Source organism: Solea senegalensis, linkage group LG12, assembly GCF_019176455.1.
Source record: "Solea senegalensis isolate Sse05_10M linkage group LG12, IFAPA_SoseM_1, whole genome shotgun sequence".
In the NCBI taxonomy this organism is placed as follows: domain Eukaryota; kingdom Metazoa; phylum Chordata; class Actinopteri; order Pleuronectiformes; family Soleidae; genus Solea; species Solea senegalensis.
Genome location: NC_058032.1, coordinates 3,789,958 through 3,911,853, shown reverse-complemented (window position 1 = coordinate 3,911,853; position 121,896 = coordinate 3,789,958). Strand labels below are relative to the sequence as shown.

The following is a 121,896-nucleotide window of genomic DNA, read 5'->3' as shown; positions in this document are numbered from 1 at the left end:
CTGCATTGAATGGAGCAGTAGTTTATGACATGTACAACAGAATGAACTGCTACATTTACATGCTTTTCAAAACTCTGCATTGCAGATTACAGTGACAATATAATTTTCCCATTTCCCCATTATGTCAGTGTTGCTAATTATCTTCTCGAGTTCGGTTCATAAAATGTCAGCTATTTGTGAGATGTTACTCACTCTCAGTGTTCACATGCCAGTGCTGTCGCTGTAAAAGACACAGTGTACGAAATAATCTTACATTGTTTCTGTTTAGGAAAAATAAACAGACAACAACAACAACAAGTTACACACTGCAGCTATAAATCTTCACCATTTTGACTGATGATTCATACTAAAAAGGATAGTGTGCTGGCCACCTGTGTTTATGTGGAGTTATCGTCATTTTAAAGTTTTATAAGGAACTTTTTGATCTCGGATGTTGGATCAAATCACTATTGAAGAATTAAAGACCTGGAGTGTTGAACATCCAACAATCACTGTGGGCGAAATCCATCTTTTAAGAGGCACAGTTTACTCGTTTCTGTGCCAACTTCTCCATTAATAAATAACACTTGGGAACAAAAATCAACTTATTCACATGAATGAATTTTTATAGTCACATTTTGAACACACATTCATTTCCCTCTTATTTGGCTTGGCACATAGAACATAAACAGACATTCACACACACACACACACACACACACACAGAGGAAGTACTGGACACAGTGGCCAAAAATAAATCACAGACCTGCTTTGCGTCATCTTCCTCTCTCTCTGTGTGTCTACTTATCCACTTTTGTTCCCAAGGCTGTGGGTGTCTGGGAGAGTGTGTGCCATGCAGCAGTTAATGTACCAATCTGTGCCAGTCAATCAGCACGGCCTGGACACTAGAGAAGGTTCTAGTAGTTTTTGATTTATTCCAATATTGTGGTTCTCTCACTGCTGGTATATGTTCATCTCTAAAGCCATTCCAGGTAAAATTCCTTTTACTTGTCTTCACATTTTATTATTTGGACTGCAACTAACTAATATTTTTGTCATTGTTGTATATATTCTTGCTTAATCAGTCAATTTTCATAAAGTGACTGATATTTGATTTGATTATTTTATGCAAATGTGATGATTATTATTATTTTGACCACAACCTCTTTACACCGTATTTCCTTACTCACTTTCTTTTAATACTCTTACTTAATATTCTAAAAAGTGATTTCAACTTCTACCAAAGTCAGTTTCTGGTGAGATACTTCTATTACTACTACTAATACTACTATTCTACTACTTTATACAAGGCTGATCTCCGTACAAAAGTACTAAATCGTCGTAAAATCTACAGAAACAGGGCCTTTTATCGCTGTCAAACGTACATTGCTGACACCGTCCCACCAGGTGGCAGTAGTGAGCGCTAAGGCCGCTCTGAGTTGATGGAAAAAAAAACACAAACAACCACAAGAAAACCACAAAACCAAGATGGCGGTGCAGGAGACAGCATCTCAACTGTCCATGGCTCTCAAAGTCCAGGAATATCCCACTCTGAAGGTAAACCGTGACTGGAACTCGCATCGTTTTTACACGTTAACGACGTATGTGCCGCTGAAATACACACATCGTGAGGTGTTTGCTGGGAAAAGTGGGGGATTTGTTGTCCATTCGAGGCCGAGGGCAGCGAACTTGACAGGGAGGCTAGTGTTTGCTGGACTCGCTTAGCCAGTTAGCAGCGCCCTTTAACCGCATATGTGTTTGACGGGCGACAGTAATTAGTTAGCCTTTTAATACGTAGATGTGCGCGGTGGCTGTTTAGCTGTGTTCATCAGCTGCTTTTTGAATGATATAATCGTCGTGCCATGGCGTGGAGGGCCGCAGATAAGCTACCCCAAGTATAAGCGTGTTGTTTATTGACGAGGAGCTCCCTTCACTGTAGATACATGAGCTGTCAGTTAATGGCGTCAGGTCGGTGTTTAACGGTGGGGAGACTTTGACGAAGTAGGTGGTGATTCTTGTTCATACTGAGCTGGACGCTCGACTGGCTGACGGTTGAACTCATTAGGCTTTTTGCTGTTGGCAAACCCATATTTTCTACGTCTTCTACTGTGGTGTAAGACAACCAGGCTGTGCCACACTCGAGAGCGAGCATGCTGGTTGCAGCTGCCTGGTAGATGTGTCGGTGGGGGGGTTGGGAAGCCTCGAAAGCCCTGCGAAGGGGGCAGTTAGCGCAGTGTCATCAGACCGCTGCTGCTGCCTGTGTGCACTTCAAAATGGCCAGCGAGAGACATCACAGACTGCTGCTGCCGCCGCACACACCTACTGTTCCTCCATTCCACACAACGTTACTGCGACACTACCTCTAAAAGACGAGCTGAAGCAAAACCCGGCTTTTCCTCCTGCCCTCACCCCATCTCGGGGAGAAAAGACAACGTCGACTTTATATAAGGCACGGCTGTGAACACCAAGGTATTGACAGCGTTTGTGTAGTAACTAATGGTGTGTGGTGTGTCTGATGTTGCCCTGATTTAATATATCGTGACGTTGAGTGTTCTCTGTGGTACATGTTTAGACATCACAGCTGTGTTTTTTATTTGAAGATGTCTTTGCTTGGATGCTGCAGTAAGGATGGATGGATGGATGGTGGTACAGGAAGGGCACCATTTTAAGACAGGAGTGATGGTTATAATTGGCATCAAATGGGAGTCTACAGCTGTAGGAGCAGTGGTGATTACATTTGAAGCTGTATTGAGTAGAATTATGACGTCACAATCAATGTTGTCCCACACGGATGAAGCTGCTAATCTGTAGGAGTGACACTTTACAGCATGTGTTGGATATTATGTCCTTGAAGATGCCAATGCAAAGTAATAGCTTGATACCACCTTTTCTGTATATCTCAACCTTGAGTATCTTCCGATAACAAGATCCGTTTGATGCATTAATTGAATGCTAATGCCCTCGTTACTGAACCATAACCAATCATATAAAATCATCATAATACAGCCGTTGGTCTCTTTTTACAGCACACCACATGTGCAGGGTAGGTCAATAATGTGATGTTTAGAATTTGCAGTTGCATTAATGTATTTTGTTAGGTATGCACGACATCGGTATCTGCAAATATTGGCTTTAAAATGTCGAATATAGGGGATATCGGCAAGAACACCAAGATCTGCCAGTATGACTACAACAGTAACACTAAACGGGTGCAGGGTCAGTATTGGTTATCGGCCCAAGCACTCCTGATATATCGGTATATCTGCAACAAGTCCAATATCACGCATGTCTATTATATTTTTCTCAGGAAGATCAGAGTAAGGCAACCATTTACAGCAACCATTCTCGAGGGCCATGGTTCTCAAACTGTGGTACATGTACAAGAGCGTGTAGAAAATTAAATTAATAACAAAAAATAAACGAAATGTAATAATATATTTAGAAACACCTTATCTCTCGCTCCAGCTTAAATGGATTTCACTGAATGAGTGTCTGAAGTATATGTGAGGAAGAGGAGGACGAAGATGATGACGATGAGAGAGCAAATTGTCTTATTAAGAATAAATCTGCCTCCTGTGAAAAGTCCCATTTCCGCGGCCTATTTACATCACTGGATTTTAACGTTGGCGATACGGGCGTTCCTTTGAGCACTCAATGTTTTGTCAGGTGGTACTTGGTATGAAAACCACCGATCTAGGGAAATGATAACCCAAATATTTACACGTTCTTATTCAACATAACATTGTAGCCGAATCAAGATAAATATGCTGTCTACACAGGGACATTTTTCTTGGACTGACGTGCTTTCACAGCTGCAAAGCAATACACAGCACAACAGAGTCAGCAAACGACGGCATACAAAAGACAATATGCAGAATAAATAAACACAGACTAAAGACAAGTAAAGGTGTAACATAATTGCATTTATTGCATTTAATGAGAGCTTGAGGTGGTTTGTAACATCTGCCTGAATGTAATGTATAATATTCAGCAAACAGAATATGTGATGGATTGTATTAGTCTGATCACATCTGACTATATTCTGTAGTCATTTAAATGCCAAACATTTAAGATATCGTGTCCTTCACACTGTAATCACCCACGCAATGTCATGACTTTCATCAGTGTGCAATGTTGCTGTTAAAAGGGGGCTTATGAAAAATCCTGAAAGACAACCACTTACAGTCTGTAACAGCTGCCTCTAAATATGTTTATGGCTTAAATACATTTTTTTTTCAGTAATTAAAACAAGCTTTCACACTGAAAATGTGAATATTTCCGGGCTTCTTTTCTCCGTCACTAGAACTGAATGATTTAGGGAAAAAAATAGTTAGTTGGAACTTGATGGTGATGTAATTGATGTCACACGGAATTTCGTGGACCTCTGTGCTTCTTTGATAGTCAAGGTTTTCATTGTCACACCAGTATTGGAGTTATTTAACAGTATTTAAAGCTTTCAAGTCAATGCACAGTTTACAGGGGATTGCATGAGGCGGAAAACATTGACATTTTGTGGGGAGTTGTTCTTTAGTGTGTATTTATACTCCATCCTTTTCCCTCTCATTCTCGCTACTATGCACATTCCTGTGCGAAATAAGCCTGCAGTTTCTGCCAGCACAACACGAATGAATATTTAGTGCACACTCTGTCACGGTTTGAGGTACAATTAAATGTCTGAATCACAGGGTCACAATCTTCTGCACAAACACACACAATTGAATTTTTCCAAATTCTAGCTGAGCAAAAACATTCATCATGCGTCATAGACGACCCATAATTTTTCTCTCAAATCTCAGTGAGCTGTGAAATGAACTGGCTCTGGAGAAACAAATCACGGTGAATCAAAGTTCTCCTCTTTCGGCCTCAATTACATGACACTGTTATCTACAAAATCATTTTGTTGTAGCACAGAAAGGAAAAACACTATTTTATATTGGTTGATTATGACTAATGTTCTCTAGATTCTGTTTCATTCAGTCATTTAAACATGTTTTTTTATGATACTTTACAAACCACAGCCGGTTACACGTACTGTATTCTTAACTGCAACTACTGTTGCCTCATGTCTGTGGAGGATCTAAACACCTGAATCAGCCACAGGTAATTTTCATGCTGAATGCTTCTGGCCTTGTCTTCACAGGTCCCCTACGAGACTCTGAACAAGCGATTCAGAGCAGCTCAAAAGAACATCGACCGGGAGACGAGTCACGTGACAATGGTGGTCGCGGAGCTGGAGAAGACCCTGAGCAACTTCCCGGTGGTCGACTCTGTCGTGTCACTGCTGGATGGAGTGGTGGAGAAACTCAGTGCCCTGAAGAGGAAGGTGAGAGGTGCAGATGTTACAAAAGTAAAAAGAACACAAACAAAGTACAAAAATTTTCAGGTACAACTTTCATTGCTTATTTAAAAAGGTGTTGTAGGGTGAAATAGGGTTTAATTGTAAGCCCTCCCAGTTTGGCTAAGGTCTTACTACATTTGGGAACTTGGAACTTGGCTGTCACTTTTCCCAAAACATGGGTTTCACACATTTTTGATAACTGCACGACGTTTGGATACAAGCTACTACTTCAAACAGTCTTATGCACTTACAACTTTTGTTGGATCTGAGGACCCTTCAGACCTGCAGTTTCCATTATCTGATCACTGAGGATTGATGTTAATACAAGGTCTGAATAGTGACTACCAGAATAATCAGAGACGGCTACATCTCACTGAATGTTGACTTTAGATCACCAGCAATTTGCTGTTACCAGCTTATTAGGTCTTGTGTTTAAAGTTACAATGAAAACATGGACAGTTTTCTAATCCATTATTGTCGGTGTGCACTGGGCTCGTTAAACCAGCACTAGTTTTGGTCCCAGTACCTGTGTACTATACCAATAGTATCTTACTAATAAACATGGGTCTCCCTCCAGCTGTAGCCAACATTTAAAAGCCACATAACTCAGCCCTGTTGAGAGCAGCACATTACTGTGGCAGTGGTTCCTCCACAATGGTGTATGTGATGGGTTGTTGATGTCCGAGGTGGAGGAATGCCACCTGGCTGGTTTGTAAAAGGAGAGAAAACGGACAATTGAAACAATGCTGTGGGTATTCCCCCACCCCCCCACCTGTCCCAGAATGTTGTTATACACTAAACATACTGCACTTTGTTACGGAGAGTAGTCAAAAAGTCACAAATGTTTTTTAGTACATTGCCTTAACATGAATTGGACCAGAGAACAGAGGGCCTGTATAATTGAATCCTTATAAGGCAGTGTGCATGGAACAGTGCACACAGGAATGCAGTCATTCACTCCGTTGTAACGACATTATTAACCACTCTTTCCTGACTGCTTTGAGACTACAAATTATTGTTGAAGTAAAGCAGTTTTATAAATAATTTTTTTTATGGTTGTGACACCCAACTATTGAACTGCAAAGTAGCTGCAGGCTTGTAGTCTTGGAGTCTAGACTTGGGTATATCTCAGTCTGGACATTTCCCTTAGTTCAAGGGCAGATTTATGTGATGAGAACAGTGTGATTTTCTTTTTTGTTTGCAATGTGTCGAAGTAGTCAGGATATTGAATGTGGTTTAATATAAAATTGAGCCTCCTTGCTCCATATTCACCTCCTTTGTATATATCTCATTATTGATATTGTGTGTATGTGTGTGTAGGCTGCAGAGTCCATCCAAGCCGAGGACGAGAGTGCCAAGCTGTGTAAACGTCGCATCGAGCACTTGAAGGAGCACAGCAGCGACCAGCCGGCCTCGGTCAATCTGTGGAAGAAGAAGCGCATGGACCGCATGATGGTGGAGCATCTGCTGCGTTGCGGCTACTACAACACAGCTGTTAAACTGGCCAGACAGAGTGGTATAGAGGTAACTGTCCATGTGTCAATATTGATATCTGTTTAAAATGACTTTTTAGCTTCAGATTCTCTAACACTTTCTCATTTATTCACCTTTCTTTTTAAGGATCTGGTGAACATAGAGATGTTCCTCACAGCCAAGGAGGTGGAGGAGTCTCTGGAGAGGCAGGAGACAGCCACCTGCTTAGCCTGGTGCCATGACAACAAGTCTCGCCTCCGCAAGATGAAGGTACAGTGATTACATTCCAGGGGTCAGATTTTGCCTCAAGAATATTTTTTGTACTAAAATTTCTACCTCTACCCGGGATCATTTTTTATTAATCTTGACAGTGAAATAGCAAGGATGTATCATGGAGCTGATATTATGACATCCCTACAAAGATGTACGACCTGCAGGAATCATCACTGTTTGGCACATACCTGCCTTTTCGTCGTTTTTTCTTTACTTGTCCCAGCATTTGTGAAAATTCTAATACAGTTTTCATGTCACAATGAAAAGTGATCGGGTAAATTGTTGGAGATTAACCCACGTTTTTAGGATTATTAAGTAACTTGTAACTTAAACAGTAATGGATCTACAGTTTGGCATTTTTCGTCTCGATTCTTGTGTCGGACGTCTCTTCCTGTGACGGACCAATCAGTGGCCGGCAGTCTGGCGATGTCACGCTTAGTGTTGCCTCAACTCGCTTGGAACCTCGCCAGAGAAGGTACTAAAAAAGTACTAAGGTACTGTCGCTAGTGGAACCGCAACTTAACCGTGCCGATACAGTAAAAGGGATATTGAGATAAAGGGTATTCCTCCATGTTGCTCCTTCATATCCAGGGTTAATAACAGCCAAAACAGATAAGTAGTAAAATGGTGGAAACTCTACATTACATTCTTTTGTCTCTTTTTTCAACAGAGTTGTCTTGAGTTCAGTCTAAGAATCCAGGAGTTCATTGAGCTCATCAGGCAAAACAAACGCATGGATGCAGTCAGGTGCTGGACATTGAAACACCACACACATGGACTCTTCCACCTTAAATTCTTATACCAACAAATGGTTCCTGTTACGTAATAGTACTAAAACAGTCACAAAACTGAAATCACTATTTTTGTGCCTGTTTCAGACATGCAAGGAAACATTTCAGCCAAGCAGAAGGTGGACAGTTGGATGAGGTTCGGCAGGTGATGGGGATGCTGGCCTTCCCATCAGATACACACATCTCTCCTTACAAGGTAACAACTATGCTCTTTAAATTATTCAAAAGACTTAATTTGGTCTGTCCCACTTCTGCACATGGACCATGAAGGAATATTGAATTATACTTGTGGCTACTACTATTCACACATGACATGAAATTAATGAAATACCTCTATTATTAATACCTCTAGTTATCTGTATTATTTCTGAGCAGAGGCACATGGTGGAGGTGTGGCAGGCACTGTTGCCTCTTTGTTTTTGAAAATCAAATAAATAGACATGGGTCATTAAAAGTGCTTGAATTTGGTGCACGAAAGAAGTTAAGTTGATATTTAGGTAAATGTCTCCCTTGTTAACATTAAGCAAGTCACGTGATTCCAAATTGCAAGATCTCTCTACCACCAAAGAAAATAAAAACAGCTGATTTTGACCAAGATCCCAAAGACATTCACTTAATCAATAAATCAATAAAAGTGGACGCCATGGTTGGAGTGGCTCTTACAAGTTGCCCTCCTATCTTAAGCAGCACATTTGATCCTTGAATTTGAGGGAATTGGTCCTGAAAAGTCTTTGGAAAGTCCTTGAATTTGGTGTAGAAACCCTGGTATAAAGCCATGATTAGTGTTCTGCTAGCACAGTCTCATGCAGAAGGGGAAAACACAGTCTGCCTAAATGTTTTTCCCCAGTGGAGACAAATTCTGTGCTGTCAACAGCTTTGTTTGTATATGATGAACAACATGACTCTTCAAATTATGGTTCATAAATGTCTTAAAACTACATTAATAATTGACTAATATGACATTCAGTTTAGATGAATGCCCTGACTGTTTCATTTAAACTTTAGAGACCAGGCAGATAAGGTGCTATAGCAGCAGAGCAGCCACTAGATGGCACCCTCTGTCCATGTAAAATAAAAAAAGTTGTGTCTCGTGCCTCTTCACAATTATGCTTGGGCAGCAGTTTTCAAAAGCAGTGTTATTGTTTTTAATCTTCAGTGGCAGACTGATGTCTTATGAGAAACATGGTTTTACTATGGCGTCAACATAATTCAATTTAATTTTAAACATTTAGCACAAAGTAGATGGACACGTGCCATCTTCTTTTTCCAGCTTGACGTAATTTTCTTGAACATTTTCAAAGAGATTAAACTCCTTTAATGTCAACACAGCTGAATAGAATAGAAGCTATAATTTAGCTACCGTCATTTAGCTATAATGTAATTTAAAAACAACATTTATCTTCTACACATAGAATTATCACCACATAGTCTGTGTTTTTGATGAGTTAAGTTTGCTGAAATCAGCAGTCATTTGTATTGATCCGCACATTCTGCAGTGACTTAAAAATCGTTCCTTTTTTTGACCGTTCCATCAGGATCTTTTGGACCCAGCCCGTTGGAAGATGCTAATCCAGCAATTCCGGTATGACAACTACAGACTGCATCAGCTTGGAAACAACTCTGTCTTCACTATAACCCTACAGGCCGGTCTGTCCGCCATCAAGACACCGTATCCTGCCTTACTCTGCTTTCAATATTCAGCCGTAACTCATTCAGACTGACGCAGTAACACGAACCTGTGTCAGGAAGTCTCATCAGTGTAGGCTAAACCGTGTCGGCTGACGCTCCATGGCGGTCGTTGAATACACGTTGGATGTCTGGCTTTGGACCACTGGTGTTATTCACTTGTGATCTCATCACACGTGGACAACACTCAGTCTAGGTCTAATCCCGTTAAATGTGTCCTGAATGCATCTTCAGATCCGATCACATTCCTGTGCTGCATGAGCAGAAAGAGAACCATCCTCTGACCATTTATTTGTTGCCACCATTGTATTAACACTGGTCGATGCACACGCAGATAAAAAAACACTTCTGTATAGTGAGACTCGTTCAAAACATAATTTTGTTCTTGTGAACTGACTTAACATCAGTCACAGGAGACGAGGCCTATTTTAATGTGAGGTGTGAACAGTCGTCCTTGTTATTTATAAGTGCCTTAAAGCACCCAGGGACACTTTATAGAAAATGACAAAAATTCACAAAACGGAGAAAAGATAAAAAAAACAAAAAAGGAACAGTGTAATTACAGAGAGTTCACTGATTTAACAGACAAGTTTTTAGTTTCAGTTTAAATAGAAGGGGGAGAGTCGACGTTGGTTGGGAGTGAATTCCAGAGAACTCAGTGGTGCTGCGGGAGGAGATCAGACAAATTTGGAGGAGCGATGTCATGGATGTCCTTGAGTGTGAATTCTATTCTGAAATTGACCGGGGGCCAGTGCAGCTGCTATAGGACAGCTAAATTCTGGTCCACTTGTCGTCAGATCACTCAGGGCAGATGTTGATACCAAGTCTGAACTAAGCCTAAAAGAGTTGTATTAATCTGCAATTAAACCTTCTTTTTTTTGGATAAGCATAGTTTGGATTGCTAAAGGTCCATTAGTTCTATCATTATAACGTTCTTCCCAATTTCTTGTCTTTGCTCCGTATTGTCTTCTGTGACACAGAAGTTTTGTTCCTTAACCTCCATGTCCATTCCAGTCAGTGCTACAAGGAGGACGGTACCTCTAAGAACCCCGACTGCCCGGTGTGCAGTAAATCTCTAAACAAGTTGGCACAGCCCCTACCCATGGCCCACTGTGCCAACTCCAGACTAGTGTGTAAGATCTCTGGGGAGGTCATGAATGAAAACAACCCTCCAATGATGCTTCCTAATGGATATGTCTACGGCTACAACGTGAGTGCACTGTGAAATTGACTACAGCACAGGCACTGTGTTTAAATTTCACAACTGAAGCTGTGCATTCTCTGCTTATATTTTCCAGTCCCTTCTGTCCATCCGCCAAGACGACAAAGTGGTCTGTCCCAGAACCAAAGAGGTCTTCAACTTCTCTCAGGCTGAGAAGGTCTACATCATGTGATCACCCGGATAAACCCCCGTCTGAGTGTCGACATGATTGATTATGGTCCCATCACCTGGCCTTTTCAGAGAGGCACTTGCGGAACCCCCCCCCACACACACACACACACACACAGTACTCCACCGTCTCCCAAATCAACGATCAACTCCTTCGCACCCTCTCCTTTCAATTGTATCACACAGAAACTGGGCTCTCCTCCATTCTGACTTCTTTCACTGTGGCTAGGAGTTGTTTGATCTGATTCATTCAAGCACATAAACTACCAATACTGTCATTACCTTTTTCAAGCCTTCACTCTGAAGATTAGAGACTAGCGAAAAGGACCGAGGGGCTGAAAAAGGGCTAGGTAGTTGTTGGATTTTACTACAGCAAATAAAATCTTGTTGAGGTTACTTTGCCTTTTTTTCCTCCCCTTTGTTAAATAATGTGGCAGGACTGTGTTAACTCATTACATTTAGCAGATTAACACTTTAGATTTGGGCCTTTTTGGACAGACGTGGCTGCCTGGTCTCATAGTACCATCTTATTATGTGATGCATGCGGTTTGTCTTCTAGCCATGTGTGTGTCGGTGGATTGTCGAGGCCATAAATGTGTCCCTTAAACTGCCTAATGACATTCTTGTATTTCACCCCACCTTGGCTGTGAAACCAGAGCCTGATTGAGTTGCGGGAGGCTCTTTTTCAAATGTAAATATTAGATAGGATTTGGTCATTCTCATGTGTAAATGTGGGGTTTTTTGGGGGAGGGGGACAAGTAACGACAACACAATTCAACCGTTTACAATGATTGCTTTGTGAACTGAACACATGTTTTTTAGGCTGTTAAACCTCACATAGCCTTCAGTATCCTCACGTTAACCGGTAGTTGTGTGTAACTTATGATTCCCGGGGAAAGCTGTTAGTTTTACAAATTTGATAATGTTAATTATGGTGCATTTATTACCGTAGTGACATTTCTCAACATTCAGTCTCTGCAACTGTCTCTCGCTTGTTTTTAATGAACAAATTGTCTTCCTTTTTGTGTGTTTTGCCATGTTCACTCATTGAAAATATGGACTGTCTTTCAAGACGCGTTACGCAGATAATTCAACCCATTTTTTTATTAATTCCACAATTCTTTTTCTGTGACTGTGGTGAGATTTCCTCCCGTTTGAGATACCTGTGGCACCAACATGCTACAACGTTTGCTCCTCAGAAACAGAAGTACATCACCCTCATCAACAATTACTGTAGTTTCATGCACAACATTTTCTTTATTTGTGAAATTTACCAGAGATTTCCAGAGAGATGGAAACCTGTGCAAAAAGAGCGGGACTGTTTCATCAATGGCATGACAAAGAAGGAAGAAATTACCCTTCAGTTTTTCTTGTCTGTATTAGATGGACGGACTTGGGACAGCACACGATACATGAAAATGTTGAATGTGAACATGAATATTAACTTAATTGCCAACTCAAAAATTGTGGGAAAAAAAAGTCTATGAAAAACAACGAAACACACGAACAAGGTCAGTATTTTTCTTTTTTTTTTTTCTTTTTGTCATTTATTAAAAAGTGAAAATATTTCTAATTTGTGTCCATAAATGATTTGGAAGTGTATCTGTAAAGACACAAAGTGTTGTTTTGTGTTGCTAGAATAGATGAGGGATTGTCCCATGAGCAATATGCCTCATAAAGATTTCAGTGAACTTTGATTTCAGTGTTTCTTTCTTTGCCCCTGTGGGCTCTAAAATCAGCTGTACCGTCTCCCCCGTAGGTGGGATGACGTAAACTGTCCTCTTTGTCAACATGGAAATGCAAAGGGTTTTGTCTTCTCACCTGAAACTACCCTAATCTGCTTGATCGAAGTTTGTTTGCATTTTGTGTGGACAATGGTTTGGTATTGCATACATGTTTTATACTGTTATTTGTACACATGGCATACAAGTATAAACTAAGGCTTTTTGGCACCCTGCAATCAACTAATCACTTTAATTTGTTGTCTGTTTCCACAGACTAATGTGCTCAAATGGATGTCTTGGTTCGACTCGTTGGACAAAAATCATTTATCATTTAATTCTATGTCAACAGATGTTCATTATTAAGGTTTTATACCTATATTTTCCTAATTAATTAAGTAGCTTTATTGCAAACAGTACAACAGCTGCAATGCTTTTCACGTGGGAAATCTGTGAAGAAATAATTTAAACATGGTTTAACATTTCTTTATAGTGGTTGGGACTCAGCATTACACCATCTACATGTTTCAGCCAAAATCAACAATTCACACATCACAACGTTTGGCCTGTTTAGAAACAGATTTTTATACTAAAATATTAAACTACTTATGCAATTTTACTTCAATTGGAATTGGATAGAGAGGGCCGATTAAAGGTAATGTTGAACACACTTTCGAACTGTCATTATCATCACCTACTGCCGTTTTTTGATCATCGTCTCTTTCAAGGAACATGTTTTAAAGAATAATTTTAGCAAAAGCACGAGCCCGATTTTTCTTCTAATAATAATTTCCGGCGGTATACGTAGAGGTTTAACGTTGCCCTCTATCGTTTGAATATATTAATCTGCAGTTACACACTTCTAACGTCTTTAATGTATTTGTCTCATTGACCGATATTAAATTAAAGTAATCAGAAAGTCATTTTTGAAGAATAAATGGCTTTAGTGTTGTTTGATAAGTCAAAAGAACGATTCCAGGTTTTGATTCCTTTGATACGGAGGAGAGAGGGGGCGGAGAAAGAGAGACATTAGCGCACCGGAAGAGGTGGTATCACTAGTTGAGCTTCATCTCCGGTATAAAAACAGCTGCGTCCTTTGCTCGGCCACCATTTTGAGATTTACTCACGCTCCAGTTAGTCTCGCTAGTAATCTCATCGTCATTGTTTAAACATGAGCGACCAGCTTTGCAAACTTTTCGTCGGTGGACTCAACGTGGACACCGACAGCGATGGCCTGCGCAAGCATTTCGAGAAGTACGGTACGATCACCGACTGCGTTGTCGTCGTGAACAAGCAGCTGCAACGGTCCCGCTGCTTCGGCTTTGTGACCTACTCCACGACGGAGGAGGCTGACGAAGCCATGAAGGCCAGGCCGCACACCGTCGACGGTAACGCCGTCGAACTGAAGCGCGCCGTGGCGCGAGAGGACGCGAACAAACCAGAGGCCCTCGCCAAGGTGAAGAAAGTCTTCATCGGTGGCCTGAAAGACGAGATCGAGGAGGAACACCTGATCAACCATTTCAGCCAGTACGGCGAGATCGAGAAGGCCGAAGTCATCTCGGAGAAGGAGACCGGGAAGAAACGAGGCTTCGGCTTTGTCTATTTCGCCGAGCACGACGCAGCCGACAAAGCCGTTGTGGTGAAATTCCACAACATCATGGGACACAAAGTTGAGGTAAAGAAAGCCCTCTCCAAGCAGGAGATGCAGGCCTCAGGCAGAGGCGGCATGTCGATGGGCGGCCGGCCGGGCAGAGGCATGAGAGGAAATCAAAATGGCTACGGCGGCAGGGAGTATGGCGGAAACTACAACTACGGAAATGGCGGAGGCTACAACTGCGGCGGTGGTGGCGGCTACGGAGGATACGGCGGCTATGGGGGCGGCTATGGAGACCAGGGCAGTGGATACGGTGGTGGAAACGGCTACAACGAGTTTGGAAGCGGTTATGGCCAACATTCATCCGGCTATGGTCCCATGAAGGGGGGCCCCTTCGGTCACCAGAGGAGCGCTGCTCCCTACAGCAGAGGCGGCGGCAGTGGCTACCCGAGGGGGGGCTATGGCGGCGGCGGCTACTAGATGACACTTCTGAGCGGAAAATCGACCACCCATCCCCCCCACAGCCACTACATAAACCCCCAACCTGGATTCGAACGCCAAATTCAAAATCGGTTACGGGGCGTCTGCCGTGAACCAACCATGGCAGAGATCAGGACACAAAGAATCCCCACTAACCTCAAAAACCCAAACAGGTAGGAAGGTCACTTCCCAGAGAACCTGTTAATAACGAGCATCGGCTGTTGCCGTTCAACTAGGACACGAAGAATAGAACACAAAATGGCCCCTTTTATGTACCCACGTTGCGGCGTGTGGCTGTCGTTTAGAGTTATTTTTTTATTTGCGTTCACTTCGCTTATTTTTTTTTCTTATTTGAAAGTTTCGATGTAGGATTGTTTATGGTTTTCTTAATATTTACATTTTAAGCCATTAGAATAGATTTGTTTTCTGGAGTAGGTGTGTTTTCATTGTATGAGGATAAGAAAGCATGTTAATGTGATTTTTGGATTTCAGCTGTTCTCTACCTGTATAATAACTTACTTGGGTCATTCAGCAAAGGCGGGAACGTGATACTGCAGGATCCAGTTTCCTTGTTTCCTTCCCCGTGTTGTGTTCAAACTCAACGCATAGTACTAGTTTCAAAATATTGTTAATTTTTTCCCGTCTACCTGTAGCAATATACTGTATTGTATACTTTCATGTCTGGAGAACAAACCTACTGTTAAAACACTTTGATATGCTTTATGTATGTTCATTTTAAATAAAACGTTATACCACTTAGCTTAGTTATTTTACTTATTTAACCAGGCTTCCTCAGTTCATCCACAGGTTTTATAGGTGACATCATCATGATCTTTAGTTACGCGGCACCTTTACCACAGTTTATTCCCTTACTCTCAGGTGGGTGAAATTAATGGTTGTAGTCTACCCACAGCCATTGCATGTAGGCTTTGTAGGGTTTGACCTTTTTTTATTGTGTTTCTCTTTTTAAAACCATGCTAACTTATATTTTATTTTCTCTCTGAATACATATTTATTTGTGGACGTGGGGGCTCTGATATTTATCTTTGATTATTCCTACATTTAGGTGTTCTTACTTGTATTCCTGTAGGCTATCCCAGCCAAAATAGCCGTAGCAGTTTGTTTGTAGGCTACATCAGGACCCTGTTGATTACCTGGGGTCGATTGTGATAGGAGTCTGAAATATCTCTTTAGGATATCCACATCCAGCCAAATAGGTATGTAAATCAACCTGTCTTTACTCTGTGTTGGTCAGCCATGTAAGGTATTTATTTCATCTAGATGGTGCACAACTGTGCCATTATTTAATTTACACAAATGTACTTACAAATACACCTTTTTATATAGCTAATTTTTAAGTGGCAACAAAGGGGGGTTAATAAATTTGACCTTAAATTAACAAGTGGGTGGAAGGAGACTCGCATTTTGTTCCACTATTGCATAAGATAATGGAGCAAATAAATTTGGTCTCTTCCAGAAAACGTGCTCTGTTCAGTTTCTCATCGTGTCTCTCTCCCATCTCCTCCAGGTTGCTATGGTAACCTGGGCATGAGGACATCACCCTGAAAACTATTGGGGTGCGTGTCTCACCGCTGGCGGGGACCAAGATCTTGTGTCTTCTCCCACAGGTGAAGTTTCACATGGGATTCCTCTGTGCTCAAAATGAGTTTGAATGTGTACAGGTTTTAATCTTTTTTTAAAATTATTTTTTACAATGGTATTTTTATAAAACGGTGCTCGGGTGCAGTGAGTCATGGCACTACTGGTGACCTGGCCCTGCAGGTGATTCCTAATTCCTATTTTGGATATTGAGTGTGAATGATTTATATATAAAAAATTATACTGGCCCAAACGGGCTGATATTTTAAATAAAGTAAATTTGCAACATGAGCCAATTCAGTTGTCTTCTGAAGTCTGATTTATCCAATCAGCTGGACTGATTTTTTTAAAATGTTAGAATTGATTTTAGGGAATTTTAATCTCTGGATGGACATGTGACTTGAGTCACAGATGTACTCTTATTTTGATGAAAAACTTAAATAAAGTTATACCTGACTGTGTGACTTATTTTGAAAGGTCTGTTTTTGAATTGCTACATTGGCCGTTGTGTATGTGGTTGAAAATATTTGATGCTTGGAGGTAACTTGGCTGCAGACTAGTTTCAAAAAGGAACAGTGATGGAGAAACCTGTGCTCCCTGACACCAAAGTTGTAGAGTACAGCGTCTTACGTTGGCTATTTTACTATATGGCAGGGTTGTCAGTAACTTGTATCCATAAATCTGTTTTCCTGAGGTTTGGACCATAAAATATCTCCCAAACCTGTAATTCTTTTGCATGGCGTGAGAAGAAACTACACGTTCACATTTACGGAGACGAGAAGTCTGAACTCCGGAAGCCGCTGTATTCGTGCAGTACATTTCAAAAATAAAATGTTAATGCTGAAAGTATCGCATTACCCTAGCATGAATCTCACTATTCCAATTAGCATGGTTGTCTGGATGCAGACAAGTGAGGAATCTAAAAAGATGAATTCAAAAGCTCTATTAAACAGTTACCTGTCCATAAATGCAGAGAACAGACTCTAGCCATTGAGACCATGCTGTAAGATAGTTGTGGTTTCTGTGCTACACAAACTAATACACATACATCTCAAAAGTGGTGATTGAAAAACTATAAGTAAATTATAGTTTTCCAATCTAAAATTCAGGCAATAACAGATCAGTTAATGTTCCATCTGCTGCAGTTTATTGTCTTACCCACCTTGCTATGATGTCTGATTTGAAAAACTGCTTTATTTACATGACAGTCAAGTGTATGTTACTGTTTTTTGTCACTTTTTTCATAGGAAAATAATATCTCTGGTCATCCAGTAGGAAAAGGAAGCATCTGTTATCTTGACTGTTTTTTTTTTAATGACCTCACAATAAATCTATATATTTTATATACAAAGTGATCGTGTCACATGATGTTCTTTCACTGATCATTGTTTGATGGCTTGTATCCCTTGATCACTCTTTCATCCCAAAAGGGGCCACAATAAGGTTTGTGTTAATTGACTGACTGATTATGTTTAACAGGTTTGGGAGGACAAAGTTGATCAATCTAATTGTATTTGTGCTTTAGGCCACTGAAACGTGCTTTAGATTTTTGTGCTTGTACATGCAAGAAGCTTGATATGTCTATGACAATGCTGCAATTCTTAACTTGGAGTGAGACCAAGCATGGTTGTCTCCGTTCACTTTAAGGTCTGGTTTCTGTTTAGCCCTGCGCAGCAACCAGTGTGGCAACTTTTAAAGTGTCCTTTTGATTACCCCGTAAATACAACTTATCACCAGAGCACCCAACATTAACTTCCTCTTAACATGTTAAGTAGATTTATTTTTTTAACAAACTTATTGACCTGGTTTAATCATCTACAGCAGTACAGGTGATAATAAAATACAACTAGCACTGGTACAAACTGTCCATGCTTCAAATTATGTGTCAACCACCGTAGTGCAGCCTTATCAGAGAGGAGAGAGTTAGAGTTGCTCTAAAATTATGTAATTTAACAACAGTAAAAACATTTCTAATCCACTTGGAAACTAGAAATGTCACCAAGTGTTGCGCATAGCACATTGAGGATTTACTATTTGTTTAAGTAAGAAGGGGAAAATCACCCAAGCTGGTCAGCATTATTCATCAAAAACTAAATGTAATGTGCATTGGTGCTTTGTTGATATTTTTGCTCACTGTTCCTCCTTATCTAAAGCTGTGGGACAGCACATTACGGTTGGAAAATACAGTTATAATTTACAAAGAAGTTGTGCTTGGGTGAATAATTTATAACTAACAAATCCTGTCGGGTGTGAAATAGCCCATAGTAATGTTGCTAAATAATTAAAAATAATATATCTGTTGCTCTTTGTTTTGTGTTGGTTGTGCATTGCTAAGCTAAGTGCTAAGCGATAATTAGGACATATTATACTACGTGAGACAAATTGTGCTAAAATGTAAGTTTTAAGTAGTTGTTGCATGTTATTATATACGCGATATAATCTAAGAACAACGCTTTCAATTGTTGAAATCCGCGCCTCGAGCAAAAGAACATGGTATTTCCGATTGTACTTGAAAGCAGCAGCAGCGAGTATCGCTCGCCAGCCAATGTGGGTGTTGATTTTTTTCAAGACGACCAATCAGCGCGTGATACGTGTTACGGCGGCGCGTGAGTCACACGGAACGCCTCGACGTCGTCCATTGAAGAAGAAGAGGAGGGACGGTCTACTTTGTCCCCCTCCATCCACAGCAAAGATTCAGTCATGTCGGCCCAACTTTGCAAGCTCTTTGTCGGGGGACTGAACGTGGAGACCACGGGAGATGGCCTCCGCAGCTACTTCGAGAATTTCGGGACGCTCACCGACTGCGTCGTGGTAATGAATCAACAACTCGGGCGCTCTCGTTGCTTCGGTTTCATCACCTACACGACGCCGGAGGAAGCCGACGCAGCAATGGCGGTTAAGCCACATGTTATCGACGGCAACAACGTGGAATTGAAGTGGGCCGTAGCCCGGGAGGACGCGAACAAGCCTGAGGTGCTCGCCAACGTGAAGAAGATTTTCGTCGGCGGTGTGAAAGACCACATGGAGCCGAACAACCTGAGCGACTACTTCTCCCGGTTCGGCGTGGTGGAGAAGGTCGAGATCATCTCCGACAAGCAAACCGGCAGGAAGAGGGGGTTTGGCTTTGTCTTCTTCGAGGATACCGACTCCGCCACCAAGGCGGTGGTGACCAAATTCCACAACATCGAAGGCGAGCAAGTGGAGGTGAAGAAGGCTCTGACCAAGCAGGAGCTGTCCACCGGTGGCGGCCGGGGAGGAAGAGGACGCGGCAGAGGGATGCAGAACAATGGCGGCGGAAGGGGAGGAGGCGGCGGCTACAGAGGAGGCTACGGCGGTAACTACGGAGGTGGCTACGGCTACGGTGGCGGTTATGGCGGGGGATACAACGGCGGAGGTGGAGGCTACGGGGGTTACGAGGGCTACGAGGAGTACGACAACCAGATGGGTGGCGGGTACAATAACGGTGACTTTGGGGAAGGCTATGGACAGCAGCACGCCAATTATGGTCCAATGAAGGGGGGCAACTACTCCTACCGGAGCGGGGCTCCTTACAACAGAGGCGGAGGCGGCGGTGGCTACGGCAGAGGAGGAGGAGGAGGAGGCGGCGGTGGAGGAGGGGGATTTGGCGGGGGTTATTAATTATTACCTCCCTCCATTTAGAAATGTTCATAGGGAAATTCTGATTACAACAAACTTGAATTTACACACGTAACACAGTCCCAGGTGGGGGTGAAGGGTCTGTGCTGTTCAATTATGAGACTGTGCCCATCACCCACACAGGATGAATGGGATCCTGGCCCCCATCCACCTCCACCCGGACCCCATATGTCCTCTTATTCCACACGTAATGGACTTTACTACTACAATTTGAATTGTACATGTGTTATGTTTTTGTTTGGGGAGGGGGGGAAATTCTTGTTTTTGAACCATTTGTAAAAACGAAACCAATGTCAGTCACTGCTTCTCGACTCAGATTTGAGTTTGTCTGTCTTGCAAACCAGCCATGTGTTACTTTTGCGTCATGAACTCAGGGTTTTAAGTGGAGTTGGTGGCAGTGTCGGGCAGCATGGGGCTCAGTTGCTTGAGTTTCTTGATCTTAAAACACTTGTGACTAAGTATTCTTTTTGAGGGTGGGGAAATGTCTCGTGGTCATTTGTTTGTAAATTTACCTTTTCCACCTCTCCCGTCCCATTTAGGCCTACAGGCTTTTGTTTAAATTAAAACTGTTCTGAAAATCCATGTGTTCAGTTTGCCCCTATGTTGTATTCTGCTTTTATTAAAGTTTTTAATGTTTTGAAAATCTAATCTTGCCGTTTTAATTCGTATCCAGTGGAATTGCGGTCCTCCTGTGTGAGCTTGTGAATGTAGTTCATAAAACAACCAACAGGAGGGGGTGTTCCCTGCGAATTGCTGGCCTTTCATGTTCATCGGCCATTTTGTCCTGCCAAAGATGATCAGCTCTCTGTTCCTGTCATTGCAGCCTGGGGAAATAATTGATATGACGGTTTTCAGTGAAATGAGCAAAACATGTAACCTTAGAAGAATTAAATTGGCTTCACACTGACTAAAGATGTTTTTCTTGATAGTTGGTCGGGAAAAAGTGAAATTTGAGTAGTAGTAGTGTTCTGCATGCAACAAACAATTGATTGTATGGATGCATGTCCGCAGGTTTTAGGAGACAACTTTCTCAATTAAACCCACATGCCTGTAGTAATATACACAACAGCAATCAAGGAATGTTGGCAGAGAGTTGAGTCCCCCTAAAAACAACTTTATTAACAAAACAAATGATGTTCTGGGAAGTTGATTTGTGAGACTGACTCTCAAAAAGAATAATGGTGCACGTCATCACTGCACTTGCATAATTTATGTAATTTATACTCCTTATGAGCACTTTATTGGGTACACACTAGGTGGCAGGATTGGCACTCTGCTGTGCATTTATTTGCACTATTAGGTTGACGGATGAAACTGCTTCATTTTATTTTTTTAAACAATTTATAGAATTTCAAAGTTTTCTTATGTGTAAAATTAAATTAAGTACCTTTTTAAGGGCCATTTTATTTTCGCAGAAATGTAATCAAAAAAGAAAATGCATATATTTATAGGGCAATTTAACGGGTTGTCAGGGTTTGTTATTTTTATAATGAACACTGAAGTGAACCGTTGCTCCACGTGTTCATAAAGAAATAAATTCTTATTAATACATTATTATTATTATTATTATAACAGACTGTTCTGTCAATTCAGAAAGGAGCAACTACATTATTATTATCATAGTAACTTCGGCGTAGAGACCAGCCTCCAGCGCGATAAACTGCGTATGTGTGTGTATATGCCATCTTTTTTTGTGCCGGAGTGATTCATCATCGCGGTAGTAGAGGATCTTGGTGCAGCCAGCGCTCATGCCTGCTGTGCTCTGTGGCTCTGGGAGGAGGAGGATGGACGGTGTGTCGTTAGGGTGAGTTGAATTGGGGCATTATTTATTTTTATTTTAAATCTGTGATTCGGTTGGATAGCAGTGTAGGCCACATGGCTCGCTGACAATAAACCCACCACCGACAGTGACAAGAACACTTTTACCCCCGACCCTCGAACTCAAACTAGCCTTGTTGACCAATTAGCTTTGGTAGGTTAGCTAGCATCGGTGGGCTGCTGAAATCCAGACTCCAAATGTAAATGTGCGAACAGCCATTGGTGTCGCATCTTACAGACAATTAACTGTGTCCACACGAGGTTACGACTTATATATGAGCAGCGAATCGTGGCAGTTAATGGAATGCTATCATGTTATATGTCTGCCTCTTAGCAACGCTAAGAGGGAGCTAACCTGACAAATTGAACCGCAAATTCAAAACAAAACCATTTTTTTAAAACCTAACTCGGGTTATTTGTTTGCTCACTTGACACAAAGAAAGCCACTCTCTGAGACCCGTTTTGCTGTTATTTAGTTCACCCACCCTTGTTTTGTCCTCACTGCTGGCTCAACACAACATTCCCACCGGTCTTGTCAGTGCTGCATCATTATTTGTTCAATCTGTTGTTCTGTTCTCGTACTAATCTCATTATTACGAAAGTACAGATAGCATATAGTGGAGACAGTCAAACAAACACTAAGATGAAACTAAGCGTAGATTAGTGATACCTGCTCTTAGCTCAGTGTGGAACACATTTGATGATTAAAAAAAAAAGAAGGAAGATAATTATTATTATCATAATCGCTTAATCTGTTTTTTTATATGAATCGATTAGTTTGGTCCATAAGGTGTCAGATAATGTTAGAAACCAGAAAATACTCAAATATGGGAAGATGAAAAATCTGAGAGCTTGTTTAAAGAAAGCACTCAAACTCATCATTCGACTGTCAACATCAGTAACTAGTTGATTAATTGTTGCAGCCCTGCTTTCTAAGGGTTGTCTGACAGCCAGTGAACATTTTACAGCTATAGCTGAAATCAGGTCTTCTGCAACAGTTCTTTTGTTTTCTACTTCCCACATTCATGTCAAAACAATATCTCAATCATGTTCCAGTTGTCTGGTCTCTATCTACAGGCATACAGCTTACTGTACACTGTATGTAACACACTGACTCCACATGAACGCCTTATGTACCTGCACCACCACCTCAAAAACAGGGGTATAGATGTAGCGGTATTTACGGTCCAGCAACATTTCTGGTTCTCTGTTTCTGTTGTACAGTCATTCATGTTTTCAAATGCTAAAAGTGTCTTTGGAGGTTCTCTCTTGTCTTGCTCATTTTATCTTCAGGAGTCTAGATAAGGATGTATCTTAACTCCTGAAGTGAAAAATGTCCAAATGAATTAAAAGAGTGGACAAAATCCTTATTGTTACAGTACAAAGTTTAGGCTCTACAGCTACAGTTGACTTCCATGGCAACCAAAGCAGATTACTTTGAAGAAGTGAGGATTATGAAAGGAGACTGAACGGGTCAGTGGGGTTCGAATGTTTAGAAAAAGCAAAACACTTGCACACAGGGAAAACATCCAAACAGACAAACTTTAACACCTTGTCCTCTTTTAATAATCCAATAGATTAACCATTAGACTGTCTTGTAGTCTGTCTAACTGTTGGGTCCCCATCTATTTTCCATTGATGCAGACACTGCCTCTCATGTCTTACCAGTCTGGTGTCCACACCGGCCTCACCACGTCCAAGCTGCACCACGGACTCGGAGGAGGACATGGTGAATGGAGGGATGCACACCTTCAACCAGACTCATATGAGGAAAGCTTTCCAGCTGATGAATGAACTGAGGAGGTGTGTTACTGACAGCCAGGTTTTTCCCCTACAGAGAAGTTGAAGCCAGTATGTTCATGTCTTTGACACCAGTCGATTCTTAAACACAAGAGTTATCCATGGGTAATCTTTTCCCCACTGTGTAGTCTCTCAGTGATGAATATCAGGTCAGAGTTGAGTCAACAGTACTTGATTCACTTTTCTATGTTTAGGATTATTCCGTGTGTCTTTTGAAGACGCACAGGCATTTTATAGACTCATCATTAAAGAAATCTATATTATTGATGCTTAACAAAACTCAACATTACTTTACACTGTGGTGCTTGTTCGAATCAGATATATCCTCAAGCAAAGCAGTTGAGATGATACTCTTTTTGCAAAGTAGTGATACTGAGACTGTCCGTGTGTCCTTGGGCAAGACACTTGGACGCTCTAAACTGGAGTATGAGAGTGAATGGTTGTTTTTGGGCACAGTTGCTGGCTGCCAACTGCCTCTAGTGTCTGTCTTTGAAGACGTGTCCTTTTCCTTGCTTCTGTATGCATGTTTAGATTTAAATCCACATTCTAGCATAACTGTAAAGACATGCTAAGTGGGAAAAGTAAAAGTGTTCTTTCTTTCCACTTCACCCTTCAGTAAACAGATGCTGTGTGATGTCCAGCTGGTCGCAGGGAGCGTTGAAGTGCCAGCTCACAGGGTGGTCCTGGCCTCCTGCAGCCCCTATTTTTGTGCCATGTTCACAGGTGAACACACACGCTGCTGTCTGCTTGATATTGTGATATACGTGTTTGCGCGTGTGTGTGCGCGCGCTGTTCTGTGCTTCACTGTGTGTTTCTCTGTATGCAGGCGATATGAGTGAGAGCAAGGCCCATCAGGTGGAGATCAGAGCGGTTGACGGTCAGACGCTGAGAAAACTGGTAGATTACATCTACACGGCTGAGATTGAAGTCACAGAGGACAACGTCCAGGTGTGTGTGTTTGTTTGTGTTGGTGTTTACAAAGAGGATACGCAAGGAGGAAGGCAGTGCAAGTCAGTGGAAAGGTTTTCCTGTTTTTACTTCACTGTTATGGCTGCTTTTACCTTGTTTTCAAGTTTTTAGAGGCAGCGCACGGTTATTAAATGTCCTTGTTGTCGAGGAGGAAACGTCTTGCTGCTGTTGTCTTGACCTTTTTCTGGGCGGACCTTTGTTTTTGCTCACTGGTATGAGCTGTGTTTTAGTTGGAACTGGAACTATAAGAAACATGCTCGCAGAAATTGTGTGAGGGTTATATGAGGTCTCTGTTTTGAACAAGGAATTCTTGTTAAGTTGTATGTAGTAAGTAAGTAGAGTAGTTGTAGTCAAGTAGTAATAGTAATTACCATACTTTTTAAACCCGTTTTGCGGCACAATTTATTTAGAAGTCATACATGTTGGGTTATAATGGATGTTTAGATAAATGAGACACAGTGTGAGCATGGTTTTACTCTTTAAAAGGATTTGCTTGTAACCAGGGACGTCCTCTTTGAAGTCCTGATTACTGTAATTCTTTGTTTTTTCAGTAAAAGTTCAGAAAAGCCAGTATGAACCTGCCTGAGGAGCAGATGTTTACTACACGGGATGTAAAAGCTGGTAAAGGTTGTGAGCCGTGCTTTGCTGATTACTCACTGGACTGAGTGTGGACTTGTTTATGACTTTGTGGCATTAACTCGGGGTAACTGCATGGCTCTGCTGCAGGGTTGAAGAAATGCACTGGGATCAAGCTGCAGTCTGGATACTTCCTCCGATTATTAGCACAGGAAGTGTGCGTGGAGAGAGACAGGAAATCCTCCCACTGTTAGCAGCGTGCCTGCCTGATTGGTTCACTTACATACACGTGATGTGCATGTAAGGGCTCGTATTCAGTAATAGCAAATTCTTCTGACTGTTTTCACTGTAAAATATACACTCACTGACCCCTTTAGTGTATCATTAATCCACCCTGATAATGTGCCATGTGCACACTAAGAATGGGCAGCAAACAATTGTGCAGAATTTAATGTATAGCGTAAGATGCTGTTAGAGTAAAGATAGGCCACATCTTTACTCCGTTTCACAGATTTAGCAACATTTATTGGTAAAGCTCTTTGTTACCACCTTAACTTTAAAGTATGCTGGAGAGCAGTCCTGTAATATCACTGTACTTCTGTATGAGTGACAATAAAGGCCGATTCCGAATTTGTCAGCGTGACGCTAGTTTAAAGATATTCCAATATTTACCTGACAATTACCTTTATGGATACACGTCGACATAATGTGTCAGCATTTTACAGCTGTAGCAATTAATGCATGAATCAATTACTAAATTAATTGACCCTTATTTTGACAGTCAGTTTGAGTGTTGTTGTTTTTTCTTATAGCAATTTCTCAGATTTTTCAACTTCTTAAATTGGAATATTTTCTTGTTTTTGCGTCTTTTGAACCAAACAAAAACGGAAAAAGAATATATTTGGTTTAGCAAACATCATTTACGTATTTTTTTTCCGTTTTTGTTTGATCAATCAAGGAAATAATCAACGCATCAGTCTATAATGGGCGTCATTTGTTGCAGCTCAGTGGTCAGTTTCATACAATATCTCATGTTATCAACTATTTAGGCTAATTTCTCATTTAGTGTCATTTAGAAGTAGTTCTTTTTGCACACGTACACCAACTAGTGATGGTGAATTTAACCCATCCTTTTTACACACGAGTAGTGAACACACACAAGCCTGGGAGCAATTTGAACCGGAAACCAAGTTACAAGCCCAATATCGACCAACTTTTTTAAAAGGTCTTTAAGGACCAAACAGCTAATTGACCAGTAGAGAAAATAACCCAAAGATGAATCATTATGTGAACTAATGTACTTGGAGCTGCCCACAGGTCTTCAGATCATCCAAAACCCACGTTAATGCCACAAATCAGTGTATTAACAGTGCAAACGTGTGTCTCCTCTGCAGGTCCTGCTGCCTGCAGCGAGTCTCCTGCAGCTGATGGATGTTCGTCAGGTCTGCTGCGAGTTCCTTCAGTCTCAGCTTCACCCCACCAACTGTCTGGGCATCAGAGCATTTGCTGACCTGCACACATGCACACAGCTTCTCAGTCAGGCCCACGCATATGCTGGTAAGCTTCTCGCTGTTGACATCGCTGACCCTGAGTCATCTTTGCCACTGTGCTTGTGTGCAGCAGGTGCTGGCTCTCTTATGTAAAAGCCCATTTCACCAGCCCTGAAAAAGGTTGAACTATATGAGAACTACAGAGAATATTTTGAAATGTAATGATGAAAGGGAAGATCCTAGTTTGTGTTTTGTTTAACTCTTCATGTTTGTGTTCTCTTAGAGCAGCATTTCACAGAGGTGGTGCAGGGGGAGGAGTTTCTGGGCCTTACTCTGCAGCAAGTGTGCAGCCTCATCTCCAGTGACAAACTCACAGTCTCCACGGAGGAAAAGGTCAGATAGCACAATGCAGATACACACACACACACACTCTTTGATAACAAAACAAATTCCATGAGGGTGGAAGTATGTGAGAATTGTGTGCATCAGGGGGTTTTCCTGGAGCACGAAAAAACTCAAGGTACTTTGGAATCAAGAGCTGTCCTCTTAATAGTCGATGCGCCAGTCAAGAATATTCCAAGTAAATTTGCATTTTCTTAGCTGACTCATTTCCACTTCCTCTCAGTGCACGGGGCAATGCAGGAACAACAGTTTGGCAAGCATGAACTTAGCAGATTGAAACTTTGTCCTAAAATGACCAACTCCAACTAATGGAAGAGAAAAAAGGGCAGCACAACGCCAGACTGTGTGATACTCTCCGCTTTAGTGTCTGTCTGGCAGCGCTGAAGAGAAACTCCTCTGCACTGTAGGATTTTATAGCTCAGCTGTGACAAAGGGGCCAACTTGTTCTCTCGCTGACTGTTTGGAGATGTGGGAGTTTGAACATCCCTGGTTTTAAACAAAGACATAAAACACAAGTTCTTAGTGGGGGTGTAATGGTTCTGTGTTTGGATCTGTGAGGGCTGGGATTCAACCGTTCTCTTCACCCAGTAACACTAGTGGGTGGGTCAAAATGTCGATTTGGTGATATATCGTTGTCTTTCCTCGTGCAATGCGATAATCAATACGCCAGGGCAAATATCGATAATTTAATGAATAAATTAAGGCACACTAGAGTAAACAAGCCCTGCCGGTTTCACTCACTGGGCGTCGCTACTTTGCGTCTCCTCGCAGCGGTGCTGCTCAAATGAATGAGGGAACCTTGGGCAGAAGTTACCCGGCCAAAGAAGAGGGGAGTTCACAGCGGGAAAATGGCAGAGAAAGCTACGTTAAAGGGCTGCTTCACCCATTTTTTCCACTTGGTCAAATGAAGAGTAAAGTTAAAACATTTGAGATGATGCGGTTTGATTAAATTTAAAGTTTTTTATTATTTATTTTAGTTTTTCCGATCTTCCACTGTCTGATGATCAAATAAATCTGGAATTGTGAAAAAAAAAGAGAAAAAAAGAGAAAAAATACCCCATCCACATTCATTACACAGTCTTTTTGCACTTTGTGCACATTGATGTTGAATAAATGTATGCTGTATGATTGACTTGTAGTATATTATCACAGAATCATTGTTGTGATATTTAATCTTTTTGTGGATCATGCATCGTGTATCATATACAATAGTACAAAAACTTTATCTGTTTGGATCACAACTCGATTAAAACATGAAAAAACAAAAAAAGATTTTTACCGTGATCTATAGAAGTGTGGTGTGGGCAGTTTCAGTTTATCAGTCGGCTCGTTCAAACCCTATGACGCCTTTATCTATCATCGTCCATGTGCCTTTGTGCACAACAGGAGCCGCACTCTGGCCCTTGTTTGCTTCTTCTCCACAGGCCAACAGGAAAGAATCAAGTGTGAATGTGTGCAAATCGATGAATTTGAAGCAGCAGCTCAGTGACAAGGCGTGGTGTCTTCACCAGAGCCTGTTTCAGACAGAAAGGGCTGTTTAATGCTGACATCCAGCTGGGAGTGAAGTACCAGCAATCCATACTGGTATTTCACTATGAAAGCACAGTATCTACTGCCGTGATGCATTTCACACTGGCCCCTTGATTGTCAAGCTTGTGAGAAGCGCAGTGTCCACAGGGATTTGTGGGTGCTTAGAACATGTAAATGGATGTGCAGCGTCTGAAACCCCCTCCCCACTCACACCTTTTCAATCCCAGAAAGACAACTTTCCAAACCTATCAGCCGAGCCCGATGTCGTGTGTTGTGATTGACCTGATGTGCTTTGATGAGCAAATTTAAGCTGAAATGTAAAACTTCAATCTTTATTTCACTCTGTTTTATCCCGAAAGGCCAACACGTTCACAAAAAATACCAAAAACAGAACTCTAATGTTGATGAGTCACTGCATATCTAGGTCAAAGGAAAGGAACGTTACCTAACTTTCCTACCTAAAATTCACTCTCTTTAAAGCGTTGTCTCTTAAATATGTACCACATACACTGTGTGTGTGTGTGCGTGTGCGTGTGCGTATGTGTGTTGTACCATTAGCCTCTTGTCCTCACTGCTCACTCATGGCTCTCTTTGTTTCCTTAGGTATTTGAGGCTATGATTTCTTGGATCAAACATGATAAACCAGCTCGTCTAGAGTTTATGCCCAAACTCATGGAGCATGTCAGACTTCCTCTGCTGTCCAGGGATTACTTAGTGCAGGTAAACTAATCATTTATAATCTGCCTTTGCTGAATTCTTCTCCATTTCTGTGCACGTTACTAACACAAAGTTGTAACTAGTGTTAGTATCAGCAAGTGTGTTTGCTTTGCAGGTTTTAGACATTGTTCACTAACAACCATATCCGAAGGCAGTATAACATTTTTATATAGTCTGGATAAATAAAATATACAGAGAAATGCACAGCCATAATCCGGTCGTAGCAGCTGCAAAACTCCAATTCCTGTTCCTCAAAGACCCCGATCTGTGGACACGAACTTCAGTCTTGTGTTTGTTCGTACAGTACACAATCTTTATACCCCTCCTGTCCACTCGGACTGTTTTTACAGTTGTATTGTTATTTTAGATGAAATGAAACGTCTCCCTGTTTCAGATCGTGGAGGAAGAGGCTTTGATAAAGAACAACAACACCTGCAAAGATTTTCTGATCGAAGCAATGAAGTATCACCTGCTGCCAGCAGACCAGCGGCACCTCATCAAAACAGACCGGACCCGACCAAGAACACCCATCAGCATCCCCAAGGTAAACTAATGACCCTTTTCCACGATGGTTTAGGTTGCATCTCCACTACAAAAAAAAGTACCTACTCTACATGGGTGGAGTCATCACTGCACGGCTGCGTGAAACTGCAGTGAATGTGTTTTACAAGTCTCCCACACACACACACACACACACACAAAGAGTGTAAATATGTCAGACTCCTCTGTTAAATAATGAGATTTTAGACATTTCCCTGGTAATTGTTTGAGATTAACCCACGCTTTTAGGATTGTTAAGTCTTTTGTGTCGGACGTGTCCTGAGCACAAACTCTGTGCTTGGAACCTCGCCAGAGCAGGTAGTGGAAACGCATCTTAACTGTGCCGGTGGAAATATGCCATAACACGCGCTGCTCACTACCAAACATCACTACTACAACTACTCTTTGGTAAACACATTTAAAACTGTATCCTCCTGACATGTACTTGTGTGTGTTTTTACAGGTGATGATTGTCGTCGGCGGTCAGGCTCCTAAGGCAATTCGCAGTGTGGAATGTTACGACTTCCAAGATGATCGCTGGTACCAAGTTGCCGACCTTCCTTCAAGACGCTGCCGTGCAGGTGAGCAGCACGACTTTGCACTATGTCTACACCGGGGGTCGCCGACATATTTGAGACTGAACGTTTCCTGAAGGGTAGAGAATAACATGGAGGAGGGCTACCATATTAACATATTACCATTTAATTTTAATTAATATCGTACACATTATTTCAGTGCTTATTCATAACGAATAATGCATTTGACTTTTGTCTTTTCAAAATGTGACTCACAGTTAGTTTAGCAGACAACAGCAGCATAAACATCATTCTCTCAGACATGCACACACCTGTCTGTGTGTATCTGTCCAGCTGGGTCAAATCTCCATCAGTCCTGTCATGTCATCCCTCTACTGTTCCAGGTGTCGTGTCCATGGTGGGCAGCGTGTATGCAGTCGGCGGCTTCAACAGTTCGTTGCGAGAGCGGACGGTGGATGTGTACGACGGCGGCAGAGACCAGTGGACTGCTGCGGCGAGCATGCAGGAGAGACGCAGTACGCTAGGAGCCGCTGTGCTCGGGGATTTACTGTACGCTGTGGGCGGCTTTAACGGAAGTATAGGTAAACGCTGACACCCACACCGTCGCATACATATTATATGATGTGCCTCAACTGTCATTTCAGGCCTTTCTTGTATCGTATTACATTTTTTTAATCATATGATCTTGCTAAAAGTCCACGGTGCAACATGTAGGAGACACAAATTGAATATGTTACCGCCTTAGGGACGATTGTCACATTTTTCACAGCTTTTCATTCTTTGTTTTTTGATCATTTTGGCTCTGTTCATGCATATGGCATGAAGTTTGGCAAGATTGTGTATCTTTATTTGATCTAAAAAATGTGCCATTGAAACCCATTCAAACTGCACTTCCTTTCGCAAGCATTATACACACATTTTATTATTGCTATGGAATTGACTTTGCATGTAGTATATTGAAATAAAAAAATCATATTTTGTTTTGTCATCTGAAAACATGGTGGCATCATGGCAAAAAAACATGGCATTTAAAGGGTTAATTTGAAAAAATTAATTCTTATTTGATATCAATAATTAGGTCAGGTGTAGGTGAAAAAAAATCAGCAAAATGAAGATGGAATATAATTATGTATAATATGTTTTTATAGCTTGCCTTTTTTTTAAAAGAAACGGGTGTGACTAATTTTAGACCTGGGCCTAAGGGTTCAGCCTTAAGGGTTTGTTTCAGTGTATAATCACTTAAATAAAAACAGCCCTGACGGACAAACCAGCTAGAGTGTGCATACTATGCAAACAAAGAATGACGACATCCTCTCTGGTATGCGAAGGCCATATTTTCAGGTCAATGTGTTGAACAACACAAACAAAATAATGAATGGAGGAAACTACAAGTTGTTATTTGATTGTATGATTTGATTCTATTCAGTTACTATTAAAAGTGTGGGGACGTGCATCACAGAATGTTTTTCCAGCTGTAGAAAGAAATCGAAATTTTAATTGTTTTCCCCTTGTGTCAAAAAATATGATTTGAATGAATTTCTAGTAGTAGATGGACCATTTTTAAATCTTTTTGTGTAGTAAACGAATTGGAGATTGAATATCTGTGAGCACAGCAGTGAAGATGAAGACTCTGTCAACTAAGAAAAATACCGACAGGCATTCTCCGTCTGACTCGGCCTTATTACGCGACTGTTCCCTCTTTTACTCATCTCCACTTGGGAGTGAGCAGATGTCACAGCTCACAGTAGCGCAACTGTCTACTACAGTGTTGACAGTAAACACAAAGAACAGGGCAGACACACACACAGTGTAATATGTTTCTAACTTATTCATGTTGCGCTGTAATTTTGTTTGCGTCTCGTTCAGGTTTGTCCACAGTCGAATCCTACAACTATAAAACCAACGAGTGGACGTACGTAGCCTCCATGAACACCCGACGCAGCAGTGTCGGTGTAGGCGTGGTCGATGGTAAGAGTGACGTGTGTGTGTGTGACCTGATAAACTCCTATACTTTAACATGACCTGTTGTAATCTGGGGTGTTTGTTTGTTAAATTTGTGAACTTGACTCTTGAAAATTAAGTATTCAACTGTGTGTGTTTGTAGGTAAGTTGTATTCAGTAGGAGGCTATGATGGAGCGTCCCGTCAGTGTCTCAGTACAGTGGAGGAGTACGACCCCGTCAAGGACCAGTGGTGCTACGTAGCTGACATGAGCACACGACGTAGTGGAGCAGGTACACACACACACACACACGTTAACCCTCTTATGACATTACATTACATTACATTACATGTCATTTAGCAGACGCTTTTATCCAAAGCGACTTACAATGGAATTGAGTACAAGTCGAACTTGCGACCATTGTGACCATGATGTCTTTCACACACAGGGTACTTGGTCATAACCACTGAGCCACTCCACCCCCATTATGAGCGCCTGGATTTATTTTGATTTTATGGCTGTAGAATTGTCAAAAAGTGTTCAATGAGTGAGTGCTTCTGCCCCGTTCTTCCAAGATAACCATTACGGTACTGAGAAGCTGACGTCACAAATGTGCGACACGTTGGTGAATCTTTTCTGTGATTGGACGTATCCATCCATCCATTCATCTTCTACTGCTGTATCCTCCACATGAGAGGGGGTGCTGTGGCAATCTCAGCTGTTAGCGCGAAAGGTCGGGGTCACACCCTGGACAGATTGCAAGTCCATAGTTTTGGAATTGTCTGGATATCACAAATGGTCTCGGAGTTACGGTAATGAGAAGTGTGCGACGGCAACGACAGGATGGTAACGGAAGTGTTCAAAAATCACAGATGCATGGTTCTATTGTTGTGATGACACAAATAAATTCTCTCACCCCACATCTTCACCTTAAAGGTCCAGTGTGTAACGTTTAGGAAGGGTTTATTTGCTGAAAAGTAATATACTACTCATAAGTGTGTAACATAAAAGTCGTTTTGGTTTTCATAGCTGTAGAATAATCCTTTTACAAATGGAAAACTGCACCCAGAGCATGCGTTTTGCTTTTTTCTTTCCAAATTAAACAACACGTGGGGGTAACATTTAAAGATAGGGGTAAGAAATCTACAGTTGCACCAGTAGATGTCACTATTTCTCACATACTGGACCTTTTACCTTCTTAAGTAAATCTTTCAAAAAACAGTTTGCAGTTGTGAGGACTGGCAAAAATGTCGTCCCAACGATGGTTTGAGCTAAGAATCTGCCCTGAATCGTACAAAGACACACATGTACTGCACAGTAGGGACAGAAACATTTAACACACATTTCTTGTGTCATTGTCTACATTCAACAGCAAATTTACACTTACAATGATACTTAAATTCATAGTGTACTGTAGCAATTCTGTTAGTTTGTGCGTTGTCTGACAGGGTTACAGTTTTACTGTTGGGGTAACAGTGCCACCTGGTGGGTGGCCTGTAATTGTACAAAACGTGTTTTCTTTTAATAAAATGAACTATATTTGCACAAACATACAACTTGATCTCACCATCTCACACTGGTATACTGGTCCTCATTCATTCATCTCCTGGTGTGTTTGTGCAGGTGTGGGTGTGTTGTGCGGTCAGCTGTATGCAGCAGGAGGACACGATGGACCTCTAGTGAGGAAGAGTGTCGAGGTTTACGACCCACAGACCAACACATGGAAACTTGTCTGTGACATGAACATGTGTAGGAGGAATGCAGGTGAGATTACACCCACTGACGCGCATCATCATCCAGTGAATCCATTCTAGGATTATTTTCAGTTTATTATTGTCTCGATTAATCGTGTTTCCCAAACCTCCAAATGATGACGTCCTCAAATGTTAAAGAGATTCAATTTGAGTGATTTGTTTGTTAAAAACTGATGAGTCAGTTATCAAAAATAATAGACAATTAATTTAATTCTCAATTAATAGTTGGAGCCGTAATGAAATGGCAAAATAAGTCTTTTTTCTTTTTAAGTCACTGATTTTATAACTCAAATGAGAAGTTGAAGCTGTAGCATGTTCTCTATTCAAACAGCAATCACCCCCTGGTGGCGATCTGCTACTTCTATTATATTTCCTGGGCTTTACTTACTTAACTGTCTCTCCTCCAGGTGTTTGTGCCATTAATGGACTGCTGTACGTGATTGGGGGAGATGACGGCTCGTGTAACCTCTCCTCAGTAGAGTTTTACAACCCTGCCATTGATAAGTGGAGTCTCATTCCCACCAATATGAGCAACGGACGAAGCTACGCAGGTACGTCTCAGGCTACATCCATGTAACGCAGTTTATATTTAAAAACAAAAAAAAAACAGGGTAGTGTTTTTCTTCTGGACTGGCAACGAACTGTGACTTTTAGAGCAGATAACAGTTACTCTACTTTACTTATTTTATTTCTTCTTATTGACCACAAATCAACTATGAGCTCTGGATGAAAAGCTTCATTTACACTCGATTTCAGAACAGACCAGAACAGAAATCCTTTCAGGTCTTTTCCAACAGGACAATATGTCAGTTTTTTCCATTTGTTGATAGAGGACAATGTGCGATTGACAGCTGGTATCATCCAGTAGGAGCCTGGTTACAGGTGAAGTCTGTGATTTTCCAGTTTCAAAAACTGACATGGTGTTGGTCAAATTGTGAATCTCGATGCTTCAGATTCTAAGATAATGCCGTTTTTAATTGAAAAACATGCCAGTTTTCTGTCCACATCGGGAGTGTCAAACTCAAATGACCCAGTAAGGGTTTGGCAATATCAGTTTCAGATTAAAACACAATAATATCACAATAAATAAAAGATATTCATGATGATATTAAGTAAATAAGTTAAGTAAAAGTGCTTGTTTTGATATGGGATAATGTGCACTTCACAATAAAAGCATTTGTATGATGCAAAATAAATCAGTATATTGACTGATCTGCACATAAGCGACCTGGCCAGAAAACATCAACACGTGACAACCTGCTGGCACAAAGCTGCTTTAACTAGTATTACATTCTGTCTAAATTCTATCAGCAGCTGTGCCTCAGACACACACACTGTGTCTGAAAGGAAGCCGTGACATGATATTAAGTGACGGGCAGCATGTGGCCCGAGGACCGCCAGTTTGACACCTCTGGTCTCTCTCTGTCTCACTCTCTCTTTCAGGGGTTGCAGTGATTGACAAGCCGTTATGACTGCAGGCGTCGCAGAGCCTCAGCTTTGCATCTACATCGAGTGACTCACAGGAGAAGTAATAAACTCCACGCTCTCAATCCTCAGCTCACAGATGGACCGTGACGAGGGGGCAGGGGGGAGGGCGGAGGGGCATATGGCGCTCACCCACGACCCAATTCTGGTGCCCCCCCACGAGCCACTTCCTTTACAGACCCTCGAGATCTCTTCTGCTGCACTAGATACAAGAAGCAATAGCTGCAGGAGAGCAGGTTTAAAGTGACATTGTCTTAGTGAGAAGTTGTTTTATTTTTTGGGGTTTTTTTTGTCTTCACATGCCAAGCACATAAGCAGCTGTATCAGCTGATAGAAGACTTCCACGCTGACTTTAGTGAAGAGCTTCACCTGTGATGGACTGCTTTATAACACCAGCTCAGTCACATGACTGCACAACCATCGCGGTTTGTTACGTTTCAGGAAGACTATCCTGGAAGTGAGCCAATTTTTTTTTTTTTAATATGCATATATGTGATGAGACTTTGAACCGTTGCTACAATATAAAGAGAGAGTCTGAGAAAAGCACCAAGCAAACTGAGTGCTGTGCCGACCGTTCTCAACCCAAGGACCTAGAGAGCTGCAAGATCTTTTAAAGAATGTTGAAAGCATATCTTATATGCAAAGTTAATGTCATATTTAATCTTTTTTGGGATTGTCTTCAGAGTCTGAAAAGTCATTTCTGCGGCTTCAGAGATCCCAGACTGGACCTGGATCAAAGCAGACGGGAGTCGCGGTGCCTTCAAACGGGACTCGGGGAACACATGACAAATTTATTGACCAACTCCATACGACTAAAATGGCAATATATTACTTTTTTCATTAACTTTCTGCCACATACAATTCTGAACTCCTCCGCTCTCCCCCTCTCTTTTCAGTCAGCTACGGTGGCCCGCGCACACCATGAAGGACGTAAACGCACTTTTCTCACAACGTTCTCCTCGCTTGCAAGCGACCGCTAACGGTTAACGCTTGCCAATCATGACAAGTTGCGTTCCATTCAGAACTTGTGAGTCGTTACAGTTTCCGACAAAGTTAATGTGAAACATATAAGTGTAAGTAACGGTAAAAGTAGCCGAGTGTCGGGGTCTTCCGACGACAACTGGAACGCGCACCATAAACACACTCAAACCGGTCAAAAACCCTTGCAAACTTGGGATTAGATTAGAGGTTTTTTGACCTGTGGGAACGTCTTATTAGACCAGAGTGGACTCACAGACATGGATGTTGGCCTTTATGCTCAGTGAGCCATACATTGAGATGCACAAATCCCTTTAAACACCCTAAAATGTGACTGGGCTCGTGAAAAAAACAAAACAAAACACAGTAAAAACTCGACTCCTGTTTGAAGGCACCACTTATTGTTGGTGATCACACTACTGATGCACTCAACACTTGCACTGACTGATGTGGACTCACTCATTCACTCACTCACTCACTCACTCTCTCTGACTGAGGAGGAACTGGAAAACTGACCTGCTGACAGATTTGTTCTCGTTTAAAGTCGACGCTTTCATCAGAGATTGTAAAAGAAATGTGCCAGTTGTTATGATCAGAATCAGTAAAGTTTGTTTTTTTTAAATCACTGTTTCTGCTCTGTAGAAATTATATTGTAAGAAAAAAACTGCAGATTGAAGATTTTGTATTTATTATTTGGTTCCAGTTGCTTCGTTCTTTTTTTAATGTTATTTCATTTTCTCCTCCAGATAACGTCACATTCGTTCAAATGACGTTGGGATTCTTTTAGATGTAGCGTATGCCGCAGACTGATTGGTGCTATAGCTTTAATTCTGTGAAGAAAAGACATTTTACTGAAGTTGTTGGATGGAGTTATTTTTTTCTTTTTTCTCAGCCAATATTTGTCTTCAATCTTCCAGAAAAATCACAAAACAATGACAACAACCTGCTGCCAGTTTCAAAGCCCCCTCAACAAAGCAGTATATTAAACCCTTTATAGATTATACTGTTGTTTTTGTGTCAATTTACGGGCCGCGTGTGCTGTTTTGTTCAAAAAAGAAGGTATATTTCAGTTTTAAAAAAAAGTAAAAAAGATCATGGATTTATCCTCAGTATGGCTTGTGTCTTAAATAATGTTATTTTATTAAAATTCACAGTCAAATTCTGTGTTTCTAACACGGGCCACCAATTGCTGATCACTGTTCTACATGGTGTTTTGACTGTGTATAAAAATGTGTAACTACGCCTTTAAACCACTCTTGTGGGCGTGGTCTCTGACGTGTGATTGACAGGTTCATCACAGTAACGAGCAACTCGCCCGGTTTGTTTGTTTTTTTCGAGCTTTGGTTCGAGGGATAAACCTGTTTTTTTTTAGATTGTCAGTTGACTTAAAACATTTTATATATCATTTCAGCACGAGAAAGAAGTTTTTTGTAAATGAAATGAAAATCTTTCGGGAATAATTCAACAGAACCGTGGACGACGTGGAGCAACGGCAGCAGCGGGTGAGTTTCAACTCATTAAACTCGTTAAATTAAGATTGTAGTTTTTTTTTTAGTTTAAATCAGGTTTGATCAAGTGTTTGCGTTTGAGGAGTCACTTTTCCTCCGTCTTTTAATTTATAATATATTAATATTTACAACAGGGTTGTACTTTCTGTAACTATTATAATGTCCACTGGAGGGCGACACCCACCTACAACTGGTTTCCTGTTTCCAAACGGTAGAAATATTCATTTATATTGATGTCATAACGCAGCTTACGTATATATGAATATATATATATATGTGTATATATGTATATGTGTGTGCGTATATATATATATACCCTATAAATTACATAAAACACAGGCATTGTATGGGACTTTGTTGTGAAATGTACTAATATTAAAGCCTGAAATGATTTTTGATTTGAACAGTAAATGAAATGAAGGTACGTTCGTGAAACGATCTTTCCAGGATAAAACAAAGGGAATCAATTTTCAATTTTTAAGAACAGAATAGATTAAAAAAAAATCTTGGTGTATGTACTTTATCAATTTATTTTAATTAAGTTTAAGTTTTTATCGATCTGAGTGTTTGTTTGTACGTAGTAAAAGTTTATCCAAAGCAAGGAGACATCTTCATGTTTGTTTCTCTCTGAATCAACCGTCCAAAAGACAAACACATTTACCTTAACCCTCCATAGATTATCAAGAAGTGGATTAAATCAACATTATTTTTTTAAAACAATGACTAAAATTAGAACGAGGAAAAGTGATGTGGCAAGCTTGTCGTCGTTTTTATTTTCAGGTGTAAGTGTCTGTTAATGATTTTATTTTCTCATCCGTTTTGTTAATGAAGAAATAAGAGAACAACATTGACAAAGTATGAAAACATTTACACACACAGTACATACAATCTATCTTATTGTGATGAAACACACGGAGGAGGAAAACACAGCAAAAATCAGTGTCAACTTCACTTAATTCAACTCTGACTAATATTCAAGTGTGCATTTTCTCAGAAAAATCACACCACAGACTTAAAAAACACTAATATTTAAAGTGTTGTCTGTTTTCTTCCAGGAGGAGGAGGAGGAGCCGACATCATTGACAGCGACCTCTGCTGTGAACTCCACACAGTGTGTGTGTGCGTGTTTCCGTGTGAGAAACATCCGCGCACGTCAGACGGGGTAAGTGTGATTTAAAAATAAACAACCCAAATCTTCACACCGACCTAAACAGAATACATGTTTCCAGTTTTACCGTTCTGTCGCGAGCAACTGACTGATTGACGTGCCAATGAGAACTAAATCTGCAGATGACGCTTCCACTTTTGTTTTTTAAATGGTGGCGATAAAATCTTGGAATGTTTTCAGATCCAACACATTGATATATCATTGGCTTTTCAGTCCCTCTTCACCTGTTTTGTTGCGTAGTTTTGGTTATTTTCAGTGGCGCTGACAAGTGTTGGAAAGACAGAGTGTGTGCGCGTGTTAAAATGTAAAAGGAAAAGCACCTCAAACATTGATCAAAGTCATTGTGACCCGACACATATTTTTTTTTAAAAAAACCTCCACACAGTTTTATTATTGCTGCTTCTTCATGGCACAAATAACACAACAATGGTGACACTTGAACATCACAGTGCAGTAACAAAGAAAACATAACACGTAACATTACGGTAAAAACACGTCATTTGTATGGAAATGAGCAAGTAACAGCTTAGTAATGACAAGTTAGTAGAACATAATGAGTTAAATTCCAACTTTAATTCTCATTCTAATTGTCTTTTACGAAGCGTTTACCTACGTTTTACTTAAGAGAAGACTAATATTATCGTTATTACCCTCCCATACCTTTTACTATATTGTTGTTACTCGGGATGGACATTTCAAGCAAAAGTGCTTTTCGATGAATTGCCCGGATCATTTGTCAATCTTCTAAATTGCAGCAGCGCATTTTGTGAAAGTAACGCAGGGTTCAGATTCTGTCTTGTGTCAAATGACCATTTTTCGATTAAATATCGTCCTGATCTATACACAAATATCACACAGCAATCACTAAAACCGTGTGATGCATTCAAGGATCCTGGTAAATTGTAATCACGTTGGAGGCTCCCAAAGCGAGTTGATTTTCGAGGAGCAGCTTCCAAACACCCACATGCAGTCACAAACCAAAAATGCTTGCTGCTGCCACCTAGTGGTAATAAGACTGGTGTATTTTAATCAGTGCAATGATTGACTTTTAAAACGAAACAATCAAAGCCGTCCCTTATTGTTACTGCACTGTGACACGTGTGACAATGACATAATATGACATATGTAATTTTACACTAGTATGTTCTCATTTGCCATGCAAGGTCACTACAGCTCTGTTTCTTTAGGAACTTTTTTTTTGTCTTACAAAGAGCAACAAAAATAAATCAATAGAGCGTGTTTGATTAGCCACACGCGCGCGCACACACACACACACAGTGCCAGACTAACTTCTACAGCTGTAAATTGTAATTAATTTTTTTTTTTTACAGTTAGTTAGTAAGTAAATACAACAGGATTAATATTCTTATTATCCTCAATATCACACCAAAAGTCATGGGTTATGGTTAAGTAATAGCAGTATTTCTAATGATAAAAAATAGAACCATTTTCAGGGCATCACAAATATAATCAATCAAACCAAAGGGGGCCAAACGTAATGTTTGAAATAATTTAAACATTTCTGACATTCATTCCTTCGGGTGTGTGTGTGTGTGTGTGTATGTTTATTTATTTATTTTTTTCCTTTTATGTACAGTATATATATATTTATATTTATATAGAAGTAGTGCTTCATTTTTAGAAATAAAAATGAAAAAAAGAACCAAAATAAAAAGGGCTGCATTCTGTGAACGCTGTGCAAATAACATTTAACTCAAATGACCTCCGTTTGTTTCCATGCCGACAAACATACGCTTACGCCCTCCCTCGCCATGGCTGCTGATTCTCGCCGATAAACGTCCATGGATACAGTAAGAAAAGCACATTTTTGTGTGTATGTTTCAGCGGCTACAACGCGACGATCAAATCAGCCACCAAGGTTCTGACAATCAGACTTTAGCCACTTCATTAACGTAACCCTGCCCAAAGCCAAATCAAGCGACTGTTGGAAATGTCTTTGTCCCGCGTTTGAAGTAATGACACTGCAGAGTATCAAACCCTCAAAATGGACTCTGCTTGTTCTTTGTCCTCGTCACCTTTTTACCCGCCAGCAGGAAAAACACCTCTGTGAAACTCTCTCTTGTCTCTTTCTCTCTAATGGTTCCAGTCAAAGACATCCACAGATGTTTTAGAATCAGTGCTGACAGTGAACGCCGCCTCTATTCAATTACAATTAATTATACAACTTTCAAGCAAAGAATCTCAATTTCCATGTTGTAAAAATGTCACCGTCTGAGGCGGGGGAAAAAAAACGAAGCAAAATCATGCGCGGAAAAGCCAACTCTTGTCGTCTTAATCCTTTTTCGATCCCGTCAGAAATATGTAAATCACAAGGATATGACGTAAAAAAGATCAATGTTGTGTTTGTTCCCGACAGAACCGAAATGCTGAAAATGAGAATGACACTGGGAGTCTTCTTTTGTTTTTGTAGAATGCGACAGCTTTTTCATTCGACATAAACAGCAGTGTCTCTCCAACAAACAAACAAACAAATGTGTGTATACGGTCTACTTAATTATTATTTTTTTTAACTACATTAAAACACGCAAAAAAAACATGCGTTTAAAATTAATTTAAAATCAGTCTGAAGTATTGAGGATGTGAAGACGTTCAATCTTCTGGCCCAAAAAAATGACCAATGGCCTCCTTTGTGTTTTTAAAATCGTGACTCTGTGAAAGAATTGTCCCAAACAAACAAACAAACAAACAAACACGCGTGTTTTAAGTGAAGAGTGTGTGTGTGTAAAATGTTCCAAATGTCATTCCTCGAGGCAAGAAAAAGAAACGGAAAAGTTCCTGCAATAAAAAAAAAAGAAAATAGGTTTAGTTTCCTCAAGACGAGGATGTGAGACGCGACTAGTCTGATGAAGACGAACCAAAGAACAGTGTTAATGAAGATGTTTGTCAGTGTTTTTGAGAATGAGACCAGGCAGCACAGATGGGCTGATTGATTCTGAGGTTTCACTGAAGGTGGCGCTGCAGTCACGCCATGGAGAAATGACTAAATGCCATTTAGCGCCGTATGTCGACATATTTCTGGCTCTCGGGTCGTGAAGTGAAATTGAACGAGATCCGGAGGCTTCCTAATTGTATTTATTGTTTGTTCTAACACCGATGCCGTCAACAGCACGTGTTGGACTGCAATGTGAGAAATGCTAGGTACACAGGTTACAAGCCAAAGTCCCTAAAGTGCACCTGGACGCGGTTTTGTCCGTGACGTGACTGCAGGCGTGTTAAACTGGTCTCCGTGTAGTCAGTGATGGAGAATCCTGGGGTGGGGGCGGGGCTAGATGGATTTGGAGGAATCCTGTTTGCTGATTAGGACTTCCAGGAGGCGGAGTTTGGCCTTGATCCTCTTGTACTCTCTGTACTCTTCCAGCATGGGCACCCTGTCCTCCTTCTGAACATTTCTGTATCAGAAAATGAGAGAGAGAGAGAGAGATTGTCAGTTTTCGGCCAACAGTGACGTTACAAAGGAAGCTCTAGGAAAGGGCCTTGATGAGTGTGTGCTGGCATAGGCTTGTTTGCTAGCTGAAATGTGTGGGGGTGGTCCCCTCCTCGCCCCGCCCCGCCACACCTGAAAGGCATCAGTGATTGCAATCAGGGAACGCAAGAGCAGCCGCGTGCAATGGCACTGCAGTGGTGAAAGGTGGGGTGCAGAGTGAAGCGTCAGCGGAAGCGTCAGCGCCGTGCTCAGCGTAGGCGTGTGAAGACCGTAGCGGGTAAAGACCTGCATGTCTGCCTGCGCATGTCCGCCGAGCACTGGCCGCCCACGGCTCTGTCCCCACCTTCATCAAAGGTTTGTCACACAGGACCGTGATGCACGCTCTTTTCCTGTGTCGTTCCACACTGGGTGAAGACACAACAGGGGAGCTCTCGGATCCATTCCGCTGCTCCTAGCTAGTGGATTTCTTCTATGTAGCTTAGCGCCGTCTTGTTTGTTTGTTGCTTTGGATCAAAGTGTCTGCTAAATACTTAAATGTTATGTAAACGGGAAGCACGTTGCATTGCTTTTCTCCTTGTCTGCGTGTGAGTGTGAGATGGCTCGCAGGTGTGCATGTTTGACTGAGTCTAGGTGGATCCTGGGAGCTGATTGGTCGGAACAGAGTCGCCAAAATGACTCTTCTAATATGAACAAGTCAAAGTAAGCCGGTGAGCTGGACCGTTAGAAACCCACAAATACAGCGTCGCACTTCTCTGCAAACTCAAACGCTCTACTTCAAGGCAACTCGATTTGTAGAGCACCTTTTCAACAAGGACAGGCTTACATCACGTAAGCCTAGAAAATGACAAATTACAACCACTTAATTGTTTTCACAATGTTTGCTATCACATTGCTGTTCTCTCATGATACGACAATGGACACATGTCTACTTTTGATGTGTATGCCCAAAGTGTCGCTCCCACACCTACCTTCCATTATGCTGATAGAAATCTTCCTCAAACTCTCTGATGGTCTTCCTCATTTTCTTCTTCTCTGCTCTGGCCTTCCACAGCTGTTCCAGCAGCTCTGGCCTGGAGGACAAAGACACGACACAGGGACACAGTTAGACTACAGATGGAAATGCTAAATATTACATCACATCATGTGACTGACTTCCGCTGCGACCTCACCCGCACGTGTAACACATTAGACTGTCACATTAATTTGTCCTGGTGCAGTGCGAAAAAGCCTTTCTGCAATCATCGATAATCTGACTATTAACCCTAACCGGAATAAAAGATTCCATGGATTACACTGTGATATTTGAAGGACCTTGTTAACTTGATATGAACCACAACACATTACACAACTGACATTCTTTAATCTGGCATAAAATAATCCACACCTCACTGTCCCAGTAATAGTCACCATAGAAACATGAGGATATTAGAATCATTTCAACTAACTACAATTTCTGTGTGCACTCGCCATCTGTGATACCTTAACTCATTTGAGTGACAGTAAAGACAGGAGCCGTCTGTCGTGACTTGCATGGGGAGTTTTACAGTCAAAGAAACAAACGAGCTGCCTGTTCTGCACACGACTCTCCTTTACTTCGTTCACTGTGATGGTTGGGCTGCAATTATCAGATATGCAGAACTAAAACTAGTCAAAGTAGACCGATGGGAGACATTTGTCCAGACACATTTGTCCAGTCCATAGAAATGTAAAGACTTGGATGTTAGTGTGTGAGTGAGTGTCTCTTGCTCTTACATGGATGAGGCGTTGGAGCTGGAGAGTCGCAGGTCCAGTGCCAGCCTCCCCGACCCTTCCTCGAGCTTGGCTCTCATTGAACAGTCGCTGTCGGTTTGGGTCTGGCTCCTCCCTTGCCTGTCGGCCGGGGACACGAGGTCCACGGCCATGATGACGTCGGGGCTCTGCATTTCCCCACCGCTGCTCTCTTCGTCCTCTTCCTCCTCCTCCTCTTCGTCCTCATCCCTCTCCTCCTCCTCCTTCTCCTCTTCCTCTCCTCCTACTCCTACTCCACCGCCGCCGCCGCTGCTGCTGCCACTTTTCTGCTCGTCCTCCTCCTCCTCTTTGATCTCCTCCCAGAAATGAGCTGTTTCTCCTTCTATGATTGGCTGCAGGGTCTGACTCCGCCTCTTGCTGGAGGGGGACACCTGAGGTGGGGGGGTGGGGATTGACACAGGTTTAAAATGCTGCAACAACAGTGTGTGGGTGACTATTTTTTTTTGGTGTATTCTCATGTTGATTAGGTATTGCGTCATTATCCAGTTTGAAAGGTTCACTGTGTTAGAAATAGTGACATCTAATGGTCCCCTTTCTTGGTTTGAGTAGTAAGTTCCTACTTTAAAACGTTCAATGCACACACATACAGTTATGTAGAAGATTGATCGTCAAAAAAATCAACACTTGGAAATACACACTGGCCCTTTAAGACAACCTAACTACAACTAATAAAGTCTAAGTCATCCACTTAATTCAATAAAGGTATAAAAAAATGGACTGCAGCACAAACTACTCATGTCGACTCAATACTTGGAAACTACTGTATTTACACAAGTGTTTTCCATGGATTTAATGACATTTAAGGTCTACATTTTAGATATTTTTGGGTTTAATCTGGCTTATTGTATTAATATAACCGTGCGTTCACGTGTACGTACTGTGATAGGCGTGATGCTGACTCTGGTGAGCATCTGCTTGACCAATCTGTAGCGATCGTAGAGAGGCTTCACCACCTGACGCTCCTCTCTGGTCACCTGAGACAGACAAAGACCTAAAGTTAGAGAAATGTTTGAAATACTTTGGGTTCAAAATAAATTGTTTCGTTTGATTTGGAATTTACCGGTCGCCCGTGCAGGCCTTCGTAGTGCAGCAGGTTCTTCTGCAGGACAGTTTTCTCGCAGGACAACTGCTCCTTTGTCATCTTCTGCACAGACACAAAGACATACACCGTTGGTTAATACAGATATATTTACTTTTGCGTCGCTGAGCCGAGGACTTCTAAACAATTACTTTTGCCTTGAAAATGACATGCGGCCTATTCTTCCCGTCATTGCTGCTGTTATATCTAATTTTTCCATTTTCTAAAGGTTGCAACACTAAAAATAACACTCCCACATTCACAACTCACACTTGTGTCTTTAATTAGCACATGGAATCTTGGAGCTAATCAAGTAATTCAACACCCGAGGATAGGGATGGTTACCGACACGACACGACCCTGTCTTCACTACTACTGCCTTTTGCCAGAAACAAATCCGTCAAGACGACTATTATAAATCCATCACCTGCTTGGACTAAGGAGGAGCAGTTCAGTTTTTGACTGTGTAAAGTTATGCAAATGCACAAAGGGTTAATTAAAATTACAACACTGGTAACAGTTCACCTTGATATCATCAGGCCAGCCGTCCTCCTGCTTCTTCCCTTTGACTCTGCGTTGAATTAACTCCAGTGTTTCCTCCCTGGTGGGGTGTGAACCCTTGACCTCCCCCGCTGCGTCGTGGGCACCTTGATCCAGTGTGGAGCCAAAGCTTTTGGGCAAAGTGTTGCTCCGAGGACGAGTCTGAGGGCCCAGCTCGCTCTCTGCGCGGTGTTTGGCGTCTGAGGATGGAGGGTTAACGTGAGTAAGACAGGGGCACCAAGAAAAAAAATAAACACAATATAAAACAGAGGGTGGAGGAGACAGAGGGTGTGACGTGGCGTAAATGGAAGAACCAGCACTGGGAAATGTGGTTGAAGAAAATAAGGAGGATGAAACCTCAAGTCTTCACATACAACATCCTTGACTGAATGATCAGACAAGCAGGAGGTAAAGAGACAGCTGCAGGTGGTGAAAGGTGAGCACCTCACAATCATGAAGAAAAAACCAGCATGCTTAGAAAGCACACACTCGGAAAACAAAAACACGCCAAGTAAAAGCCCAAGTACGTCAAGCGAAACAATACCCTGTACATTACAGCAGTTCACAATCATACTGTTCAAACGCCACTGAAACAATCTGAAGATTACACATACTTGCCGTGAGCCTAAAAGCGTTTCATTAACTTAGGTTCAGCTAAATACCAACGGTGCTTTCTTTTAGGTGAGAAACATTAAAAACAAACAAACAAATCTGGACCGCGTGGTGCTGTTTTTTGGGGTTTTTTGCACTCGGTCAATCTAAACGTGAATTTATCAACACGTGTCCCTCCAGGTATTTCCCCATTTTGTCATCTATGTAAACATTCAGTGACAACATGCTCTTTCCACACCAAACACATGAAAACAAAGAAGCAAGATGCTCTCACAATGCCTCCTCAGGGTTACTGTCAGGAGTGTATGTAAGGTCTACTTACTGAGGGGTTGGTACTTACTGAGGTGAAACGGTCTACAGTTCAGGCCTGAGTAGGGGTGGCGCGGGGGGGTGAGTGTGTGATGGGGAGGAGAGCAGAAAGAGGAGGAGGAAGGGGAGGAGGGAGCATGGTGGCGTCTGTGTGAATGGAGCAAAGCCTGGTGCCTCAGCGTGCTTCTGGGTAAAAGGTGGTGCTGGCGTCCTGGTTGGCCGATCAGTCAATCAATCAATCGGTCGTTGGCCGATAGGAGGAGGAGGAGGGAGGAAAGTGGATGCTTGCGTTATTGTTGTTTTTCAATTTCGATTTGAAACAGTGAGAGAAATGTTTTCGGCCACTCTGTTCTCCACAAAGGAGAGCCGTCACCTCGCAGAGACGAGGTGGACGAGTGTCACGGGGTTTGTTCTGTGTGATGAAACAATGGGATTGTCCTACACAAACTGGACACGTTGACTCGGATTTGTTTGGCTTCTATTTCATGCTTAGAATACATTCGTAAGAATGAAAATCACATTACCAAAATGCAAATTAAAAAAAAAAATAAATAAATAAAAAAAAGGAATTGTTTTCCTAATGATTTATTCCCACAGTTTCATCTCACCGAACTCTCCTCAGGTAATGAATGTGGGTTTACAAGGACGCACCAGCACACTGGAGGGTGGGAGCCACGCTTATGAAAGCCACGTCAACCCCTGGCATATGCATGTCTGCTTGCGTGAGTTAATCCAGCATACATGCAATGTTATTACACAGGTCAAAGGTTACGAGTGGGGAGGGTCAAGCTGTCCAACAAGGAACAGGATGGCACGCAGACACTCTAACCCTGACACACAAACACACACTCGCACACACATTCACGGGAGTAAGACAGAGTGGAGTCTACCTTTAATTTGCCTCCGTATCTTGGTGAGGTCGGTCATCCATTTGAGGACTTTGGGGTTAGCTGCCTTTTCTGCGTGAGAGGGCTGTGAAGCAGAGGAGGAGGGGACAGAAGTATGAGTGTTTACGACAGCAATGTTGACTCGCGTCAACGTCGTTCCAATTTTAGATTACTAGTTTACTGGCATGATGAAGAAACTTGTTTTCTCAACAATAACAAACACTGCATTTCTGTGAGTGATAACATGTCAGGTTTGATGCCTTTGCGAGACAAATTGGGGATTTGTAAAAAAAATATTACAAATCAAGGACATTTTACCTTATAGTTCCTCTCTTTCTCAAACTGCTCTTCAAACTGTTTGATTTTCTTCTTCAGGTGCTGTAGCTTTTTGGTGAGTTGGTGAGTCACTGCGTCTCCTCCTCTCATCGCCTCTTTTGAGCCAAACGAAGCTCGGCGTGGCCTGAGGGCGACAGAGGAAACGCCGCTATGAGTAAAATACATCAAACGCCATCCGAGAGACCTCGGCGTCTGCGCCCCGTCCTTACCTCTGCGCTTTGGTGGGCGAGGTGACGTCTGGGTCCTGCTGAAGGAAGCGCTGAGCACCGTGCGCGCCAAAGTCGAGGAAGCGCCGAGCCAAAAGGTGATGGTGGGAGCGAGAGGAGGAAGGGGAGGCTTCCTGCCCTCCCTCCCCATCCTCGTCCTCACCCTCCTCTTCCAGGGGCAGTGGGGGGAGAGGAACCATGCGACCAGCCAGCGGGGAGAGCTGCGCCTCTCCGCTCTCATTGTCATCGTGCCAGGATTTGTAAGCTGGGATGGGGTCTGGAGAAGAAACAAAAATGGAGTGAAGAGCAGTCTCAGCAGCACGGAGAGGAATTAGTGGTTTCGTTTGCACGTGAAGTAGGTGGCGAACATCTAAGAGGCACAAAAGCTGATGTGGGCGACAGCAAATTCATTGTCTTCTTCTGCTCCCCGCTGTTTCACTCTCTTACTTTCAGTACAATGCAAATCAAGCAGTGGAGGAGGGAAAAAAAGAGGACATGAATGGATGAAAGAGGTGTCAGAAAGATGATAATACATGAGTGAGGCACCTAGAAGCAAAAGAAGGTAAAAGTGTAGTCTTGATCACTCCGCTTAGTGGCTGAGCAAAGAGAGGAAAGTAGAAACTGTCCTTCTGCCACCTGATGGCATTTACATGCAGGGATTTACTCATCATTAGTATCACATAAGCACATTTAAAACTGAAAATGTGTTAATTAAGTCTCCTTAATGCAACCACGAGGCAGGATGAAAAGAAGCAGAGGGGTCGGGGAGGCATGAAGCTACTTACCGTGGCCTTCTTTTTGCAGGTGCATACATGAGAAATCTATGGGAGGGAGGTGGAGATGGGAGGGGGGCGACGCTGTTTTCGATGAACGACGACAAAGGTGGAATCAAAAGGGAAGAGGAACGAGGAACGGGAGAGAGGCAGCAGAGGAGAGGAGAGGAACGGTGAAGTCAATCATTCCTGACAAATTCACTCAACATTCATTCTTAACAAGTGTGTGTGTGTGACATAATTACAGAGAAATGGAGGATAAAGACAGCTCACAAAGTTTTCTTTCAACATTCAGCAGTTGGTGACATGATTACAAAAAATATCAACAAATGTCAAATCTCTGTAGTGACATTTTATCAAACAGACAACATCTTGTTACTAGTCTGCTGATTCTTTATCGCCGCCTCTGTCGAAGAACAACGAGCATCTTTGGTTTCCCGGTAAATAAAGTGTGCGTGTGCTGGTTTTTTTTTTTGCAGAGACAAGAGAGAGAGTCCTACCGTCCCATTGGTTGTCGGGAAAGAGTTGGAGGTGGGGGTTCTGGCCAGAGTTTGGTTGGCATGGCAACAGGTGATTCCTGTTGGTCTCGCTGGTGTTGGCGTTCTGATCACAGCAGCATGAATCTGTGTCCTGGTGAGAGAGAAAGAGAGAGAATACAAATCAGAGAATTGAAGGAATACAGAAAATGGACGCAAACAAATAATGATAGACACTGTTAAAATGTAATATCTTACACAGCTTATGGTGTCAGTCTGGTCCATGTTCTCACAGGGTTGATTGTCCTGCCTGAAATGACAGATACTGAAAGTAGTAAACAACACAGCACATACTTCTTCAATAGTTTTTGCTCTGAAATCTTGAAATGGGTTGATTGTTTTTACAGTGTAATGTATTAAAGAGTAAAATCCTGACCCCAAAATCTTTGGCTTTGAGCAAAAATCAAGCCAATTTCGATCCTGCTGCCAAAGATTATGGCACGGAAAATAATCTGCGCTACACTCTTTCCCTCTCAACTGCATGAGTCTCCACCCACAAACACAGGAAATTCAATTATCCAACCTGTGGGAAACACTGGTGCAATGTACAATGCGTTAAATGACACAACAATGTAGCGTGACTTTCACATGTGAGGCAGAAAGAGATCACAAAGATCCGTATCTAATACGGCGGAAAAACAGCTCTGGCTGACACGGCATTTCAAATCGGATCGCGTGAAGCGATCAGCTCATGACAACATCGCTGCTCCTCGTTCACACGTAGATTATGTACTCGAAAAATGTTCCTTGTTGTTTTCTAAAAACAAAAGTGAACACATGAGCGGAAAGCAGACTGTGAAGCAGGCGCTGAAGCTCACCTGGCAGTGTTGATGTTGTTCTCGGCATCTCTGACAGCCTCCGCATCCAGATCCATTCCTAAGCTCTCAGTCACGGTGGTGTTGGAGTCCAGTGAATCCTGGGAGAGAAAAACAACAGCAGCAACTATTTGAAATAATTCTCATTTCTGATGAAACGCAGGAGTCAAAGCAAAGTACCGACGAGCTAGAGATAATAAAGAATGTGTGAACTGGGACTTCAACGTAAACTGGTACATCCCTTTTTTTTTTTTCACATCATGTGGGTGTACTTTCACTTCTTTAAACTATAACACATACTTTATTCATTTAAATTTAAACTATAACATTCCTTAGAAAGAAAGGGAACAATCAGGCCAAATCTACATTAATATACCGTATAACTATTTTTGATAATCAAATATCAGTTTGAGTTCTTTTCTTTTTGAGACGAGTTTTTCTCGGCTGCTATAGGACAGGAAACTCAATATCTAAGGATGACTGACAACAAATTGATTCAATGTGAAAGAAATGATCAACAACTGAACCGATAATGAAAACAGTCATGAGTGGCAGCCCTATTATATACGATGAATTAAGCTCATCACCTCTGTCACTCTGAACAGCGTCAGTACCTCATGACGAGATATTAGCTACAACAAAAACACGCTGCCTCTGCAGCACAAGTTAATTGATGATGGTGTGTGTGTGTGTGTGAGAAACAGACATGCTGTTGTCTCTGCTCTCCTCCTCTGTATAAATTCTCGCTAATGTCACAATCGGAGAAGAACAAAGATGGACTGTGGTGATGATATCAAACGTTCCGTCTCGGAATGAACCAACAGACTGAAACAGGAAGGAGGTTTGTTATGGAAAATATGCTGCCGTCCCACACAGCAAATGCTCCGCGTCTGAGCTCTGGTGCGGTTGTTTTTTTGCGATGATGATGATGTAAAAATGTCACTCTTTTTTCCCCTTTTCAATTTCTATACACGGGCGAGACCGTTAAACTTCAGTCATAGAAATACTCCCAACATTTAGACACAGAACTTTCCCTACAGAATATATTTGTTAGTTTTTTGTACTTAAAACATGACTCTAAATGCAGTAATATACAGTTCATTTTGATGCAGAAGTTGCTTTTGCTCTTGCGAGAGAGAGAGAGAGAGAGCAAATGTGAACTTCTGTTGTTGGAGTAAAATCCTGGAATTATCAGGGTTGTACAAATATTTTTCATTAATAAAATAAATGTATAATGACAAACTAATGATTACATTTTGAGATGTTTAGAAAATAAACTGCAACACTTTATTAAACCGAACTTTGACTTCTGCTTTTCTTTGTAGAGAAAGGAGTTTGGGAGCCGCACACGTTATCCCTGGTTTTCCCTTAGGCCAGGAACATACCAGTATTCTCCAGCATACATTACAGTATACAAAACCTTTGCCGTGTGTTTTCAGTGTGTGCGATATGTAACCTTAACTACTATGTTTGTAAACTGTAAGTGTGTGTGTGTGTGTGTGTGTGTGTTTCCCTCATCGCACACAGACCTGCGTGTCCGTTTGGCTTTGTTGCACGTGTTCCTCTGTCTGCGTGAGTGGGGTCTCCCCTTCTGTGTCACAGGGACTGTCCTCGGGTTCTGTCTGTTGTTCCCCGTCTCCATGGCAACCCTCATCTGCACTCTCACTGGGACTTACTCTGAAAAATAACATTCAACAAGATGAAAAATGTATAAAAAAAAAATAAAATAAAAGGGTAAAAGCAGCGTTTTAATAAACATTTCCTTTCAAGTTAGAAAAAGTTTGGTGGAGAAGAGACGTCTCACGTGTAAGACAAGATGAGGCGAGCATCTAGAAGACCAATGCTATCACTCATCAGAGTTGACTTGGATATAAAAAGTACTGTATATCGTAAAACTGTCATGCATGCGTAGTATATAAAATGTTGCTGGCAGTTCTGAAAATCACTGGAAAAATTTCAAACAACATTACGCTTTAAGAGAATTTGTCCTGCAGGCAGTAGCAAATAAAGCTGCCCTTTTTAGTATGCAGTGTAAAATATTAACGGTGTCATGTCTCCATGATGTTGGAAACTCCTCCACGTCCTGTTTTGTCCTTGAGGTGACTGACACCGAGCAGCTGCTGCCCTCCACTTTGCTTACCAACATCACTGTTGTCAACATGTTTACCGGTAACCCGAGTCATTTGACCTTTAACCTTTGTCTACAATGTTCACAATGCCAAACATCTTTTTTTAAATAACTCGATGCCACTCTCAGCCGCTGAGGAATCTGTGCAACGCGTGTTTCGTAGAGCCAGGTGCAACAACAGAGTTTTTACTGCAGGTGTTGCTTTTCTGTACGCGTGCATCTGTATTGTGTGAATAGCAGTGAATGTGAACTCTCACCTCTGGCTGTCATAGTTGCTGAGGCCGTGGTCGATGGATGTTTTCAGCTCAAAGAAGTGCTGCTCCACTGCAGCCCTGATGGTTCGCTGTATGATCCTGGGGGAGAAGAAAACACAAAGTACATTTATACATTCATTCTTTTTACTTATATTCCTATGTGTGTACACTGTGTTAAACCTACACACACATTAAAAAAAAAAAAGGAAATACAGGATCACACGACGTGAACAACAAGTAAACAAAAAACAAGTTCTATTGACTAACAACTATAATATAGATCACGCAACAATGACCTTGAATGTCCACTTACTGTGTTCTAAGTGTTTTTGACCTCAAAAAATCCTGCGTATACCACAGTTTTACATGACAATTTATGTGTTTGGGTGACTGTGGTCTGTTGTCATTAGGCTCACCAACAATAACAGGCGTTTACTAAAGGCTAATAATATTTTAAACATTTGGAAAAGCTCCACTGACTTGAAGCAGCGGATCCCCAGCCTCTATTAAGATTTATTTAGCTTGTTTTATTTACTGGACCATGTCTGTGTGTGTGATTGTATTGAATTCCTTCATCAATCACTCGGACAGATTTTTTCCTCTCTCCTAAAAATCTGGAAGACGTTAACGTGAAAAATACCCAGCGCTCTCCGACTCCTCCACAGCAACTGTTCACCTGACGGCTTGTTGTAAGTCATCTTTTCATCCAGTAGCAAATCTACTCGGAAATCAAATTGGCATCTGTGCTAAAAATATGGTGTAATGGTTACAAACAATGTAACGTGATCTTTATTGGACGCGGAGCTGGAAGACATCTGTGTCCATTTAAGGTAAAAACTCATAACGCCGCCTGGACTCGGGTCAAATAATTGAGCGCCGCCAGTTCTGCACATTTCCCTGGGCCACACGCTCCCTTTCACCTGCAGCAACAACTCTGCCTCTCACACGCACGCAGCCACGCACACACAGCCCAGAGAAGCACAGTGTGTTTTTGCCTCACAAGAGAGGAAAGGCCTTTTGAACACATCCTGGCTGCCAGACGAGAGTAAGGACATTATTTATACTCAGGGACAGAGGACAGTCAAAGCAGCCAAGGCCCCTGCAGTTATCTAAGACACTTGATTTGTGCCAGTACGAATATTCATTTTTAAACTTGTGCACAGAATCTTCATTAGATTATGGGAAACATGCAATGTCAATGTTTGTGGAAGAAAAGTCTCCTACAAAGGTAAGGCATATTAGAACCATGACACAGACACCTCGGAGGAAAAACCATGCTAATGCTGAAACTAGAATACTGATTTGATGAGTCATTTTTAAAAATCACTCCAACATTTACAAGTCCAAGCTACATTATGTGTGAACACCTATGAGGGTTCAACAAAGTCAGAATGTCTTATAATAAAACCATAAACAAAACATTGAATAAAAACCCTTAGCTCGAAACTGTAGTCTGTAACTTCTAAATATAAACACTGTCAAATCAGTTCACACAATGCTGACTAAGCTGATCAGCTCCACACAACTCTCGCTGTGTTTCTAAGTATAGAGGGCTTTCTGTGTCACGTCGCCCGAAGATATCGCCACGCCGAACACAGAAGGTGATTCATTCTGTGTCCAGACAGATGAACGCAACATCAACATTGTGCTGGTCAGAGTGAGTCAACTGCAAACACAAGAGTCCATTCTTCTGCACAGAAAAAAACTGAAATCAATAGTTTAGTAATTTGACAGGAAAGATGCTTCATGTCCGCGCTCACACCTCATCAGTCAGGTCTGATAGTATTACCTGACAAAGCCCACTTTCAGATGAAGGACAACACAGAGGCAGAATAATAAAGCAACTGTTGTTGAATTTGTGTAGCAGATATGCACTATATGGACAAACGTATTGGGAGGCCCATTAATATGGAGTTTTCTTGCATCTACAACAGCTTCCAAGAAGACTTTCCTCAAGACTTTAAAATGTTTCTATGTGAATTTGTGCCCATTACTTCTGTAGAGCATTTACGGGATCAGGCAATCTCTGTTCTACTTCATCTTAAAGGTGCTCGAAGGCGCTGAGATCAGGTCAGTCAAGTTCTTCCACACCAAACTCTTCAAACCATGTCTTTATAGTCGTTGCTTTGTGCTCAGGTATGCACTGTGTGCACTGTTGGAATAGAAAAGGGCTCTCCTCAAACTGTTGGTATGGTATGCTGAAGCGTTAAGTTTGACCTACAGTTGAGATAAGGAGCCGAGTCCAAAGCCTGATTGAAACACAAACTTTTGTCCATAAAGTGCATCTACACAAGTTAGCGTGTTAACCACTTTGCCAAAAGAGTACATTTTCTAACTTCAAAACCAATATGCTGGCAGTAGGATCGCAGTGACATCAGCTGAGTCACTGTCACACGTCGCTTCTATAACACACTGACAGCCTAAAGTCATGTGATTTCTGAGTTCATGTCCTTGAGGCCTGGACGGCACCAAGTTATGTAACGCCCTTTATTTTAGCTCCATTATGAAAACAAAAGGTCTGCTTTCCTCTATATTATTTCCTCTTTGCCTCCTGATTCTCCCAACACTCGACGCTTCTCAGCACTGCCTCCTCTTCTTCATCTGTTTTAGTTCCTGTTGTTTAATCTGCCTCTCGAGCAGATGGTCCTTTACTCCCTCTTCACGCTTCAGCTAATTAAAAGTCTCTCTTTTTACTCTACACTTACAGTTTCTATTACACTCCTAATAAAAACGGCAGGATATAACCACTTGTTTGGAGTGCCTTTCCTCTCAAAAACTATGTATTATGGATCCATATATTTGGACAGCTAGAGTCTGAGGTGTGTGTGTGCGCAGAAGAAGTGCCTGTGTGTGTTATAAATTGTGTATATGTACTTACTCAGCAGAGTCGGCAGGCAGGATGGGTATGGAGGAGAGGTGGGAGCTGTAGAGACAGAGAGGGAGGGGAAAGGAAAACATGGTCAGGACATCACGTTTCTTCTCAAAGTCACACACTGACCTTGGAGGGCACAACAAGGATGGCAGCAAAGACAAAACTTAAAGAAAAAGAAAATAATATTGCATCTGCACGTGTTGGATCAAGGGTTGAGTACTTGAGATGAAAAACAAACACACGCAAGTGTTCGAGTCAGTGGCGCCACACTGGGTGGGCAGATTGTTATTTAGGCTACAGAGCTCGGTTTAACTCTGCTGATCAGACAGGAGGGTGTGTGTGTGTGTGTCTCAATAAGCAAGGAAGTGTGTGTGTTTATGCACGAGTGTGTGTGTGTGTGCGTAACAAGGAGGTGGCTGAGATGTGTCTGTTGATTTGGCAGCCTGCCTCTGACCTTAAACACGCAGTGACGGCAAAGTCAGGAAACCAGAATTATATAACAACTCCAACATGGGCACAAACAGATTTGCATAGCTATTCTCATTCAGAAGAATATTCATAATTCCTTTATCCCCATTACGATGCTTTCATGCTCCCTAACCACCGATTCATACCAGCTCTACTTTTGATTATTTTTTCTCAACTTCACCCTTCTTTATCTCCTCGCCTCATTATTATCCTCTTAAACCTCCCACCAATGCCTTAATTGTGTGTTTTTGTTTCGTTGTCCTCTCCAGGTGATGTAGAATCTACAGCATTTCATCCATCATTCCACCACATCTTACATGTTCAAGTCAGAGTTTACATTAGATTCTTTATCCCTCTTCTCTTTTCATGTTAGAGTACTTTAAATGCTCACACGCCACACAGGCTGCCTACAGCAGAGGACAACATGTTGTGTCGCTTGTTAACAATAAATCTTTGACAGGTCCCTCAAGAAAGTTGTATAATCTCCATGGGCCTTAAGTAACAAAGATAACATCTGACCTCACACTATTCTGTCCCCAAGGACTTGAACTAAAACTGCTCTTGGGTCCTTTGGGATGTTCTCGTCCTCCTAAGGCTCCCAAAGCAGAAATGATAACATCTATTTAAGCCCTGAAGGAGCATACAGAACAGGCTTTATACAGCCCTTTAGGGTCCAGTATTTCCTCCCTGGCTGGGACACTATGAAGGACAAATTAGATAACGGAAAATATTGTGTCCATGCTGCAGTAGCGAGTCGCTTTAACAAGGTTTTGATTATGTCTGTGGAGAGTTTATCTTGCCGTTGTTTGACTGTATGCCTGCATGGTGCCACATGTACAAGGTTGACTGTTAGTGGCAGTAATACAATAAAACCTTTGATAGTGATCAAAGCAGAGCACTACTTTCACAGTTGTGAAATGGTCTAAGATTCATTTATCAAGTTCTGAGACTGATAACAGAAGCCTCATTTCACCTCTAGATATTATAAACTTATACACTTAACTAATAAAGGTTACCCGAGGACAGTTGTGACTATATTTCATCAAAAAATAAATACATTTCCAATCAACAATTCTCCCTTTTTACCCTTAAGATTATGGTTGTCGTTGATAGTAACTTCAAGATATATTGGTTTTATGCAAGAAATAAATACAATGTTTTGATGATGATGTATGATATATAAATCCCTGCATGCATCGCAGAATGAATGCCAATTAAACACACTTCCCATTTTAACCTGGGATTAAACTGGTTCTTTAACCAGTGACAACTGGGTGTCAGTAACAGTAACATGAGGTGAATCTATGTAAATAAACCATGGTGTGGGACGTCCCGATCTTTATGAAACATAGGAGCCTCGCGACTTAGTGGACCTCAAAGTCCAATGTGCAAGTGTCAAAATATAGAAATTCCTATTTCTGTTGAACTCAGTGATTTCCAAGATTAAAATAAAACCGGGTTTAGTCATGATTTCACATGCTGCATTTAGATATTGTGGCAACTTATCAAGTCCTGTTCAGATATTGTGTAATCAACAGACGTAAACAGATTGCACAGTACTGTGTGTATGTCACAAATGTAGGCCAAGAGTATCAATTTTACACAGCCAAGACTCTATAATGCAGAGCTGTGTATCAGGGGCCGCGTCTCAACTGACTAAACAGAAAACATAACACCGTCTGCTGCATTAATAACACAAACTAAAAGACAACAAATTGCCACATTACTTACAACACTGAGTGAGTTTGAGGTTAGTTGTGATTCTGCAGAAGGGCTTTTGTCAGCAAACCTAATTCTGCTCTGTTCTGGCTGGGAGGTAAGGAATACTGCAGTCTACGCATCCTTCTCTCTCTCACACACACACACACACACAAACTCATTCCACACATACACCAGTCGGCTCAAGAAACCACATTTCACTGCTTTATACTTTTGCTTTTGTAAACGGTTCCTTCCGTAACAAAGTACAAGCACATAGAAGAACCATAAGCGTCATCTTAGAAGTCATACGCAGCTTCTTGCTGCCTCCGATAAAGTAAATATTTATACACAAGTCCTTCCTTCATGTCGGGGCCAAGAAACTCTCACATACACACACAACAGATGTTTGCCATCACATCTATAACACAGAAATGGCCGAAGATTCAAGACGTGTGTTTAGTTTTCTGCCAGGTCGCTGCTCACTGGTTTGCTTCCATCAGCTGCCTTGCACATGGGACCATGTGACTAATACGGCATTTCATTCATCCATGTTCCCTTAATTGATCTGCATACATCGCAGTGGATTTGGTTTAGGTGACCCAATACATCTTCTTCTGCAGCCCCGTCTCCACGCCCCTCCCCATTAATTCAATCTTCCTTTTCACAGTCACAAGGAGATATCACATGACTGCTGACAGCTCGCGCAAGAGCTGTTTTTTCTGTCGAGAACCATGTTTACAAAAGAATAAAACAACTTATATTCTATTTTAGGGCTACAACTACTGATTGTACTTTTTTTTTCTACAATCTAATTTTCTTTATTGTATGCAATCTCTCACAATATTGATATAGCTGCCATTTAATCTTCGGACTGATCTATTAATTGATCAATAATTTGACTACTCATTTCAGGTCAATTCTATAATCACGAACATGAAACAGAAAAAATTGACTTGCTGACATTATTGAATTAAAAAATTGACTTAATGACAAATGTCAATAAATTATTGAAAAAAAAAGATTGTTGATTAGTTTTCTGTCAGACTAAAACAGAAAATATATTTCCAATCATTACAGCTTTACCCCAAATTGAACCATGACAAAAACATCTGACATGAACAATTACATTAACACAGACGGTTTAAATAGACGATGAGAACATAAGAAGTGGTTTCTTCTATTAGGAATGACAGTTCTACTAAAATGTGGATTGTTAACGAGACCGTTAACGAGACAACAGCTGCTTCCTCCGCTCTTTACATCGAAACACAGACACATTCTCAAAACCTTTCAAAGCTTTCCTTATAGTTAGATTACATAACATAATAACAGCTGTTAAGTAAATGTCATAACCCCCTTCTCTTCCTCTTCACCTGCTCCACTTCTATTCCTGACAAAAACACATCCTCCCTCTCTTCTCTCAGATCTCTTTTCCTTTATTCCTGGCAACAGACACAACACAATCCAACCGTATTTTCCTACATTTGCTGTAACAAAAAGGATAGAAATCTTTCGGCGTGAAGGTTTCATCAAATTCGTTCGACCACTCACGAGTAAAATAATTATTGTTCATCCATTCACCCAATGCGATGCCTTCTTTCTAGTTTTCCCCCATACATCTCTTTCACTCCATTCCTCCATTCATTCATTCATCCATCCATCCATCCAACCATCCAGTAATGTATTCCAGTCAGACTACAGGAGTTACATAAGGCTGGTGTTTACCTCTGCAGCAGAATGTCACAGGCCATTCTCATTTTTCCAGTTGTCTTTTCTCTCACTTTGTTCTGTCCTTTTTCTTTAGTTTCTTTTGGTTTTATGTCAGTGGATACAGCCTGTCAGTTGTTCGGGCTGATGGCCGTCTCTTTGTTTCTAGTGGGATGTTTCCACTGTTACTGTTCCACAAGCTAACACGCGGGTTCTTGAAATCCAGTCAGTCGGAAGTTATCTTGACTTTTAACCAAACGTCAGCAAGTTCTCCGGCTCTTCCTTCTTCGTCTCTCCTCTGCTCAGATTTTGTTGCTCTTAGTATCTGTTCAGTCTACAAGGCATGACAGGACCGTCTTGTATCCGGTGTTTAAGTTATCCCAGTTGAGCACTTTGAGGAGTCAGCATCAGCACCAGCAGGTCTAGAGGCAGAGGCAGGGTATCGCCTGGGTGCATTGTGTGGTGTCCTCTGAATGTGTGTGTGCACGTGTGTATATGTGTGTGTGTGTGTGTGTGTGTGTGTGTGTGAGTGAGTGAGGGTGTCTCACTCTGCACTCTGTAAAAGTGCTGCAGTAAACATCCAGACCTCTGCTCAAATATATGAGCCTCTGATGCAACCAGGCAACAAGCCCTGAGGGACCAATCAGAAAGGAGGAGCTGACGTCGAGAGCCAGTCATAAAGAGGGAATGAATCCTGCGAGCCAATCATCAGGGAGAAAGTGGGAGAACAGTTTTTTTTTTTTCATTCAATGTTGTGACTATATACTCAGCAGTTTACAGCCAACCCAGTGGGCTGTGTAATGCTGTGTGCGTCTATATACACGTACACGCAGGCATTCATGTACACACAAGATGCATCTTCGCACCTTGGCAACACAGCCCGCCCGACTGATAATAAAGGTGAAAGAAAGTTAAAGGTTAAGGTAGTTGAAACGTAATTTCTATTTTTAAAAAAATACTAATATTCACAAGTTCTGTTTGTTTGGGCCACACGGTAGAGCAGTGGTTAGCACAACTGCATCACAACACAGCAAGGTCACCAGTTTGAATCCCTGTTCGATCCACTTATGTGTGGGGTTCGCAAGTTCTCCTCGTGTACATGTGGGTTTTCTCCCACAGTGGAAAAACATGCAGAGGTTAACTGGTCAACTCTAAATTGACTTTGGTTGTTCATATCTTAAGTTTGCCCTGTCCAGGGTGTACCCAGACTTTCATCCTATGTCAGCTGGGACTGGCTCCAGTCCCCCTTGACCTTCATAAAGCGGTAGACTTTATATATGTATATATACACTTTATATAAATTAATAAATTGCTACTTTAACTTAATTATTAACGACCAAAAACATCATCCTCAGAGACTTCAATGTGATCATGTTGAATCTCTTTGGGTTGTGCGATTATAATCAGATTCAGGCTTAGGAATCGTTGTCCTTCTCTTAGTTACAGACAGAATGTACTTTAACTTGTGAAGTGATTTATATTAATGGATGAATAATGAGAATAAGTCATACTAAACCATTAGACACCTGCTAAACAGAAATGAGTATGTGTCACAATCCTGTTACTTTAAAAAATTACTAATAACTCAATAATATCCTAATTGCTGAAAGAGTATAATTTTTAAACTGCATCATGTCTCCTGTACATATTCCAGACTTTAAATTAGGGAAGAAAGAGGACAAGGAGGAATAAATTATATGCAAGTCTGATCACATTGTTGAGACAGCTTTGGCTACGGTTTGGTCTAAATTCACCCTGTCACATCTTACTGTGGCTGAGGAAAAAAATGAATAAAGTCTGTCTTCTGTTTTTAACAGAAATCAACTACATTTGCAAGAGGCTTCAAAGCAGCAGCAGCAAGTAAGAATCACAGTAATTATCTTTCCTTGGTGATTTGGGAATGCAAGTGCTTATTAGAAAGTCAAACTGGATGGCTGTTCCAGGACTGAGAGTGAGAACTGATAACATGTGTAAAAGAATGGTGTTATCTAGGTCAGTCACTATATCATATTACACTTTGTGCCCAGCGCTTGAACTAAGACCTCAACACAATTGGGAAATGAAGGTTGGGTGAGAGAGAAAGAGAAAGAGAAAGAATGAGAGAGAGAGAATAGAAATGTAGGGCGAACTGAGGTAAAGAATGGCAGGAGTTTTTAATTAAACATTAACAACAGTGGAGTCCAATGTTAGAAAGATTTATAAATCACATCTGAACACATGGAAGAATTAAAGCTTTTTGAGTGACACAATTTTAGTTCAGTGTATCGTATTGGCTATTAACCAACGTTATTTTTGGAAAATGAGTCCCAGAGAAAAAAAAACATCTGTAAAACGCCACCCTTGCATTTTTGTCTAAACCTCCAACTTGATACAACTGTTATAGTATCTGCTCCTGGTCTCTTTCTTCTGTCTCTACCTCACCTCCCTCTTTTACTTTCTCTCTCCCCCACCTCTCCTCTGTCCCCCATTTTTTCCCTTCACCCCAATCGGTCGAGGCAGATGGCCTTCATGGGTTTTTTTTCTCTCCACTGATGCCTAGTGTTTGCTCATTGTGTCAACTGTTGGGTTTCTCTTCTCTCTATAATACTGTCAAGGTTTCTGCCTTACTATGTAGATTACCTTAATAAAATGTATGTTTTGATTTGGTGCTATACAAAAACAATTTAATTGTATACAAACAATAGCCCCACCTCTCTATCCTAATTCTTAACCCTGCTAGCTTTGTGTACACGCTCAGGTCTTCTTCTCTGTATTTGCTGGGGGTTTTTGTGGCAGAATTAAAGCACCGTAGCTTTTAGAGTTGTTTTGGGGGGGGCGTGTCACAAAATGATGAGAACGAAAGTTCGGTCTCCAGGTAGATGAGGCCAAAATTAAAATGCCTGTAATAATTTAGTCAGGATACAAAAAAAAACAATTTGTGTGTAAATCTTGTTTCCTTTGGTGTTGTCGGTCAGGGAAATAAATAATAATTTGTGATGAACTAGGTCAATACGCCCACAGCTGATGCTCCTGTACTGACCTATATACTGTATTTGTGTCACTGTGTAGGCAGGCACATTAAAACTGATGGATAAGCATATTATGAACCAGGGCCCAACTTAACTGCACTTGACGTAAAATCAAAAAGGATGAGGCACAAAATGTAGATAAAGTAGATCGTGACGGATGACGTGTAAACTGCACTTGACCAAAACAGATGAGTGTACATTCATCAAGTCGATTGTGAGTATGTGTGTGTCCGCACATTTTGTCGGCAGAAACGGAAAAGGTATCTGCTGTGCAGCGTGGTGTCAAATTGGGATATAAAACATTCCCACAGCCATGTATTAATAACAGGAGGACCTTTTACGAGGTACAAACCTGGTTCACTGCAACACGATACAGAACAGACGTTAGTCATGGTAGAATTGCACGATGGTTGTAACAGTGAGGAATGACAGGAGGCAAATTGAAGACAAGTGCTTTGTTATGTGTCTAAATGCTTCCCTCTGGTCAGAGCTTTTCCCTCGAGGTCTGATATTGCAATTTCATTCAGACTGAGAAATCAATACATTGCTCAGAGGTGGGGATGCTTTCCAGTCCTCTCACCCTCTTCTTGCCCCCGACCTTCTTTGTCCTTTTATTCTCACTTCGCTCACTTATTTTGCCCTATGCCTCCTCACTGTGTCCAGAAGTATATCAGCAGCCTCATCAAAAAATGATTTCCATGGTCAGAGAATGTTGAGCACGGGACGGGAAGGGGAGAAAGCAGTGACAGTGGAATAAGAGTGATGAGAAGAGGAATGCCAAGGATTAAATATAGATTTAGAAAGAGCAGAGGGGTGTCAGCATCTTAAGTGTATGTTTGTATGTGTTGGCTGTAAGACTCTATTAACGGAACACAGCAACAGCCACACAGGACAGACTTCCCTGTCTGTCAAGTGCTAGACAAACAATTTAGTCATTAGATAGGAACTTTCACTCACTACTTCTGAGCTGTCACAACCAGTTACATGTCAAAGAATAGCTGATAAATGCTGAACAATGACAACTCAGCTCAGGAGTACATGCGTACACTGACTCATCAGAATCCTGAAGACAGTACTCAAGGTTATTTGGCTACAACATTTCTGAGGCAGTCAAGGCAGCGCTACACACAGAGGGAATGAATTGTGGAATAAATGAAAGGGGCAACAAAATGAAATAAGATGCTACTATGACATAGCACATTTGGAAAAATGTTTCACATTTGAACAGTGGACAGGTGTGCCATTTTCCTCACACAGACGATATAAAATAAAATATAAATAACATTGGAAAAACCACCACACCCTAATATGACTTTACTTGGATTTAGTGACTCAATGGAAATGGATTAATAAACTAAGTTTTTTTGGAGCTATTCCAATCAGGCAAATGACCTGGACAGCAGTAAGTGTTAAACTTTTAAAAATTTTGTCTCAGAAACAACATGACTTATGTGTCCAGTATGTGTGACCAGCCTGAAAAATACTTTCAGTATTTTCAGCAATTTAAGCAGATGTGTTTTGTAAAGCTGTGGCTCACCAATGATTTAAATAGCATTGACTCTCGGGTCTACTAATACAGCTATAATCCCCCAGACCAGACACTCAGGATAGGCTAGGTCACATAGATGAATGCTCGCAGAGTTTTAATACCAACTAGAACAATCACATTAATCTTAATGATCAAAACAGTCTGAGCAGCGTCAGTGCTGAATAAATTGCTTGATGTAGCCGTCCTCCATCTCCATCAGTAATGACTAAATCTCTGAGAGCAGTCTGACCACTAAAGTACTACAGCTGCCACATAAACCCCCGCAGTACAACACACACACATACACACAGGAATTTCTTTGGCCCCACAAATACTTAACTATTAAAGCACTTTGAAAGTATGCAGACAGATGAGAGACATGCACACGGGAGCACGGTTCTTCTCCATGACCTTGTGCATAATGTTTTGCTGATCTTTGGCAATATATTCAGAAAATAAAGACACACTGACAGCTGACAGCACATTCAACATTTTGAACTGAAAGCTCAAATCAGTAAAGCCATCAATAAATCCAGGTTTTGGCACAGTTTAAATAGGCATAGACGTTATAAAGTGTAAAACTGTGTGCACATGGATTATGGATTACTGTCTATAATCATCTTAGAGGCCACTAGGAAAAGCCACCACACACACACACGGTCGACAGATTTATTGTTTAACAGCGCTTTATATTGCCTTTTCTAACGGGTAAGTTGGCTACAAAAATAGGTCTGCGTTTTTTTTTGCAACTTTTATTTTCTGAAGTTTAATTTCGTACACCTCTGATGGCGATTTAAGAAATAATAAAAACAATTGTGAGATTCAACATGAAAATTAAACCATCAGAAAAGAAAGCACTCCTGTCCCCATATATTTAGAAGCATTATTAACTTATTTGTGCACTACGACATGACAGACCCACTTTTGTCTCTTAATGCTCGAGATTACTGTACATGGTGTAAAATGTGGAGGTGTCTATATACAGTAGTCTGGGTATCGTGCTCAGTAATCAACTTAAAAGGAGATCAGCAGATTAGAAGAACCAGACATCACCGTGTTCCTGCAGGGTATTGAACTCTGGTCCTCAGTGAGTGTCTCCATGTGCATGTCAGATGTTTGTCTTCTGATTGGGAACCAGCTAATGATCATCAGAATCACACAGGATCTTTTAGTGCTGCCAAGTGGAAAGTGCTGTAACTGTGACATTTTTAAATGGATTTAATCTGCTGCCATAAGCATGCAATAGAAATTAGTTCTGGAAAAGCCACCAATTATTGCCATTAATCAATTAAGTTGTTACATTTTGGGCTTCATGAGCTGTGGTGGGGTGAGCATCATAACTCAAAGTGTAAAATATGTGACCCAAATTTATCACCTAGAAAAGTCCAGCTAACTTTTCTGACGCACGACTGAAATAATCAGTAGATGAGTGCGATGTAAATCTGCATTACACAACAAATAAAAGCTGTGTAAGCCATAGCAGTAGAAAACAATGCAACCAAATAATTGATTCCTCTGAAAGACAGTACACTCCATATCTGCAATGTCCAGGTTTTTATATCTGGGCCTTTGGTCACATGCTATGAGCTTTTTCCTCAGTCCCCTTGTGAAATGGCTCAATATTTCTTTCATAAAAATATGAAAAAAAAGAGTACTTAAATCTCACCTGGCTGCAGGGCTGTCATCAGCGTGAGTGTGTTGTGGTGAGTCGGAGGAGGAAGGACCCTCCTCCCCGTCCTGAGGCAGCTCTTCACATTCTGCCTCACACTTGTCATCATCCAGCAGCTCTGTGATCTGAAGACAGAAATAGAAAAGGACATTGCGAAGGTTACCGCTAAATATTTCCATTTAAAAAATAAATAAAATCAAATGTTAGTAAACCACCTTATTTACAATTACGTTTAGCAGCCTGAAAACAGACATTAGAGTCCTGTTATCGTAAATACGACCCTTTTTTTAAGCTTTCAATCCTGTTTTTGGCAACATGTCTTCAAATTAAAAGGATTTAAAAAGAAAACATTTCACTCTTTATTTCCACAAAGTGGGGATTAGGTTAGTAGTACTGAAATTATCTGGGAAAAAAAAATGTGTCGAGACATATTCAAAGAAAGGTGTCAGTGGTATCAAATAACCTGTCATGTTGTACATTACTGATTTGCAGGACGCATGTGCGAGATAGGACCAAGACATTACAGTTTGTGCCGTCACACATATAAATAAAAAGGAAGCCAATCGGTAACACACTGACACCACAGATACAATGGGGAGAGATAAAACTGTAATGAAAGAATAAGGAAAAAATTAAACATTTATATTTTCGTGGAAGAGATAGATAGAGGGGGGTGAGCTTGAAGAGCAGATGAGTGAGAGAAGAGGGAGGGGATGAAGGGCTTAAAGTACGGTTCAGTGGTATATCATTTTCATGGTGACTTAGCAATGTACCCATACATGACAGTCACATTACAAATTACGTAATAGGCTAAAGACACCCACCACGATACACCATCACATCTATTTCAGCGCTCAACATACAAATAAAACATTTCATTACAGATGTTACACACATTCTTTGAGCGATATTCAAGGTAGACTTGTACTGCAACAAACATATTTTAGTGTGGGTGATATATAAATATTTATTTTTTTTACAATTTCAAGCCTCCATTACCTAAAGAGGAAAGTGCAATATTACAGAGAGAAGCCCAACAGTTCTTATATTGAGCAAGCCCTTGGCAACCATGGAGAGAAAAAACAAATTGCTTTAGTTTGCGGAAAACATTCAGTGCATAATAAAGGAAGGTGGCAAGTGTCTTAAATTGATTTTCGCACCATATATAAATACATATAGTTATATAGCTTAATCCTAGTTTAAAGTCAGAGGTAATGGCCTTGAATTAAGGGAGTGAAAAGGCATACAAAGGGTGGTGAGAGCCAGAGGGAAGAGAGGAGTAGGGAGTGATGGAAGGCACAAAGTAATGAATCTGACACTAAGAGAGAGGGAAGGAGGGAAAGCAAGGAGGGGAGGGGAGAGGGAGAAGGGGAAGGTAAACGCGTGCGCGCACGAGAGAGAGAGAGAGGATTAAATATGTAGACAGAAATAACTCATCATAATTCAGACAGCTGACAGGATGAGAACAAGACACACAAACAGAAATCCTTGAGCTGGAGTCCACCGATGACCAACAACTTTTTTACTCTTATTGAAAACAGATATTTTTTTGCTACTTGTTTTTGTTTTAATTCAATATCAACCAACAGAAGCTTCATCATCATCATCATCACGCCATTTCTACCATACCTACCAAAACATAACTGGGGAAAAGAAAATCTGTTAGAAAATGGGGTTAAAAGGTCACCCTGTCCTTTCCTCTACTCTCTCTCGTTCTCTCTTCTCAACAGCAACCCCATCTGCTGCTGTCACTGTGTTGTCGCTATGGAAACATCGCCCTTCTGAGGGCTACGGTGGGCTGTCAGGAATTTCTTGCATCGCCATGAGCAGATTAGGAAGGATGAGTCACAATATATGTGTTTGTTTGTGTTGTTCATCTTTGCATGCAGTGGCCATTCAAATGTTAGCTAAATTAAGAGATGACAAGAAAGATGAAAATAATTATACATTATGACCCTTTACAGTCCTTGTGCAATAATAATTACTATTAAAGGGGCCACAGAATAAAATATACAGTTTATACTAATTTACAGAGATAAATGTGTTATTTGATCATCAGACAGTGGATCTGAGATACACGTCTCATTCCCGCAACAGAGGAGGGTTGGGATTGAAAAAATAAATACATTTGACACAAAGTCGACATCAAAGTCCCTTCCTTTAAAGAAAATAAAAGCCCTGCACTGCTCTTCACTGCGTTCCTGTTAATTATAACAAGTTGTAAGAGAAAAAGATCTGAAAAAAATTATAAATTAAAAAAACCTCTGCAATAGGATGTGAGTTAAACAAATCCAGCAGCATCATAATGATTTTAAGTGTATTCTTCATTTGACCAAGTGGAAAAAACCGAGTGAAACTTTAAAAACCCTTTAAATATATTATAATTATTTTATCTGTATGGCATTTGTCTTAACAACTGAACAGAGCACTGAAATGATCAAGGCAAGTCTGACCTCACCATCATTATGTGAACTGTAATGAAAGCCATTCTCTTGTTACAAGGAACAAAGGATACTGTCAATACAACTAACTATACACCAGTTTCAAAGGACACATTCTATCAGGGCCACTGATCAGTGATGTAGAAGACTGAGTCTGGATATCGCTTTATGTAAAGGAGTCGATTAGTGTAGATGGACTAAAGAGGCTGAAAATAGAGAAAGCATGTATAATTTAAAGTACAGACTTGAGCATACATGCACACACACATATATACATATATATACATACATATACACAGTGCTAAGTCCTTGTGTATGTTTCATACACAAGTAACTTCACTCTGTATAGTCTGGATGTGTGCGTACTACAGTGGGTAAAAAGCACAAGCTAAAAAAAAACACCCTGGAAGAAAAGGTTGTGAGCTTCACCTTGGTTTAGAGGTTTGGTCCAAAACTGAGAAAAGAACCGTAGTGTTAGTGAGCCAAGGGAAAAGAACATTGGCAACTGACATTAGTTAAACAGGCCCTTTAACAGTGACCTAAATCGGTGGTTTTCAAGGCTCTTAACTACACTTGCCTTTATTCTGCTGCTAGATCAGGCATCACCAATACGATTAATTCAGACGCTGTTTTTTTATAATAATAAATTCATGTTGTTGTGGAGCCTGAACTTGTTTTGTTAGAATCTGAGAATAAAAAAACTAAATGTGTCTATAAGACTCATTACCATTGAAGACAAATCCTCTGGTCTAACGTTCCTGCAGTGAGTGAGCCATGTGATACAGCTCTCATCCTGTCAAAATGTGTTGGCAACTGATTTACAGACATGCATTCTCCAACCACCCAAAGTAAATATGACAACAAACTGGCTGTGTGTTTGAAGATAAAAATGTGTGTTCATACTATCTGTCCAACAGCAGAGATTATAGTATATATCGTCATGGCTGCCCAACGAGGCCATCACCTCCTCCTTTAATAAATCCATGCTCCAACTCATGTATATATATATATATATATATATATATATATATATATATATATATATATATACATATATATATTAGCCCATTCAACCAGTTCTAAATAACATAGCTGAGCTCCAGATGCACTTGACTAAGTTGGCACAGGTGAAGAAGGTGAGCACATTCTGATTCCTGTTTCTGCTTAGGGTTAAACAAACTATTCTGGAAAAGTAAGGCTATGATAAACATACTTATTAATTAGCGGAGAGCCCGCCAGCAGTCCTCATACATCCTGCTGGCTTAGTTTATCTGATGACAGAACAGGTTTTGGATCATTCAGACATCCATTCACACGCAGTAAAATATCGATTTGTTCAAACGTGACGTGATAGAACATTTAAAGTGAGAACATACAGGAGGACAGTGGTGATGAGTTTGTCTTGCATACTCAACTTGAAGTTGTTGTGCCTTGTGAGCCCCAGATTCACACTGGTAGGATTAATGGCATTAAATTGCCATGACCTTTGTGTAATGAAGTTTATTATTTAAAGTGGGGCTTATGAGGCACAGGCCTACGAATCATTGGCCAAATGATCAATTCTACAAGCTATACCTTGTTTTCCCTACAACCGAGTAAACAGTAGCCCCAAGACACAGAGATGTGACCTTGTTCACTTTTCATATTCAAACTACATCCTCGCTGTTGCGACATAAAGTATTTTTAAAGACACAAATATCTGCTGTTCTTTAGGTTCTTATATTAATTTGCAATAATAGACACTGAATTCAAATGTCATTGTCACGTTGAAATTTAAAGACATGTGGAGGACACATATGGTGCTACAAATTGCAGGACTTTCAAAAGTAATTGGACACCTGGATATTGAGTGCGTCTTGGGCCACTGTATGCCATTTCACCATCTGTTCATATGCAAAGATAAAATGCATAAAATAAGTAACTTTGGGCATTGTGTGATCAAGAAGATTGATTTAATTTATGTAAAGTTTCATACTAGACTATTTATTATCATGTACATTATTCTGGCAAGGACTAAATAGTAAAAATGTGTGCATATCCACACACCTGTGCTTTGGAGTATATAATTTAAAATGACAACATGTGAAGTGTTTTATTATGACTACAAGGTGTTTTCTACCTCGAGTACACTCAGAGGAAATGTGTGCCGAGGAATCAAAACTGACTCACCAACCTAACCCTATCAAAGCAACAAGAACAAGCCTCAGCTAAGTTTTATTCTCATCCAAATAACATAATTCCACCAACACTTATTTTGCCAACAAACAAAGCAAAATCCAGCTTGGCACTTCACAGCGTTCACTGACCCTGCCAGCCTCAGCGAGTTTCACAGACTCTGTTAAAACCCTGCATTAAAATGTGTTTTGTATGTTTATCTTTAAGATGATTGCATTTACATCTGGAATTAATACATCTCCGGTCTCTGCACTGAGATCTAGCTGTGATTATTCTCCCCAGCTCGTCTTACATCTGACTCTAATATAAGACACTAAAGGAGATGGCAGCCACCCTGATGTGTGTTTACTTATCATTTCATCTCACCCTTTCTCCGTCAACAGGTGCTTTAAATATTGTGAGGAATCTGGAGATGTGTTCACTGGTCGATGGCTCCTCTAGCTGCAACTACCTTGCTGGTTTGGAACAGTTGGACAACATTTTTCCCACCCATGTAGCTGTAGCTTGACAACATTATTGGCATTTACATTTAACCAATGTATTCCAGCTGGATGTATTTACACCTGTACTTTAATGTAATCCTACTCAAGTGTTCACAGTTTACACCCAAAGAGGCCACAAAAGGTTGTTTTATTTCTTATTTCTACCCTTCCATCGTTCACGTCATTTCTTCATATAAAATGAAAATGAAATTAAAATGTGGTGCGAGTTTTAATCCTTTTTAATTTCGTCCGTGAGAATGTTTTTATTTACTCTAAAGTCTACTTCAAGGCTTAACTGAAAACATGAATCATGTGTGAGGGGGAGATAATCCCCTTCATGAGTGTGTTGCTCACAGAGAGCCATCCCCATGCAGTGCAGGGGCTGTAGGTGTGAGTTCCATGGTTACATCATCACCGGCTTCTTTTCTTATCCCTCCCTCCCCGCACCATCTCTCCCTTTGTTTATTCCTCTCTCTGCACTGCCATTTCTCCCCCCATCTTCCTGTCTGCATCTCTCCCTTGCTGAAAAAAACAACAATTTCCATGCTATCTCTCCTACGTACGACACAAAGTTCAGTGTTCAAATGATTTGTTTTTATAGCTTTCCCATAGTCTGCTTCTTCCTCTTTCATTCTCAGTCATCTGACAACCAGCCAACAAAATTTACAATGGCAGAAAACAACCAAGTAAGATAAGGAAATTAAATTAGGAGAATTAAATTCAATGAGTTGCATGGAAGAGTTTCTTTTTACAACAGTTAGTAGCTGTACTGAGCTCAATTTCAATCCAATTAGCTTTCTTTTATACACTGCAGCTTTTGTAAGAGCTTAGCGTTTCAATAAATGAGATAATGACAATAAAAGCAAAATCAAAGCAGAGTAGAGAAAAAAGAAATATGTCATTGAAATTTTTTTAAATGGTTATAAACGGAATGGATCTGTGAAACAAATGGGTTGAAGAGGACAAGAAGAGTCTTGCAAGTTTAAATTTACCAATGCTACTGTTGAAGTAGTGGTGAGTTTGAGTTGGGAAATGCCTTTGCACTCATTTAGGCTGTCTGTCAATCTAGAATTCTTTGAGCCTATATTTGTTTGCACACTTCAGAAAAACGTATACTATATTTTTGTAGAGAAAGGGAATTCAGTTCAAAAGCAGGCATTTTTTTATTATTATTGTAATTTTTAATATATTAAGTGTGGATATATTCACATAGAAATCTGAAGAATCGGTCTTCTGCAAATCTGTTATTATGGCCATGACCGTCTGTTTGTTCCCCGCAATGCAGGTGCCAGTTTACCATGTGATGTTAAAAATATAATGTTGTACCACATCTTTAATCCTTCCTTTTTAATACAGAAGGATTTGTCTGGGTTCACTAAATGTTCTCTTGGTGTATTCTCGGAATCTCACCCCTGACCTTGGCAGAGTTAAATGCCACATTCTAATATTTGGACGTCATTACTGAGGAGGAAAAACACATCCAAGAAGAATAAACAAAGCTGATTTTTATATGCTTTGTAACTCTGGACGCCTTCGCTTTTATGTTAAGAATGTTAACAGTGAATTTGTGGATTTACAACAGTTTCTGAGCAAACATACATTGTCAGATTGTATATTTTTCCATCATTTTTAGTTTTATTCTATTTATCACAATATATCATAGATTCAAAGCAATGGGTCATGTGTACAGTGGAGTTATAGACTATAAAGGAAATATAGATGATCTAAAACAGATTAAACAAACACATTTTACTGATAAGGGGAAAACTGAACAACAGGAGAGGAGAACTATAAACATGCAGCCCGATTTAGAAATGTTTATAATCATCAATACAAAAACACAAAACAGAATGGACACGTCTGCGATGTCTATGATTAGAAAATTAATTCTATGTACAGTATAAGCAGATGGTGATTCACAAAACAGACCTTATTTTTGCTGTTATAGCAACCCCTGACTCCACACATGATGCCTGTTTCCTACAAGCAATATTATCTGTCAAAGTTGTAGTCGCAACAACAAACAGGAAATGCCAAACCGGAAGTCTCTCTACTGACATGTTTCTGACATGTGTCTATAAAAGAGACATAGAATAAAAGAATTGTAATAGACATAGGAGATGAGCTGTACCTGTTCGGTGATGGAGCTGTAGTCGTTGGTAGTAGAAACATCGTCATCTTCCGAGTCAAACAGGCCCTCCTGGTTGTCCAACAGTTCTGCCAGGACTCTGCTTACTGACTCCTGGTCCCGGATGTCCTCTCCTTCTGTTGACAGACTAGAAGTGGAGGACAAAATCAGCTGTGTTGATCAATGTTGTCAATTCTAGGTAGGTGACATTTCCTGTGTTTAACTGTGTAACACTGCCTATATGTGCCTCTGTAAATTGGATTCCTTCTTGATCACAATAAAAAGAAGTACCTTTAGCTATACTGGCAGGCTGTGAGTCAAATCTGGACTAAAGATCTGTATGGATTCCAATGTAAAATTTCATCAAAATCAATTTCTACCAGTATTACAATTGTGTTTTCTTGATATAAAAAAAAAGAAGAAAACAATGATTCTGTTAATCTATTTTTAGGTGGCCCTGTGCATGCATCTTACTGGAAGATGTCTGGTCCGAAGACGGCGGCCAGCGCCCCGACGTTCCAGCTTTCCTGCTGAAGAGATGCAACGCTGGACAAGAAGCGGCAGAGGAAGCGCAGCAGGCCGTAGTTGAGCTGGGGAAGCTGCTGCAGCAGGTACTTCAAGTTTCTACACAACTCCTCCTCACTGCTGTAATCTGAGGATGTTTAAAAAAGAGAGAGAACTTGTGGTTATCATTGTATGCGGATATTAACATTTTAATTAACTTCATTGTACACCTCTTTCTTAGTGTTACAACTATTATTAGCTTCGCTGGAAAAAGGGTGTTGGTTTACGGTTACTACTAGTATGAGTACACTTTACACATGCTGTGGTTTATGTTCCTACATAGCTTTTTCTTTTCATTACTGTAATTGGAGATGCTCTAATATACCAAATTGTAATGCTTGGAATAGCTTCTGTTTTTGTGCCTTGACAGTTGGTCATTTGAGGCACTGACCACTACATTTTCAATACTATCAACCCCATCGGGACTTCGGCAAAGAAAAAATATAATTTTCAGCAGCACATACAAATTAAACAAGGCAACAAAAGAGTTTGATCAGTCCATCAAATGAGGGTAGAGTGAGTCAGCCAAGATAAACATAAGATACATAACAGCAATAGGAGTTGTCACACACCTTGGTGTAGCTGTAATATGTGTCCCTGTATCGCTGTTGGAATAACGGGCTCAGGAAGCTCCTGCAGGAAGAGTCGGAGCAAACTGACCGCTGATGCCAGGTCAGCCTCCTTCTCTAGTTCCACCTCTTCGCCGCTGTCGTAGCGCTGTCTCAGCCAATCCACACGCTCTGCGTTGCCATTAACCAGGAAGAGACCTTCCAGGTCCAGGTGGCCTGATGACACAGGAATAATTACATGGTCAATTACATTACATTACATGTCATTGAGCAGACGCTTTTATCGAAAGCGACTTACAATGGAACTGAGTACAATCAGCCAGGGGTTGATTGTTAATATATCCAGTTTTAATATACTGGATCGTTTTTGTTATTTTCTGAGCTTGCTTTGATTATTAACCACACATCCTTGTTTTTAAAACACCACACCAGACAGCAGTATGAATAAGTGTGAAAACTCTTCTAGCTGACCCATCCATAATTATAAAGTGCAGAATATATCTTTATAAGTGCCTAATTCCTTAAGTGTATTGAAATAAAAGACGTATGACCATACTGTCCAACACCAGTAAGTGTTGGTGATGAAAAGGATCATCAGCGAGGCAGACGAGTTTTTCCTTAGATTTTTAACACGTTTTCTGTTCACCTTGCATAATATTGTATTGACACATGACCATTTTTGTGTTTTCTGCAGACGCAACCACAATTTCTGGTTGTACTTTGACAATTCTTGATTAGATTTATATATACATTTAAAATTAGTCACTTTTCACACCATAATGTCAAGTAGTGTCAACAATGCCTGTGTGTGGACATAAATGCTTTTAGTCGCAGACTTTTGAGTAATAATTTGCTTGAAAATTTAGTTGTGGAAGACAATAAAATATTTTTAAACATTTAGTCCCTCTTCAGACAAGGTAAGGCATTTAATCTGTCACAGATGCCACAGCTTTGGTCTGACACGCCTTTGGTCGCTTTAAATTTTCCATCTTTGCCCTACATCCAATTATCTTTTCGCCTCATATCTTCAAGCATCACACACACACACACACACACACACACAAAAAAGAGAGATTAAAGACTTTTCACTGGCTCAATAACTTCTAGACTGGCAGCACTGCTGCCAATAGAGCCCCGGGGGAATTAAGGACATATTACATAACCTCATGTGGCCGAGCAGCCCCAGGGTCAAATAAAACCACGGCCTGCTTCACTGGTCACTTGAGGGGACACTTCTTTCCAGTGGCTGGAAAAAAGCCACTGACTTGACAGGTTTTTACAAGAAAATGTCTTTGTTTTGAGACTGACCATGCTTCCTGCATGATGGAAAAAGGTTTTTTTTCCAGTGATAACCCTGTCATTGCAGATGTACTGTATGTTTCAGTGTGTATTGTTTTAATCCTGGGGCCAATTCAAATCAAACACTTATTTATTTATGTCCAGAATAATTTTTATGGTTCCGTTGATGTGCTTTAAAATCTGAATGTTAATTACTTGTTTGTCTACTACTATTGCAAGTAATTTATTGACTTTTCATTATTTTTACTTCATTTGCATAAAACATTTAAATGACCACTACTATAAAAAAAGAGAAGGTTATAAATGAACGTTTATGTGCTATGCCATTTACTCTGATAGGAGATGTACAGTAATTTTGCACAGACAATATAGAGAATGGAATTTCATAAAACTAAATGAAGTTATTTTAAAAATTGAACTGATCGAAATGAAGGAATCCAGTCCTTTGGGGTTCACACCAACAATGCATTCTTGGCTCAAAAAAGTCAGACATTGTTTTGTAGGCAGCACCATTAACAGATCATTAATTGATGGCATAGATGATGGCAAGTAACCATTTCTATCCTCTCAACCTTAAGAGCAGAACATCTGAAACTGCTAACCTGCATTTATATGAGAGAATGACCTAAGGAGATTCCTAGCTCCATTGTTAAGCTCTTGTGTTTTCACAAGTGGGATCTGCAGTTGACAGAATTGTTTTGTCACGAGGGAGGAAGCAGACCTGGTCTACCAGTATGGTTTAGCATGGTGGAGCATTCAGAGTTCATCTCATCACATAACCTGGATCTCCACTCATGATATATTGTGGTATACTGTGACAGCAGGTCAACAGCAGCTGTGCCTATGTGTGTCCGAGAATAGACCTTTCGCAGATGGTGCGTGCAGTGGAAGCAGCCGCAGAAGCTGCTTCCACCGCAGCAGAAGGAGCTGCTTATAACAACATACTACATGCTTGTATGTATATTATCTTGGCTCGGTGTGAGTAGCGATCACTCACCATGCTCCTCGATGTAGTCGACGATGTCTTTCACCAGCGCAGGAACCTCATGGCCATTTATTGTGTGTGTGCGTGACACCTCCTCCAATGGAACGCCAAAAACACGCGTGGTGCAGGCTGAGCTCCCGCCCTCATTGCCTGGCAACAGAGACACGCTCTTCCTCATGGCCTCCTCCTCCTCACCACAAACCCGCCAAGACCTCACGTCTTAAAAAAAAACAAAGAGAAGGAGATAGGACAAAATTATTATTTTTTTTAAATAAGAGCAGTCTGACTAAGAAAAACATCAGGAGATAGGAAGAGGAGAGGGACAATATGATAATGATCTGCAGAAGCTTTAACACCTTTTATACCTCAGCTGTGGAACTCTTTGCCTTAATATTGTAGGCAGGCAAAGTAAGTAATCATCATAATTTAAAAATGCTCCACTTTTATTACATGGTGTAGCTTTTAATTTTGGTTAAATTGATATTTGTAGTTACATTTTATATTCCTCTGGTTTGGCTAGATTTTACGACTCAGTTTCACACTTTCATTATTCATTTTATTTTAAAGCACCATATGAATTTTAAGGTGCTATATAAATAAATGTATTATTTAATTATTGATCCTTTAGCAGGAGGAGGAGGCGTGCAAGAGTAACTAAGCACAATTAACCAAAATGATGTGGCAGCAGTACAATCATGCACAGGGACATCATGAGTTTTAGTTAACATCTACATTTAATTAATCATTTAATTATCACTTCAAAAATTCCCAGTTTTGGGATCAAGAAAGTACGACCTAAAGTCTATCTTTGCATCCATCCATCTATAAAAATGATGTGGGGGAAAAACAGCAAGGCAGCTGCTCTACAGAAACACCTATTTGCAGAGAAATGCCAGAGTGGTTTGAGCTGACAGAAAGGCTTCAGTAACTCAGATAACTACTTTTTGCAACTATGGTGAGGAGAAAAATACCTAAGAATGCACAACATGTCAAGCCTCGAGCCAGATGGGCTTAAACAGCAGAGGACCACATCAGGTTTCACTACATTCAGCAAAAAAAATTAAAGCTGAAGCTGCAATGGGTACAGACTCATCAGGATTTGACAGATGAAGGTTAGAAAAATGTAACTTGGCCTTATGGATCTCACTTTCTGATGAGAAACACAGATTGTACCGTCAGAATTTATCACACAAGTTACATTTAACTTACTATGCTTCAGTTGTTACAGCATGGCATAGAAACAGTGTTAGTGGTTGCATGAAAATGACTATGGGTTCACTCAACGTGGTGGCCTCTGCATTCATTTGATCTATATTTACAAATGGGATGTGGTAGAAAATGAAAGTATGATTGGCGCTCCTTACAAAGACGCTTTCTGGGTGTACAGTATATTTACGGTGCGAGTCTATAATTCTGTCACCATTGCACATAGATGGGCAGGCAGAGTTTCTAAGACAGAGAGTTTAAGAGACAGTGAGATCTATGTTTAAACAACAAAAAGGCTCAAGGAAAAAGCACTGTCGTGGTTGTGCTGCTGCTATTAGCAGGGTTATCATTTAAAGCAGTGATTATAATTCAATTTCTAACCTATCAATTCAGCTTTTATATATTCTAATTTCATCATTCTTTATTGCAAAGGAGAAACTGTCAGTGGAATAGAAAAAGGCAAGAAACCGCAACCATCACTTCTATTTTAAGCCTGACTTTGATGATGGTTGTTTGGTGAGTAATCTGAATGGAAACAGTGGTAGATGGCATCCAGTCTATTCAATAAGGAGGAGGAACATGTTTACCAGAAAATCTATACTGAAAAAGTATATCTAAAAAGACAATATATTAGTGCTGGGTGATATGTGCAAAATGTATTCACAATGCCACGTTTAAAGATATGTGTGAAACTGTAGAGCAGTTGAACATTACCTGACAAAGCACAATGAAATCATGGAGTCACTTTTCTACTTTTTCTTTTTCTTAGTGGGTTTTCATCAAAATGGGTGAGACGTTTCCTTGACTTCACCTGGTTCACTGTTTTCTCTGCTCTGCTGTCAGCTCTGTCTGTTTGTGTTTGTGAGTGGGTGGGAGCATACTCACCGTGAAGCAGTGAAAGTGTGTCCTATCCTCTCCTCCCCTGGCCAGTAAACCACTGAATCATCTATGGCTGCTTCAGGTTGTGGCAGAAGATGAGCCGGTAGTTCCTCATTGACGGACCGCTAATCCCTCGAGCAGGATTCCCTAGTAGCTACCCAAGGCACAGGAGAGAGAGACTATTGAAATCCCAAAAGAAGACCCATAAAGAAAGTACAGGCCATGTTTTTTAACCCCAGATCTTAAGAAATCTTGGCACTCATATAGCTCTGCAGTAAATAACACAACTCAAGCTGTGGCTCATATTTATAGGACAATAGTTCATCATGTTAACATACAATGACTGTTTACGATTCTTTATTATAATGGCTACATACAGCAAGTAGTTATAAGCAATTGCAACAGAAGGAATCACACATGAAAATGCATATTAAACTGTATGTTAAAAATCAGTTAAACTGTGAGACAACAAAAAACAGAACTGCAAAGATGAAAACAAAGCAAATATGTGGATTCTAATTACAACCATGCTTGACATTTTGATTCTAAAATCACAGTCGTGGTAAGGCATGACTTAGAAGTGAAATTGTTTTTGGCCAAATGGTGACTCACCACAGGACACACCCTGTCCAAGACAAACAAGCCTTCACACTAAAGAATGTCACAGAATCAAACCAATTAAAACAAATTATTTGTCTTTCCATTGAGACGATACAACAAGCCAGATTTATTCACAAACTAAGACTCTCTTTTTGAGCTGTCAGGTTGCCTGGGAGTCTACAAACAAAGCTACAGCACCGTGAGTTTGCATGTGTCCTCATACATGTCTGTGCATGTCCATCTAAAGCAAAGTGTCACTTTGAATCAGACTACGTGAGGCTTATGTGTTAATTGCTGCCACTTCAGTGCATGAGTGCGCATACAGATAGATGTTTCACAGATACTCAACACCTGAATGAAAACAAGTCCCTCACTTAAAGCAAAGCAGTCACCTGAGACGGTCAAGAAAAAAGTTTATCTATGAGGTAAGATTGTTTATGAATATGCCTGTATGTGCCAAGAGTTGGCATATAATGGGTAACTTTGTGTGTCCTTGCATGTCCTAGTGCACATGGAGAGAGAAACAGTACTTTGAGGCTGTCCATGAGGGCAAAGCTTCAAATGGCCAGATAGTAAAATATTAACACAGCTTTACTTTTGAGCGTTACAGACAAAGAAAGATTCTGAAATATACAAGGAACGAGTAACACAGTAGAAATAGATTAACTCATCAACATAAATGAAGTTATAACTTAAGTCAGATATAACCATGGAAACCCGAGATTAAAATTTCCACATGAAAATGAATACATTGAGGAAGTCAATAGTCAAAGAACCACACAGACAGTCATGTTTTTGTGCCGTCAAATCCGTGATTTTCTAAATCTAAATAAGTAAGAAAATGACTGTTACTAATAAATATATTATATTAATTTAATTATATATTGACCCCTTGCCCTGCTCTGTCACACAAATGATGAAGTATAAGCTGTAGGTAAACCACAGCCATTATATGCACACATGTACCTGATTGCGCCTGGACAGGTTCCGTGCTTCCTCTCTTTTCAGAACAAGTCTCTCATTCTTCCTTTTCTGTTAGGAAAAACCCTCTGTCCTCATGCACTTTCTTCCTTTCATTCACCCTCACGGTGCCTGTTAAACAAGCTATCTGACCTACTTAAGATAGTCTGCATTACCTCTGCCTCATGTGGAGTATAGGAGTATGAGCTGACTTAAGAAATATAAAGATACCTTCACCTCTCAGTCAAAAGAATCTATTTTTACACAGAGTAAGATCACCAGTACTCAGCCCCCAAGGCATCTTTAATCAGCTCATATGACAAAGTAGCAGATCAATTCAAGCCAGAACCAAGCACTTGGTTTTGGCAACTATCACATGGAAATAAAACCATGTGATATGAAAGCAATAGATTAATTAAAATGCACACTCAGATGGAATTACTGAGCCCTTACACTAACATAAACTGAGCTTTTAACCATTTTTGCTGAATACAAAACCCAAACGCTTGCTGACATGAAGGTCACTGCAGATGTATATAGCCAAGGCTGCTGATAAATGCTCACATTTTAATAGCTCCAGCGGAGAATGAAACCACAGCAGTGTTAGGGCAATGCTGTACATTATGTTTACTTAGTCTTCAATCTTTCTAAAGCACAGGCAGATTCAAGGCAACTGCTGGACCAGCCCAGTCTGCTCACGTCATCTTTGTTTCGGTAACATCAAAATGCATTAAGAGGAGATTTGTTCAAATGTAACCTGTACAGTGTTATGACTCACTGCATCACAAACACTATGACTGAAGTAGGCAGGACAGACTCTGCTTACATGAAGGAAGTTAAGTCATAATATCTCAGTATTTAATCAGTGTAGCTTCCTTGGGGGGTCGTTCAAATCATATCATTGATTAATGTATCATTAATTGAGTAAATTAACTGTCAACTATTTGATAATTGAGTGTTTTTAGGAACAAATAATAAAACAAATAGCTACCCTCAAATAGCTACAACTCATCTGAACGTGTGCATTTGTCAGCCTCCAATTCCAAAACCCTTACTTAAACCCAACCAAATATAAGAGTTTAAGCCTCTTTAAAGGCTAGAGAAAACCTTAAACTACTGAAATAATTAATGTCACTCACAGTTACCTTAGTGAGCGATGATAAAGTTAACAATCACACTGCTACTGCTATGTTTTATCAGACAGTCCAGGACAGTGACACCATGAGATCGGTGCACTCGATGGTCCCAAACCAGCACCTTGAAAAAAGACCCTAAAAGGCCTCTGGTGAGAGGATTTGGTCGGTAATGGAACAGCCTAGAATGGCCATGTCTGTGTTTCTTTCAGCATGTCTTAATCCCAGATATGCTTGACAACCTCCAACTCAACAGTGGAATACATTGTTAGGATGGTAAATGGAGAAAGTTAAGACAGTGCTGTTAAGAGACAGAAAGAAAATAGGACTGAAACTTGAGTTCCATCGGGGAAAAGGGGACAGTGGAGACTACGAGAACACTCATTTCAATTACAGGGCCACTCAAGAACCTGCAAGTGCATAAATTTGTAATATGAAAGCCTCATGTGGAAAAACTCTTCAAAGAGTTTCATCATATTAGCGGAACATCAGAAAAACGCAAAAATCAGAAAAACTCACATAAAGACTTATCAGTAAGAAAGTGACAATAGTGTTTTTCTTCCCCAAACCAGCAAGTACTTGCTTTTAAACTGGAGTAGCTGACTACAACAAATGCAAACGATTGCATTAAGACTATGGGACAATCTTGTTAAGATTGAAGATATAAGAGACAAAGATCAACTTAAAAATGTTTCAGAAAGAAACCAAACCAAAACAAACCTGCAAATATCACAGTCATTGTTTAAAACTGTTACGTGAATGTTAAAACACACAGCAACAGAACAAACATACTACAGAGAGATGAGATGACGCAACACGACCAAAAACTGGAACGACAATCCACAAAAATAAACTATGATGTCTGAATAATAGTTAAGAGCCTTTTACATGCACATAAGAGCACAAAAACACTGTCATGTTATGATACATCTGTTATCTCCCCAAAGCCCCAGTTCCATCAAAACTAAGTGCACAATCAAAAGAAGGAACATATTCACACACAATTATAAACAACTCAGCATTTTTCCTCTAACTTGCATCATGTTTTTGAGAAATCTTCAAAAACTAAAAATATATATATATATAAATCAAAAGCACACTATCATGACTGGCTAAACTGGACGGATAAAATCTGCTGCATTTGTAGAAACTGCTGAAATTGGAGGAAGTGAGAGAGAAAGTTTAGCCTGAAAGCACTCCCCCTTCAAAAGTTCAAACTGATCAGATTCCCTAAGTGAAAGCCTTCAAACCCTCAGGACAGTAAACATAGCTTAACAGAATGTATCTAGTTAGATTACACAAGATAAAACATTATTTGTTCACAAGAGAAACCTTGATCTCCTGGCTAAATCTTAAAGATGTGGGGGGAAAAAAGCAGAAAAACACCTCTGTGCAAAAGAGGAACCCAGTGACCTCTGCCCTTTGGCCTGAAAATTCCATAAAAACATCATGGAGAGAATGTATGACTGGTACTTCTACATATCTGCACCATGTTAAGTTAAATAAAGACATTCTTCACACACAGATCCTGTGACCCTGACAGACTGACCGACTTCCTTGTTCTCTGCAGTATTAGCATGACCTGACACACATTCACACACATAAATGCACACCCAAACAAAATAACCCACATACAAATCATGAAGTCAAATCAGTTAAAGCCACTCCTGACATGTTAACTACAGAGACAGACTGTGGACTTTATCATCTTATCTGAGATGTAGTCAAGCCTTATCAGGTACAGATAATGAAAAGATCAAAGAGACAAAAAAAAACATGCAAGACAATCATTTTGACAGCTTTCAAGCCACATAATCACACAGGAGAGCGTAAATTCGGGGCTGCCAAAATGTAGTACCGGTATTTATATCTATTTTAGAGGAAGTTTTACTTTAAAAGGAAAGGTCCATGGATTAATACTATCTCACCTCATGGAAACTCCCCTAAATGGATTAGAATGAAAGTAGTGTTGTATTTTATTTTTAAACTTTTAAGACTTTCAACTTGAAACATAAACATTTTCATTGTAATCTTGATGCTCCAAATCCAGATTGTGTTAATTTGCAAGGAACCATTTAACAATCCATGCACAACCGGTTTAATATGAAGCAATTGTTTTATCTTCACCCAATATATCTGCTACAGGTAATCACAGCTACTATTTATTTACATTTATGGCCATTCTTACTTTATTCTCACTTTTCTTTTTAATTCATCCAGGCCAACCACAACCACTTATCTAAAATGGCCTGGATTTGATAGGATGAAACACAAACGCCATGGTGGCATTTTCATTTACAATGAGGATTTATTGTGGCACAGTGGGAAGCAGTCTTTCCAGACCCACTTGCAAATGTGAGGGGGGAAAACAAGAATACTGAGAAGGGCGAAAAAAGCTAATCCTAAAATTAGATTATCTATACATGTGTATTCACACTGACCACTGGTACATAATACCCACATGGCAAAACTGTAAACATGTGCAAATGACAGCCTGTAGACTACAGTGCACCATTGAAGAAAATGCATCTCCGATTGAAACCCACAAACACACAGAGAGAGAGAGAGATACAAACACACACCCCGAACAAATCCTGAGGTTAAATGTGGCAATTGTTGACACAAAACCTGCCTGAGCACATTTTAAGATGACTGCTATCAGAACTGAGCCTTTTTCTCCAACTTGGCAGCAGGCCAAAGGTGTGGACTAATTATGAGGCCATTGTTGTCGAGAAACTGTTTGCAAATGTGGACGAGTTATGTAACTGTATTTCAATTTATCTGTGGGGTTTCAGATCTGCAAATATGTTAATATGAAAATAAATTGTCTTGAATCTACATTCACATTTGCAACTATATTGAGTGGTAAATGTGTCTAAAAGTCCAGACAAAAGTGTCCATCACTATCATAAAAGGACAGCGTAATCAATAAATTCTCCCAATAAAGATAATGGAATATATTAATGTAGAGTTGGAAGTATTGATTTGGATGCACACATTATCCAAAACCTGTAGTGCAGAGTGTTAGCATTTGTTTTGGAACAATATTTTGTGTTGTTGTCAAGTAAGCTGGAGAGCAAAGTTGCAAATACATAAATAAACAACAATAGAGGTAGCGAGACTGGCAGAGGAAGATTGTAAGAGCAGAGAGAAAAAGTAGGTAACAGGAAAAAAAGATCAAGTGGGAGGGAAATGGGGAGGCAGTGAATCCAGCTCTTGCCCTCGAGTCAGTAACAGCAGTTTACTGTCCTAGCCTAGTTAGAGCTGTTCTCTTCAGCCACGCCCTGTCATTGATGAATTAATAACCACGTCTTCAGAGGACATGGGCTTCTTCATACCTTGTCTCTTATCCTGAATGCACTAGTATTCCCTTTATTTATATGGAAGATATCACAGAGCTGCACAATGTGTCAAAAATTGATGATCATTGCGATATTAACATGCACAATGCTGACATTGCAAAAAGACAGCACTGCAATAAATGCAGGTTGTTTCTCATGCTGATTTTGTTATTTTCATGTATATATATATATACATACATACATATAAAAAACTAAAAAGAATTAGCTGGAAATGTATTTGCAATGATGACAACTTAGAAATATTTTTTAAAATGTTTTCATCACCTTTCCTCAGAGAATTACAATTTGCTGCTTTTACACATGTTCTATGATAGTAAAATGAACATCTGGTTCTGAAATATTTGTTAGCAATACAAACACATGGCATTTAAGAATGTTACACTGCAACAATTAGTCAATTCATCAATTGGTTGTATGACAGAAAATGAACAAACAAAAATTATTTGTCTGCAGTCATTTTTGTGAATTTACAAATTTGGATTTCAAATAGTATGTGTCTGGATGTCATTTTTTCACTTTTCTGACATTAGATAGTAGTTTCCTCAGCAATTTATCAAGAATATAATAATAAAAAAACATGTATACCAGTACAGCCAAAGCCTTCTGTTGCTATGGGTTATTTGTCAACACTCACTTCCACTGCCCTTCTAAATAACATCTGCTGAAGGAGGTGTGGGTTTCCCTGTGCTGGTAAGCTTCCTGTCTTGAGCCTGCTTCTCTCTATACTCAAGGTTATCATAATCTGCCCAAGCCTTTCATGTCACTCTCCACTACATTTAGTACAAGGGCCTACATGACATGTAAGTGCTGTTAAGGAGAACCAGTACAAATATCCACTCTTTGCAAGCATGCATGGCTGTGACACTGCAACAAGCTTTAACGCCTACACTGGAAACAAGTGAAACTCTGTGTATGCAACTGTGGGTGTGGAGGCAAAGCAGCATTTTGTTTGGGACATTTGCATAAAGTTTGCCAAGTTGCCATCTTGTTCTTTTGGGTTTTTTTTTTAATCTGCCTATTGGATTATGAAAGAATAAAACGTGAAAAAAAGGTTAAACCAGACACAAAACTGTCTAATTACATCAGCTGTTCTTAGTAAATTCCATGTGAAAATCTGACTGCACACTATATTTGCATGTTGGCTTCACAATATTTGCCAAATGGCCCTAATTTAAATAGTGGTTGGCCTTTAAATTAGGAAACCATTGTCCTTGTTTATCACAATGAATTTCAATATATTATAATACAAGTAGTGCATAATATGCCTTTAATAATTATTTTGACATTTTTTACACTTTTTGTAATAATGCTTGTATAATCATTGCCAGTGTTCTATTCATGTCATACTGATTCACTTAGTGGCAAAAGTATGTTCAAAGGACGTTCCCTCCAACAACAAAGCAGTAGGATGTTCACAGTAGCATTAGGGGACCACTGAACAGGTGTGATCCCAACCTTCACAGAGCCTCAACTGCAACAATGACATTGGGTTTTATTGATTTAGTATTGATCTGTATCACCTCACCCTCTTGCTTCATCTCACACCGATGGAAATTTCCAGACCACTGCACATTGAACAACGAGCAAGAATGCTTCTTGTTGTCTTCATATTTTATACAACATACGAATTACAGCCGTGCAAGAGAGGGCATGGATGCAGGTCACGGCACCCTCTGCTGGACAACTAGATAATTACTTCACTCAGTCTGATACACTTGTAGGCTGCAGATTTTAAACATGTATCCGAATTTGCTGCACACTCGAAAATACAATGGCCTGGATGACTGAGAGAAGGGTGTGGATGGAATGATACACGTCCCAGAGGTTTCTCATTGAAGTGCAAGACAATCCCATGTGTCCTCTGTGCAGGGATACACTCACAGTGACAAAAAAGGGCTAATCTGAGCATCACTACAACAGGAAACATGCAGCTACACTGGGCAGCAAGGACAAATAAAGCTATTACATTTTCACTTTAGTGTAGTTTCATTGTCAAACAAGCAGCTTTAAAAAAAAAACACCGACAGTTATGTGTGCAAGTTTTGCAGTGACCAAGCTAATATCTGAAACCTCATTCAGGAGAATGACTCTACTCTGCAAAAAATGCCGATTACGACATGTGTGTGTAAAACTCTTCCCAGCATTCTGTCAAAGGTTTCAGGACATGAAATGTAAAAAAAAGAAGCAGAACATACAGTTTGGTAAGCTGCTTAATGTGGAAGTAGCTGATGTATCTGAAAATCTACAGTATGGAATTATTTAACTGCAAAGCATATTGAGCTCAGAGGAAGTTCAGTACAACAGCTGTCAAAAATTCTGGGGGGTTTTCTCTGTTCGTGACAACCTCCTGCTGTGAGCAGTTCTTTTTAAAGCACTTGTGGAAGAACTAATTTTATACTCAAAACTGGTGGACTGAAAGCTGGGCAACGAGATTCTAGTGGCATCATCATCCCTACCACCTGATCCGGCCATGGCATCGGTGGAAAGGGTAGAGCACTAGAGTGTTAAATAATTTGTGTCCCCCCAGAAAAGACAGAAAATTGAAAAGGTCCATTGTAACAAAGGTTCACTTACTGTGGACTACTGTGATAAGTTGACTTATGTTTGCAGGTCTACTCGTCTACTTAAAAAAACAGCACCTTTTGAGAAAAAAAGGACAAGTATAAGCTTGCTGCAGATGACACTGTGATTTAATCAAACCTATGTAAACTGTATTACGAGCCATAGATTCCATTCCCGCTGACATGAAACACAACTGAATGCCATATGAACCTAAAATTATATCAAAATGCCAGAAAATACCAATTGAAAGTAAAGGAAGAGCAAACTTTATTCTAGGTAAACAATGACTCGGGCATCTACTGCAAGCATCTCAGGTAGAACTAGTCAATTCATTTGTCAATAAAAAAAAAACTGGCCAATAAAACTTTCAATGATGGCTTGATTAAAAGAACAATCTTAGAAAGATCTTCCAAACAGCCAACCATCATGAGTGTTTTTTTGTTTGTTTTAACAATTAGAACAAGTTCTTATCTTCAAAAAGAAATCATTAAAAATATTTTCCAACATTTTGTAACATTTTATTGGACAAAAAAAATAACCGATTAATCAAGAAAACAACTGACAACGGACTAATCTATGACAAAAATAATCATAATCAGCCTAGTGTCAAACCCAGATGACTTCATCCTAACCAGCAGCTCAGAACCGGACCTCTGCTGCTACCTTTAAAGCTGTGACCTTTTTGGTTTACATTTGGTACAGTAGTCTGGCAAGGGGAAAACTATGCTGCGGCTTGTCGATATGAAGACTTTGCAGTCCAATTTCATATCTTTGTGTCTGGTTTCACAGATGAAGAATGAAATACACGCCACAACATCTGTTTCAGGGAACTTCAGTGGATTAGAAGCCTGACAAATCAATTAATTTCTTTGAAATTACATATGATATTGACAAATGCACTACTGCTCAATGATTCACTGTATTTTCTGCGAGGACCAAATGTAGTATAATAATTATAGCTTTCTAAGCAGAAATGACAAAGAAACATGTTCAGTACCTTAAATATTTTAGCAAACTAATGGACCATCTCTATTTAGATGATCTTTGGGCCAGGTCAGTGACATAACATGCATAACTGCCTTCAGCCCTACACCAGGAGACAATCCTCCAGCTTTCCACAGCACATTACATACAAATATATCTATTAAACTATCTGTTACACAAGTACTCCTTATATTCACTACACTGAATACATTGAAAATGTTGTCTCTTGTGATTATATTATCTTTGACAAAAAAAGATATGTGTACTTAAATTATTAATTTAAAAAAAAAAGCAAATGGGGACATGACAAAATGTGTGAACATAAAAGGACTAAGATTAGTCACAAAAACTCTGGCAAATCTGTGGCAGTATGGGTCCAACTTTAGAGAGATTTGGACCCAATCTGGTTTAACTTGGCCCATATCCACAGTATCTAAAACAACCAGTCACTGACCTGGCAAAAACAATCCCACACTGCAGGGAGCTGTGTGGTTATGACACTGCTTTTGCTGTGTACATGCATTTTCCTTCCATTAAACACAAACTCTTATCTCACACTGCAGGGGGCTAAACCGTAACGTAAATCGTTACGTGCATAGAGGAGATCACATGAAGGACCACAGGTTCATCTTAGATGCCCTTGATAATGGACGTTTGACATAAACCTATAAATGTAAGCTATACATGTTATCTTAACAGTCACAATCAAAATATTTGAATACAAATTACATTAATGTAGTATTTAGTAACAGCAGCCCTGCACTGGATTAAAATTAATCAACTCAACTGAACATCCCACTGCTTTGTTGTTGGAGGCAACTCAACTCAATTTGACCTTTACTCCAGTCTGTCTATAGAAATAGCTGCTGTCTCTTACACAATAATGAAGCTGCTCTGCTCACACAGGTTAAAATTTACTGAGCTATAGAACAAATTTTGCAGAGAGTTTACATTGTGTGTATTTTGCAAAGTAGCTTCAGATCAAACATAACTTGTTTAGAGTGCTTCAGCTGTAAAACAATTAACGCTTCAACAATAAAACTCCCCATAACACCTCAACTCAACTCCCAACGCCCTGAGGTCAAAAACAGGCCAAAACAAATATTAATGTTAAAATAAACGCACATAGCAATCACTTACATTAAAAAAGGCTGGGATTGACACACTTTTTTCATATTTCATCATTTGTTGTGCAGTGTACAAGAGAGACTGAGGACTGATTATCTGCTCCCAAATAGCCATTGGGTAGTCAAATGAATTTCTGACATGTAAGAAATTTGGGTGGCTTCCAAACAAGCTCTTACAAAATTGAAGCATAGCTGCGACACGGTTCCTCAAGATCTGAATCTTTTCTTTCACTGTGTCAATGTTTATAGTGAGAAGAGCATGTTAACTAGCGTGTTGTTAATGAGAGAACTAGAGAGTCTGACTGTGGACATGTGCCACAGTGGATTTTTGTAAGTCACAATGACTCCTTCACTTAAGGCGCACAGACACCATATGGAGAGACCAATCCGTCTTAATTCGGGGCAATAACCGGATGCGATTATACTACATAAAAAGGATTTCAGTGAGCTCAGACATACAAGTCAGCATTCCTATCATATTAATCGCGTTTCTCAACAACTTATTGCGCATACAACATTTATAATATCAGGAACAGGGCATTTAAAAACAGCTTAATGGTTGTAATCGTTATGACACAAAACACTAGAACATTCCAGCACAGACAATTTACTGTAACCGAGCAATAAGCATCAGCCTCAGTGACAAAGCTTCCGAATCTTATCGGAAAGCGAAACTACCCCAGCTACCGTTGAACAGAATAAGGAACTACAGACACCCGAAACACAGGATATAAAATATGTGTCGGCGATTACCGTTGAATCGTCCCTTGCATCTCACAGTATTGCTAATGAACCAATAATATGTACAACTACTTACTCAACACAGGAACGTCAACAAATCCGACACAAGATACACATATCTTTTAGCTTTGTTCGCGTCAACCAAAAAAAGCAAGACTATTTAATTATTTATGGTAGTTTGTTTTTTTCTTGTTCCGTCTTCGAGTTAGCTTTGCGGAGGAGCCACAGATGTGATGGAACCAACCGTTAGCCATTAGCTCCTAATCAACACCAAAAAATAGCCACAACGGATGATTTACACCTGGTTATAACCCTCTAACTCAGAACAGACACACACAGCTGATAAGCTCTCACATGTAGTATTAATATAAGCGACAAGGCAAGTGATGAATATAGACAACACAGAGCGCCTGACACAGTTAGCTTAGCTGGTTAACATTAGCTGCTGTGATGCTGAGTGTACCGGGGGAAGCGCTGTTAGCATGGGGAAGCTAATGAGTCGCTCCGGGTGTAGCAGCAGTTACCTTACCAGGTCAAAACAAACAGGAACGCGGAGCAAGACGCATTAATTTCTTCTTCGGTTTTTTGAAGCCGATGTCCGGACAACTTCGACAGGATTAAAGCTGGAGGTGTAGAAATGTCGTCGGGAACATTGCAAACAGTCGAAATTAGTGCCGTTCCTGGGGTTTTTTCTTCCCTTCTTTTGCTCGGACTGAGTCGGATGCCTGTTTGCAGGTCGTCGCTGATCAAATCGGTCTATACGCAGACACATACACACACACCCTCCGAGGACGAACCTGCCAAAAACTGACCCCACCTCTCACAGTAAGAACACAGCGGGAGACAGCTGCCAAATACTGACCCCGCCTTGCTAGAGAAGAGAGCAGATACACAGACAGAAAACTTGCAACATACAGAGATAATTATTGATTTGTTTTCTTTCTTTCTTTCTTTTATCTCTGGTGAAAATACATCAACAAGTTTCACTTGCTACAGGTTACAAAGTTTATTTACTTAACCCTATTTTTTATGTTCCACTTAGTTTTACACATATTTCCTGATTGAAGCCTACATTCAAATATGTACATTACCGAAATTAAACAATGAAGTCTCAATCACCATTAAATAGTCATACGATAAATCTTGAGCACAATGATTTGTGATAACCATAGTTGGCCATATTTGAGAAGATGGATTTTTTTCTTAAAAACAAAAATCATTTACACAAGAATGACAAAGTGAGGCTCAATTTAATGTATGTTTCAATTATCTTGGTAGATGGGAGAATTGTTCTACACCACCTGCAATACCGATTGGGCCCACCAGTGAGCTGCAACCTATATTTTGGGATGCACTGAACCTCCCCCGATTTTTTATACCTGCATCACCACCACCAATCCAATAATTTCTTACTTGGGCCCAAACCTACATTCCCCCTATAATTTGATCAATATATGTCCTTTTTCTCTTTGAGTAATGCTTCTGCTTACAAACAGAAAGGCATGCGCCACAAACATTGCACTAACAACGAAGCATTGGTAGCATAAGAGTCTACTGTTTTTCTGTAAAGGTCACTCAAATATTTAGTCAAATTTTTTTTAGATGGTACCTGGTGGCACAATTTATAGCTTCAAGTCCTCTAAACTGTTTGTTTTTTTCCCCTTGTTGTCATTATGGACAATTTGATTGTAAACTATAAATCTGACCCGAACCCCACATTTCTTTTATATTATTTGTAACAGATATTAAACAATTTACTCCCTTCTGGAGTTGAACTGATATAAGTCAATGGGTATATGCCGCCACCTGGTGGACTGCTTCACTCACAGCAACTAGTTTGATAGTGAGTGCTGAATCAGCGTTTATATTTTGTCTTTCTTGCCCTTTTCTCATTTGCACTGACGCCCGTTTTGTTTCACTTTCAGGGGTGAACTCAAATTAATGGAGGACAAACGTGAGCTGTTCTGCAGACACTTTATTGCTGTGTTTGTAGTTTAATAGTCAGTGGAACATCTAACTGTGTGTTTGGTGGACTAGTCCAGACATGCACCCTCCCAAGTATATGTCGTCAAACCAAGATTTAAATAAACAAAAAAGCAACAGCAACTATAATGCAGTGACACAACATACATGACACTATAAAGTCTTTAGGTGAATTCATTCATTCTAACATATAGGCTGCACTGGTCCATTTACAAAATACTTCTTTGTATATATATATTTATTTATATAAGATATAAAACAAGAGTAATGCACATTCTTTAAAATGCAAAGAAAATGTGATGTTTATATATGCCGTTATATTGTGTGTGTGTGTGTGTATTCTGTTTGGCGGCAAAAAGCAACAACCAAAAATCATAATTACAAAGTGTGTCCACAGTATACAGAATAATAACAAAACTGACAGTAATGTTCAGGAGAGCTACAGATGGAGACATCACAGAAGAGCAGAGTATAGGGCTGTACGAGACAGTGAAATGAGCACTAGCAGAAGAAATTAATAGCCTTTATGTTGTTTTCAGCCAAATTGTACTTTGGGTGAAAAATAAGAAAATTATACAAAGTGTGTGCACTTGTCAAATCTTTATGACATAATAATACAGTTTATTGCCCATTACAAAGTTAACACACATCATTTTTTTGTATTTTTCTTACTGTCAAAAAATAACAACAAAAATAACATGAAAAATAACAAATCCAACCATGAGTCAACTCCAGCAAACCAGTGGTGTATCCAAAGTGTGAAATATGTCATACCCCCTTGTTGTTCAAAAACTAAAGAACAGATGAACAAGCCACACCATTGCACTGATATGGTTATAGATAGTATTTTGTTTAGGGCCATCATAAACACTTGGCAAAGAACCAAATGTAGGAAAATCCATGAGATAAACTTAGTATGTGTAGTTTGAACTATATAACAATATAATTATTTCTGACCTGTTTTAGAAGATTCTTACGTCTGCACGAGAAGTGAATGGAGTTTGGGACGTAAAGCATTGCTGATTTGGATATTTTAATGGGATATTAGTTCACACAAACAAAAATAGAAAATAATACCCTTTAGGGCTATCATAGCTTAATACAAAGGTTATAGAGATCATTTCTATTAGATGTTGCTTTATTGCACAATTCATTGAACCGGTGGAACTAGAAAAAACAACTATGAAAACAATAGAACATTTAAGAGATTTTCTCTCGTTGATGTAAACTGTAGATAATCTTGCTTTGTTAGTGTTTTAATAATAATGTTTTCCTCTGATACACAGACTGTAATGTATGAGGCAATGGCACATATGAACTATATGTATTTTTCATATCCATGGAAACTTCACTATGCATGTTTAGTGACACTTTTCTTTTTCTTCTTTTTACATTTTACTGCAGAGTGGTGTGTTTGTTTGACACATATGAATAACGTGGACCAGAAAAACAGTGCACAGTGGTAGATCTCGCTCTGACCAAACAGTACAAACTCCTGCCTCCTCTCTCTACACACACACACACACAGAAGAGCGACCTCTTAAACACAGGTAACCAGATCCTAAAGGTCGACATTGTATAGAAGTTTACACCTGTTACACTGAATACAAAAATCAACAAAAAACCCAACGCTATCTGTCACAGGAAGGTTTGCTTTTTTTTTTAATCATTCTTATCATGAAAGAAGCCTAGAAACAAAAAGTCCCTTTAAATCATACTTGAATGAACCTGCAACTGTGCGAACACAGATGGCAGTGGCTTGTACACTGTTTGACAAGTGTAATAACAGCTGTGAAGACTGGACTGGTGAGTGGCTGTACCTACAGTGATGGCCGACTAAAATGTGCCCAGCGGCTTTCATACAAACTAATGGAATCTCTTAATGCATTTGACAGATCTCAAGTACAACAGGACTGTAGATTACATCGTGTACTTCAAAGACAGTCCTGGTGGTGGTGGTGTAGTGTTTGTCTTGTTTGATCCATGTGGGATGGGATACTGATGTTTTAAGCTTCATATACCCTGAGGACGACACAAAAATAGAGTTTCTTTCAGTGATTTCACACACTCATCACATTTTCTTCCTCTGCAAGAAGAAAACAGACCTGATCTACAAGTCAGAATCAAATGATAGCAGAGATCAGTAAAGAAAGGGCCACAAATGATCTCTCTACAATTGCAATTATCTTTTCAGATCAAAGTACATATTTAACATATCGGTTAATTATACATGGATATTCAATCGGTCTTAGGTGAAGCCTCCTCACACCAGCTGGGATGTCTCCAGCTCTAACAATTTCCCTCTGTTTGCAGACTATTTGCTAAGCTAAGCTAAGCTAAGCTAGTCAGCTGCAGCCTGATAAAGCACATTTTCCAGGAATAATGAATTATTCCTTCAACAGCAGATGCTCATTTTATTTTTTAGGGATGGTACAGTAGCTTCTCTCCCCACAATACATGATTTGTGCATGGTCTTAAAACCTGTTTTATAATGTTTAATACAATAATAAGATATTCTAAAAAATGAACTCAGTACACCTCAAAAAACAATAATCTCAACCACAGGCTTCTTTAGGCCACATATAACTAATTTTTATCTTTTTTTTAATCTAACCTATCATCAGATTATGTGTATGAACATCAAGATTATTTTAATACCTGTGCTTGTCCTTCCAGATACGGAACCATTTGACCAGATTCTTGGTGCTCTGAAGTTTGGGATGAAGGCAATATTCCTGCCCTTTGAACCGAGACACATTCTCCATCGTCACACTGAAGAGAAGAACAAAGAAGAAGAAGACAATATTAAAATCACTGGAAGCTGAAAATGAATAAAATATGGCATACTGGAGCAGAATCGGAGCAGAATCGTATTTGACAGGATAATTAAACTTAACATAGCAAGTCAATTTTTACCTCAATCTGAGTTTAATTTAAGATTATATCAGCTAACAGCCCATTCAGGATGATTACGAAACAACATAAAAAAAAACATGAATACACACTTGATTAGGTTAGCTATTTATCAATTTCTAAATGAATCCCAAACTATGTTGATAATCAAATAATCAAATTGAGTGTGTGTTTTTTTTTTAAATAACCAAAACAAGTTTTTTTCAGCTTCTTAAATGTGAATATTTTCTGGTTTCCTTTTCTCAAGAAAATCAGCGACAGATTGATAGATCATGAGAAAAGTCATTCGTTCCAGCGCCAAACTTGACACAATCACAATAGGCGACACTTTTCATTCGGCTGCATAATATGTCTGGACAGCTGGCTTTGACTTCAGCGGTTTGAGAGATAATCAACTCCAGGAGCCATTTGTGTGAACTGAGGGAAGTAAAAATGCAGATTAAAGGCACTGAAATCCAGTCTGACTCATCTGAATAGGAACTGGTCAGGTTGTACCCTGGTTGACACATTTCCCTCCCCTAAATTTTAGCACTTATTCTTCGCCGGTGTCACCAGCATTTCCACAGTTGCCTCCACTGGGAGGCAGTTTCTTGGCAATGAAGCAATATTTTGGAGGTGCCACTGAAAAGATGTGACATCTAAGCTCACTGAATCACTGGGGCCTGTCTGTAACCTGCTACTTAAAGGCAACGGCAGAGATAGTCTGCCTGCATGTGGCGTATTCAGGCTGAAACTTTGAAATGTGGGAAAAAAACAATCACCATGCAATGTGGGCCCTCTCCATCCAGTGACACACTCAAAGACTCAGAGGAAAACACAAACGTTCAAAGAGTTGATTGGAGGAGAAAAGGCCTGACTCTCAATAAACATGTTGCCTGCAGTGGTTTTAAGAATTAGATTAAAGTGTTTTGCGTCGTCTTTTAGAGCCCATTGAGTTGTCAGTAGGTTTGGCTATTGAGGTTTAGTTGAGCAGATGCTTTGTTGTGGGCGAATTAAGCTTTGATTGTATGCTTGACAGATGCATGCCACTGGTCTCATATCAGCAAGGTTTAAAGGTCCAGTCTGTATGTGTTTAACTGCTTTAAGATAAAGCCTGTTCGGCTTTCAGCCCAATAAAAGAGCCAGAGCGGAAGCTTCCTACGCAAACAAGGACCAACAGCTAACATTCTTTTTGGTACGCAAAGGCCATTATCGATAACTTAAGTGCTTGGGCAAAATGAGGGGTGAGTGCATGAGTCAATCTGCAGTCTTAACCTAACCCAACCCATACAAACCTGCGTTTCCGTTCGTACTTTAACCAGGGTCTGAGTCAGTGTAGCATTCCATACAAGCCCACTCAAGCTTATGTTTCAATTGTTTCACCAGGAAATCGCTCTCAGTTGTGAGTTTCCTCGTATTCTATGAGTGTTGACGTGCACATGAGTGTGTGGAAATGGGCTAATGATGAAATCTCTGCACACATGTGGACATGAAAAGTATCACCTGGTCCATAGATGTCTACATACTGGACCTTTAATGTGTACACATGGTGGCTTGTTGTTATCATTTGACCAGTAGCTGAAGTGCCACTGGCTGCCATGATTACAGTACATTAAATTACTTGACAGCGTTCAGCTGCAGTTTTCTTTAGTATTTGCCTTTTTTTATTATTTTACTACTCCACTAAATGTCAAAAGAAAATATGAAACACTTTGTAGTGGTCCGTAAACTTGATTGATTGCACTGATTGCAGCTGCTAGTAGCTCTGCAGGTTTAGACATAAAATAATGCTCTTTTTTTTAAATCTGTCAATATCAACTACATTATGAACAAGCAAAGATAAAAGAAGATATCCCTCATAATCGGTGCATTTTAAGTCCACTTTTAAGATAATACTTGGGTGATGTAACATTAACGTTATTAATAAGTGTTCTTAAATTTATTTAAGTAAAGGGGCTGAACGCAGCTTATTATAGGGTAGAAAAATGGGGATGGATAAGAAAAGACAGAAAAGCAGGTGAGATAGACAAACAAAAGCAAAAAACAAGTAACAAAATGGACTTGTTATTGAAGTATAATGGAAACAACTGTGAATTTAAAAGTGGAACTGTAGAAACACGAGAGAAATATGGAGAGAGCGGTGACATTTCGTGGCTCTCTGCTTGTGTGTGCGTGTTTGTTGTTCGGGGTGGTCGTCCAGAATGCCAAACTGAGCGCCGTAAGCCAAACGGCCACAACAAAGGCTGGAGGGGGGACTCGCTCCCTCATTTCTCTCCCGCTCACTTTCTTTCTGTTGCTTTCCGGAGCCGACTGAGGCTCGTTTTTCACCAGGCACTAACAGCTGGTGGCCCCCATCTCATGCTAATAGAGTACCCTTAACTAATAGCTTTGTAACATACACAACAGGCCTGAGGGTCAAAAAAAGACTAAATCAAATAAACTTCTCAGACTCAATCTTTTTTTTAAGGGCATTCACACACACACACACACACACACACACACTCTCCCCAGTTAATCAATTAACTAATGGATAAAATGCATCTTAAATATCTTTATATCCAAATATATAGCATTTTGTAAAAAAGTCGAAAACATATATTAATATACAGATATTTTAATGCTGGCGCTTTAAAGCATACCCCTTAATCCAAACCCTTAAATTTAATGTCTCACACATGTGGACTGTTTTGTCCCCAAGAGGGGATTGTGAAGGTGTAAACAGATTTATTCACCATGTCACATCCACACAATCTGTTTCTCTCACTTGGCTGCTGTTGCCCAGGTTGTCATTTGTAATTTGCCAGCAGGTGGCAGCAGAGATTACACCTCAGACACAAATCTCACTCAGGGGATGCTGCCAAAACAATCCCATCTGTTTTCCCCTCGAGTGACTTTGACGTGAAACGATGTACACATTCCACTCTAAGATCACGTCAGGTCTCTTCTTTCTGGCTTTTGTTGAGACTTGATCACCCAACACTTAAAATTCTAATGTATAAATAAAAACATGCTGGTCATAATATTAAACATGTCATGACACTTATATGAGTATATAAGTCATAAGGTTTGATATGGGGGGGTAACAAGAGTAACAGGTATCCATGCTTTGCATGGAAGCTAAGATTACATATATATTAAAAAAAAAGGTTTAAACTTACATTACATTGTCCTGCAGCACATACTTGAAAGTTCTGGAAAGTTCTTGAGAGCTGTTTCCTTTCTAAGACACAGTTTTGCTCATAAATCGTCTCTGCCTCCCGGCTGCAGGTTGTAATTAAATCATCACACTCTAAATACCCCAAAGTGTTTTCAGCACAGATGACAACGGTGTTGTGATAAAGCCCATAAAGCTGCCAGATATTTTTATGGTTTTTCTGGAGTCCAGTCACGGAACTGTATATCTGTCCAGAAGGAACAAATAGAGCTTGTCGAGCGCATGCACACACACACACACACACACAGGGAAGAAGAAATGAAATACAGAGTGAGAGGAGAAAGAAGGAATGTGACAAGATAAAGAGACAGACAAGGAGGAATACAAAAGAAGAGGCAAAAAGAGAGAGATAATCAAAAAAAAGTCTCACAGTACTCACAATATCATCTTCTCTTGGCAGTACGGGTGTTTGGGTTTGATCTCCAGCTTCTGCACATCCTTGTATCTGATCTTTGGTCCTTTCCTGGTGCACCTGCACTTGTAGGCTGTTCAAATCAAAGCAGACACATGCCAATGATCATAAAGGCTATTACTCATCACAGAAAAACATGAATGGGAATCCCGTCTCAGACTGCCGGATCCTGCTGTGAGCGGTGGAGACTGGAGCAACGATGGAACGCGACCACCTGGGAAATGAATTGTTTGACAGATTATCATAGTTGGTTTCGTAATTACTTCCTGCAGACTGATGGGGTAGGGGGGGGAGTTTGTTCTTTGTGCTTTGACAGTAAATTGGCTCTCATTCATTACTGAAATCCTGAGGTTTATCTCCAATTTGTGCTGATGTGGAGGATTACCGGTGCTGGTGCTTACATTTGGTACCTCACTGCTAATGATTCACAAGTTCTTCTCTGCTCTAGTGCATGCACTTTTACGTTTTTTTGAAATGGAGTCAAGGGCAAATAGGCTAAATTTGAGTTCTGCAATAAAAAATCTGGATAATTGAAGTGGTTTTTGCTGCAGCCATGGAAAACCTACTGCACCACTGCTTTCATGCAAGACTTTGTTGTTGAGGATTTTTGCCATTAGAAGCACACACACACACACACACACACAGAGGCAGATGTTCAACTGAAGTAACATGCAGAGTGAGGTATCTCTACATTTCCATCATCTTCTGGTTCAGCAGTTTTTTAAGCTGCAGATTGAACAGGAAATTAGCTTTGCTGGGTTGTGTTTGTGTGTGTGTGTGTGTGTGATGGGAGGTGATGACCTGCATGGTTCAAGGTTTTCCTTCATCCATCACCTGCTATCTGTCCTGACTGCCTATACCTCTAAATCTGTCACAAACCACGCAGTCGTGCCAGCACTCTGCACAAACACACCGGACAACAAAGAAACAATAAAAGCCTGTGCAACTGCCTAAAAAACACTTTATGTACAGACAGTAATCAGTGTCATACTCACTGATTTCACTTCACCAAACATTTGAGAAACAACATAGAAAATGAATATGTTAAAAAGCTAAAAAGCTAAAGTCCTTCATTGCAATAGAAAATGCATTTGGCTCAGTCAGTTGTCACCAGTCCTTCACTTTCTCCCATTTTGGCTTTTAATGATTTCAGCTACAGTGCATAATGGCCAGCTTCATCTGTGTTGTTACCAAACTTAACAACAACACCATAGCCTCATCGTCACCATGTTGTTTTAAGGAGTTTCTGATGTTTGTCATCAGATTAAAGGTAAAGTACATGCAGCTGGGGACAAGATTATAATTTCAAATACAAAAAACATATTTTTTTTTTTTAACAGAGACAACATGCAAGCAAATGCATCACTGAGGGCATTTGAAGGTATCTTTGCCCAGGATTCCTACCTTCCAGATTTTGGAAATAAACAGTGGTGTTACACATAATTTTAACATTCTCGCAAACCAAAAGTTGATCAATACAGGCTACTGACCACAACATAACATCGTCCACTTGTTTCTCATACATTTTAGTGCACACAAAAAGGGTAGTTTACCTTCTGCGCTCAGGAAGTACAAGGCCACCACAAACAACAGCAGCACCGCCGTGCACCGACGCATGTCTTCTAAAAAATAATAAAACAAAAGCAAAAACAAAAGGATGGAATTTTTTGCTTTCCAACAAGACTCTTAAAAAAATCCGAACTCTCCAAAAACGGTTTCTCTGTGCAGTGTAAATGCACAGAAATAACGAAAAAGTCTTCTGGCAGATGCAGCAAATATTATCCACTCGCAGTCAGTGTTTGGATGAGAGAAGTGAAGGAGCGCAGAGAGAGTTTTCTGTTTTTGGAGCGCTGATTGTGCAACTCTGAGTCTGTGCGTCCTGCGCGCTTGGATGAATCTCTCTCTCTCTCTCTCTCTCTCCCCCTCTCTCTCTCACTGAGGCAGCAGCTCTTTTAAAAGCAGCCCGCTGTCCCCCTCTCATTAATATGCACGGCCAGACAGCGAATCAAACACTTGTGTCCAGCGAGGGAAAAGTGGAGAACGTGGAAAGAGCGAGGGGTAAGAGAGCGAGGGAGGAAGGGAGGGAGCGATGGAAAAACACAAAGTGCACATATTGTTCACTAAAATGAGGCTGGTATGTATGACGTCTGCTTTGTGGTTTATTTTAGGCTCCTGAGTGAGTGAATCTATAACTGACTGAGACATTTTTCCCCCAAAAAGGGGAAATAAGACAACATTTACGCACAATATTTCAACGTAAGAATAACGTTTATGATGTGATTTTGTAAGGCTATTTTTACATGTGCAGAGAAAAGGTTTTTTAGTCCATATGGTGTTTTTGGACTTACAGCAAATACTTTAGAACACCAGCAAAGTTAGGCTTTTCTGACATTTGAGGGCAGCAAAGAGAGCACTTCAGGTATCCAATGTAGTCTGTAAGTTTATTATATTCTGAACAGTAAACAAAACAACAGAAAATGTGTTTTGTTTGTCTTTTTTAGTCATTATGAGCTGACATTATTGCAAGCTGGATCAATAGTGATGTGCACATGATTTCTCTCTGATTGGCACTTTTCAATAAAAACACATATCACACGCTGTCCTATATATAATATAGGATGTATATATAATATAGACTTATTGTATAAAACACTTTACAAACTGAAGTTTGTTAACTGCTCACACCCTTACACCAAAGTCCAGAGAGAAAATCATCATTTTTTTCTTTTATGTCACAACACACAGGAGTTATTAATCGACTGCTGTGAGAGTTCAAACTATACCTTTATCTTGTGACTTTGGTGTTTGAAACCCTTTGTTTGAAGTGACACATCTTTTGGACATCTATGGAATTTGGTGCAAAAGATGAACTAAATATAATAATTCAACACTACACACTTGAGCAGGAACCTAATCTCTGTTGGTGGCAGTCTCAGTGAAGTCAGTGTTGATGTCAACACCTGATTAAACCACACTTAAAACCTGAATGATCCCTTTAAACCATAGTTATGGCTTGGAACATTTGTTGCCACGTTTAAAAATGATTGAAATTCATCCTGTACTGTGTGTGTACATGGTTTTCACACAACCACTCAGCCCTTTGTATATGAATAAATGCAGTCATTGTATCAGGCGTTGCCATCAGGCTGAACCTTTGGCCTGTAAGAGATAGTCCTGAGAAGAAGGTCTGACCCCTCCCACCTGGGACACTCTGACCACAGAATTAAACTGCATTCATCACCGTGCTGCATTGTGAGGGATGGGTTTGTGTCCACTTTGCTGCCTCACTGTGTGTGCGTGTGAGTTCACCTTCCTGACCCAAACACTGACGCAATCAGTTCCCGTCATCACTCAAACCAGCGGCCATGAAACGTCTTCTGTCTGCAGCCTGCACCTGAGTGAGTGCGGTGTGCACGGTCACATCCGTGAGGTTGAGCACAAGCATGGACACTTTTAAAATGTTTATTATAAAGTATGTTTTACGTGTATATGTGTACACGCAGTGAGCAAATCAGATTTGGATCCATTTTAATGCCGTTTAAGGGCAAAATGATGAACAGGGTGTTGAATTCAGCGGCAAGAGGATTTATATCCGTATGAAGACATGAATATGCCCCCCAAAAAATCTTAAAATCTGGAAATAAATAACTAAATGAATAAAGAAATCAATCTTTGAATCTTTGAAATAAAGAAACCCCTCTTGCAGTCCAGTATCAAGGACAGTGTTAAGGACACACGGTACATTTTTTTCTAATTTTATAAATATATTTTGTATATCTTCAATTAAAGGTGTGTAACAATGGCCAACATTTGCATTTCTATACAATAATTGTGTAGAGGCTTGTTGAGAAGTCTGTGGTTATTAAAATAAGTCAATATTTGATTAAGTTCAAGATTTCCTACTGTAATGCTTTATTCAATAATTAATTATAGGGTCGATGGGGTCACTTGAGCACCTTCTCCCTGAAAAATATGTCTCCCTGTCCAGTGTCCAAACTGTGACAGATTGTATAGTACGTGACCCCTGCAGGTGACACTGAGATCTGTTTGAAAGCTTCACACAGATTTATGATCTGAGGATTAAATACGTGGACGTCCGAATGTCCGAATGCTTCTGTCTTCAGCGGTTAGTTAGCGAAACCCGAAAGCACTCATATTTCTCTCGCTGTGTACACTGTACAGTGTTTTGTGTGTTTTTATAGAGTTGAAAAATGCAGCTGTTCTGTGATAGCAGTTGTCACAACACTTCAGCCAAATCATGAGCTTTTCTGGACGTCTTTCCCATTCTCTCAGTCAGTCTGACTTCATCACACCGAGACGAGCAATGTCAAGTTACACGGAACTTGGCTCCCTGACCAAATGGCTTTTTTTGTGGACTTGGCAGCAGCGCGAGTGCAGACTTAATTCACAGGGAAAGTGAACAGTTTATGCTAAAGTCAAAACAAAGCAATGAGTGTGTGAAGTGTGCTGGGGTCTGTTTGGGTTTGGGTTGACCCTGGATGTGGTTGCAGGGTGTGAACAGTGGAGAATGGGAGTTAGAGATTGATGTGTTGTTAGGATACAGACGGATTATCTCAATATTTAAATACTGAAATAGAGTTTGTAACCAAAACACTTGAAGCATCACAGGCCGACTGTGAATGGTCACTGCTTGCAGATACAATTGCCTTAAGCTGCAGTATGCAGGATTGTTGAAGTTTTACTAACTTTTTGGGGACTGAGCCCTCGCACAAGGTGAGAAAGGACAAATCCATGCCCTTCATATACAACAAATGACCTGATACAATCTCTCAATCTTTGAAATGCTGCAAATTTTATTGCGAGCTGGTATGAGCAGCCAATAGGAGTGAACGCTCATTCTAAACTATTCTTCTTATTAGCGCCTGGAATTTTCCTCCAGGTGCTCATGTTTCCTGTCACAGTTAAAAGACAAAAAAAATGTCGTGAGAGACAGACAATATTGAGTTTTGCATGCATGCTTGCAGATCAGCTGGCACACACTCACACAGGTAGGCAGGTGCTGGAGGATAATTGAGGTAATAATGGATTCTAAGTGTTGGGTAATGCGGGCATGTACGGACACAGACACAAAGACACAAAGACAAGTGTGCAGATGCTGGGAAGTAACTGCTGATAATAAGGGGATGCTCAGGAGTGGCTCTGTTTTGTTTTGTTTCTTCTTTGCAAGAAATGCAGAGGCCATGAAAAGGTGAGGAGAAAAGTTTGCGTTCCACTCGTCGTCACCATTGATTCTGTGGGCATCAAAGTGAAGGTGTGGCCAGAGTCCTGTGTGAGTTTGAGTTTGAGCAGCTTAGCAGGACAGGATGGGAAAATGGAAAGAAAGGAATGCAAAAACAAACTGTTCACAGGCAAAGTGGCAGGCAGGTGCTGGAGAGTAATTCATGGGTTGGGTTGGAGGTTGGAGCAAACTGCCTGTGGGCAAAGATGTAAATACTTTAAATTATCGTGTTCTTGTCACTGTATTTAAATGATGACTCGTAGTTGTTTAGTTTTTTTTCCTGCCACTGTTTTCGTTTCACATAAAAGTCACGATTACTTGCTTTAAACATTTTTGGCTTGCTGTTCTTATTTTTAAATCTACACTGACTAGCTCCACCGTTAAGCTGGTTCTGACTGCAGCTCATTTTTCTTTCTTTCCTGAACACATGGAGGTGAACTGCTGCTACACTAGAAATAATAATGTTATAACAAGATGTTTTTTAGTGTTGTAACAAGATCATTTGTTGTCTTTATGACATACTCATCACAATGAAATGGAAACAATGTCATTATATGTGAAATGTTTCACCCCAGCCAAATCATACGTTATCATATAACTGTAAAACAACATATTTTTATGTTATTTTATATGTTATAATAGCATAATCTATCGTGTTTTAAAGTAAAAAGAAAAACATTATGATAAGACAATGTATCACGTCATAAGGGGGTGAACCATTTGTCATGAAGTGCTAATGAAATAAACTCCACAAACTTGCAAACTCCACTTTTCGTTTGAGAAATTAAAGTTAATTCAGAACAGTTTTCTCTGAGGCCTATAGATTATCATTTATTTGACAAACAGACCAGGGGAACTTCCTAAATGAATTTCTACTGTGGAACCAAACTAAAGTAGACTGTTCTGTAAACAGTCCTCGGTCTGAGTGAGTGAAATACACAGGTTACTTTTGTGCAGTAACATAAAATGACCTGAGAACACACACGCCATCAGTTATAGTGTGTTTGGACTTGGGGTGTGTAAATAGATTCTTGAAATCCATTATACTCATGTCAGTTTGCTCATAAACAGGCAGTCCATTAGTACTCAGCCGCGATGCAGCGTCGATCTGTTTTGACATGAAGAGAAGTATGCGAGCGCTCGCCCTGGTCAGTGCACTCTGAAAATAACTCTTTTTTCAGAGAGTTCAACAACAAAAATGTGTGAAACCTCTGTGAACATAGAGTCTGTAGGTTGTGTTAAATGTAACAAAGTCAGGTGTAAATCTGGGTCTGAGTGCATTTGAACGAGTTATCAATTCTTTTGAATATGTGTATTCATGTTGTACAGAGTGAAACAAAAACATTATTTCTTAGCAGCATCATTTCTGTCTGCTGTGGGGCAGTAGTTAAGAAAAGCTGTACAACAGTGTGTAGTGTGTGTATAAAGTGGAGAACACGATCATAAAAATGTGCATTGCATATGCTCTGAGTGTCCTAACTGCATCCTAGAATAAAGTTATGGCTTTGCACAAAAGGGGCTTGATTGCTTTAGTTAGAGAACAGCACGATTCCTTGTTCATGCAAATCAAGACATCGTTTTCTGACAAAAACTGTGTCCATGTTGCCAAGGGAAGCATAGTGAAAGTGCAGATGGCGTTGTTTTCCTATCGCCACGACACTGTGTGCAGTCATTTTCAACACTATAATGGCACATTTTATTTTATTGCAGCTTTAAAAACCAGTTGGCTGAGCATAAAGCAAAGCTCGGTCTGAAGCATATTACAGAATATTTGTGTATTGTGTGTAAGACAGAAGAAAATCCAACCAAACTGTCATGTTGTGACTCTGACTGCAGTCAAATTCACCATGACAGCAGCATTTGTCCAAGAAAATGTCCTATTTTAGGTATGTCATGACACTGATCCTGGCTTATGTTGATGTTATGTAATTTTTTTTTTTTTTACTCCATATTGAGGCGGATTCTAAAAAAACTGACAGCTCACATGGAGTGAGCTGTCAATATCTAAAAAGATATTGTCCACATGATGTCATTAGTGTAAGAAAAATGATGTTAAAATAAACTTTAATTTAACATACAGCGCTTATATCCCAAAACATGACTAACTGTGAGTTGAAAAACAGGCACAGAAGCTGTAGTGATGTAAAAGTTAAGTTTATTCCACTAAAACAACGCCCAAGACTATGACACTAATTTAACAGGTACATGGCATGATAAAACGCAATTAGTGGTCTCGTAATCCCTGATTACATTGCATGTGTTGAGATTGTGCAGCTGTTTGACCGAGCAGCACTGACAGAGAGAACAGTTTATGTCCGTTTTACATGTCGTCTGCAATCAGTGCACTTCCCCTTTAACTCTGAGCCTCAGTCAAAGTTTGTCCAAACGAAACCAGCTCCGGTGTCAAAATGTGAAATAAATCCCGAGGTCCTATCTGCCGAGGGGAATATAAGTTTATACAAAGTGTAAACACGCGCAGAAATAATAAGATGATAAATGTGAATGTGAGCAGATTGCAGCCAAAGGTGGAAAAAAACACACTCTCTGCGTTTGCAAACGCAGTTGAAATTAAATATTTTCATCATCGCCAACCCTTTTCTGGTCATTCACACAGTGATGCATTGATATGTTGCCCGAGCTTGAGGTGAAGCCATGATTCTTTTGTCTGCTGTTTGGCGTCTGGAGAAATGACAGCAAAAATCCCATAAAACATCAAATTTAACTGTCAGGTTGTGAGTTTTATTGTTATTATTGCATGAGGTTTCACAGTACAAGGTTTTTAGAAATCAGGTATAAATGGAAAATTAGAAGAAATGGGAAAGATAAAACCAGAGTGGAAACGGTAGTAATCCAGATTGCGTGTGCCATGAGATTAACCATATTTACTCACGGAGATGAAACACACACACATGCACACACAGATGTGAGGGCGTCTGTCACTGTGCTGTACTAAATCGACAGCATGTGATGCAACATGTGACGAGCACGATTATTCTTTTGTCCTTGTGATCTACAGGTGAACTAAGTGACTGACGGCTTTCGTTAATCTGGTGGTTTTACATCAGTATGACGAGGACTTATCACATCATGGTTCCCATCCAGCATTTACATGGATTTTTACGACACAGGATTAAAAAATAGTGGTGATGTCATTTAACAAAGGGTGTTGCACATCCTTTAATCCAGATTTTATTCACACAGTGACAATCACAATTATAAAGTATCAATCCATACAGCTACAAAACACATATATTTCAGCTCTGAGAAAAAAATGTCTCTCCTTTAATTATACATGAAATTATGCCCAAGTTTGGTTTAAATATTTCTTTGTTTTCTCCCCACTGCATTTCTAACAACTAAAAGATTTTTAGATTAAATTCAGCTTGTTGTGATGATAATATGAATATTGTCTTCTTAGAATGTTGTAATTTTGAGGTTTGGGAAACACCAATTAATGCTTTTCCCGATGTTCTGTCATTTTACAAACAAACTATACAACAAAACGAGAATATAATTGGCTGTGATGAAAATATACTTTAGAAATGTCTGAATTCCCCTTCACTTTCAACATGAAGTTAAATAATCTCAGCCCTGCGAAAGTTCAACACAGTCAACTATCACTATGAATTATCCGCTGCGCTCATCAGTGCAGTGCATCATTATCTGCTCATCTTAATTACCCTCAAGAGATACGGCCTCACGGTCAGTTCAATCATTCTTCTTTGTTTTCATTCAACCTAATAACAACCACATGCATCGTGTTCAATCCAGATTTGGCCGATGCTCGTTCCCAGTTTCACAAAATCACAGTGATTATTCCTGATTTGAGAGTCATTTTGTTCTCGTGAGGTCATCTCCAACCACTTTCAATCAAACTGAAATTATGTTTTGTTTTTTCTGTGAGTCAGGGGATAAAAAAAACAAACCAGGATGTGAATTATTTATCTCTGGAATTTGATAAAATACTGATAATCTAAATGTTTCAAGAGAAATATTCTGATAGAGTCTGTATAACCATGTTATGATACTTTTTGTTGGTGGAAATTGCATCACCTCAGAATTACTGTGATTAAGTGCAGGAAAAAGACAATTTTGTTGTGGTTTCATATGTAAGGATGATAGGATTTTGTTGCTTTTTCGAGGGGCAGGAATGAGGATCAAGAAGTTGATTTCCTGCTGCTACAAAAAACAAAAAATCTCTTGGCAGTTTCAACATGAAACTGCAAAACACTGCATCAGGTTTGTTATTGTGAACCTAAACAGTGAACAAAATGTGTGAGAAGTAAAACGGGGCAGGGTAACAAACTGTTCCTCCCCGACGTTTGCAGCTGATAAAACAGAGAGATATATATAAAAAAGAGAGAGTCAGTTTCAAGGACAGCAGATGAATGAAAACTGTGTTTTTTATGTAACGTGAAGGAGCGGAAATGAAGCTTGTGTTATGTCATGTAATGTGTAGGCGAATGTTTTTTCTTTTGAATATGGATTTAGTTCCTTTAGTATTGTAAAATGGATGGCAAGTGAATAAACTGTGAGGGATCAGTGTAAACATGGATGTTACTTTTAACACCACGATAACAAGTTTAAGACAAAAGTTGTTCATCTCAGCTTGAAATAATCCAGTGAATTTGCTTAAATTATGACAAACACACACACACACACAAAAACCATTCAATCAAATGTTGTAATTAATGCCCTTTATAAAATAATTGGTGTTAAAGGAAGAGTTCAGCATTCCTGACAGTTAACAGTGTAGACGATACGTCGCAGTCCTTTCATTAGAATATCAATATTCTAATGAACAAATGAAGGCACTATACTTGATGTCTCCTCTTGGTGGCGCTGCTCTGTGTTTGCATGAAAGAGGGAGGCTACCTGGCCGAGGAAGAGGGAGTTCACGGCGGGATAAAGGCGGAGAAAGCTACATTAAGAGACGCCCCATCCACGTTCAATACATTGACTTTAAGCACTTGTCTAATGTTGTGAATAAATGAAGAAATCCTGAACTTTAGAAACTTTTCATGGACTTGTTTTCTTCATTTAGACAGATATCGTGATGTATCGCTATATGACTGTCTTGCAATGTATTGATTATCACAGAATTGTTGTATCGTGATATTATTGGTATCGTGTATTATTATGTAACGTCAGGTTACCTTGTGATTCCCACCCCTCGTATACTGTAGATCTGAGTTGAGCCCATAACACAGAGCGGGGACACGTCATGGAAAGTTTTCATCCCCCTAAAGTTTTCACAAAGTGGCACTTATCTTAACTTAGCTTCCAGTCAGTCAAAACACTTAGACACTGGCATGGCTCCACCAGGATTCTGGTTCCTGAACCAAAAATGTACAGTCCAGGGGATGTAACAAGGTAACAAGGTAAAAACAAAAAAGAAAGGCTGAGACAAACGTAACGTAACCGTTTATAAAAAAAGTATTTAAAATAAATAAGCATAATGTAAACTTAAAACAAGCTGCTCCAGGAGTAGCTGATTGGCCTGATCGGGGGGTGCTTCAACAGATTTTCACTTTGCAGACTTTAAAACAAACCGTGGCAGATTTTATTTTTATGCACATGCATATAGGTCACCACGCCGATGCTGGCACGAGACCTGGTGCACGCCCAAGGAAACGTGACCTGGGCGCCTAAATAATTCACATGTCATGTAAAGAGATAGCGCTGTGACACAGAAAGGCCACTCGCTATGATGCTGGAGGATAAATGTGGCGCTGGCAAACTAACCGAGTGTGTGTTGTGTTGTGTTGTGTTGTGTTGTGACTGAGTGAGTCATCTTTTGCAGCAGTTAGCGTGTGACACGCGAGTGCCAATTACACGGTCGTAAAGGTGTCAGTCTGATTGCATTATTGTCCGCGTTGATGAGGCTGCTTCACCAAAAAAGAAAAAATGAAAGGAATAACAGAACAAAAAGAAAAATTGTGTTCATTAAGTCTTTTTTACCTCCTGAAGGCGCTGCCTCTGGTCTGTCCTGTTTCTTTTGTTTTATCTGCTGTATGTGTGGGTGATGAGTGACTGGCAGGTTGCTGGGAGCCTTTGTTTTTATTATGTGACATTGCATTGCTTTATGTGAAGAGTATGACTGAACTGCTGGTGAAGACTTAATTTATATGAATAAAAACAACAAAGAACTTTATGTTCTGGAAACAGAAATGTGACAAAAAAAAATACAATCTTACTGTCCATTTAATTTTTTTTTTTTAAATTCAAATAGCATGTCATGGTCTTCCTTGCTTGTTCCTACGTGATCACAGTGATCTGGTGTTAAATATTTCTTGGCCAGGATTTCAGTCACGCTGGTTTTTGAATAAGAATGGCATGGTGGTGAGATGGTTTGCCTTGATGCCTCACAGCAATAAGGATCTCGGTTTGAAACTCAATAGGATGTTCTCCTACTGTTGCCTTGAATTTTCTTGCACGGTCTGAAAAGCAACCTGCCTCTGACTTATCGTAAGCTGAGATTGGCTCCAGCGCTCCCTGCTACCCTAAACCTTACTCACAGCAGAAAATATTGTTTTGCTTTATCTAACAACTATAAAAATACACAATTTCACGATTTAAAGGACCAGGGTGTAAGAGCTCTACATCGTTTTCCTTTAAGTCATAGTACCGTCTTAGAACGGCTGCACAAAACTGCCGACAAGTTATTTTAGACGTGACACAATCTAGTGACAAAAAAAGCAGTATTTTTCGGTGTACTGAATCATTAGAATCAGTTAATTAAAAAGATTAGTGACGCAAAGACTCCTTCTGACACAGTCACTGAACAAAAATACAGCTGAACGGGTTGTGATTTGGCTCACGATCGCCGGCTTTCAGCAGTGCTGTCGCTAAATACACCAGAGAGATTTTAGAAATGTCCTTTGCTAAATGTTGGAGATTAACCCATGTTTTCAGGATCTTTAAGTCTTTTCAGCTGATCTAGAGTTCGGCATTGTTCGGTTTGATTCGGACGTCACACTCCGGCAGTCTGTTGACGTCACATTTTTAGTATCAGTTCAGGTACTAAGAAAAGTACCAGGCACCAGGTACTATACCCTAATGGAGAAGCAAAAACAGCAACAACAAAAAAAACGAGTCGAGACGAGTGTCATGAAAAAGCACCATTTGTGACGTCTCGTGTTGATACTGCAGATCGTAGCAAAGGGGAGACTTCTCCGCTCACCCCTCCATTCTCGACACGTCAAGGAACTAGAGCGGCCTTTGCACACACAAAAGAAGGATGTCTTATGTCCTTTGTGTAGAAGTTTTCCATTTCAAAATATGAATCTGGCTGCTTTGTCCATTTGCTGCAGCTGTAGAAACATGGTGGTCTCACTCAACCAAGGTCTTTGCCTTCATACAAAGACTACGAAGTCCAAATGATGCAGTATTTATTATAAAGTGATTACACACTTTTGCAAAGACACTTGTGGCTACATTATTCAATATCTGCCCATAAACCCTCCTAAATGTTACACACTGGACCTTTTAAAACAAAACAAACATTGATGATATTTTTAGAAAACCTCTGGTGGAGGAGATTTCAATCTTTGAGAGGTTCAGCAGCTTTGCATTGTTTTCATGAGGTATTGACGAGGTCGGTTAATTATTTACCCCCTCGTGCACATTAACTCTGACCCCGCTGACCTTGCGGTAACATATACGAGGCACACTTCAGAGTGATGCCACTCATGCTTTGTTAATCACATGTAACACACACTGTCACGCTTACACGCAGACGACAAAGCGTGTTTACAAATACACAGGTAAGGAGACTCGCTCACGGAAAAGAAAAGAAATGACACACACTGAGACCCGAGACTTCCTTTTGACAGGCCAAAGATGTCGTCTCTCCTTTCCCATGGAAACAGGCGACCAACTCCGTCACTCCAGCAACTCAAAACTTCAACTCCTGCAGCGAGCGTCACAGCCAACAAAGGAAAAAAGGAGACGACCGAGCTGCGGCTTCAATCTGCGCCGACAGTCATGAGACGACCGGCTATCTGTCTTCACGCCACACACGAGTGAGCGGCTATTCACCCGCTTCTGTTCAGACAAACACACACGAACAGGAGAGAACTGGTTCACACAGGAAAGGAAAGTAGGCCAGACAAAGGAGGAGGTGATGCTGACTAAACTATTTTCATCCTGTGAAGAGTTTCAGTAACAAAACACCTGTCACCCCTGTTTCCCCTGTCTATTAATAGGATCATTAGGTTTTGATTAATTAGTTTTTTATCAGTTGGAGTAAGGAACAGCATTTGAACCGTTCTCTCCCTCACACACACACACACACATGCACACACAGGCATGCATAGACAACTTTACTTTTTTTAAAGTTTGGCATAAAAACACCCACCCCATCCGCTCTTTAATGTAGAATTTGTGTGTTGTGCAATTCCACAAACATACACTGCACCCATACGGTCTGTGACTGATGAATGGACAGTTTCCCATTGAGAAATGGACAGTTTTCTTTTTCTATAAAAGGTTGCTCTGTGTCTCCACTATCTGCTAAACACACATTAACGTGCAGCTTCCAACATTTAAAAGCAGCGACACACTCACGCGTCCACACAGGGACCAGCTGCTTTGCACCCTCATTATGTCGCTGTCACACTCTTGCAAACACGGGTCAGACAGATGTCCACTGGCCTAATAGTGCTGATGACAGTCGGACACACAGACACACACATGTGCACAGCAGCAGCAGCAGCAGCAGTATTAGCAGCTGCAGTGATAACCCACCTTAAGATTCAACATTATCTATCAGGTGTTATTTATTCATCATGCATTATTTCTTAATGAGCCCAACCTAAGCTTATAAAGAAAATGAGCGTCTTCCGTAAACTTCCGTAAACTTCCGTAAACACAGTACGTGTCAACTATTTTTATGTGGATAAAATACAAGTGGATGTGATCGCAGTCAGTGACTGTGTCTGCAAAAAAATAGGACAACTGGAACTTGTTTTTCTTTGACGGTTATGTCCCAGCTCGTTAGGGGTAGAAGGGAAGCAACATAAATTACCAAGATGTCATATAGTTAAATAAAATAATTTATTTTGTAGGGTAGTTGGTGGTAAATTCACAAAATAATGTGGCAAACAGAAAATGGGCAGAGGACTCTGTTCAAAACCAGAGTCAAATGAAAACGGACTCTTTAAAAGGAAAGAGCTTAACTACTTATCAGTCAAACAGAAATAAAAGTCCAATTCAAATACATGCCAGTCAGCATTACTCAAACAAACTCACACAAACAAGATCACAAGGAAAATCCAACCCAAACTGTTTCTCAACATGAGGCACTTTGACTCTCTGAGAGCCCTGTGTGGGCTGAGAGGCGCCTTCTTGTCTTCTTCCATTGGGGGCGGGACAGTTGGTGGTTCAGCGGCCGCACCAATCGCTGTCCAGTCCACCTGAGACTCCGCCCAACTGCTCCAATGGTAGGCGAGGGACCACACAGACTAGTTTGCATAACTAACTCAAGGCTAATTAGGGATGACGATGTCCAGCTGCTGTGATAACATGTTTCTTTTTCATATTCCTGACTTTGATTTACCTCCTAATTCACCTTTGTAGGTTGAGCAATGTTGCACAATGACTCCAGATGTTTAAAGACAACATATTAATACACATGGTTATCCACCTTTTCAGCTTGTCCTTCCATCCCTTGATCGTAGAGGACAAAGGAATGGTTATATGACATTTGAGAGTGTTTTATTTATAAATCGGTCCGCGAGAGGGATAGTATCTGGTACCTGGTGCTTCTTTTAATAACTTCTCTGGTGAGGTTCCAAGTGTGCTGAGACGATTCTGAATGTGATTGGCAGAGAGTGTCGTCAATGGAAGAGTCATGAGTGCGACATGCGACACGGGAATCAAATCGAACAATGCCTAGCTGTAGATCAGTTAAAAAGACTGAGAAATCCTGAAAACATGTGTTAATCTCCAACATTTAGCAAGGACATTTCTAAATGTCGAAAAGCACCATTAGATTACTACACCTTTTTTGTTTCCCCAATGTAGAGCCAGGGCTGTGTGGCATATATGGATTATAATCACTAATCTGTCCTTAAATGTATATGTGTGAGAATTTTGCATCAAATACCTAACAACTGGTGATATAAAAACAAAAAAAAACAAATGCGATCTGGGAGTAAATATGTTCCCTGAAATGCAATCGAGGCTGCAGCTGAATTGTGAGACAGCGTTGAGTTAGACTCTGTGTGCTGCCTGATGTTAACGCTCCTCAGCTGAACTTTGCAGGTTCACTCTGAACGCAGTGTGACTCATTATGGGATATACAGTACAGCAGAGGAATGTAGGCAGCACTGGAGGCAGCGAACCGGAATGACACACGCTGCGTCGCGTATCAGATGCACAACAAACGCCACACACTCTGGTCCGCCGCTAACGCTCATAGTCATTTTGTTCATGAGTCACTGGGTGACAACAAGTGCACAAAGTGACCAAAGACTGGGAAAGGAAGTAGAAAAGATGAGGCTACTGTGTTAAGTCAGTGCTCTGTTATTTCTTGTGCCTGAATGCACATTTCTGTTAAAATCTGAGTCAGCCGTGTTGGATGGGAAACAATTTGATGTTGAACAATGCGTCCCTTTCTTTGCGCCGCGACAACTGTGTGAAGCAATTGACGTACTTCATAAGCGGTCGACGCCTACTCGGCACGCATAACTTTTCATGACACACTTTTGGCTGCGCACAAAGTCTTGAGTGGGCTTCATGGTTCATCAGTACAGATCATGTTAGTTTGTTATCGTTGGAACAAATAAAAAAAGGACAAAACCCCATCAGATGATCTTTGAGAGTTTTATGACAAGGTAGGCTGTGAAATTCCAAACATGGGTTAGCTTCAGCCCACTGAGAGAGCTGAGATCAGGATGACAAATACTGGAATCTGGATAATAATCTGCCCTCAGACTTGAATTGCTATAGGTTATGTTCGGATAACCAGGCTGAAGTGACTCATATCAGATTGCTTTCAGTTGGCGTGACTCAGATTGGAGTCTCTTTTTTTCAGGGCTATGAGGACACAGAAATCATATTAGACCTGTGTCAGATCTGTTATGTGGACATGCAACATGAATGACTATGGTTATATCCGAATACATGTAGAATTTTTGCCTGTATGCATGTGCAATGTGATGATATTTTTCTGTTGCCTCTGTTATTATTTGTGCACGTGTGTGCAGCGCAAGAGGGCTGTCATCTCATCTGAAAAATGTGGCTGCTAATTTGAACCCCATAAGGCTCTTAGCAGCCCCTTTTTAAATCTCTTGCCCCACCCATCAGGCTTAAAAAATAAATGAAAAACATTGTTTTATATAGTGGTTTAAGGCCACTTACTCGGTCACAATACTCAGATAAAATCATGTAAGGTACATGTAATACCTTGAGGCCTCTGCTCTAAGAGTTTTATGCTTGTGAAGGTCAAAGAAAAACTTCTCTGCAGTAAATGCATTGAGTGCGACTTAGAGTTGGGTTTGATGACCTGATGCATCAAAAAAAGCCGTCCACCACACATTCCTCTTCTTGATTAGCCCAGCAGTGGCAGACACAATCCCATTTTCTATTGTTTTGGCAGTGTGCAGCAGTACATGATGGGTCTGACCGCAGCCGCACCATGAATCGTGCGTTAGATGCATCGCTACCTCATTTCACCGACTCCACAGATGCATCTCGGTGACAAAACAAGGTTGAAGGGAGGTGGCAGGTAGTGAGCAGACAACCTGATCCATCGCGGGGCTGTTGTCTCATGACAGGGAACCACAGGTGGACGCCGGAGCCAGATGGGGCCTGATGTGCTTCTGTGCGTCGCCTCGGGGAGCTGCAGCATGGACAGACTCCTGATCAGGAGAGGACAACTCTGCTGTTTTTTCCACATGATTTTAGACTGTTATGTTTGTTGTTTTTATACAGATCTAAGACTTTCTTGTTAAATATCTTGTATTTTTAAACCTAATCCATTTCAGCTTATTTATTTACTTACTTATTTTTTAAATGCTCTACGTGACCGTAAATCTTCATATTATCATATTACCCCTTTTCTACCTCTTTGTATTAATTTTAACAATTTGTTGATTTTGCTTTTACAATTCTGTCTGTTGTTTTTAAATGATCTTGATCTTGACTCTGCCTTTGTGCACGAAATGTGCTTATTTTTATTGTAAATATGATGTCATGCATTTGGATTACGATCAAATAGGTATTTAAGACATGTATGATAATACTATTTATAATAATGCATGTCAAATCCAAAAACAAGTCATGTATAACAGATGGTTTGTATTAATGTCTTTAATTTCCCAAAGCAGCTGGTTGCAGTTCAGGGAAATGCAACTGAATCGTTAATAAGTTTGTTGAGGGACTATTTTCAGCCGTGGATTCTGTTGATTTTGATGTTGGTTTTGATTCCTTTTAAAAACAAATAAATCTTTATAAGAAAGTTCAGTGAAGTCATAGATAATGATTTGCAGAACGCTGTGGTTCATAGCTACACCCGAGGCCTGGTTTCATCTGTCGGGAGAACCACGTCATATGCGTCATATGAGGCTCACACTTTCCTGAAATCCTCGACAGAAAACATTCTAACTTCAAACGCTTCCAGCATCATATGAGACTTTTTTTTGGGAGCAGCAATCACGCAGGAAACGACTTGCAATCCAATCATGCGCTAATCTGTAAATTTGGTTTTTATGCCAAGGTTGCCTGGCAATAAAACAAACAAACAAACATCCACAAAACAAAACACACATCAACACAGAAGTGTAGGCTTGAATGTGTATATATATATATATATATATATATATATATACATATGTATATGTAAAAAGGCACGTTTGCTCTGTCTAATTAGAGCCGTGAGCTGTCTCGTTCAATCCACATGCATTCTAAGAACTTCACATCCTGAGGTCGCCCTGTGCCCTGCAGCAGATGACTGACAAGGGGATTTATGAGCATACTGTGCATTCCCCTGCACGGATTCCAAGATATAGTCTTCTGCCAAGTAATCCTCTTAGTGATGAGATCTGAGGCTTCATTTCCTAAAAGAGTATCAGAGGGAAAACACACACACACACACTCACATACAGGGTGTTGAATGCTTCAAAGTCTGTGTCTGAAGTAGTTTTACTGCTTTTCTTATATTTCTAATATACTATCTACTGTTGCAACCCTGACTCTTTCTACAAGGGGAAATATTGTTTTATTAACATTTATTCCAACATATCTGTTATATCATAATCTGTTACTCAGTCGGTTGTTATTAGTATTGTTGTCTTATTTGAGTAATATGTCAATTTTCTTTGTTTGTTTTTTGTTGGTTTTCTTTGTCTTATAGACCATGTGTGTTCCGCCTTATTATAAATCGTATAGCCTTTAGTTCTTCTTCTCTCTGTGTCACAATGCATGTCCATGTCCTGTATTTATGTTTGAAATTTCTAATTTGTTTGTACTTGCCAGACCCATGGTTCTCAAACTGTGGTATGTGCACCACCAGTGGTACACAAGCTACTTCTGGTGGTACTTGGAGGAAAATCTGAAATACTGGTATATACGCTGAGGAATTATGACTGGAGTGCGTAGAAAATGAAACAAATAACAACAACAATTTAATAAAAATTAAAATAATAACATTAGAGTCACCTTATGTTGCTCCAACTTAATCTAATATCGCTTTACCAGTGTCTAAAGTACATGTGAGGAAGATGATGATGATGAGAGAGCAAATGATCTAATTGGGAATAAATCTCCTCTCTTCTCTTTTACCTAATTGAAAAATGGGTTTCATAAATTCATTAAAAACACATTTTTAAAACATTATTTTAAAGGTAAATATGTGACTATGTAAACTTGATGGATAAAGACAAAAGTGAAAAGAAAAGGTCACTACTGTGGCAAACAGAAACCCAAGACATTTGTTTTTGTTTTGATGTTTGTGTCGCAATGGAAAAAATTCACCCTCTCGCCAGCGAGTCTGTGAGGAAACGTAACACTATAAAGGTAACAACAGGAGTTAACTTGATTTTCACTTTATGACATTCGATGGTGGAGATGTAAGACTATATGAGACGGGTGATAAAAACAAAAAAAAGTGTGGAGACTGTGGAAAGTCTAATAAACGCAACACGCCATTAGAGATCTAAACTTGTCTGTGGGTACTGATGATTTTAATAATAATGGTGTGTTTGGGAATGCTTGTGTGGTTATTTTAAGAGATCATTATCTACAGAGCTATTTCCTGGGGCCTTGGAAAGATGAGGGAGTCTTACGCAAGGGGACGCGTCTCTGACACGCTTACAGCGGTTTGAAGGTGATGCTTGAAGGTCACGTTACACTGAACACTGAAAACATAATGGGTGGATTTGGTTTGTTTGTTTGTGTTTTATTGTTGCCAAGATGCCGTGTTTTATTCATCAGAGTATCGAGCATGAATCTGCCAGAGGAAAAAACCTTTACCTTGTTTTTACAGGCGCTTCTCTGACTTCACTCTAAACTTGTCGTCTGGGGTCTGCTGTGTACAATCGTTTGTGTAAAAATCACAAAATGAACTCAAGCTCTGAAGTTGAATCTTTGTCAGTCATGTTCAGTTAGATTTGCCATATGGTAAGCTCCAATCATCTATTAGAGATCTCATGTGAAAATATGAATTAGAACATGGATGGCTCGAAATTTGGGCCTTCTAACCCAAAAAAATCCAGTCTTCTGTTAAAAGCCTTGGCGTCCATTTTGACAGTGCTTTTAAATTTCATGTCAGCAGTTGTTAAGTCCGACTTCAACTAAGGCTCTTTGTCAAGGTGGCGGCCTATCTCCCTCTCAAAGTTTTAGAGACACTGATCCATGCTTTTATAACATCTCAGCTGGATTATTGTAATTCTCTGTATGTGGGCTTAGACTAGTCATCTATCCAAGGATTCCAGCTTGTCCAGAAAGCCCCTGCTCGTCATTTGACAGGAGAAAAGGAAGAACCTGTCTTGCGCTGCCCCCACTGACTTCCTATTTATTTCAGGATTGATTTTGAAATTGTATTGTCGTTTTTTAAAGCTCTTGATGGTTTGACACCATTTTACCTTTCTGAGCTCTTTCATCCTCACACCCCATCCCGAGCTCTGAGGTCTAATAACAGGTTGCTTCTGTCCCCACCATTGAACATTTTAAATCACTTTTAAAGACCCAACTCTTCGTCTTGGCCTTCACTTTAAAACGAGAAAAGTCAACTTGGACACTTCTATCTGCATTTTTACCATTTTATAATTTTACTATTTTACTTTTTATAGTTTTTCACACCTTGTTGTTATGCCTATGACTTTGCTTTCAAATGTGCTCCAGAAATAAAGTTGACTTGACTTGACTTGAATTTAAAAGCAAACAGGATCACCCGGACCAGCTTTATTTGGCCCTTTTTAAAAGTTAAAGTTAGTTAAAGTTAGTTTTTGTTAATCCCCTTAGGGAAAGTAGTCCTCTGCATTTTGACCCATCCTAGAATTAGGAGCAGTGGGCTGCCACACTGAGTAGCGCCTGGGGAGCATTAAAAATCTACTGTATTACACAAAAGTGAAGCGAGAGCCCACATTCTGTGAATTTCACATAAATCTCTTCACTCTGACTTTGTCCCAGTTTCTTCCAGCATGGAGTGAAGCACAGACTCATTTTCCCTTCATCTCTTTGACTTCACACAAAATCCACCTCACGTGCCTCCACATTCATCAACATCACTGTGGTCCAACGAGGACTCAACTTCGTGTGCGCGATCATTGGGCTCACATGTTCACGCCGTCGTCCCCGCAGGCTCATAGATTATTGCCTGAGAATGTGTTTGTCATCTCACGTACACTCTGCAGAGCCTGTGCCCTCTCATACCCTGTCCCCCCCGCCTTCATCACCCCCAGGGAATCTTGGCATCAACGCTCTATTCTCCTCCCTCGCCACCTTAATACTGCCATCTTCCTCTTCTGTTGTGTGTGTGCGTGTGTTTTTTTTGTCACAGTATCTTCTCTTTAATTCTTATTTCCATTTTAAGACACGTCAGATCACCGCAGCTACCACCGAAGCCTGGCTAACATTAGCGCGGCATGTATTCATCATCTGGGACTCTGTGCGTTTTATTTTGCTTTTTTATTTTGTGGCATTTCCTGCCGTTGTTTATTTGGGTTTTTGTTTTGTCTGCAGGGTGTTAAAAAGAACCCTGGTACAAATAATAATTAAAAAAATAAAAGAGAAAAAAAAACACACAAGGGCCTAATGAAAGACAACAATGAATACAATATGTTACGTTTGGTACCAAAGCTAAGTTTGAATTTAAAGAACATAAATATGATGCTACATTTCTCACGTTTGAACACACAAGACTGTGAAAAGCATTGGTGGTTGGTGAAAGTTAAACAGATGCAGGGTTGGGGGGAGTCAGCTTCCGGGCGTTCACAACTGACACCGTCAAAAGCAGATTGTTGGACAGACAGGCAAGCAGAGAGAAAAAACACTTCTTTAGAACACTTTACAATTGATGTGCACCTCCCTGGTTCCTCGTGTCGATATCGACTAGATAAGGAGGGCAGGATCCTGGATTTTTGTATGCAAATACAATGGAGACAGATACGATGTTTTCGGACACTTCACTCACTCCCAAGTTGCATGAAGAAGGGAAAACATCTGAAGAGTCATACACAGATTACGAAAGCAATTAGAAATAGATGTCGGGCACGTTTGCCTGTATGCTTTTTATAGCATCATGTTTTAGATGCAGCAATTAATTAATTTTTATTATACAATGACAAGAAAGATTCTATTCTATTCTTGGTGAAATTCATAAATTCATCGTGAGAGACTAAATGCTTCTCATTCCCTTTGAATGGAGGCGCCACGCACTGCTGGGTCTGCGTGCGACAGAAATCAAAACAGACAAATTGAACACAGGCTCTAGCCAATCAAATCATGCTAACATGTGTTCAGCTTGCCCTACACAAGCTCTAAGACAAGGATTTTCTCCATGTATCTTAACCATAGCTGAGAATATGAGAGTGAACGGTTATATTTGCCTTTCACCCTATGCTGGCTGGGATTGGCTCCAGCTCTACCATGACCCTCATGTGGAGGAAACAAGCAGTAGACAAATGCCAGTCATTCAGTGTGTTAAAAACATTGAATCAATTTCAAGAAAACAGAGAAAAGCTGCGTCTGTAATGTCCAGTTAAGGCGAATAATGAATAATAATTGTCTGTTTTCTTGCCCTTTGGAGGGGATATCTACTATTATCTACAATATACTACTATCTACTATGCTACTACTATTGGTAGTTTTTGTTCTAAAGCAGCAACAGAAAGTATTTGAAGAAGTTATGCAAGAATCTGATTGTCCTGTTTCGAATCATGCGGACCTCAGTGACTGACAGACCTTATCTAGTTCATTGTCTGATTTATTAGTCTCTTATTGGACCCAGCTTCAGGTTATATTCTCAAAAGCTCATGTGAAACATCTGGCTTCAGGTTGTCTCCGAAAATAACTTGTACACACTGTACGTACGCTGGATGATTTTTCTACACTGTCGTCTACAGAACCATATGCCAATTTGCCAAAGACGCTCACCTACAATGATAAAGACAGACACTCCATTGAGCTGTGGAGAATGTGTGCGTTGCCTTGTCGTTGTGTTGATGTTGTGCTTAAACTGTGTTAAACACCTCATTTAGAAAACCTGGTTTGGTAAACACAAACAGAGACACGTTGAGAGGGAAATGAGTGAGAGTGAAAACAAAATCAGGGTACAGATGGAGTAACAGATGTGATGTAAGCTCAACCACCGCTCGGCAGCAAAAACGGCACAACACATCAACACACAGTGAGGTTACAAAACCCATAGTGAATATATATATATAGATTTTCTCTTTGGATTAAAGTCTGCCATTATTAATCTGAGTTACATATCTGTCCAAAGGCTGAAGTAAAAGCCAGCTGCAATGTCTCTACCTCTGAAGGGAGACTATTGTACGTGATAGATGATTGAATGTGGTCATGAGTTCACTGTGTGCTGAACTTCAGCATCTGGTAATAAAAAAATCAACTCAAGATGTTCTTATATAAATATGCATATACC

The 121,896-nt window shown here is 40.2% G+C and overlaps 6 protein-coding genes across 10 annotated transcripts; 4 read left to right on the top strand and 2 right to left on the bottom strand.

Moving 5' to 3' along the window:
- Nucleotides 1-1,443: 1,443 nt before the first annotated feature.
- maea (macrophage erythroblast attacher, E3 ubiquitin ligase) lies at nucleotides 1,444-12,890 on the top strand. The gene is made up of 9 exons (XM_044041175.1): nucleotides 1,444-1,536; nucleotides 5,120-5,302; nucleotides 6,638-6,841; nucleotides 6,938-7,060; nucleotides 7,734-7,810; nucleotides 7,942-8,050; nucleotides 9,390-9,523; nucleotides 10,555-10,750; nucleotides 10,839-12,890. The coding sequence occupies exons 1-9, from the start codon at nucleotides 1,468-1,470 to the stop codon at nucleotides 10,932-10,934; spliced, it is 1,191 nt and encodes a 396-aa protein (XP_043897110.1). The 5' UTR covers nucleotides 1,444-1,467; the 3' UTR covers nucleotides 10,935-12,890.
- An 833-nt stretch (nucleotides 12,891-13,723) lies between these two features.
- Nucleotides 13,724-16,792, top strand: LOC122778992 (heterogeneous nuclear ribonucleoprotein A0-like). Its single transcript, XM_044041174.1, has 2 exons — nucleotides 13,724-14,898; nucleotides 16,254-16,792. The coding sequence occupies exon 1, from the start codon at nucleotides 13,823-13,825 to the stop codon at nucleotides 14,723-14,725; it is 903 nt and encodes a 300-aa protein (XP_043897109.1). The 5' UTR covers nucleotides 13,724-13,822; the 3' UTR covers nucleotides 14,726-14,898; nucleotides 16,254-16,792.
- Nucleotides 16,793-18,949: 2,157 nt separating this feature from the next.
- On the top strand, nucleotides 18,950-20,629 carry LOC122778991 (heterogeneous nuclear ribonucleoprotein A0-like). Its single transcript, XM_044041173.1, has one exon. It carries the CDS (start codon nucleotides 19,025-19,027, stop codon nucleotides 19,961-19,963), a length of 939 nt encoding a protein of 312 aa, XP_043897108.1. The 5' UTR covers nucleotides 18,950-19,024; the 3' UTR covers nucleotides 19,964-20,629.
- Nucleotides 20,630-21,700: 1,071 nt separating this feature from the next.
- klhl3 (kelch-like family member 3) lies at nucleotides 21,701-37,626 on the top strand. 2 transcript variants are annotated; one of them, XM_044040823.1, is made up of 15 exons: nucleotides 21,701-21,785; nucleotides 23,468-23,602; nucleotides 24,216-24,322; nucleotides 24,426-24,547; nucleotides 26,539-26,701; nucleotides 26,918-27,027; nucleotides 29,170-29,286; nucleotides 29,678-29,827; nucleotides 30,287-30,404; nucleotides 30,743-30,940; nucleotides 32,226-32,327; nucleotides 32,464-32,592; nucleotides 33,924-34,064; nucleotides 34,462-34,605; nucleotides 35,498-37,626. In XM_044040823.1, the coding sequence occupies exons 1-15, from the start codon at nucleotides 21,730-21,732 to the stop codon at nucleotides 35,524-35,526; spliced, it is 1,821 nt and encodes a 606-aa protein (XP_043896758.1). In that variant the 5' UTR covers nucleotides 21,701-21,729; the 3' UTR covers nucleotides 35,527-37,626. The 2 variants fall into 2 exon arrangements, with proteins under 2 accessions (XP_043896758.1, XP_043896757.1); XM_044040822.1 differs by having other exon boundaries at nucleotides 23,444-23,602.
- Nucleotides 37,627-38,770: 1,144 nt separating this feature from the next.
- Nucleotides 38,771-90,867, bottom strand: fam13b (family with sequence similarity 13 member B). 4 transcript variants are annotated; one of them, XM_044039824.1, is made up of 24 exons: nucleotides 90,580-90,867; nucleotides 78,588-78,735; nucleotides 76,509-76,715; nucleotides 74,216-74,428; nucleotides 73,554-73,731; nucleotides 73,083-73,227; nucleotides 65,851-65,978; nucleotides 55,779-55,823; nucleotides 52,904-52,999; nucleotides 52,048-52,195; nucleotides 50,522-50,619; nucleotides 49,902-49,953; nucleotides 49,668-49,797; nucleotides 49,180-49,251; nucleotides 48,398-48,671; nucleotides 48,171-48,312; nucleotides 47,856-47,937; nucleotides 46,997-47,176; nucleotides 46,030-46,244; nucleotides 45,487-45,570; nucleotides 45,305-45,400; nucleotides 44,391-44,797; nucleotides 43,607-43,708; nucleotides 38,771-42,603 (listed from the first exon to the last, which is right to left on the bottom strand). In XM_044039824.1, the coding sequence occupies exons 3-24, from the start codon at nucleotides 76,672-76,674 to the stop codon at nucleotides 42,480-42,482; spliced, it is 3,177 nt and encodes a 1,058-aa protein (XP_043895759.1). In that variant the 5' UTR covers nucleotides 76,675-76,715; nucleotides 78,588-78,735; nucleotides 90,580-90,867; the 3' UTR covers nucleotides 38,771-42,479. The 4 variants fall into 4 exon arrangements, with proteins under 4 accessions (XP_043895759.1, XP_043895760.1, XP_043895762.1 ...); XM_044039825.1 differs by lacking the exon at nucleotides 90,580-90,867 and adding an exon at nucleotides 80,148-80,491; XM_044039827.1 differs by lacking the exon at nucleotides 46,997-47,176 and having other exon boundaries at nucleotides 90,580-90,866.
- A 1,143-nt stretch (nucleotides 90,868-92,010) lies between these two features.
- Nucleotides 92,011-100,492, bottom strand: cxcl14 (chemokine (C-X-C motif) ligand 14). Its single transcript, XM_044040994.1, has 4 exons — nucleotides 100,105-100,492; nucleotides 98,519-98,624; nucleotides 94,692-94,805; nucleotides 92,011-94,055 (listed from the first exon to the last, which is right to left on the bottom strand). Exons 1-4 carry the CDS (start codon nucleotides 100,166-100,168, stop codon nucleotides 94,040-94,042), a joined length of 300 nt encoding a protein of 99 aa, XP_043896929.1. The 5' UTR covers nucleotides 100,169-100,492; the 3' UTR covers nucleotides 92,011-94,039.
- Nucleotides 100,493-121,896: the final 21,404 nt, after the last annotated feature.

What these genes read in the sequence shown, in the direction of transcription:
- maea (XM_044041175.1), top strand. Translation starts at nt 1,468, where the DNA reads ATGGCGGTGCAGGAGACAGCATCTCAACTGTCCATGGCTCTCAAAGTC. An exon ending in CCAGACAGAGTGGTATAGAG is followed by an intron (nt 6,842 to 6,937) that starts GTAACTGTCCAT and finishes TTTCTTTTTAAG; the next exon opens with GATCTGGTGAACATAGAGAT. An exon ending in CTCGCCTCCGCAAGATGAAG is followed by an intron (nt 7,061 to 7,733) that starts GTACAGTGATTA and finishes TTTTTTCAACAG; the next exon opens with AGTTGTCTTGAGTTCAGTCT.
- fam13b (XM_044039824.1), bottom strand. Translation starts at nt 76,674, where the DNA reads ATGAGGAAGAGCGTGTCTCTGTTGCCAGGCAATGAGGGCGGGAGCTCA. An exon ending in TTCGGACCAGACATCTTCCA is followed by an intron (nt 73,228 to 73,553) that starts GTAAGATGCATG and finishes CTCCACTTCTAG; the next exon opens with TCTGTCAACAGAAGGAGAGG. An exon ending in TCCCGACAACCAATGGGACG is followed by an intron (nt 49,252 to 49,667) that starts GTAGGACTCTCT and finishes CATCGAAAACAG; the next exon opens with CGTCGCCCCCCTCCCATCTC.
- LOC122778991 (XM_044041173.1), top strand. Translation starts at nt 19,025, where the DNA reads ATGTCGGCCCAACTTTGCAAGCTCTTTGTCGGGGGACTGAACGTGGAG.
- LOC122778992 (XM_044041174.1), top strand. Translation starts at nt 13,823, where the DNA reads ATGAGCGACCAGCTTTGCAAACTTTTCGTCGGTGGACTCAACGTGGAC.
- klhl3 (XM_044040822.1), top strand. Translation starts at nt 21,730, where the DNA reads ATGCCTGCTGTGCTCTGTGGCTCTGGGAGGAGGAGGATGGACGGTGTG. An exon ending in CTGATGAATGAACTGAGGAG is followed by an intron (nt 23,603 to 24,215) that starts GTGTGTTACTGA and finishes TTCACCCTTCAG; the next exon opens with TAAACAGATGCTGTGTGATG. An exon ending in CAGTCTCCACGGAGGAAAAG is followed by an intron (nt 27,028 to 29,169) that starts GTCAGATAGCAC and finishes TTGTTTCCTTAG; the next exon opens with GTATTTGAGGCTATGATTTC.
- cxcl14 (XM_044040994.1), bottom strand. Translation starts at nt 100,168, where the DNA reads ATGCGTCGGTGCACGGCGGTGCTGCTGTTGTTTGTGGTGGCCTTGTAC. An exon ending in GTACTTCCTGAGCGCAGAAG is followed by an intron (nt 98,625 to 100,104) that starts GTAAACTACCCT and finishes TGATTTGAACAG; the next exon opens with CCTACAAGTGCAGGTGCACC. An exon ending in TGCCAAGAGAAGATGATATT is followed by an intron (nt 94,806 to 98,518) that starts GTGAGTACTGTG and finishes TCTTCTCTTCAG; the next exon opens with TGTGACGATGGAGAATGTGT.